This window comes from Schistocerca serialis, chromosome 6 (assembly GCF_023864345.2).
Source record: "Schistocerca serialis cubense isolate TAMUIC-IGC-003099 chromosome 6, iqSchSeri2.2, whole genome shotgun sequence".
Lineage (NCBI taxonomy): Eukaryota > Metazoa > Arthropoda > Insecta > Orthoptera > Acrididae > Schistocerca > Schistocerca serialis.
The window spans coordinates 647,508,233-647,652,411 of NC_064643.1; the positions used below are offsets into that span (position 1 = coordinate 647,508,233).

General features: G+C 40.8%; 1 protein-coding gene across 1 annotated transcript; it reads left to right on the top strand.

Moving 5' to 3' along the window:
- Positions 1 to 11,827: 11,827 nt before the first annotated feature.
- LOC126485012 (transcription factor GAGA-like) lies at positions 11,828 to 105,007 on the top strand. The gene is made up of 6 exons (XM_050108617.1): positions 11,828 to 12,448; positions 39,241 to 39,423; positions 72,415 to 72,547; positions 72,710 to 72,910; positions 76,845 to 77,170; positions 104,083 to 105,007. Exons 1-6 carry the CDS (start codon positions 12,263 to 12,265, stop codon positions 104,548 to 104,550), a joined length of 1,497 nt encoding a protein of 498 aa, XP_049964574.1. The 5' UTR covers positions 11,828 to 12,262; the 3' UTR covers positions 104,551 to 105,007.
- The last annotated feature ends 39,172 nt before the right edge of the window (positions 105,008 to 144,179 follow it).

Sequence of the window (144,179 nt, forward strand, 5' to 3'; positions counted from 1 at the left end):
GAACCTTTGCATATTGCGTAACATACATGCAAATGTGTTTGTATTGGCATGGCTTCACAATAATACATTAAACTGCTGAGAAAAACTGTTGTGGTTAGATCATATATGTCATTTCTGTTGTCTGTTTCAATACGGTTTTCGGAGATTTATTGCATATGCACAAGCAAATACTGAACCTGGGTTACATGTTAGACAAGCACCAAAGCTGCCACTAAAAGTTTTCTTCCTACATATGTTTGTGAAGCCTTACTTATGCCAGTTGATATAAAAAACACAAGACATAGAAACAATACAAAACATCAACCTAAATGAAAATAACTTAATTTCTTAAGGTGTGTCATAAATTTAGCAAAATTTAATAACACATATTAAAAATTTGTTTATGCTACTTTTGAGAAATATTAGTCAAAGTACTTTATTACTAGATGTTTTGTTGATATCTAACAGGCTTTCTGTATTCTAACTTTTTCTTATTCAGATTTTTATTTTTTATCTACCTAACATTACTGCCATATAAATAAAAACATTTGTTGTGAATGTTTTATAGTTTTATTTTGTAACTAATTAACGATTTTGTTGGATAATATCAGATTAAATCCTATAAGGATATAATTTCAGATAATCAACAGCAGAAGACGATTTCTTACACACAGTGAGGTCTTGAAAATTAATTTACCCTTATGTCTTTTAGTACTGTTGTAAAATCAATTTTCAGAAATATGCTGCTTTCTTGTTGAAATGAATTGAATACAATTTGTATCAGTGAAGTAAAAAAGGAGATGGCTAAGAAACTCCCCAAAAAAATTAGTAAGAGAATCAAGAGCTCAAATAATTTTTTTGCCAAAAAAGGCAAAATTCAATTAAAAATGACATATTTACTTACTTCAACATCGTGGTTGCAAATAAAATCGCATATTAAGAATGGATCAATTCATGTTGAACGTCTTTGATACAAAATTAACAAAGCTGTTGATAAAATCTTAAAGAAACGTTTTGTGTCCGCTGCCTGTTATACATGCACATGAAGTATAAGACATCTCGAGCCCATAGGGTTTTTGTGTTCTTCCAAGGGTGAAACTGACAGTCTGATGATGATCACTGGCTAGTCAAAACGTATATTAACATTATAAAATGCTTTTCAGATAGTGTTGCAAAAAATGTAGATATTAGTGTCACTGGCATGGAGAAATAGATGAAAACTGAACAAAACCCCAAGAACTGGTGAAATCTATGTTATTTTCTTTACAGAATTGCAACTGAGTTAGTCTCTGTTTTAACCATTACACATGATAGATCCTTCTAACGAAAGTCTGTGCCTGTTAGTATTACTGTAAATCCTCAGTGGCTCACCTATTACTGGTGTTTCATATTCTGAAAATTATTTATAGCTGATGGTCTCACAGTTCAATAACAGATGCAACACCATTGATTTAAGTTTCATAATCTTGCACATTTATTCTGAATAAATCTCATTTGTTTTTTAAACACTTTCTCTTTTAATCAACAGTTCATTAACAATACCATCATTAACAGTATTTTTTGGTCAGTCCATTTTTTCTCCAGATGATAATATTTATTAGGCAAATTGGTGACCTTACATAATGAGTACTTGACTGTGACAGAATAACTCATCATTAGTTTTCTCATAAGGTCACCATACATGTCACTCCTCATCATGCTTCCACACAACACTAATATACTGTCCAATGAAGTCCACACGAGAAGATATATACAAATATTTATTAGCCAAATTGGTGATCTTACTTGACTGTGGCAGAATAACTCATCAATAGTTTTCTCATAAGGTCAACATACATGCCTCTCCTCATCATATTTCCACACAACACTAATATACTATCCAATTAAGTCCACACGAAAAGATATGTACAACAATTTCACATAGATATCTATGAACTGGTGGCTTATTTTAAAAGAGAAGAATGGTAGCAGATGGGATAGTGTCATCTTGCTGTGTTTCATCTAGGTTGAGGGTTTCTTCATAGGGAGAATGCAGCATGCAGGTATGAATCACCATTGACAGTTGTAGCAGTAAATTTAAATGGGCCCCAGGGATACTATAGAGACCTTGGCTGTTGGAGCTATTTGTGTATATTAATGACCTGGTAGAGAATATTTATAATAACTTAAGATTTCTTTCAGATGATGTAGTTACCCGTGATGAAACTGCATAAAATTCAGTCAGAAACTGATAAGATTTCAACGTATCACAAATATTGGCAGCTAACTCTACCAGTTTGGAATGTAAAATTGTGCACTTCACAGTGAGAAAACATAGTATACTATGACTACAATATCAATGAGTCACAATTGGAATCAGTGAACTCATAGCAAGAACCTGAGTTACCTATCTGCAGGGATATAGACTCAGTTGTCAGTAAAGAAGATGAAAGACTTCGATTAATTGGTGTGATACTAAAAAATGCCATCAGCAGTCCTATACAACGAAGACTGTTCGCAAACCGTCTATATGAACCAGGTTATGAGTATTTCTCACGTGTGTAAGAACCCTACTAAATATAGCTGTCAGCTGACAGAAAGACGCTAAGTATACTCACAGATTTGTTAGCTAGTTAGGTAATTGTTTTTTTAGATTAAAGTTATGGTCTGGAACTCCTAAAATAACTTAGTTCAGCCATATTTGCACTTAGAATCATTGCAGATCCTGGGGAGAGACAAATCAGTAAGTTGACATATTTTGCATATTTTCAGTCGATAATGTCAGCGCAGTAAAATTTGAAAACAGACTGAAAAAGTTTCTCCTTGACAAGTTCTCCTATCATAGTATGAAGGCTTTCACGACCGGATGAAATATCTTCTGGTAAACCTTGCGGGATGTAAGGTCGTGGTCCATGAAACTCTTCAGCTCCTAACGTTTCGTCCAGTGCTTCGCTGGACATCTTCAGAGGGGTGTTTCTCCTCCGGTGAGTCTTGCCGACTGACGGGTCGGACGTCTGAGAGCGTCTTATGTATCGTAGAAAGTGGGCGTGACCAGAGTTACACGTGATATGCAGAGATAACCTTTGTCAGAGATAAAACTTAACTATCGATCGTAACCTTGTCACGGATAAAACTGTCTAGCAATTCTGTAGTGCTACTGTCCAAATATCACTAAGTTTCATGGTCTCTTCTTTCCGATTAAAATTATCCCTATGTTTATATATTTCAATTGCTTCTCTACAAAGCCGTGGGTAATAGTTCGTCGTCGTAGATAAAATTTTTGTTTCGGAAAACTTCACTTGATGGTTTCCTGGCTGAAAAGCGTGTTCTGCTACAGCCGATTTATCTGTTTTTCCTAATCGGCAAAGACTTCTGTGTTCTTTTAACCGTGTATTTACGCTTCTTTTTGTTGTTCCAACATAAACTTTACCACATGTACACGGAATTTTATATACGCCACTGGCTGATAGAGGAGCGCGTTTATCTTTTACAGACCGAAGAACATGACAAATTTTCTTCGTCGGTCTAAAAACAGGTCTAATATCATGTTTACTTAAAATCTTTCCAATCTGATCCGTTACTTTCTTTATAAAAGGGAGAGAGACTGTATTCTTCCATCGTTTTTCGGACTTGTCCTTAAGCTTTTTGTTGTTTGGGTGCAGAATTCTGCTTACTTCTTTCTTTGAGTAGCCATTTTTCTCAAAAGCGTGCTTCAGATGTTTTAATTCGTCGTCTAGATACTCCGGCGTGCAAATCCGTCTGGCTCTGTCAACGAGACTTGTAATCACACCTCTTTTTTGTTTTGGATGGTGGTTAGAGTTTTTATGTAAGTATCTGTCTGTGTGCGTTATTTTTCTAAAAATCTGTTGTTTCAAGCTTCCATCCGTCTGTCTCATAACTAAAACATCCAAAAACGGTATTTTGTTATCATTTTCTCTCTCCATGGTAAACTGGATTCTTGGATTTATATTATTAAGGTAATCAAAAAATTCGCCTAAGGCTTCTCTACCATGTGGCCAGACCACAAATGTATCGTCTACATACCGATACCAGCGAGATGGTTTCTTATCTGCTTTTTCCAAGGTTGACTGTTCGAATTTTTCCATGTAGAAATTAGCTACTGCAGGACCCAATGGGTTACCCATTGCTACGCCATTAAGTTGTTCGTAAAACTCATTATTCCACTGGAAATGACTGGAAGTAAGACAGTGTCTGAAAAGAGCAGTCAGATCTTCTGGAAAAATATCCGTTATAAAATCCATAACTTCATTAACTGGAATCATAGTAAATAAAGATACTACATCGAAACTTACTAAAATATCTTCAGGAGTCAGAATTAAACCTTCAATTTTCTCTATAAAATGACGTGAGTCCTTTATATATGAATCCGTTTTTCCTAAATATGGTTGTAAGCGAGTTGTTAGATATTTTGCTATTTCGTACGTAGGAGAATTGATAGCACTAATAATCGGTCTCAGAGGAAGGTCCTTCTTATGTACCTTGGGTAGGCCATAGAGTCTAGGACATATAGCTTCACTCTATAACACCTCCGAAAGTTCCTGTTGAGGATATTATTGCAAATGTAGAAGCAGGTATACGTACTCTCCCCAAAGAAACTGCAAATGCAATCCGGATCGAAACCACCAGAGTATTATGCCGCAGTAAACCTCTGGAAAGTAATTTAACCAATGGCGAAAGAAAGGCTCTGAGAGATTTAAATGCAGATGAAGACATAGTGATTGTTCCTGCTGATAAAGGGAATGCTACAGCCGTTTTAAATACAGAGGATTATCAAAGCAAAATTTTGAATCTTTTAACGGCAGGGCAATACAAAAAACTTAAGAAAGATCCTACAGCCAGCGTACTACGGAAAACAAATAATTTGATAAAATCGGCCACTTCTATTCAAAAAGAAGAAAAGAGAGCTTTATTGAAGACTGAAGCTATGTGTCCTAGACTCTATGGCCTACCCAAGGTACATAAGAAGGACCTTCCTCTGAGACCGATTATTAGTGCTATCAATTCTCCTACGTACGAAATAGCAAAATATCTAACAACTCGCTTACAACCATATTTAGGAAAAACGGATTCATATATAAAGGACTCACGTCATTTTATAGAGAAAATTGAAGGTTTAATTCTGACTCCTGAAGATATTTTAGTAAGTTTCGATGTAGTATCTTTATTTACTATGATTCCAGTTAATGAAGTTATGGATTTTATAACGGATATTTTTCCAGAAGATCTGACTGCTCTTTTCAGACACTGTCTTACTTCCAGTCATTTCCAGTGGAATAATGAGTTTTACGAACAACTTAATGGCGTAGCAATGGGTAACCCATTGGGTCCTGCAGTAGCTAATTTCTACATGGAAAAATTCGAACAGTCAGCCTTGGAAAAAGCAGATAAGAAACCATCTCGCTGGTATCGGTATGTAGACGATACATTTGTGGTCTGGCCACATGGTAGAGAAGCCTTAGGTGAATTTTTTGATTACCTTAATAATATAAATCCAAGAATCCAGTTTACCATGGAGAGAGAAAATGATAACAAAATACCGTTTTTGGATGTTTTAGTTATGAGACAGACGGATGGAAGCTTGAAAAAACAGATTTTTAGAAAAATAACGCACACAGACAGATACTTACATAAAAACTCTAACCACCATCCAAAACAAAAAAGAGGTGTGATTACAAGTCTCGTTGACAGAGCCAGACGGATTTGCACGCCGGAGTATCTAGACGACGAATTAAAACATCTGAAGCACGCTTTTGAGAAAAATGGCTACTCAAAGAAAGAAGTAAGCAGAATTCTGCACCCAAACAACAAAAAGCTTAAGGACAAGTCCGAAAAACGATGGAAGAATACAGTCTCTCTCCCTTTTATAAAGAAAGTAACGGATCAGATTGGAAAGATTTTAAGTAAACATGATATTAGACCTGTTTTTAGACCGACGAAGAAAATTTGTCATGTTCTTCGGTCTGTAAAAAGATAAACGCGCTCCTCTATCAGCCAGTGGCGTATATAAAATTCCGTGTACATGTGGTAAAGTTTATGTTGGAACAACAAAAAGAAGCGTAAATACACGGTTAAAAGAACACAGAAGTCTTTGCCGATTAGAAAAAACAGATAAATCGGCTGTAGCAGAACACGCTTTTCAGCCAGGAAACCATCAAGTGAAGTTTTCCGAAACAAAAATTTTATCTACGACGACGAACTATTACCCACGGCTTTGTAGAGAAGCAATTGAAATATATAAACATAGGGATAATTTTAATCGGAAAGAAGAGACCATGAAACTTAGTGATATTTGGACAGTAGCACTACAGAATTGCTAGACAGTTTTATCCGTGACAAGGTTACGATCGATAGTTAAGTTTTATCTCTGACAAAGGTTATCTCTGCATATCACGTGTAACTCTGGTCACGCCCACTTTCTACGATACGTAAGACGCTCTCAGACGTCCGACCCGTCAGTCGGCAAGACTCACCGGAGGAGAAACACCCCTCTGAAGATGTCCAGCGAAGCACTGGACGAAACGTTAGGAGCTGAAGAGTTTCATGGACCACGACCTTACATCCCGCAAGGTTTACCAGAAGATAAGTTCTCCTATCCCATAAAAGATTTTATGTTATTGTGATGTGTAAAAGGTAGTCAGTTGGAATTACTAACTCATGGCTGTATGATTTTTTTTATTAAAAAACAAAACACTTGTAAATGATGAGCATGTAGGCATATTTACACACTACTTTATAATGTGAATATAAAATAACTCTTTTGACATCATTATGATTTATCATGCAAATGATCCATGGAACGCGAAATTAACTGACTAACAAACTAATTCAACAGAATGAATATGGAATATGTGGCTTACAACCAAGAAACATAAAATATTTATATAGCAAGATGTTCACTATTTACAATTTTAATAACTAATCAGCTCTACTCAAGAGTGTGGCATGGAACAAGTTGTCAAGGAGAAACATCTTTAATCTACATTTGAAAACATCTATGAGTAGATCGTCAAAGAGTTTTATAGCTGTATAGTTTACCCCTTTCCACAACGAAATTAAATTCATTAAAGAGTAATGCAGACCATTTTTGCTTCTAATGTTGTACTTGTGAATATTTCTTTTACTCTCAAATTAGATGGATTGCTGATGATGAACTTCATAAATGGATGTACTGTGAGGCTACAGTTAAAATTCCAATATGGTTAAAGAGATACCTGCAAGGTGTACATGGTTGTAATTGCTTTCTTCTGTGCAATGAATACTTGCTGCCTAAGTGAGGAGTTATCCCAGAATATGATCCCATGATACCAATGAATGAAAGTGCCCACAAAATATTAACTTACTGGCTTCTATATTCCCAAAGTTTGCAATTAAACTTATGTCACCATTTTAACAGATCTACTGTATCATTTTTCTAGTTTTAGCTTTCTTCCACATGCACATTTTAGAACTTATAATTTTTTACCCTGTTCATTATTTGTTGTTGGTATACTAGGGCAGTGGGAGATGGGTACTTTTGACACTGCAAAACTTGATAAATTGTTGTAAAAAACATGTTAGGTTTGACCACTGTATTTATTAATTTTTTACTGCCTTATGCATTTCGGCTGTACACCATTCACAAAGGCTCTATAATAGAAATACATGAAATGGTATTACTGAAAATACACTGGTACAATAAAATTACGTAAAACATACTTCACACAAAAGGAAGTGCTAAGCACTCAGTGAAAAACATTGATAAAATACATGAAATACACTCAATAAAAAACAAAGAGAGGTAAAAACAAAACTGAATTTGTCATACATGGATACAAAGTATCTGGCTTACATATTTGATGACATCTGATTGCAAGCTGACTCATTTTACACATCAAAGTATTAGGTGAAGAAGACTGTCAGATGGCAGTACTATACAGCATTAATGAAAATTTGATGTTTTGAAATAAAGAATTACTGACAGAACTGATTGGTCAATATAGTCTTACATTACAAATAACACTTTATTAGCTAACAAATATCAATCTGGCATAAGGAGATTGGCAAAAATTTTCGCCACACGAAGGCCTCAGAATATAAAAATCTAACTAAAAGAAGTGGACTTCTAGCTGTTTAAAGAAATAATAGATTACAAAATAAATGCATACGAATAATTTAGTATCCATTAATCCATACATAAGAACGTTAGAGTCGGTATAGTGGTGTTCCAGCCATAAGATCAAACAAAATTTTACAAAGTTACAAATAAAGCTAGAGAAAGCATATTTGGTGTGTAACTATTTTACAGAGATAAGAATCAGTGTATAAAGTAAAACACAAAACGTAATATATTGAAAGAAGTAACGGTACCAGATGAGTTGTAGTTAACATACAGCTCAAGATAAATAATAAAAATTAGAACCTGTCAAGTCTTGTGAACATAAACAGTGTGCAACATTATATTCTCTGAGGTATGTAAAAGCAGGATACAATAGATGAAAATAGTGAGATGTGGTGTGACGTGTAAGTCTGGAAGGTGGCATAATGAAGTGCGTTAATATAATGTTTTCATTTTTCGAAAATGTTGTCCTTGTTGTTGTTACGGCCTTCAGTCCTGAGGCTGGTTTGATGCAGCTCTCCATGCTACTCTATCCTGTGCAAGCTTCTTCATCTCCCAGTACCTACGGCAACCTACATCCTTCTGAATCTGATTAGTGTATTCATCTCTTGGTCTCCCTCTACGATTTTTTCCCTCCATGCTGCCCTCGAGTGCTAAATTGGTGATCCCTTGATGCCTCAGAACATGTCCTACCAACCGATCCCTTCTTCTGGTCAAGTTGTGCCACAAACTTCTCTTCTCCCCAATCCTATTCAATACTTCCTCATTAGTTATGTGATCTACCCATCTAATCTTCAGCATTCTTTTGTCCAAACTATTTATCGTCCATGTTTCACTTCCACACTCCATACAAATACTTTCAGAAATGGCTTCCTGACACTTAAATCTATACTCGATGTTAACAAATTTCTCTTCTTCAGATACGCTTTCCTTGCCATTGCCAGTCTACATTTTATATCCTCTCTACTTCGACCATCATAAGTTATTTTGCTCCCCAAATAGCAAAACTCCTTTACTGCTTTAAGTGTCTCATTTCCTAATCTAATTCCCTCAGCATCACCTGACTTAATTCGACTACATTCCATGATCCTCGTTTTGCTTTTGTTGATGTTCATCTTATATCCTTGTTTCAACACACTGTCCATTCCGTTCATCTGCTCTTCCAAGTCCTTTCCTGTCTCTGACAGAATTACAACGTCATCGACGAACCTCAAAGTTTTTATTTCTTCTCCATGGATTTTAATACCTACTCCGAATTTTTCTTTTGTTTCCTTTACTGCTTGCTCAATATACAGATTGAATAACATCGGGGAGAGGCTACAACCCTGTCTTACTCCCTTCCCAACCACTGCTTCCCTTTCTTGTCCCTCGTCTCTTATAACTGCCATCTGGTTTCTGTACAAACTGTAAATAGCCTTTCGCTCCCTGTATTCTACCCCTGCCACCTTTAGAATTTGAAAGAGAGTGTTCCAGTCAACATTGTCAAAAGCTTTCTCTAAGTCTACAAATGCTAGAAACGTAGGTTTGCCTTTCCTTAATCTTTCTTCTAAGATAAGTCGTAAGGTCAGTATTGCCTCACGTGCTCCAGTATTTCTACGCAATCCAAACTGATCTTCCCCGATGTCGGCTTCTACTAGTTTTTCCATTCGTCTGTAAAGAATTCGTGTTAGTATTTTGCAGCTGTGACTTATTAAACTGATTGTTCGGTAATTTTCACATCTGTCAACACCTGCTTTCTTTGGGATTGGAATTATTATATTCTTCTTGAAGTCTGAGTGTATTTCGCCTCTTTCATACATCTTGCTCACCAGATGGTAGAGTTTAGTCAGGAGTGGCTCTCCCAAGGCCGTCAGTAGTTCCAATGGAATGTTATCTACTCCGGGGGCCTTGTTTCAACTCAGGTCTTTCAGTGCTCTGCCAAACTCTTCACGCAGTATCGTATCTCCCATTTCATCTTCATCTACATCCTCTTCCACTTCCATAACATGTTGTCCTTATCACGTTATAAATAATCAAGTTATTGTCTTACAGCAAACCAACGCTGACAATATAATTGTTGTACCTCATATTATCTATCATGTTCAAATGAAAAATTTGCTCGCCGTCTTTAGGTATTGCTGGCTCTATCAGCAGTGGAATAATATTAAGTAAGGCCACTAGATTTTAATGGTATGCTCACAGTGTATTATAGCTTACAACCTTTGAATAGTTGTGTTAGTTCGTGTTCTTGTCTTGTTCACGAGCGCACTGTTACTGAGGCCTACACAATCATTTCTGAATGGTTCTCTACACCACAATCGACAAACTAAAACTATTTCCATGCTTTAACTGGCTTTTTGCACTTTACAGGTGATTTATTATCATCAGTCGCGAGTAACGTATGGTTTTACAAGAGAACAAGCAAAAGCGAACTGCCAGAATGATATCACTTCACACAACACTTAACATTGCATCTCGTGGTCACCACCACCACAAACTAATCTGAGGCAACATTGATAATTCACACTGGCCGTTATTTCACGGCACTTCAAAATACTTCACAACGCGTTTCAAATAGCGGAATCAACGGACCGTCACGGTATGGCAAGGTTCGTTGGGAGAAAGTTCTGAAGGTGTTTTGTGTTCTTGTATCTTCTTAAAATTTATTTAATTATTATGCTTTGTTTTCGTGACAAATTACAAATGTTTAAGGCGACTTGGATATATTTTGTCCATTGCGTGTTCCCACAAGCGAAGTCAAATTTCTGAAAGCGAAAAGTTATTTAGGTTTTACTATAACAGAACAGTCCGCAATAGAGCCATCTTCAAGCCCTGTAGCATGAATGACAAAAATCTCCCAGTCGTACATGTATCTAAGGGAACCAGTATTTGCTCGTGGTTTTCGTAGAAGACTTCTCGAGCAATGTGTGCCCTTCAGAAACGTAACAACAATTCTCAGACTAAACACTCAGAACCAAGAATTCTTTTGTCTCAAATAAAAAGCTATAAAAATAACGGCTGTTGGAATATTACTTTCGAAATTTCATCGAACACTCGAAATCTCACATTCCTTAATTTCAATACGGAGTTACGTTTACTTTGTGATATGGGGGCATTTTTGATTAGAAAGCAGCAGCACCGCATTCCATAACCGTGGTTTTGGGCAGACATGCTGCCCCATGCGCAATCTTCATTCTCCGATGGATGTCTACCGATATCTGTCATTCGGTAACTAAGAACAGAACAACAGCACATTTGTCCTGTTTGATAATAATGTCGCCTAGTTAACGTTTCCGCATTTACCGCACGCATGTCGGAAGACACAAAGGCCACACTAATACCATGTCTATGCTTATACACGCGCATCGAAGTCACGCTACGTTGCATGTCCGCTGCAGCAGTGCACTCAAACGGCAACTTTTTTGATCGTCCCTTATAATTCTGTATTTCAGCAGGGAACATTTGAAATTCCCTCTCCACTATGGCAACTGTGATTGGCAGGCTTATCTTTTTGCATGATTGTCGTTGATGGAAAAAAATAGCTCTGTATAAATTTTGGGGACCTAAGACTTAATTTTTAGAATTATACATGTATGTTATAAATAATCGCACACAGCAGTTTCGGTTTGTTGAAAATAACAAAGACATGGAAAATTGTTGTCCTAATTATTGTTGTATGTTGGCAGCAATGTTAGTTTACTAAATCAAGTTGTTATACTTTCATAATTTTTGTGTACGAATTGGAGTAATCGATTAAGCGCGTAACCAGTGCAATTTACTTCGTGCTGTACGCTAAGTAGTTCACAGCTAATTAACAAACGTTATCATATGGATATTATGTCGCAGTAATTAACGTTCTGTATTACATGTGTATGCAGGACTGGCGATATAAGTTGCGGTTCAGCTGTCAGATGACAGTAATATTTGTACTGTCGTAGAATATATTGATGAACTAAGTCAAACAGCCAAATTGATATGCATCAGTGCCCTTGTCTGAAACTGCAATAGCCCGAGGCGTTGAATAGTTCTGATTATGCTGCTTATTCAGTATTTTATTTCGTAGGTGTTGTGTGTCATTTTTGTTAAGAGGCAAAAATAAGTATCTATTTTGCGTGTGTGCGACAAGATAGAATAATTTTTGTGGAATAGTAAAGACAGTAGCCATACATTGTTCACCAACGCAACATTTCAAACGTGCAGTGACAAAATATGGGGAGCAGTCAGCTGTACAGTTTGTCTTGGGGAGAGTTTGGTACGTCGCTTGTATCTGCCGTTCAGCTTCTGAGATGCCATGGAGATCTTGTTGATGTGACGCTGGCAGCTGGTGGCCGCAGTTTTCCCGCACATAAAATAGTCCTCAGCGCAGCAAGCCCATTTCTTCTGGACCTTCTGAAGGTTGTAATGCTTCTCCATTGTAGTGATATTAACAAAAAACAAAAAATGTTTATTTTTGGATGATAGCAGAAGTTCACACCCTTTATGCACATTCATCTTATCGATGTGGAAATTTAATTACTGGAAATTATTAGTAATTTGACAAAATTGACTGCATGGTAATCTCATATATTGCCCTAGTAAGCGATTATGTTTTATATACAGGCCTACTTCTGTATTCTAGCAATTTGGATTGAATTCCTAGACATTAAAGCAATTGGAATCAGCACAGTCATTTCCCCAGTTAAAAATAGTATTGCTCTGTGCTGAAATGTAATTACGTTTTTTTACTACAGTTCTGTTGCTCTAAAAAACTGACATGATGACAATTTCCTTTTCGGAGTAAATGAAAGATCTTTTCTCTTGCTGAACTTTTATATTTAAACAAAAGTGTTACTCAGTCATTCTTTTTTATCATACTTCCTCATTTTTTGTGATGTGAAACTACACATACAAAATAAAACCTCTGCTGAAATAGTGATATGTAGCCACATATTAGCTGAAAAATGCATAATACTTGCAAATCAGTTGATAGATTGCACATCATAGTTGTTACTAACCTACCATGCAAATAATTAATATTTCCTGTTAATTTACCCATGCTTTGTCCAACATTTAAAAAAATTACCAACCTCAAGTGTGGTAGGCACTGAAAACGGCATTCTGAAGCAAACCCCAGTAACATATTAGTCTAAAGAGCTTTTGAAAGTCAACCTGTTGAAAGAATATTCTGTTACTAAGGGAAATATCATCTTTGATTAAATGTGGAACAGTTGATATGAAAACTCTGTAACCAAGAGAACGATGGCTAAAGTTTACAATGGGCCACCCATGCGCAGACCTTGGCAATGCCTATGCATGTATGATCAACAGGTGAATGTGTTATTACTTTCGACAATAAAAACAGATCACTTATATTCACTCCCCCACCTCCCTAGTCCCATGATTTAATGTAACAAATCGTATGAAACATTGATTCACAGTTCACCTATTCCACCATCTTAGATTTGCCAGACGGCCCTTTGTAAAGTGTTACTGTATATGAGTAGTGTTCTAGTGGTCATAAGTAAAGAGTAGGTAGGTGGATGGGGACTGCTTACATGCCATTATGGAGAAATGGTTTCTTTTGCCATTTTTTTTGGAATTCCAGGTTCACACGTTGTCATGAAACTATTTGAGGCCCACCAGAGTGCACTCTTTAAGAGCATTGCTACTATACTTCAGTCAAGAGGAACATTTGATTTTAGTTGTCATCCTTAATGAGTGATGTAATGTTTAATGGCTGCTGTGATATTTTTGTTGTGTATTTTCACAGTGGTTAGTTGACAAAGCTGACCTGAAAGCAAAAGAACTTGGTTGTGGTGACAGACTGATCTGTAGCATAGCCTGAGGTCTAGGTTAAGCTGGAAAGTGACAGTTTGGTTGAGATCTACATAGATACTCCGCAAACCACTGTATGGTGTGTGGCGGAGGGTACCCTGTACCACTGTTAGTATTTCCTGTTCTGTTCCATTTGCGAATAGAGCAAGGGAAAAACAACTGTCTGTATGTCTCTGTATGAGCCCTAATTTCTTGTATCTTATCTTTGTGGTCCTTAAGCAGAACGTATGTTGGCTGCAGTAGAATCATTCTGCAGTCACCTTCAAATAAGAGTTAACTCTAAACTTTCTCAGTAGTTTTACTCGAAAAGAAAGCTGCCTTCCCTTCTGGAATTCCCATTTGAGTTCCCAGAGCATCTCCATAGCACTAACATGTTGTTCAAACATACCAGTAACAAATATAGCAACCTACCTCTGAATTGTTCCGATGTCTTCTTCAGTCTGACGCGGTATGGGTCCCAAACACTCAAGAAGTACTCAAAAGTAGGCATTAACTTACATTTTTGCACATTTAGGGCTAACAGCCATTCATCACAGCAACTGGAAATTTTGTCTAAGTCGTCTTGTATCTTCCTACAGTCACTCAACTTCGACACCTTACCGTACACCGCAGAATCATCGGCAAACAAACACAGATTGCTGCCCACCCTGTTCGCCAAATTATTTATATGTATGGAGAACAACTGCAGTCCTATCGCACTTCTCTGGGGCACGCCTGGTGCAAAATCCTGGTCGTGGTGACACATGCTAATCTGTAGCTTAGCTGATTAAAAAAAAATCACCATCAAAACACGCACACACACACACACACACACACACACACACAAAAAACCAATAATTTAAAGGTGCGTGAAATGTAGACCTGGACAATTCGTTTTAAATTGTTGTGGGTGGAGGGGGAGAATTTTAGAGAGTAACTTATCATTTAAGTTCTCAATCTTATGTCCAAAACATAATTTGACATGCTACTTTAACGTGTATTAAAATTTTCTCTGTACACCTTTGTGGTACATTGCCCCTACACCTTCTCTTTGTATAAGACTGTGGCTATAGTTGTCATATTTTTCCAAATTTCATAGGACCGAGATGGTGCAGTAGTAAAATGCTGGACTTGCATGCAGCAGAAACTAGGTTCAAATCTGTCTTGCCATCCAGATTTAGGCTTTATGTGATTTCCCCTCACTTGATTAAGGTGAGTTCTAGGACAGTTCCTTTGAAAAAGCCATAGCCGACTTCCCTATCCTTGTCCTATCTGAGCTTGTGCTCCCTCTTTAATGACCTTGTCAATGAGATTAATTTCCGTTTGTCTTTGTCATCTTTGTTGTGTATGGGAGCTGGTCTTCTTGCATTTCTGTTTCACAATGTGTTGACTGCTGCACACTTACTGATTGATGTTTCACTGCAAGGTCAGGCACGCGGCATCAGGCATACAGTTTGGCCACCTCAGTACTTTAAGATGTTGCAGAATGGACACATTTCTGTAGTGTAAACGCTGGTTCCTATCTCAGTTCTTAAACTTCGTAATGTAGATAACCTGCTTTCAGAAATTGCATTGACTGTCCCACTTGCCACTTATTGTTAAAGCTGTATATTCACTGTTTCTGTAGTCTAGCAAGTGCCTTGATCCATTTTATTTTCATCAAATGCAACTAGTGATAAAACACACTTCTCACACGCTCACACCAGCTGGATGGCATGCTGATCTGTGAAAAGGACCAAGTGTGGCAAACAGGAGAAATATTGTTGAGACTGTGGAAGACCGAAGATAGTGTACCTCAACCTAGTCCAGAATATGAAGAGAACACCAGTTTACCTGAACAATAGAGTTGATTTAGGATATTGGGTGGCTGTGACAGTTTCCTCTAGGTTTCCTGAAAACAGTTTGGTGTATGTGCCTACTCATGGCTGTGATGTAGGTTTATTTGCGTATCTTCGCCTGAAGGGCGAATAGTAAAGGGTAAAGGGAAATACAGAAGCGTCCGATTCCACGCGTCTGCTTTGACCCATGACATCACAAATATGGCGGAAACGACCATGCACTATGACCAATACGGCCCTCATGACGTCATTATGTAAACATGACCACAAACATGAAAATACATTGAAAAACCAACACACACTTGTTCCACAAAAAACCTAATGAAACTAACGGGACAAGCATGGGAAATCTGGGGTTTTTGGGTTGGGACAAAGTAAATATAAACAAATTTAGTCACACACCACCATACCAAACCACACAAAACGACAAAAAAAAACCGACAACACAAAACTCCCTAAATTCCACTAAACACAATATCCTCTGGAATTGGACACTTCCCTTGACCTATATAGCTCAGCAGCAGTTCCTGATCCCACAAATTGGAATCGAACACTTCCCTTGACCTATTTAGGTCAACAGAAACTACTGATACCAAATCATAAAACCCAAAACTAAAACCACTTCCACAATCATCACTGCCTCAAAAAACACAACAAACCAGCAAAATTGGAATCGAACACTTCCCTTGATCTGTTATCCTTACGGTATCTCCACATATAGCCGTCCCTGGTCCGAGACGCTGGAACTTTAGTAAGCCTCATTTCTTCACGACATACTGAACACTTCACGACTTCATCCAAAAATCTGAATAGTTGAAGATATTTTATTAGAGACATCGCAGTGTCCCCCATCATTGCTGACAACCGAAAACTGTTGACCTTGTCAGTCATATCCATACCTACCAAAGACATAAAAAAAGCAGTTTACCAAAATTCACACATGACGAACAGAAAAAAACTACAATAACGTCGACATAACAAAACCAAAATCGTTAACTCACTGAAAAATATTCTGCTGAAAGCACAGTCACTACCGATACCACACACATGCAATGCTACCATGTAAGTGAACCCCATACGACACGTAACACGCTACCCATAAACACACCACCAGAGAGAACCACCGACCGCAACAATACGCCACCTATAAACATGCCTCACACGCAAACTAAACCAAAAACATCACCTAACACACAACACATAAACACACCACCAGAGAGTACCACCGATCACATCAAAATGACACCTACAAACATGCCACTCTCACAAGCTACGTCATGGGTCAAAGCCGTGGATCGGAAGCTTCGGTCGACCGGGTAAAGATATTGTTGGTCATTTGTATAAGAAGTGAGGTGTTGGTTTTATAGTTGCCAGGACATTGAGGGAAGTAGTGGTTTGTGGCAGTAAAGGCATGGGCATGGTGGATGTTAGTGTATAGGGATGGGGTGTTGATGGGGAGAAACTGGGAGTGTGGTGATAATGGGGTAGGGGTGGTGAAGAATCGATTTAATCAGGTGGTTCAAGTCTTTATACAGGGTGAGCCTGGAGGAAAGCTACATGCTCTAAGAGGTGATAGTGATTGTGAACAGAAAACTTCATATGAACATATGCCCTATTCCAAATGGTTTCCGAGATAGAACACATTTAATATCACTTTTGTACATTTTTCTTGAATAACTCGAAAACTGCGGTCTCCAGTGAAAAATGTTGCAATGCAAAATTAAACTATATTAAATTTCCTACAAAAAAGGTCCTATTCATTTTTTTCTCTAGAACTAATGGTTTGTGTGAAGAGAGCACAAGAATTTTGAAATTCTCGCTCGACGCTCATGTGCTGTAGCTTATGTAGTTTTTATAGGCCAATTCGAGGTAACAAGTTGGACAAACAGTTTGATATGGGACACTTGTGGTCTATCAAGTCAGGAAACTTCCTCAAATTGGCCTAAAAATATGAATAAGACCTTTTTTGTAGCAAATTTAATATAGTTTAATTTTGTATTGCAGCACGTTTTCACAGGAGGGTGCAGTTTTCGAGTTATTAAAAAAAAACTTACAAAAGTGATATTAAATGTGTTCTATCTCAGAAACCATTCGGAATAAGACATACGTCCATATGAAGTTTTTTGTTCAGAATCACTAATACTACCACCCCTCAAAGCATGTTCTTTTCCTCCTGACTCACATTGTATAATCCTGACACACTGTTGTTACAGTGACCAATACAATACTGGTACTGAAAAAGTACATGTTTTAGTCTATAGTAGTAATTTATTTATTCTGCCTACTGGCAAAGGAAGGAGGCAAAGTAATAATTCACAACTTTAGACTAAAACAGGTACTTGTTCAAGTATTTGATTAGAAGTGTGACTGGACAGTCAGTTGGAGGGTGTTCATATACTGTGGTAGGAATTCTTTTGATGGGATGAAGTGAGTCGAATTTCTTTTAGTTAACACAGCTGAAATTCGGTCAGTGTTAGGAGCCATTGTCATTACCACTTCACAGACACACATTTCAATTTTTTTACAATCCAGGTTATCACATATACAGCCCTCAGTATCTTCTCTGGTTCTTGATTTTGGGCATTTAATGTTATTTTATTGCTCTGTACTGTTGATGCTTTATTTACACTGATCAGCCAGAACATTACGACCGCCGACCTACTATCGATATAAACCCAGCTAGGCAGTAGCAGCATCAGCACCTGGTAAGGAACGACTGCTAGTGCATGTAGTATCAGTGAGTGTGCTGTCCATATGTAGAATGGGGAAGGTACACAATCTGAGTTTGACCGAGGACAGATTGTGATGGCCTGGAGGATCAGCATGAGCATTTTGGAAACTGTGTGACTTGTCGGGTGTTCAAGTGGTCAGTACCTTCAACATGTAGCGAAACTGAGGTGAAACCACATCCAGATGTCGTGGGGTTTGGTGCCCACCCCTCATTACAGATGTCAGATGTTGTAGGCTGGGCAGAGTGGTAAAACAGGACGGGTGATGAACTGTGGCGGAACCAACATCAGACTTTAATGTTGGGCAGAGTAAAAGTGTGTCTGAACACACAGTACACCGAACACTCCTGATGACGGGCCTCCGCTGCTGGGGACCCATGCACGTGCCAACGTTAACACTGTGACATCGGCAACTGCGACTGAAATACAAATGACCATTGGCACTGGACGTTATGCAGTGGCAGTGCGTTGCATGGTCTAATTAATCTCAAGACCTTCTTCATCGTGCCAATGTAAGGGCGTGAATCCGTCGTCTTCCAGGGGAACAGCTCCTTGACACCTGTGCTGTGGTAATGGAGACAAGCTGACGGTGGCTTCATTATTCTCTAGGGAACATTCATGTGGGCATCCATGGGTCCAGTGGCACTCGTGCAAGGCTCCTTGATGGTCAAGGAGTATAGTACTCTGGTTGCAGACCACATACGCCTCTCCATGATGATCCTGTTTCAGTGTCATTTTTCAACCAGATAATGCACCATGTCACAAAGCCAAGAGTGTGATGGAGTGGTTTGAGGATCACAGTGGTGAGTTGCAGTTGATTTGCTGGCCCCCCCAACTAGCAAGACTTGAACCCTATCAAACAAATCTGGGGTGTGATTGAACATGGCGTCAGAGTTCATTGCCCCCTCACTGGAATTTATGGGAATTAGGTGACTTGTGTGTGCAGATGTGGTGCCAACTCCCTCCAGCGACCTACCAAGGCCTCATTGCTTTCATGCCACAATGCATCGCCACTGTTATCTGTGCCAAAGGTGGCCATAACAGCTATTAGGTAGGTGGTCATAATATTCTGTCTGATCAGTGTATATCACTGCAAGCCATGTCACTTTTGTTATTCCTCCTTGGTGTTGCAACTTCCACAAATGTATAGGCAAGTGGCATTTATTGTGCAAAGTTGCCATGAAATGGCCGAGCTGAGAGAATTGGGGGAAATCTAGCCGTGTAAACTGCCGTGGAGGGTAGAAGGCAGTGCCCGTGAGGACTGTACTCAGCGACACAGGGTATAATACGTGCATACTGAGGGGCTATGGTGTTAGTGATTGATTTGTCATATTCGTCATCGATCAGTTGGTGCTCAAGCTTATCTGTGCTCCCTCCCCCCTCTCTTTCCACACAGTACCTGTACTGAATTTGGACATGAACAGTGAGTGCAACATTCATTCTAGGGTATGACCATGCTCCAACAACAAGCAAATAATCTTGTTGAACAGAGTCACTTTGTGGGCCTGCGGGAAACTGGATGGATGCATCGACGGAAAGCTGCACGTTAGACACAATGGATCTGTGGTGTGTCATTGCTTTCAGTAGTGCTCTCTGGAACATTCCTTTACCTGTAGACCAGGTTCTTGATGGCTGTATAGGACAGACACATGTCAAGATCAGCACAGTGTCCGAGCCACAATGGCTGACTAATCATCGTCCAGGAAAGAAATTTGGGCACATATTGCAGTGGCTGTCACCAGATTATCATTAGGAACTGTCTACTTGCAGAAGGACTAAGATCGCGAATGCCTTTACTGGAAAAGAGTCAACTGAAGATTGGAATGGTGCTGTGTTGTCTTCAGTGATGATCATGGGAGCTGTCTGTGTGTGAGTGATGGACATACATGCATATGGTGTATACCTGGTGAGCGGCCTATTCTGGAGAGCGTATGCTCATGACACACAGGTCCCACCTCAGGCTTCATTGTGTGTGGGCGGAGAGGAGGGGGGCAGGGCGTCAGTTACAACTTGTGATCACATCTGGTGTTATTGCAAGGTAAAGTAACAATCATCCACTACATTGCACAGGTTGTTATTCCCATGCTAAATTACTGCATTCATTTGACAGGAAGTGAAGTGCTTTTTCAGCAGGACACTGTATGTTCACATACAGCTGCTGCTATGTAACATGATCTTTTTGGTGTACAACTACTGCCATGGCCAGCAAGAAAAACAGATCTATTTCCACTTGAAAATGTATGGCACTTGATGAAGCAGGAACTTCCTTGTTCTCCAGAGCCTGTCAGAAGTGTTGCCGAATTGCAACAAAAGGAGCAAGATGCTTGAGACAGTCTGTTGCAGGATGCCATTTAGCACCATAAGATTTTCTGCACACAAGAATACATGCCTGCGTTGCTGTTAGAGAAGGAAGTGCACTATACATTGAAGCGCCTGTTTGGACATCCTTTAATGTGATGTGTGTTTCATTTGGTCTGAATTTGTTGAGATCCCTGTCGGATCACTTGACTTTGACCCTGTGGATGCTGCACTCTTTTTTTTTTTTTTTTTTTTTTTTTTTTTTTTTTTTTTTTTTTTTTTCAGTGGTGTATTACATTTAACTATGTAAAATGAAGTAAAGGAAATAGAAGAGAGGTCATCTCATTGGAGTAGTGACAAGATGCTGGTAAAGCTGGTGAAGGCAGCTTGGAAGCCTCCTCGTGGTAAATTTGTGTTGTAATGATAAACCCTTTTTGTATCAGTATGCTTTTTGTGTCCATTCACTCACTAGCTGCTGTGAACACTTGTTTTACTCTGAAGAGTCGCTGTGGGTGATATAGATGCTCCTCCTCGCTCAGGGTCTGGGTGTTTGTGTTGTCCTCATCATTTCATCATCAGCAGCAGCAGCATCATCATCGTTTGTAACCGTGACTAATTTGGATTGTGTAAAAATTGGGACTTTGGGCGCTGGTGAACCCACGCAGTTGAGCGCCCCACAAACCTATCATCATCATCGTCATCACAGATGCTCCTCACTCTAATTGTTAATTCTCATTTATTCATTGTGTTCCATAAATCCCATAAAGGAAAATCTGCAGGGACATGGAACGAGCCAAGGTATGCAATAACAAAGGACGGGCACATCATATAAACTTAATCATTGTCATGATGCTACTTAATACTATATATGCTGATGCCGCTAAGCGTAACTTTCAAGATTAGCAGTGAAACTGCTGCTGTGAATAAAGCAGTTGCTTCCTCAGTTATATTAAACAGCTGCTGTAAATCTTCTGTTGGTAGCTAAATATTTTCTTGGTTACATTTAAGTTCTTCAAAGAAAGTAGTTTCCTACTTCTGTAACATAGAACAGTTTGGGGTATATTACTATCCGTTGTGCAGCTTTAAAATGAACACTCCAACTTGCTATGTAGCTAACAGGAATTTCCATTCCTTGATTCTAGATAATCAAATAATGTGTAGAAGGAATTGCTAATGAAGTATGTTTTTCTTTTTCTTTTGAATTGGTAAGGTCTAATTCTTTGCTTTGTGCTAATGAGAGCTTATTGAATACTTTTACATGAGAAGAAATTCCTCTCTGAAACTACAATAGGCCGCAGTGGATGATTTTTGTTTTATGGATATTATGCCGTACTCAGATGCCTATTTCTGAATCTTATGTGTTGTTTCCTAATGCTGGCAACATCAAAGGCTACAAAGACTCAGCTAGCACTTTTAAACTTAAACGAGATCATCAAACTGAACTGTTTACTTTTATCCACTCAGTGGTACGGTCGTGGTGTCATCAGATCACTGCGTAGGATTGCCTTAGGAACTGAGGCTTTAGGCACAGTAATATGCCTTGTAACACAGTGTAATGTCCGTAAAACGAAGTTCCCCAAGGGTGCAAATGCTAGCTGTTAAAGGCTGCTTTTTATGATCATTTTTTGTTTTGTTTTGTATTGTGGTTGTATAGATCGCAGTTCAGCAGAAACAGATTTTATCATCAGCATCACAAAGCATTAGGGAGTAAATAAACTGTGAAGCATGCATAAGAATGCCAAGATCCTTAAGAAAGCTTCTGCAAGGTTGCAGTAGTCTACTTTAAATAACTGCTCATTCATGCTGAATAAATACCTTATTTACTTTTGGTGCCTTGCACCAAAAGATAATTCCAGAAGACAATAGGGAGTGAAAATATACAGAATAATCCTCACACTTAGGTTTATGTCATCACAGTTCCTGAGAGCAAAACTTATTGAACTGAGTGTCTTGATTAACATATCTATTTGTATCCATTTTAACTTTTTATCCATTTGGATAAAACTTTGTAATGTGTTGCTGTGGAAAGAGGGGTAAGTTGGATAACTAGTGAAGAAATACTGAATTTAATGAGGGAGAAAAGAAATGTATGGTGCAACTTGATTAAAAGAATTAGTAGGTTGGTCGGACATCCAGAGATGCCAGGGAGGAGTTAATTTGCAAATGTAGCGAAGTGTGGGAGGTAAAAATTGTAGAGTAGACGAAGGCTGGACTATGTTGTTGTTGTTGTTGTTCTGGTCTTCAGTCCTGAGACTGGTTTGATGCAGCTCTCCATGCTACTCTATCCTGTGCAAGCTTCTTCATCTCCCAGTACCTACTGCAACCTACATCCTTCTGAATCTGCTTAGTGTATTGATCTCTTGGTCTCCCTCTACGATTTTTACCCTCCACGCTGCCCTCCAATGCTAAATTTGTGATCTCTTGGTGCCTCAAAACATGTCCTACCAACCGATCCCTTCTTCTAGTCAAGTTGTGCCACAAACTTCTCTTCTCCCCAATCCTATTCAATACCTTCTCATTAGTTACGTGATCTACCCACCTGGACTATAGTAATCATGGTAATGTGAATGGTTGATGCAGTAGCAGAGGTCCAACCTGGATCTTTCTCATTACTCCTCATAGTCCCCATTATTCTCATAGTTTGAAATCTGTTTCTCTTCTGAAATTTACGTTATAGTAGAATTGCAAAACATATTCTAATTACAGACATACGACGACAAGGGGAGAATTTTTTCAGTCTTATTTTGGTACTTGTTGTACATTAAACAAATCAAAAATAAACTTAATCTTTGGTGCAGTTTCTTTTTTGAAATAGTCATGTTTTGTGTTTTGAGGTTAAACTGGAATACCATGCTGACATAAAATCTTTGTGTGACAGGTAACTTATCATCAATGTAAATTCATCCAATATTGGAGAAGGTTTATACAGTCAACATTCAACAAATGGAGCACCTATTTTGCATAAAACTGTATCATTCTTAATTCTTAAGCTAGTGTGTACCATACTATTTCTTTTGATTCACCTGTGGCATCAGTTGTTAGCCACAACTTTAGTTTCCATTTGTCTTACTATCACATGATGCAAGTTCTCAATGTGTTCATCTTTGGTTACAGTTTGTGACTTTCTTCAAGAATGGGATGACATTTTGAAAAAAGTCAGCTATTTCTTAACAAATAAAGGTGTGACATAAAGTCACATAAGAGTCCCAAGTAGTGTGTCATCTCAAATTACAGTACTCTCACAACTGGTAACGCTCTTGTCCGTGTCCTAACTGTGCACTCAGATTCCTGAAGATGGAAATAATTCCAAACTGCATTGTGCATACTTTGTAATCAATAAAGTAATTCTTCTCCTGCTGCTGTATGACTTTTTGTGTGAACTAGGAAGCATAACTACAGATCTATGCATATTTATTTCATAACTGTTGAAAACAAATAACAAATTCCCTTTAAACCTTCTCCAACTTTGGATGAATTTCCTTTGATAATAGATCACCTGGTATAAAGATTTTATGTCAGCACCAGTAAAATACACAATGGAACTTGAAAAAGAGGGCCAATTATCTTTCCTAGATGTTTTAGCTAAGAGAAAAATGGACAGTTCCCTGGACAACAGTGTATATAGAAAATCTACACACACTGACCTCTATCTTCACACCTCAAGCCATCACCATCCATCACAAAGAAATTCAGTGCCAGAATATCTACATCTATGTAGATACTTTGCAAGCCACCATACAGTGCATGGTGGAGGTTACCGTGTGCCACTAGTAGTCATTTCCCTTCCTGTTCTACTCGAAAATAGAGCGAGGGAAAAATGACTGTCTGTGTGCCTCTATACGAACCCTAATTTCTCATATCTTATCTTTGTGGTCCTTACATGTGATGTATGTTGGCAGCAGTAGAATTGTTTGGCAGTCAGCTTCAAATGCCGGTTGTCTAACTTTTCTCGATAGTGTTCCTCAAAAAGAACATCACCTTCACTCCAAGGATTCCTATTTGAGTTCCTGAAGCACCTCCATAACACTTACGTGTTGTTCGAACCTACTGGTAACAAATCTAGCCGTCCGCCTCTGAATTGCTTTGATGTCTTCTTTCAATCCTACCTGGTATGGATCCCAATCACTTAAATGGTACTCAAGAATAGGTTGCACAATGTCCTATATGTGATCTCCTTTTCAAATGAACCAATCTTTCCAAAAATTCTCCCAATAAACCGAAGTCTACCATTCACCCTTCCCTACCACCGTTTTCACATGCTTGTTCCACCTCGTATCGCTTTGCAGTGTTATGCCCAGATATTTAAATGACTTGATTGTGTCAAGCAGGACACTAGTAATACTGAATCCGAACATTACAGGTTTGTTCTTCCTACTCATCCGCATTAACTTACATTTTTCCACATTTAGGACTAGATGCCATTCACCATACAAACTGGAAATTTTGTCCAAGTCACCTTGTATCTTCCTATACTCACTCAACTTCGACACCTTACCATGTACCATAACATCATCAGCAAACAACCGCAGATTGCTGCCCAACCTGTCCAGAAAATCATTTATGTATATAGAGAACACTTCACTGGGGCACTCCTGATGATACCCCTGTCTCTGATGAACAGTCACTGTCGAGGACAACATACTGGTTTCTATTATTTAAGATGTCTTCGAGCTACTCACATATCTGTGAACTTATTCCATGTGCTTGAACCTTCATTAACAGTCTGCAATGGGACACAATGTCAAATGCTTTCCGGAAATGTAGAAATATTGAATCTGCCTGTTGCCCTTCATCAATAGTTCTCAGTATATCGTGTGAGAAAAGAGCCTGTTGAGATTCGCACGAGTGATGCTGTCTAAAACCAAGAAAGTTTATTATATTCGAATGAGAATATGTTCAAGGATTCTGCAGCAAACAGAAGTTAGGGATATAAACGTAGGCTTCTGCGGCCATTGTAACAGTCAATAAAATTTTTCTGCATTTGTGACCGCATTGTCAGTATGGAAAAAAAAAAAAAAAAAAAAAAAAAAAAAAAAAAAAAAAAAAAAAAAAAACTATGTTTCGGTCACTGTTGCAAGTGATAATGTTCAGGGTGTTTTGTTTACAGTAAACAAAACACCCTGAAGGAGGTCACCTGCAGCAGTGGCCGAAACATTGGTTGTTTTACATATTGGCAATGCGTTCGCAAACCCAGAAAAAATTTTATCGATGGAAATTAGGGATATTGGTCTGTAATTTTGCAGTTACGTTCTTTTGCCTTTCTTATATGATTTTGTCACTTCCGCTTTTTCTGCAGTCACTTGGGACATTGTGGTGGGCGAGAGATTCACAGTAAATGCAAGCTAGGTCAGGGGCCAATGCCGTAAGGTTCTCTTTGTAAAATCAAACTGGAATACCATCTGGACCTGGTGATTTATTTGTTTTCAAATCATTCAGTTGTTTCTCTATGCCAGGTATGCTTATTTCTGTGTCGTCCGTACGGGAGTCTGTCTGATGGTCAAATGATGGTATGTTTCTACGGTTCTCCAGTGTGAACAATTTCTTGAATGTGAAATTTAAAACTTTGGCTTTTGTTTTGCTATCTTCAACTGGCACATCGGACTGGTCAACAAGTGACTAAATGGAAGCCTTAGACCCGCTTAGTGATTTACATATGACCAGAATTTTCTCGTCGTCTCTGCTACCTTTTGCTAAGGTGTGACAGTGGTAGTTGTTGTATGCTTCACGCATAGATCTTTTCACAGACATGTGAATCTCTGCTAACCTTCGCTTGGTGTCATTTGTGCATCCCCTTTTGAATGTAGAGTGCAACAGCCTCTGCTTTCTCAGCATCTGCTGAATTTCATTATTGAACCATGGTGGGTCTTTTCCATCTTTCATCCACTTACTAAGCACATAACTCTCCAGACCACTATTTACAATCTGATTATACTGTGCCCATAATTCCTCTACATCCATCTTACTGGAACCAGGTGATGCCAATTCACTGTCTAAGTGAGATGTTAATAACTGCTTATCTGCTCTACGTAGCACAAACACTCTCCTAGCCTTATTGATTGATGTATTAACTTTTGTAACCATAATTGCTATAATGAATCATAATCGCTAGTCCCCATTTCTTTACTGACATTGTTGGTAAGAACTCTGGAACATAGAGCTCAAGCACTTTCAGACAAGGAGAGCCTCTCCAGAAAATTTGCACCTAAGAGTAGTATTCTGAAGGAATGGATTCTCAGATCAGCAAACTGAATGGATGGTGTTCAAAATTAAGAAAATATGAGAAAGAGGCAGAGATTGAAACTGAGGAAGATAAGCCAAACATAGATTCTCACCTTATGCCGGAAAGATTGGTAGTCCTATGAAAACATAGCATCCATTGTATTTTGCTCCCTTAAGCTAGCATAAAAAGTATTCTTTGCAATGTTCTCCAAAAGCCAGGTGTGTGTCACACTCCATGCGAATGCAGCTTGTCTTTTGTGGCTCAAGGAGAGATGCTAAGTACAACAGTGACAAACTTGACTAAAACTACCAAGCAGATCAGCTGTATGCAAGCACAGCCTTGAATGTGATCTTGAAATGAAATAAGATGAGACCAGTAATGGGGCGCAAACATCAAATTTGTTGTGCACCATAAGTAAGGACTCTGTCGAAATAAATATGTAAGAAACCTAGTAAACAGGGATGGCAGTTTGACTTTAAATAATGTTTGGAGTCCAGCACTTAATTTATGAAAATCTCATCAGGCATCACATCACCTCAGTTAAAAAACACTGAGAGAATACATTTAACAAAATTTCATTACGAGTTCTGAAAAACAAAAAAACATCAAAGGATGTGGTGGGTGTCAAGAATCAAACTTTGATATAAATAGTGTAGTGGGACCATCGTCTGGTTGGATTCTAGGCAGCAAGTGCACATAACTACAAAAGTTGCAGGACCAGAAGAAAACAGCTGGTTCGGTCATGAAAATATGATGTATAAAATGGAAACAACAACTCGGCAGAATACGCAGAAATATACTATTAATCATTTGCGGTGAGAAAAAGTGAGGCATCCGTAATGTTCATTAATATAAACAATTATTTATGATTGTCCCTTCCTTACTGGTTTGTACATTCACCCATTCCTTAGATTTCTCAACTACATTTAATGGTTTCAAAATTTTTCCACCAGTCTTAAAGTACGACGAAATGTGACCTTCGATGGGCACGAGAAAGACATCACCGTGTCACTCCACTCAAATGTCATAAGACTGAATGATGCTTTGACACTGAATATATTTAAAAAAATATGTGAGGTGTAGCATTATCATTACAGATCCTGTAGAGATCCTTGGAGGAAATATAAAAACTAATCAAGCTAAACAGAAAAAATGTGTTAATCCCTGTTTGAAAGAAATAGGTGCTGACTGGTGTGACTTACAGACCATAGTTGAAAAACACTGATGCAAATTTGTTCAGAGGAACAGAAGATATGACTCGAAGATAACCTCATGGAAAATCAGAAGGAAACAAAGGAGAAGTTTGTAATATGAAAAATAAGGGAAATGTAACTTTTCAAATTTAGGAAGATGACATCAGCAAAGGGCTTTGAAGATCAGTTGAATGGAATTGATAGTGTCATGAAGAGGGACTATAAGATGAATATCAACAAAAGTAAAACATCCTAATGGAGTGTTGCTGAATCAAAGTGGAGGGGGTATAGTGCAGATCGGCAATAGGAATAAAACATTTTCAGCAAGAGAGAAATTTTGTAACATAAAATACAAGTTGAAATGTTGGGGAAATCTTTTCTGAAGATAACTGTGTGGAGTGTAGTGTTGTATGGAAGTGAAATAATGTTAACAGTTTAGACAAAATGAGAATAGAAGCTTTTGAAATGTGGTGCTGCAGAAGAATGTTGGATTAGACGGGTGGTTTGTATAAGTAACGAGGCATTACTGGATCAAATTGAGGAAGAAAGAAATTTATGGGACAACTTGACCAAATAAGGGATGGGTTGGTAGTGCACAACTTTAGGCATCAAAGATATGCCAGTTTGATATTGGATGGAAGTATGGAGGGGTTAAAATTATTGATGAAGACCTAGGCTTGACTACAGTAACCATATGCAAATGGATGTAGGATGCAATAGTTATTTAGAGATGAAGCAGCTTGCACATGATATACTGGCATGTAGAACTACATCAAACCAGTCTTAAGAGTGAAGATCATGACAACAACAATGTTTTACAAGAACAGTGTCAGCTTTCCCACTTAATTTCCATGAGAATGTGTCTTACAGTTTCGTTTGGGCTGTACCAACTTGATATGATACTAGTAGCATGTCTCTAAATTCATTAGTTACCTGCTGTTATCTCTTTGTGATAGGGACACTAAATGCTGGAGAAAAGCTTTAGACTTGGCCACACTAGAATGTGGTGTAAGATTTGCTTTGCAGATCTCTCCTTAGTGTTACCCACTGACTGTATGAGGTTCTATGCCTCAGATTTCTGGGCTTCATTGTTCTGAGTTGTCACTGACATGCGTGATATCTGAGCTAGATTTTTGGATGTTCCAAATGAATTGGGATCTGCTGGGGTACTCCATTTACGAATAACCTTTGACTGGTGGAAGAAATTTTCCCCATACCTACACAAAGTAAATCACAGTGAATGCTTTGCTGGAGTTTTAGTGGCAGCCCTTGTCCTTACCAGTGTTCAAAGGTGAGATGTCACAGTAACTGTGTTCATTTGTTTGCAAATTAGGTTACAAGTCTTTCTGCTAGGTGCCAGTACTACACTGAAGTGTCATAGAAACTGGTATAGGCACACACATCCAAATACAGAGATATGTGAATGGGCAGAATGCGGTGCTGCAGTCAGCAGTGCCTACATAAGACAATAAGTGTCTGGTTAGATAGGTTACTGCTGCTAGATGGCATGTTATCAAGATTTAAGGCATCTCCAAGGTAGCGATGAAGTGGGGATTTTCCATACGACCATATCAGGAATCTGGTACAACATCAAATCTCCGACATTGCTGCAGCCAGAAAAAGATCCTGCAAGAATGGGACCAATGAACACTGAAGAGAATTGCTCAATGTGACAGAAGTGTAATCCTTCTGCATATTGCTGCAGATTTCTATGCTAGGCCATCAACAAGAATCAGCGTGCGAACCATTCAACAAAACATCATCGATATGGGCTTTCGGAGCTCAATGCCCACTCGTGTACCCTTGATGACTGCACGACACAAAGCTTTACACATGCCTAGGCCTGTCAACCCCACCATTGGTCTTTTGACAAATGTAAACATGGTGCCTCGTCGGACGAGTTTCATTTCAACTTGTATCGAGCGGATGGACGTGTAAGGGTATGGAGACACCAGGGGACTGTTCAAGCTGGTGGAGGCTGTGTAATGGTGTGGGGCATCTGCAGTCGGAGTAATATGGGACCCCTAATATGTAGATACGATTCTGACAGGTGACACATACGTAAGCATCCTGTCTGTTCACCTGCATCTGTTCATGTCCATTTTGCGTTCTGACAGACTTGGGCAATTTCTGCAGGACAGTGAGACATCCCACATGTCCAGAATTGCTACAGAGTGGCTCAAGGAACACTCTTCTGAGTCTAAACGCTTCCACTAGCCACCAAACTCCCCAGACATGAACATTATTGAGTATATATGGTTGCTTTGCAATGTGCTGTTTAAAAGACATCTCCACCCCCTCACACTCTTATGCATTTATGGACAATCTCGCAGGATTCATGGTGTCAATTCCCACCAGCACTATTTCAGACATTAGTCGACCCCATGCCATGTTGTGTTGTGGCACTTCTGTGTGTTCACAGGAGCCCTACACAATATTTGGCAGGTGTAGCAGTTTCTTTGGCTCTTCAGTGTAAATTACCATTTTATGGGATTATCTTCTGGCCAATGCACCTAAAGCAAATAAAGTATTTATCCAACAAAAGCAAGTTGTAAGAATGTTGTGTCAAATAAGTAACCACATTTCTTGAAGAGGTGTAAGTGTGTTGTAATTCTTACACTGACTCTCAATACAGTTATGTCCGCCCCTGCTAGCTGAATGGTCAGCGCGACAGAGTGTAAATCCTAAGGGCCCGGGTCTGATTCCTGGCTGGGTAGGAGATTTTCTCCGCTCGGGGACTGGGTGTTGTGTTGTCCTAATCATCATCAAATCATCCCCATCGATGTGCAAGTCGCCGAAGTGGCGTCAAATCGAAAGACTTGCACCTGGTGAACGGTCTACCCGATGGGAGGCCCTAGTCACAAGACATTTACATTTTTAATGCAGTTATACCTAATGTGTTTTTGTTGCTGATAATAAAAATCAATTTCAGATATATTGTGAGTTGTATAATATCAATAAAGTCTCAAAAATAATTTTCATGAAACCTTTTGCCAATTTCTCCCTGCTTCATAGTGCATTCACGTGCTCTAGTGCAGTTACTTAACCAGTTCCCAGCTAAAATAAATGAGAAATTGGGAACACAACAAATCAGTATGAAAATTAAAAACATATCAAGGAAAAATGCCTGAGGAAACTTAATACCCTCTGATTTCTCAGCAGCACTTCCTGGGTCACAGAATGCACAGTTCTTCTGTGATTCTACAAAGCTCTTATTTTATTTTGCCTGGATTATGGGTGTGTTGCTTACAGGTAAGCAGCATAATCAATACTGAACTGGTTAGACCCTGTCCATCATAGTGGTGTGCAGTTGGCAGCTAGAGCTTTCCATACAAGCCCTGTAGAAGGCTTACTGGTGAAAGCTGATCTCTCTCTACGAAGGGTCAGCTACCAGCAACTATTGGCAAACTGTGCCGTCACAATCTGTCAGATACCTACCCATCCGTGTTACTTGACTTTAATTCACAACTATCAGTTCAGACTGTTTCCAAAAATGGCTTAAGCAGCTGAGATACAATTTGAACCTCCATGCAAGGACCCCACACTGCCCCCTCTTCTCTGTGTTCATAGGGTTCCCACCCAGCATCCCTCAAGGTATGTACCCTGTCCTATGATTCAGATGGATGTCTCTTGTGGCCCTATGAAAAATGCTGATTCTACTATTCTCAGACACCTGTACAATTCGGTTCTCCGTACCCAAATTTGACATGTATGAGTGACAGTCAGTTGTGCTTTTGCACATGTAAGTGGCCATGAGAGGTATTCTCAGTCGAATGCTTGCAGTGTATACACTACAGAGGTGGTCACGGTATTAGTGGCTCTGCAGAACATTAGAACTCTTGGCACAAAAGTCTTCCTGGTTTGTAGCAACGCCATGAACTGCTTTCAAGGTGTATCTCAGAGCTACATCAAGATGTTTGAGTCACTTAACATCAAAGACTTTCCAGTTAATCTCCACAGCTCCAGTACCACAGTAACATTCATCTGAACACCAAACTATGTGGGTATTCTGGGAAATGAACTCGCTGGCAAATAAGCTAAAAGACAACCACAGGGGACAAAGTCAAATTCAGAGTAACAGTCACAGACTACTTATTGCAGCTGTGACACTGCATTTTGAAAACTTGGGATATGGAATGTCAGGCTATCACAACCTTATCAATGCAAGCAAGTCATGCCACCAAGGCACGGCATACTTTTTTTCAGGCCTCTTGGAAAGATGCAATCGTACTGTGCTGACTGTGTCAGTCACACCAGATTTACCCACAAGTCCCTTATGGGTAAAAAGGACTCCCCTCAGTGGAGCTGTGGTAGTCCTCTCACAATCGCCTATATTCTCACTGAGTGTCACTGTTAGCTGATCCTGGGCATTTATGAATGATAGGTACAGTTCTTAGCTCCTGGGTTTTATGTCACTTTTAATTATTCTGGTAAAGATACTGTCATGCACACTTTCAACCTCAATGACATGGTGACAGACCCTGGAACTGAAAATTCTCCTTTTCTTGTTTCATATCTTTTTGGTTCATTTTTCTGTGAATCAGGAGAGCGTTAACCAAGTAGCGTAGTCCTTTTAAGCCCTTAATCATCATCAACTGTAGATGATCATAGTTGACCTGGGGGGCAGAGCTCATTGCTGTACCTGGGACAGGGTCGTTTATGAACACACTGTGGCCATTCCCATTGCTGCATAGAGATACCAGCCACTCTCTTAGTCACCGATTTCAGGAAAACTATGCGAATTGACCATCGATTGAGGTGAGGCCACCATACTAGTTGATTCAGGGGCTTCTTTTTCTTTAATGTTGAGTGATTATCGTCGCCAAATAAAGAATATAAGTTGTGTGATGTGAAAGCGATTGTGCTGAAGGTCGCAAATGGCAGATAGGTCCAGCGTATAGGAACATATATTACAAGAATAACTATCAGTGACAGTCCTTAAAGTTTGTTGTTTTAACAGAATGTAGCCATGATGCTGTTTGTGGATGAGACTTCTTGCAGGTATCACAAACAGTCATAAACTGTGGAAGCTTAGAGCTTAAGCTATTATCACAAGCACAAGCAACAAATATTGCTGTTGTTGGTTGTTTGCTGTTGAAGATGTTTTTAACCCGCTGCCATCAACAAGTTGAGTTCCAGTCATCAGTTGAGATGCTCAGTTAAACTGTGAGCTTTTGTCAACTGAAGCTACTCTGGCTCACAAAAGAAACTGACATGTCAGCACCAATCATAAGCATTGTAGTTTGTCAAGGATGACTTTGGATCACTAATTGTCGTGAACAGCCACTACTCATCTGTAAAGGTGTGCGTGGAATGTCAGTGAGTGATATTTGTTTTGTGTCAATTGTTGGATGCTTTCAGATCTGGGTTGGAGAAAAGACAGACAAAGCAGCCCATTGTAAAACACTGTATCAACATTGGTGATCATCCACCATTTAGCGAGTTCTCACATAGAATGTCGCCGGCTGAATGATGGAGGAAATGGAGAAGATGCTGCAAGATGACATCACTGAATCTTCAGAGAGTCGTTGGTCGGTCCTGTCCTTACGGGCCTTCTGAAGAAGAAGAATGGCACATGGCTTTTCTGTGTCGACTACCATCAAGTGGACCAAATTGTAAAGAAAGGTGTCTGCCCAGTGCCACACAGAGAGAACTGCGTAGACTGCTTGAAAGGACCAACTTATTTCTCAGCCATGGAAAGGCTACTGGCAAATCGAAGTTGATGAGGAAGAGACACCTTCAAAACTACTAATGGCCTCTTTGGTTTTAAAGTTATGCCATTTGGCGTGCACAATGCTCCGACCACCTTTGAACAACCTCGTTCGACACCTTAAATAGATGATGTGTTTTCACTGTCTAGATGACATTGTCATTTCTTTGAAGGTGTTTGAAGAACATCTAGGCCACCTGACAACAGTGTTGAACTGATTTTGGACAGGAGGACTCTGTATGAATATGAAAAAGCATCTTTTTGTTACCAAAAAAGTAAAGAACTTAGGGCATCTAGTGATTGGTGATGGAGTCCATCCTGATCCACAGAAAATAAGAGCGGTCACAGATTTTCTAGTTCCTTATCACATTCATGATGTGAGAAGTTTTCTCAGGATGTGCTCATACTACTGGCAATTCATAAAGGAATTCTGTACTGAGGCATGTCTCTTGCAAGAAATACTGCAGAGGATGTCAAATTTTCCTGTAAGTCATTGCAATATGGATCCTTTCTTGTTCTTAAGACAACACTGAAATCTTCTCCAGTCCTAGCATTGTATGACAAGAAATATAGGACAGAACTTCCGCCCACACTAGCAGTTATGGGGTAGATGCAGTTCTAGTGCAGAGTCAGAAAGGTGCTAAAAAGGTAATAACTAATTCTTTCAGAGTACTCTCCGAATCTGAGATGAACTGAACTACAACCGAGAAAGAATGTCTTGCAATTATTTGGGCCATCAACATGTTATGACTATATTTATTTGGCAAAGTATTCATTGTTGTGATGGACCACCATTCTCTCTGCTAGCTGACTAGCCTGAAGGATCCATTGAGACAACTGTTGAATGGACACTGAGGCTTCAGGAGCAAAACATCACAGTGATAAACAAAAGTGGATGGAAACTCAGCACACTGACTGCCTTTCAGGGAATCATTTAGTGGAACCTAGCATCATGGATGAAATCTGGGTCTTCACCACATTAAATTACATTGCTACTGAACAGAGGGAAGATAAAACACTGCTGAAAACCATAGAAGCCTTGAAGGAGGAGAAACAGGAAAATTTCAACTAGTAAATGGAGCATCATATAGGAGTAACTGTGTTCCAGTGGGATGGTAATGGTTGTTCATCATCCCAACTCATATGTGGCCAGTTATCCTGAAGTATTTCCATGATGCCCCAACATTTGGTCACCTGGGATTTTTGAAGAATCTAGACAGAATCAGACATTGGTATCACTGTACAGATCTCTACCTATCTGGTAAGACACTATGTGAACCACAGTAAGGAATGTCAGTGATGGAAACATATATTAGAATTACCTCGGGGCACGTGGAACCAATTCCACCTGCAGTGGTGCCATTCCACAGAACTGGAATCGGCGTCTTTGGGAGTTTCCCAAAGTTGGCAAACAGGAATCAACGGATAATAGTCTGCATTGACTACCCTGTCGCCAAAGCTGTGCTAACTGTCGAAGCTCCAGTAATTACAAAGTTCCTTGTAAAAGGTACCATTTTGAAGCATGGAGCACCCCTTATGATGGCCTCTGATCGTGCAGAAGTTTTTCAGTTGAGACAAGTAGCAGAGGTACTTTCAAGTAGCAACATCATCCACAGGTTGACAGCTGCCTACCATTGACACATGAATGGCGTCATAGAACACTTCAGTAAGCTGTTAGTAGGTATCCTATAGACATACATTGATGTCAAACACAGAGATCAGGATACAGTATTGCCTGTTGTGACATTGGCATACAAAACAGCGAACCAAGGCACTAAAGGCTCCCTGGTCATGAGGCCAAAATGACTATGGAACACTGTTCCTCTTTCAGCGACAATATTTAAGATGACAAAGCGAAAAGCCTCATCACCTGGACTGAAGAAGCAACATAGCTGGCTCACTTATGCATCCTGGACACTCAGGAGGAAGACTGAGAGCATTATAACACCAGACACTGGCCATTTAGATACAGCCCAGGAGAAGGTATGGATTTTCATGTCTGTGCGGAAAGTGAGAGTTTCAGGGAAAAAAAAAACTGCACAAGTATGAGTAGGATTCACACTCCAGGTTTCTGTACAATCTTAATTATGTAATATGCAGAGTGTCCCATTTATCTTGACCACCTTAAATAAATGTTGTCCAGATACAAATTAAAAAACGTTTCAAGCAAATGTTCTTTAGCCATCAGGGGGGACATCAATCAGCATGACTGCCTTCATTGTAGCTTTGTTTTGTACAAAGATATGAACAGTGGTATGACTTTTTAAAATGGCACACTGTACTTTTTATTCAGTAATTCATTTCCTTTCCTAAAGACATATTCAAAAATGTATCACAGTGTACTATTCACTGAAACACAACGTTATTAACACAACATTGACTTTGAGCCCGGGATCACAAACTCATCCAGTTGCTGGAGTTGTCAGAAAACAAATGAAAACCAAGTAAAAACGTAACACAAAATTGACTTTGACTTTCCTTTACCATTTCCCAGAGGTAGAACATTCAAAGGTGGTCAAAGTGGTGACTATGGACACCGATATACTGGTGCACTCGTTGAATGAAAGAATTATTTACTGCTTCCAGTGTTGCCTGCTGAAGAGAATTACAAGCAAGCACGTTATGTTCCTGCATGTCCTCTGGAGTTGTTGGAATATCATGATAGACAACGTCTTTAATGCATCCCCAAAGAAAAAAGTCAAGAGGATTTAAATCAGGAGACCTAGGAGGCCAAGTAACTGTCCCTCCTCCATCAATCCATCAGGCACGATACTTCAGTTCAGAGCATGACGTGCACGCAAGGCATTAAGTGCTGGACATCTATTGTGTTGATACCACATTAAAGCATTCTGCTTCTTAGCGGCACTTCATCCAGAAGAGGAGGAAGAATTTGTCTGAGGAAGTTGGCATACGCTGTGCCTTTTAGACTACCATTGATGAAATAAGGGCCAATAATTATAGTACCAAGCATCCCACACCAGGCGTTAACTCTCCATTGATGCTGATGTTCCACCTGTCTAAGCAATCATGAGTTGTCGCTGGACCAATAATGCATGTTCCTTGTATTTACCTGTCCTTTGTTTGAGAAGGAACATTCATCGGTAAATAGAACATTGGAGAAGAAGTTCGGGTTGTATCATTCCCATGCAATTCTTGATGTAGGTGTACATGGTAAGGATGGAACCGGGGACATGTAAGAATACTATGTACACTGGTTTTAAGAATGCTAATCTTGTGTTCAAGGTGTCGTGTGCTTACATGTGGATTCATAGCAACAGAAGCGAGAACATTAACTTTGGCAGCTTCGTCTGTGCGAGTGCTATGACGTGTGTTGTCGTGGGTTGAAACTTCCCGTTTCTTGAAGTGTCACAACAAGATGACAAAACAACTGTCGGGAAGGTGGGTTCTTGTCAGGATATCGCTCTCTATACAGTTCCTCTGCCTGCGTAGCATTTCGCCTGTCTTCAACAACAACAATAAAAGAAACAGGTAGGACAGCCTTTACTGTATGCCTACTCTACGCAACAGTATTTAAAAGGACTAAACTACTGTACTAAATGTACCCGTACATAAGAAAACAGCATTGCAATTATTGTTCTGCTACCTTATATTCCTCATAGATGAGTAGCATTTCTACCTTCTCTTTGTCGGTGTACATTCTACTCGCACAACTATTCAAATGACGATGGTTGACAGAATGACGGGTGTGCATTCTACTTATGTTTACATTTGTCTTCTGTCAACGTCAGCATGTGGATGTGTTCAATTACCCCGAGTACCCGCACTAAGCGCTGGGAGCGTCAATGTCATTGTTGTGTTATGTAATTAATAACATTGTGTTTCAGTGAATGGTACACTGTGATACAGTTTTGAGTAGTTCTTTAGGAGAGGAAATGAATTACCGAACAAAAAATGCAGGGTGCCATTTAAAAAAGTCATACCGCTGTTCATATCTTTGTAAAAAACAAAGCTACAACAAAGGCAATCATACTGATTGATGTCCCCCTGATGGCTAAAGATCATCTGCTTGAAACATTTTGTAATTTGCATCTAGTCAAACAGTTATTTAGGGTGGTCAAGATAAATGAGACATCCTGTATATAATGATGATGATGATGATGATGATAATGATGATGATAATTTTGTGTGTCTCAGTGGCTTAGTGCAAGTCTTTCTATTGGACACCAGTAACTGCATATTGTGTGTCCCTAACCTAGTGCAGGGAAAGTGGATCTACAGTTTAACATTGAATCCAAACTACATGTTGTTTCTGGAAACTCCTCATATTGTTGAGAGAAGAAAGCTAGGTTAAAATGAAGATTGAAAAATCTGTGGTCTGACTGAGACTCTATCCCACAACCTTCTGGTTTTTCAGGTACACGATTTATGCTAGACCACCAGGACCAACAAGTATATCAGTAGCTTATCTATAGGTTTTGATGAGTCTATTTGTGAGTATCAAAATATTTGACATACATTGCCTTATCTTTTGATTGCATTGACTTAGAATCTTAAATTTTTTACACTGCCAAGAGACCATAGAGCTTAGTATTTGACATAAGTTTCAACATGATATTTCACCCATTTCTGAGAAGAAAGGGCCTTTAACAGACAGCTGACAAATGGCAAAAAATATATTTGGTGTGGTAGAATTACTGATTAATAATTTTTATTTTTTTTCCTTTACTTATACTGTGAGAAGTTTTTTTCATATGATATTTCATGATTCTAAGTCAACGGGAAGTACACTATAGGTTTTGATGAGTGAGTTTGTGAGTATCAGAATATTTGACATATATGACTGTATCTTTTCATTGCATTGACTTAGAAGCTTAAATTTTTCACATCGCCAAAGGGCCACAGACCTTAGGATGTGACATAAATATTTAACATGGTCTAGCCTGTATCAAATGCATTCTCTCTCTCTCTCTCTCTCTCTCTCTCTCTCTCTCTCTCTCACACACACACACACACACACACACACACACACACACACACACACACACACACAGAAGTGTTGCTTCCAGAATGTCAAGAAGGAAAGATTTATGTGTTATGTTGCAAACAAAAATGGATGTAAAAAGAGACAGGGAAAAAGTTTTAAAGGGAGAATAGATTCCTTGTAAGTGATGGATTGAACACATCTCTCTATGCTTGAATTACACTTTGTTCCCTACAACCACATTTAATTTTTGTTCCCCCTGAGTCTCTTAACTTTCTTCACAGCAAACTGTAAGTTACTCCTTGTTCTGTCTCATACTCATACTATACAGTATATTTATGTTTCTTCCAATAAAAGCTCTCGATCTGAAACTCATGAACTTATTATTACTTTTTGACTCTGTATAAACTGTAAATATAATATTCTTATCTTTTGTATCTGACAAGATCATTTTTCTAAAATAGAGCACACCTTGTCAGCATCCTGTGGTCATGCTTGCTGGAGTGACAGCGCACGATCTGGAAGCTCTGCTAGAATTTGTGTATCGGGGAGAGGTTAGTGTGGATCCGAACCAGTTGCCGTCTTTGCTTCAGGCAGCTCATTGTCTGAATATTCAGGGCCTGGCGCCAGGGACCTTAAATGCAGAGGTGAGTGTGCATACAAACATTTTATAAATAAATAAAAATATTTATGAAGTTCCAACATAATGTAGGAGCGAGGCCAAGCTACTTGGATTACTAAGTTCATTTTTTTCCCATTTCTGTCACAGTTGCATTCAAAAATTTTTATTTTTAGTCACTAATTTCAGACTATAGAGTCCATACTCAAACCATAGCCTACAAACAATACATAGTTGTTAGTATAATTTTTTTTAAATTATTTTAAAAATTTCATATTCTGGAAAATTAAACAACTCTCATTAATGTAATTAACATTACATACTTTTCATATAATAATTCCAATCCCAAAGAAAGCAGACGTTGACAGATGTGAAAATTACCGAACTATCAGTTTAATAAGTCACGGCTGCAAAATACTAACACGAATTCTTTACAGACGAATGGAAAAAAACTGGTAGAAGCCGACCTCGCGGGAGATCAGTTTGGATTCCGTAGAAATATGGGGACACGTGAGGCAATACTGACCCTACGACTTATTTTAGAAGCTAGATTAAGAAAAGGCAAACCTACGTTTCTAGCATTTGTAGACTTAGAGAAAGCTTTTGACAATGTTGACTGGAATACACTCTTTCAAATTCTGAGGGTGGCAGGAGTAAAATAAGGGAGCGAAAGGCTAGTTACAATTTATACAGAAACCAGATGGCAGTTATAAGAGTCGAGGGGTATGAAAGGGAAGCAGTGGTTGGTAAGGGAGTGAGACAGGGGTGTAGCCTCTCCCCGATGTTATTAAATCTGTATATTGAGCAAGCAGTAAAGGAAACAAAAGAAAAATTCGGAGTAGGTATTAAAATCCATGGAGAAGAAATGAAAACTTTAAGGTTCGCCGATGACATTGTAATTCTGCCAGAGACAGCAAAGGACCTGGAAGAGCAGTTGAAAGGAATGGACAGTGTCGTGAAAGGAGGATATAAGATGAACATCAACAAAAGCAAAATGAGGATAATGGAATGTAGTCGAATTAAGTCAGGTGATGCTGAGGGAATTAGATTAGGAAATGAGACACTTAAAGTAGTAAAGGAGTTTTGCTATTTGGGGAGCAAAATAACTGATGATGGTCGAAGTAGAGAGGATATAAAATGTAGACTGGCAATAGCAAGGAAATCGTTTCTGAAGAAGAAAATTTGTTGACATCGGGTATAGATTTAAGTGTCAGGAAGTCGTTTCTGAAAGTATATGTATGGAGTGTAGCCATGTATGGAAGTGAAACATGGACGATACCTAGTTTGGACTAGAAGAGAATAGAAGCTTTCGAAATGTGGTGCTACAGAAGAATGCTGAAGATTAGATGGGTAGATCACATAACTAATGAGGAGGTACTGAATAGGATTGGGGAGAAGAGGAGTTTGTGGCACAACTTGACTAGAAGAAGGGATCGGTTGGTAGGACATGTTCTGAGGCATCAAGGAATCACAAATTTAGTATTGGAGGGCAGCGTGGAGGGTAAAAATCGTAGAGGGAGACCAAGAGATGAATACACTAAGCAGATTCAGAAGGATGTAGGTTGCAGTAGGTACTGGGAGATGATGAAGCTTGCACAGGATAGAGTAGCGTGGAGAGCTGCATCAAACCAGTCTCAGGACTGAAGACCACAATAACAACAACAACAACAACAACTACTACTACTACTTTTCTTGTAAACATTAACATACATTTCCACAAGTGCACTTATACGCCATAACCATAACTGGTATTCTTATATGTATATAAAAAAGTATTGCTTCTGCATGATCCAGTAATGCCACAAAGACCAGAAATGGTAGCTCTCTCCAACTGCCTGTGTTATATTGTAGACCCATGTTATGATCATGTCGAACTGAACTTGAGAAATCGCTAGCGGCAGTACGACATTGTTACGTGCTATAAAGCTTTACATGCTTCATACTTCTACAGTGGTAATCATCTGGTGAATCAAATACAAGTTCAGATTTCATGGTGTTACACTCCATTCAGTAGTTACTGTACCAATAAAACTGTCCAAAGTCAGGAAGCAGTAACATTACAATGCCATTATAAGGTGTGATCCAACATTCAGAGTAGCTATAAGCTGTGGTCAAACCCTAATTTGAAAAATATAAAATAGCAAATGCAATTCTGCACATGATCAATCATGGATAACTGATGCATTGCAATACACCTTGCTAATGATACATTACTCTTGTGGGAAGGATAACTGATTTGTTTTTTCCTATTTAAAAATTACTGTATTCAAAACTTAGAGTGCTATAAAAATTATGATATAAAAATGCACAGTGTACTTCCTGTATACCAGGGTAATAGTTCACCGTAAGTAAATCACGTGCATTCATAAAAATGTAGATTAGGTTAAATTTCTTTTTTGAAAAGGGGAAAATAACTATTATATTTAAACTCTGACCGCTCATTTATTATTTTATCAGTTTCCTTAACTTTATTTTTATAAATTACTAAATCCTCAAGAATATCATGCTTCAGTTCTTTGTGAGCTATATGTAGTATTTTCATAGAACTTTCGATGCTGTCGACAACATGATTCGTGTTGCGTAGGTGCTGATGAGAAGCAGTTAATTTTTAGAACATTGCTCGCAGATAACAGCTGTCTGGCGAAAAGTGCTTTATAAATGAACACAAACAGTCTCAACTGCAAAATAGCTTTTATTTTGTGGTAACTAGTTTCAGTTTTTTTCGGTCAAGATTGTTTGTGCTTGTTTTTAAAAGCAGTTCTGTTGTCAGGGCCAATGCTCTCTAAACATTGTCACAGAAGTTATTCCCTGTTTGGCCACTGTAGAACTGAACCAATCACGTGAACAACATTTCAGTTTGTATATATCTGATGCATCATATTTTTTAAAATTATTTATTTTATTCTTTTTACTAATATTATGTTTAAACCTGTATCCCAAATGTGTGAAAAGCTACTTGAAATTGTTAGGAAGGGCAGGTGGTAATTTATTGATAAGCAGACTGTGGTACTGCCGAGTAAAAAATTTTTCTGTTTTGTTGATGGTATGTTTGAGTTTTTGAAGAATCTGTGTAAATATTTTACATCTCTAACCATTAGCTCCTGCCAGCTGTTTTACTTTACTAAATTCTCGCTATACCTCTGCTTTTTCAAGTGGTAATTTACAGCAGTGTGCTACCACTGCACGGAAGAATGATTTTTCTGTGCTGGGAAGGATGACTGAAATCTGCCCTTATTGCCACATCTGACTGCTTTGTTTACAGAAGATGGAAAAAACTACTTTATCTCATTTGTAGTGACCATTTAATCCAAGAAATTTATCATTTTATCTGCTTCCTTCACTAGTGTATGCTTTATATTGCATTGTTGTTGATTCAATACAGATTGAGGGTTGCTAAATCTCTTTCTCCTCCCATGATTCTCATAAACATATTATCAACACTATGTTCATAAACAATGGTTTCTGTGTCAACACAGGGGTACTTATGAACACACATGTTTATAAGTTATTTGTTGAAATTCTCTGCAAGTAGCTCTGATAGGCGACTGCCCATTGCAAATCCTTCTTTTGCTGCTAAACTTTACCATGAGATTGAAAGTAGTTAAAATTTAAACAAAGTTTTAAAAATTTTGTAAAAACAAAACATGTCACCCTTTCCCATTATGTTGTTGTGTATCGGATTATCCAAAATAATTTTTCAAGTATCGACATTCGGCACAGTCATGTATAATTTCATTATGTTCAAAGATATAATGTTATCAGTGACTGAAATTTCTTTAATTTCATTCACAAGAACTACACTGCTTGACACATCATAGTTAACAGGAAATATATATGCAGAATTTAGTTTTTTTTTTAACGAGAGGCTGTTCAGATATGCCATAGGAGCATTCCTCCCATTTACAATTATGTGCATGCTTTTGTTTTCTTTGTGAATTTTAATTGATGCATTAAAAGGTCTCAACTTGAGGTTCATGTCTTTAAGTCTAGATTTTTTGTAAGAGTATTTTCAGTTTTCTTTTTCAGAGTGGTCTGAAAAAAAAATTGTTGGATCCATATCAATTCATTTATGTCATTTTTCACTAAAAAAACTGCAAAACGTTCTTCCTGTTTTCCCTTCCCTGTGTTACAACCAAACTATTTCCTTTATCTGCTTTCATCATCAAATTTTCATTTTCCTGTAACTTTCTGTTAACGCTGGCAATAAATCTTAAGTCTCTGTTTTCATTACTGACATCCCCTCTTCCATTGTTTCATTAAAAAGTGATGTTTCTGTCTTAGCAGCAACCCTGGCTTCTTGTATGCTATTCAGTTTTATTGTGTACAATCAGTTTTGACTTCAGCCAGTATGTCCGCTACATTGTTACTAGATACTGGAACTGCAGGAATATATTTTAAACCTTTGTTCAGTAATGCTGTTTCCTCATCTGAAAATTCTGTGTTAGTTGGATTTACAACCTTATCAGCAAAGCTGTGAGTTTGTACCATTCATATCAGTACATTTTTCAACATAATTTTTCGTACATAAAAGTTTAACTTCACAGTCACATTTCCTGTGTGACTTCTTATTTAAAGTAACAACATCAGCCACCTTTTTGCTAAAATCCAAAACCATAAAAAGATCATAATAGTAAGCAGTCTCAACGGCAGCTGATATATACAATGAGTAAGCATGTCTGTGAGTCCATATGTCTCCATTATCTCATATTTTGTCCAATGTACCTCAGCTTTGCGATTTACGTTTACTGCATTTCATGATCTGTTATGTATATTAACTCTTACATACACTGGTGTGACATTGTACTGTGAACACTAACGATTAAATTAATTCTGGCACAAGTTCTTGTAAAATACAGTTTGTTCATTGTGTAGGCATGAGTGTCCTGCAAAGCTGACAAGTCACGTATTTGTGAAGTTCCAACATAATGTAGGAGTGAGGACCAACAATTTGGATTACTAAATTTAAATTTTCCCAGTTTCTATCACAGTCGCATTCAAAAATTTTTGTTTGTGATGACTAGTTTCAGACTACAGTGTCCATTCTCAAACTATACCCTACAAACAACACATAGTTGTTTATAAATGTTGTAGGAAAGTTTTTGTAGAGTGTAAATGCTTTTGGATTAAAGGAGAGTGAGCGCGCGCACACACACACACACACACACACACACACACACACACACACACAAATGTGCGCACATGTGCCTCTGCCCCTGCATGGTGCGTGCTGAACTAACAGTGCCATTGTTTTGTTCCTCAGCAGATGGACTGGATGTTGTGGCAATAGTGTCGGTTGGGTTGGTGGAGGAATAGGCAGATTTGAGACAGGGAAAAGTAATGGGGGTGGGTGGCTAGTGGATCGTAGGGAGGCAGTCATTTTGCTGGTTAGGAATATGGGAGTGTTGGGTGACAGGTATATGGGTTTAGGCATAAAGCACACAATTTTATGGACCAATGTGGAGTGGCACATGCTGTCACAGACTTATCCTGCCCCATTAGAGGATGGGCTTTGCTACAAACACTGCACAGGTTTTTGTGTTGGTATGACTACCAACCAGCTGTCCACCAGGATGAGCAGCCACTGTCAAACTGTTGTCAAGAACAAAGTTGACGACAACATGGAGCTGAGCACATCGAGCTCAGTTTCAATGGATGCTTCACAACCTGTGCCATCTAGATCCTTCCCTCCACCACCAACTTCTCTGAACTATGCAGATGGGCGTTATTCTTATGACACATTCACTGCTACCCTAATTGTTCAGGTCTCAATCTTAGGTGTCCCATGTCCCTGCACCCTCCGCTCACAATTCCCCCCTCCATCCTGTCACTCACTCACAGTTCACATCCCCACATTACTTTCAGTGTGCACTGCTCCCCACCGATCCGTACAATCGTGCATTATGTGCATAGCCCGTATACCTGACACCCCTCCATCCTGTACTCCTAGCTGGCAAGTCGACTGCCTTCTTCTAAGCCACTAGCTGCCCACCCCTAGTCCCTATCACTGCCTCCCGCCTGCCTCTCCCTTTACCCATCCCAACCAACACTTCCCCCATCACATCCAGTCCACATGCCAAGAAAGAAAGCATTCGAACTCTTAATCCAGCCAGCACTGTGTGTGTTTTTCTTTTAATTTAGCTTGTCTAACAATAACTCCGAAATCTAGCAAGTTTTATCTCGTGCCTATCGACAATTCAATGCTTCAGCTTTTCGGTGAGTGGCTTCCTTTAATCCAAGAGGATTTGCATAATTTTTTTTTTTTTTTTTTTTTTTTTTTTTTTTTTTTTTTTTTTTTTTTTTTTTTTTTTTTTTTTTTTTTTTTTACATTCCAGAAATTAAATAATTCTCATTAATGTAATTAAATTTCCATACCTTCATTGTAAATATTTATGTTAATGTATCTGTTATTGTTATTATTATGATTACAGGATCAATCAATACAAAGATTAATTAATAACAACATATTGTTGTATTTCCTTTTATCCTCCACCAAGTCTCTCTATCCAGTGCGTCTCCCTTGTCGATGCTGCGATGTTCCATTACTCCATTTATGTGGTCTGTCCAAGAACGTAGTGGTCTTCCGTGGTTATGCCTACCAGGTGGTTTCCATTCATAAACCTTCTTTGGCCACCGATGATCTGGCATTCTCATCATATGCCCATACCATTTTAATCATTTTCTTTCAATTTTATCTATCACTGTATCATTTGCCTTACTTCGTCATTAGTTTTCCTTTCAATTCTTGTTATTCTGGCACTCCTACTCAAATAATCTATTTCCACAACTATTAGTCTTCTTTTGAGATCCGCATTTAAGATCCCTAATCTATAGCATAGCACTGATTCAAACATTATCTTACCTACTCTTTTCTTATTGCTGTTGGAAGTATTCTTATCCCACCAAAAAGAATTCATACACCCTAACACTTTTCTGCTTTGCTGTATTCTGTATTTTGCTTCTGTATGGCCCAATACGTTTTTATCAATATGAGTCCCGAGATATTTAAATTTCTCTACGTATCTTATAACTGCTTTGTCCTTCATGTTTACTTCAAATTTAGCATCACTATTCACCACCAGATACTCTGTTTTTGTTAGACTCATTTGTAGTCCCCATCTGTTGTATACCTGATATAATCATCTTATCATGAACTCAAGGTCATAATCATCTTGTGCTATAATAGCTTGATCATCAGCAAAACTTAATGAAAATATCTGTACAGTGTTGACAGTGATTCCAATTCCTCTGCAGCTGTTCGTCCAATTTCGGAGAGCCACTTCTACATATAAGTTGAACAAGATGGGTGACATACTGCAACCTTGTCGCAAACCTTTAGTGACATTAATAGGTTCTCATAACTTCGAACCTTGTTTAATCTGTACCACATTATCTCTGTACATTGCAATAATAATTTGTACTAGGTGATCATCCATACCTATATCTTTCATAGCTTCCCACAGCTAAGATCTAGAGACTATCATAAGCTTTTGCTAAATCTACAAAGACAATGTGTAGCTCCTTCCCTACTGCTATAAATTTCTCCGTTAGTTGTTGTAAAATAAATAGGCCATCTGTACATGATCTGTTCTGCCTAAACCCACTCCGGTCTTCCCCAATACGGTGGTCAACATTTTGTCTAATTTCTTCAAACATTATCTTGCCAAATAAGCGGCTCATTGTACAGTTGACAGTAATGCCTCTGTAGCAGTTTGTGTCTTTTCTGTTCCCTTTCTTGAAAACAGAAACCATATATGACTTTTTACATTCTGAGGGAATTTCAGTCCTTTCACAACAGTTGTTTGTCAGACAGGTTATTTGTTTCTTCAGATATCTTCCTCCAGCCTTCAATAATTCAACGGGAATGTTTCCTGGACCAGGTGATCGGCCGTTCTTCATTTTAATTAATGCACAATTCACTTCCTCTATTGTAATGTTTATATTATGATCAGTTACTTCCATCTTCTCTTCATTCCTTTGCATGTAATATGGCCTATCTTCAGTTAAAAGGTCTGCAAAGTGCTTTTTCCATTCCTTTAAGGGAATTAGGTTGTCTACTGCTTTGTTTACTTGTGTTTTCTTCATACTGGTAATTGTCCTCCATACTTCTGTTGTTTCTGATCCACCTATTAGACTCTCAATTTCAATACATTTCTGTTCCCACATCTTGTTCTTTTCTAATTTAATTCTGTTTCTTAATTTGTAATTTGTTGTCTGGCAGTTTTGCCTGTCCTGTAGTGATTTAAGTGATAACCATTTTTTGTAGAGATTTTTCTTTTCACTAATCAACATCTTCAGGTCATCAGACATCCATGGAGGATCCTATTTACCTAGACACTCACTCTCAGTCCATAGTACCTCTAGAGAAGGTTTTGTAAGTGCTCTTTTAATATTGTCATCTTCTGGAATCGCTTTGAGTTCATTTTCTAATCTACGTTGAAATAAATCCTTGATGCTGAACTGCTTCAGGGCAGAGAGCTTATACCTTGTCTGCTCTAATTTCTCATGATTGCTGTATCTACAGTGTGGATTCCTCTCCCCCCTCCCCTCGCTTCCCCACGGTAGCCCCCTTCCACCCTGCTAGTTTACCAGCACGTGTAGCCAGTCCGTGTGTTGGGGCTGTTATGTACCCATATGGCTGAGCCCCCTGACAACACAGGGATCATACTACTGATACATGAGCTGTTCCCTCCCCGTGTATGCCAAGGAGTGGTTGCTTGTCTTCTTGGAGCATCAGAACTCGCGGCAACGGCTGCCGTGCCAGACAGCCCTTGCTGTGGCTGGGTGGCACCGATGGGGAGAGCCCCTAGTCAGAGTGGGTGGTATCAGGGCGGATGCTTGGCGCATGAAGTGTATCAAGCTGCAAAAATCTGTCCGTTCTCACATGGCCATCTCTTCGAATAGTGAAGGATCCTTAAATGCTTCCTCGTAGTACCTGGCAGCCTTCCCTTCCCTGGCTGCCCCATGGGAGGAGGGGCAGGCTCACCATCTTGGGCTGAAACCCTTTCCCTGTTACCTCGTCTGTATTAGGATGGATGGGGACACTTTCTCCACCACAAAGCCATTGTTTTTCTTGGAAAATATCGAGGACAAGTTTGGTGAAGTGGAGTCTGTTAGTAAGATGCGGTCAGGCTCCCTGTTGATCAAAGCTTCTTCTGCCATCCAATGCGCAGCTCTTCGTGCCTGTGATCGCCTTGGCAATGTCCCAGTGTCTATCACCCCTCACCAACTTCTGAATGCAGTCCAGGGTGTCATTTTTCATAGGGACCTCATTGTGATGAGGAACTCTGGGCTGATCTGGAGCAGCGTGGGGTTCATTTTGTTCGATGTGTGCAGAAGGGTCGCAATGAGAACCGCACTGATACTGGCGACTTCATTCTGGCTTTTGAGGGGGATACCCTCTCAGAGAAGGTCAAGGTTATCTGCTACAGATGTGACGTGAAGCCGTACATCTCTCCACCTATGCATTGCTTTCGGTGCTTACGTTTTGGGCATATGTCTTCCCGCTGTACGATGGACCCTTTGTGTGATGACTGTGGCCACCCAGTCCATGAGGGAAGCCCTTGTGTTCTGCCGCCTGTGTGTACCAACTGTGCTGACCACCACTCCCCTCGCTTGCCGGATTGCCCGGCCTACAAGAGAGAAAGAAGATACAAGAGTAAAAGTCCCTGGATCGCTTGTCTTACTCTGAGGCTCGTCAGAAGTATGAGAGACTCCATCCAGTGTCACTATCTTCAACTTTTGCCTCTCTTACTTCCTTTCCTCCTCCTGCTCCTCCTCCTCCTCCTGCCTCATCCTTATCCCAGCCCCGACCCACTCTCCCCTCCACCTCACTTTTCTTGACATCCGGAAGGCGTTCGATACAGTTCCGCACTGTCGCCTGATAAACAAAGTAAGAGCCTACGGAATATCAGACCAGCTGTGTGGCTGGATTGAAGAGTTTTTAGCAAACAGAACACAGCATGTTGTTATCAATGGAGAGACGTCTACAGACGTTAAAGTTACCTCTGGCGTGCCACAGGGGAGTGTTATGGGACCATTGCTTTTCACAATATTTATAAATGACCTAGTAGATAGTGTTGGAAGTTCCATGCGGTTTTTTGCGGATGATGCTGTGGTATACAAAGAAGTTGCAGCATTAGAAAATTGTAGCGAAATGCAGGAAGATCTGCAGCGGATAGGCACTTGGTGCAGGGAGTGGCAACTGACCCTTAACATAGACAAATGTAATGTATTGCGAATACATAGAAAGAAGGATCCTTTATTGTTTGATTATATGGTAGCGGAACAAACACTGGTAGCAGCTACTTCTGTAAAATATCTGGGAGTATGCGTGGGGAACGATTTGAAGTGGAATGATCATATAAAATTAATTGTTGGTAAGGCGGGTGCCAGGTTGAGATTCATTGGGAGAGTCCTTAGAAAATGTAGTCCATCAACAAAGGAGGTGGCTTACAAAGCACTCATTCGACCTATACTTGAGTATTGCTCATCAGTGTGGGATCTGTACCAGATCGGGTTGACGGAGGAGATAGAGAAGGTCCAAAGAAGAGCGGCGCGTTTTGTCACAGGGTTATTTGGTAACCGTGGTAGCGTTACGGAGATGTTTAACAAACTCAAGTGGCAGACTCTGCAAGAGAGGCGCTCTGCATCGCGGTGTAGCTTGCTCGCCAGGTTTCGAGAGGGTGCGTTTCTGGATGAGGTATCGAATATATTGCTTCCCCCTACTTATACCTCCTGAGGAGATCACGATTGTAAAATTAGAGAGATTAGAGTGCGCACGGAGGCTTTCAGACAGTCGTTCTTCCCGCGAACCATACGTGACTGGAACAGGAAAGGGAGGTAATGACAGTGGCACATAAAGTGCCCTCCGCCACACACCATTGGTTGGCTTGCGGAGTATAAATGTAGATGTAGATGTAGATCTCCTGTGAGGGAATCACTCCCCCTCCCCGGCCGAAGAAGTGTCCCCCTTCTTTGGCATCTGCCGGTGATCGGGCTCCCTCCCAGGAACCCTCTCTCCCCTGCGTCTCTCAGGCCAGAAGACTCACCACCACTTGGCCACGAGGTGTACCATCTGTGCGCCACAAGGTCACCCGCTCTTTTTCAGTCCCTGATCTTCCAGACATCTGTACTCTCCCCTGTGTCCTGCCCTCCTCCACCTCAGAAAGAGAAGAAGAAGAAACATAAATCCCACAAAAAGGTGCCTCCGGAGGTGCCAACTCCCCTCTTGCAACCTGAGCCTGACATCTTATTTATGGATGGCACCCTATCCTTGTCGGTGACAACTACTGACAAAGTGACCTGACCTCCTCCTCGGCTCCTTCATGCTTACTTTGGACCCATGAGACATGATCATCCAGTGGAACTGCAACGGATACTATCGTCACCTACTGGAAATGCAACATCTTGTCTCCTCTTATTCTGCGTTCTGTCTTGTTCTCCAAGAAACTCATTTCTGTGATGACCACTCTCCAACTTTCACTGGTTATCAGGCGTTCTGTCAGAATCATGGTGGCCCTGGTATAGCATCTGGTGGGGTCTGTACTTTGGTTCGCTCCGATGTCCTTAGTGACTGGATCCCCCTACGTACCACCTTGGAAGTGAAAGCGGTTAGAGTGCAAACGACTCCAGCAATCTCCCTTTGCAATGCCTACCTCCTTCCAGGTCGGCCACTTGCTTATGTTGCACTATCTACCTTAATCCAGCAACTCCTGCACCCGTTTCTCGTCCTTGGGGATTTCAATGCCCACCATCCACTGTGGGGAATTGTCACTTCAACAGGTTGGGGTATCCGAATCGACCAACGTATCACGTACTTGGATTCGTGTCTCCTCAATGATGGTTCCCCTACCCACTTCAGTGCCGCTCATGGCACCTTCTCTGCTATCAATCTCACGATCTCCTCCCCTGTCCTTGTGGCTTCCCCACATTAGTCTTCCCATGGTGACCTTTGTGACCACTTTCAGTGACCCTATCGTTCCCTCGAATTCCATTGATGTAGTCGTGCAAGGCATCTGTGCTCTTTTCTTCATGCTGCTGGCACAGCTGTCCCCCTATCCACAGGGCCCCCTCTTCATTGGCCGGTACCATGGTGGACCAAGGACGTCACAGTTGCTGTCCAGGACTGCCGACGGGCACTGCAGCAATTTAAGCGACACTCCTCTTCAATTTTAAGCGTCTCCGAGCTAAGGCTGGTTACCTTATTAAGCAGAGTAAAAAGGAATGCTGGGAGCACTATGTTTCCTCCCTGGGGGCGTATGCCTCTTTGTCGCAGGTTTGGTCAAAGCTCCGTAGCTTTCTGAGATGCCAGCAACTGTCCAGGGTCTGAACCTCCAAGTAGCTCTGTGCACTGATCCATTGGTCCTCGTGGAACACTTTGCAACACACTTTGTGATGGCATTGTTGTCTGCTTCCTACCCTCCTACCTTTCTCCAATAGAAAAACAGAGTTGAACAGATCCCCCCCCCCCCCCCTCCTCCCCCCCTCCATTTCATCCCGCACCACGCACCTTTTTGCTGAAAGGGAATTGGTGCAGGCTCTTAGCTCTTCATGAGGCACAGTCACAGGGCCAGATTCCATTCACAGTCAGATGATTCAACACTTGGACGTTCCCCAGAGGCAACAGCTCCTCAGGGTCTTCAATCACATCTGGTTCACTGGTGCATTTCCGTCACAATGGCGCGACAGTATAGTTATACCCGTCCTTAAGCCCAGGAAAAAACCAACGTCTCTAGACAGCTATCTCCCCATTAGCCTAATGATTGTACTTTGTAAACTGCTCGAAAGGATGTTCAACTCCAGATTATGTTGGGTACTCGAATCTTGGGGCTTTTTGTCACCGTATCAGAGTGGCTTCTGGGCAGGGCGATCTCCAACTGACCATGTACTCCGATTGGAATCAGCTTTTACTCACTGCTGGCACCTTGTCGCAGTTTTCTTTGACCTACATAAGGTGTATGTTATGGCTTGGCACCATCGAATTTTAGTTACACTCCATGACTGGGGCTTCCGTGGTACCCTTCTGATTTTTATCTGTGTGTTTTTATCTTACTGGCTCTTCTGGGTTCAAGTTGGCATTTCACTCAGCACCCCTCAGATTCGGGAGAATGGTATCCCACAGGGTTCTATGCTAAGTGTCACACTCTTCCTCATTGCCATAAATGGGCTTGTGACCTCTGTTGGGCCTCTGGTTACCCTAGCATTGTACGTTGATGATTTTTGCATCTGGTGCAGCTCCCCCTTGGTGGCGTCTGCTGAGCTTTTCGGTAAAAGTAATACACCCAAAACCCAACATGATAGTCATCTCGTTGTGGGAGGGGGGGGGGGGGGGGCGGCGGCTCGTCAAGCACCTGCAACATGATAGCCCCATGATCATGCGGGGATCTCACTATTGATGTATTTGCTGCAAACTACCCACATATGACATGCCTGTCATGGCTGGGGCATGAGTTCTCCAAGCAAAGGCTTTCCAGCCATGTAAACATTGCTATGGCTGGGTGGTGCCCATGGAGAGAGCTCCCATTCGAAGTGGGGGATTCCTTTTTTGCCACAAAGCCATTACTCTTTGTTGAACACTTTGAGGACAGGTTCGGAGAGTAGCAGCGATTTAAAAAATGCAAAGTGGTTCATTTCTGATTAAAATGGCTTCTCCTGCTCAGACGTGGATGCTGCTTGCCAGTGACAAGCTGGGTGATATTACTGCAACTATCAGCCCCATAATGCTCGATGTGGTACAGGATATCATCTCCCACCACAACTACCTTTTACAGACAGATGATGATTTATGTGCCAATTTGGAGTGACAGGGTGTGTATTTTGTCTGTTGAGTCCATAGGGTACCTTAGGATGGTAGGGTTGATACTGGGGCGTTCATCTTGGTCTATGAAGAAGACTTATTGCCTGAAAAGGTCAAGGTGATGGTGTATTGATTCGATGTGAAATGCTCTGTTCCCCCTTCTCATCTGGTGCTTGAGATTCAGTCACATGTCTTCGAATTATAATGCCAGTACTGTCTTTAGGGATTGTGGACATCAGTTGCACACAAACGCACCTTCTGCACTTCCCGCTGCTTCCCGCTGTCTGTGTCAACTGCAGAGAGCACCATTCACACTGCTCACCAGACTGCACCGTCTTCCAAAGAGAAAAGAAAATCCAAGAATACAAGACTCATGGCCAATCCACTTATAAAGGGCCAAGAAAAAGTATGATCATCCTTTATATATGATAGCATCATTTGCTTTGGCTACTGTGATGTCATATTGTCTAGTGACAATACCTTTGCCTTCCATGCCTTCTACATCGGGCCCTTGGGGCTGCTCAACCACACCCGCTCCCCTGATGGTTGGGAGCTGTCCTATTATTTCCCTCACACCCGCATTGGGAATGTTGACCTCCCCACCCACCAAGGATGTTGATCTCCGCCCCAGCAGGAGAGGAATAACCCTCCTCCAGATCTCACACCATGAAAGGGACCATCAGAACACTCCCTTCCCAGGATTCTGCTGATCTGCAACCAGATACTAGCCAGAGGCTGAAGGAGCCACAGGTTATTGGTCGTAGGGCTTCACATTCTTCCTCTGTCCCTGACACTAGGGCAGACAAGCCCTCATGGGCATCGAAGTCATCCCAGGAGAACAACAACAAAAAGAAGACCTCCAAGACGAAGGGGGCTCTGGTGGTCCCCATGCCACCAGCCCTTGCATGTTCTGACATTATACCCGAGGTCTGGTGGCCCTGTGGTGCTGGATCCCTCCACACAACCTTATTCAGAACTGATGCATATTGATTCTGTATCCTCATAACCAGTAGCAGCATGCAATCCTAGGGCATGACCTGCCTCCTTGGACCCTTCATGACCCCACAGGATACAGATAGCATGATTCTTCAGTGGAACTGTTCCAGTTTTGTCCACCTGGCCGAGCTGTGAAGTATCTTGTGCATTTCCCCTGCTTTCTTTATTGCCCTCCAGGAAACATGGTTCCCAGCAATGCAAGCCCCTACACTCCTCAGATACTAGGGCTATTTTAGGAATTGAGCTGACTATGACAGAGTGTCAGGCTGAGTTTCCACTTACATTCTGGACTCTGTTTACACCGAATACGTGCCACTTAATAGAACTTGGAAGGCTTTGGCTGTTTGTGTGAGGACATGTCTGGCTTTACCATCTGTAATATGTATCTCCCCCCCCCCCCCCCTCCCCCCGAGATGGTGAAGGGTATCAGAACGTGCTGTCTGCTTGATTTCTCAGCTCCCCCACTCTTCCTCATTTTGGGTGACTTCAATGCCCACAACACATTGTAGGATGGAACTATGACCATTGGCCATGGCGAAGCTATTGAAAATTTGCCCACAGAGCTCAGTCATTGTCTCTTGAGTATCAGTGCCTCCCGCCCTTTGGCTGTGGCATATGTATTGTATTTGGCAATTGATATTTCCATTAGCAGCACTGCTGTTCCCCTCCATCAGTTGGAGAGCCGTTGATGACCTGTGTGACAATGATCGTTTTCCAATTATACTGTCCCTCTCTCAGCATCACTCGCCTGAGTGCCCACCCAGATGGGCTCTTAACAAAGCTGACTGGGATGCCTTTGCCTCTGCCATCACCCTTAGAACATTACCACATGGAGGTATCAATGCAGCTGTCCAGAGCAGAACCACAGCCATTCAGTCAGTAGCAGAGTTAGCGATTCCCTATTCCTTGGAGTCCCTTCATTGGAAGGCAGTACTGTGGTGAACTTCAGAAATTGCTGTGGCCATTAGAAGTCACAAACGGGCTCAACAGTGCCATAATGTGACACCCATTGATGGAGCACCTCGTTGCCTCCAAAAGGCTCCGTGTTGGGGTCCGCCACCTAATAAAAACGACAGAAACAAGAATTCTGGGAATGTTTTGTTACGGCCATTGGACTGTGTACCCCTCCTTTGCAGGTTTGGGTAAAGGTTCCATACCTATATGTGCAGCGGTCCCCCACAGGTGTTCCCATTGTCTCCATGAATGGTGTTGTGTACTCCGATCCATGTGCTGTTGCCAGACATTTTGCTCTGCATTATGCTTGAGTCTATGTGTCTGAGAGTGATCACCCTGCATTTCATGATCTCATACAGCAGGTGGAGTGAATTCACTACCTTTCACTACATGTCACTTGAGGCCATAGAGAATGATTTAAAATTTCTATTGAAGGTTTCTAGGGATTGTAGAGGGGACTTACTAGATGATGATTTGATAAGGAACCCATGTCCAGAAATATACCATTTGGATATAAAATAAGTTTGAAGATTGCTTCACAGTATGCAGACAAGCTGAGAAGATGGTGGTGTCGTCAGTCCCTGTAGTAATTATGGCATCACATAACGCCTTCATCTGCCTCCAACAATGGTTGCGAGAAATTGATACGTTTGAAACTTGGAGGGTTAGCTTTGGTGCTCCATGGACGCTATGCACTCTTAACTTTGTCGTTTAGAAAAGATTCCAAAGACAAATAATCTAAACATTGCCCATGCCATGTGCTCCTACAGCGCTTAGGTCAGAACTCATTGTCTCCTACCGAGCGAGGTGGCGCAGTGGTTAGACACTGGATTCGCATTCGGGAGGACGACGGTTCAATCCCGTGTCCGGCCATCCTGATTTAGGTTTTCCGTGATTTCCCTAAATCGCTCCAGGCAAATGCCGGGATGGTTTTTTTTTCAAAGGGCACGGCCGACTTCCTTCCCCGTCCTTCCCTAATCCGATGAGACCGATGACCTCGCTGTCTGGTCTCCTTCCCCAAACAACCAACCAACCAACGAACCAACTATTGATTGTGTTAAGATGGCGGCTACAGTAAAAGTTAAGCAAGTGTCCTTCCAGAAAAACTTAAATTTTGCCGTAAAAAAGAAATCGTGTGAAAATTGTAAAGACGAAATCAAGAAACTGAATGAACGCATAACGAGCATACAGTTCATAATCGGCAGTTTGAAAACGGACATTTCGAAAATACAACAAGAAAATAGTGAACTGAACACGCTAAAACTTGTGCGAGATAGTTCGTCCGTTACGGAAAAGTGGTCAAATGTAAAGTGCAAAAACAGCAAGTCCAAAGTGCAAATTCGGAAAACCTGCGAAAGTTACGCAAGCTTTGTGCACGAAAACACATTTCAAGTACTTTCGATCGCCGATAGTGAAAATGCAACTTACAGTTCGCATGAACGTTGGAAAAAGCAAAATGGCACTTTGGGGAATAAGGTAAGAGAAGAAAATTTACTGACGCAGACAACTGTGAAGGAGGTCAATATAAATGTGCCGACCAAAAATTGTGTCGAAGTGTGTGGTAAAACAATACAAAACGATTCGCAAATTGTGAACTCCAATAACAGGAAACTGTTTGTGTTTTCAGACAGCCATGGTCGTGGACTTCCTAGTAAACTAAAAGAAACAACTGAAACATTTTCGTGTGGTATAGTGAAACCGGGAGCCCCACTTAGCGAAATTAAAAAAATGACTGAATCCGCAGAGGCAAAAAATCTGCATGATAAAGACTTCGTTGTACTTATGGGAGGCGCAAACGATGTCTACAAAAATGAAACATTGAGTGCAACGCGCGATCTTAAACAGTGTCTGAGGAACCTCACTCACACTAACGTAATACTTGTCAATATTCCGCATCGCTATGATCTTGTAAGATGGTCATGTGTTAACAGGGAAATAGAAAGTGCCAACAGTCAGTTTGCAAAAATCTGCAAACATTTTAAAAACGTGAAATGCGTTGATATAAGCAGTATTGGACGTAGATTCCACACGCAACACGGACTTCACCTGAATGACTTGGGGAAAGAATATCTGACAAGCCTGATAACCAGGGTAATAAAAAACCACCAAAACAAATTCAAAACCAAAACGATAATTGCATTGCCATCGCCTGACTCCATTACGAAAACACTTCAAAAAAATTCATTAGAAACTTCATCAGCAGCAGCAAAACATGTAAAAAAAAACCAAATTTTAACAGAAAGAACAGTGGACATCGATTTCAACAACAAAAGAACTACTGTTCCTCATCAGCCAAGTATTATTTTAGACGAAAATAACAAAAACGAGAAGACTCCAAGTTCACAAGGAAACACAGCAGTAGTGGTAGAACCAACATTTGAAGTGTCAGAAACAGCACCACCATCAACAACAACAAATAGAAGGCTGTTGGACAGAAGAAATGCTGAGCCTCCTTCTCATCTCAACGATTTTTTATGTGTGGGCCCGAAGAAAAAGAAGGGACAACAGTAGGTAGTGTCAGGTGTCTCCTCTCTCCTGTCTCAAGGCAGACTCCAATGGATTCTCAGTCAGGTAACAGCACTAATAGAATGAAAAAGCAAGAGGAAGGCATCTCTTTCTTTCATCAAAATATAAGGGGCCTCTTAAACAAAATAGATCAACTCCTTATTAACATTAGTGAAAAGGACAGTATAAATAATGCCCAGATTTTGTGCTTAACTGAGCACCATGTTACTGATAAATGTGCCTTGCCATCTATAGCAAGTTATACTTTAGTAACATACTACTGTAGGGAAAGTAAAGATAAAGGTGGAGTAGCAATTTATGTTAAGGATAGTGTAGCATACAAAGCTATAGATATTAAGAAATATTGTGTGGAACAACAATTTGAGGCATGTGCCACAGAAATAACAACTGAATTCTATCCAATAATAGTGTTGGCTGTCTACAGGGCTCCTTCAGGTGACATAAAAACTTTTCTGCATTCAATGGAACTCCTTCTGTCATGGTTACTTTCAAAAGCGAAGGATATTGTAGTATTAGGTGATTTTAATATAAACTTTTTGACAGAAAATAAGAATAAAATAGACTTTGAGATTGTGATGACCTTACTCAATCTGACTTCAGTAATAAATTTCCCAACAAGAATTACATCCGAGTGCCAAACTATGATAGACAACGTTTTTTTAGATGTAAATAGACATCAGAATTATATTGTCAGGCAGGTTATAAGTGGGCTTTCAGATCATGATGGACAAATTCTCACTATTTATGACGTTAATCTGTTCAAAAAAGAATTTCCTCGATGGAAAGTCATAAGAGTAATTAATGAAAAGGCGAAAGGAACTTTCAACCACAGGTTGCAGCAAATGGATTGGTCTTTAGTATATAACCATGATGATGTTGATACTAAATTTAACTGTTTTATAAATGAATTCTGTGCTCTTTTTGAAGAAATATTTCCCAAGAAATGGGTCAGAAACAGTGCTTCCAATTCTGTAAGCAAGCCTTGGATTACAAAAGGTATAAAACAGTCATCTAAAACCAAAAGGGAAACTTATGCTGCAATAAGATTCTGTAAAGATGTAGAAAAATGGGAACACTATAGAATATACTGTAAAATTTTGAAGAAACTAATACAGAAATCAAAAGCCCTTTATTATGAGAAGAAAATAGATAATTCTAATAATAAAATAAAAGCAATTTGGAGCATTGTAAAAAAAGAAACAGGAAGAGATGCAACAAGTAAAGAAGATATAAATAATATCAGATATGAAGGTATCCTAGTAGATAACCCCAAAAGGGTGGCTGAGATTTTTAATAAACACTTCCTATCAGTATCTCAACAGATTGGTTGCAAGCCCGATGTTGATGAAGCTGTAACTCTTTGTCAAGCTGTATATTCTAACACAATTTCAGAAATGCACCTTAATCCTGTTACTGTAGAAGAAATTCAAAAAATCATCATGTCTCTAAAAAGTACGAATTCTGCAGGGGTTGATAATATATCTAGTAATTTATTGAAATATTCTTGTGTGTGGATAAGGGACGTTCTCTGTCATATTTTCAATGCTTCCCTTCAGAAAGGTGTTGTTCCCAGTAGACTTAAGTATGCCATTGTGAAGCCCCTGTACAAAAAGGAGGATAAAGCTGAACTAACTAACTATCGACCTATCTCTTTGCTGACAGCTTTCTCCAAAATTCTAGAAAAGCTAATACATGTAAGAATTACTGATCATCTCATGAAGAATGGAGTTCTCAGCAAAAGCCAGTTTGGCTTTCAAAAGGGCCGTTCAACAGAAGACGCAGTCTACGCACTTGCAAATGAAGTTCTAGAAACCCTTAATGAAAAAATGCTAGCACTTGGTGTCTTCTGCGATTTATCCAAAGCGTTTGACTGTGTTGATCACCAGATTCTCTGGCAAAAAGCAAAATTAGTAGGAATAAGTGGTGTTGCAGGCAATTGGCTACAGTCGTACCTCCAAGACAGAAAACAAAAAGTTGTGTTGAATAGCTCGGGTGGAGTATGTGACACTTCCTCAGATTCTGAATGGAGTTCCATTATATGTGGAGTGCCCCAGGGCTCAATTCTTGGGCCACTATTATTCCTGATTTTTATAAATGATCTACCATCATGTACAAGCCTGCTGTGTAAATTTACATTATTTGCTGATGATACCACAATTTTTATGAGCAGTAGAACAGACAACAATCTTGAGGAACTCAGTAATCACATACTCTCAGATATGGTTAATTGGTTCAAGGTGAATGGTCTCTCATTAAATTCCAGTAAGACCAGCTTTATTCAATTCTGTACAAAAACAGAAAAAGAGAGAGAGATAAGTGTGACATGTGGTAATCAACCAATAGTCAGAATGGAAACAACAAAATTTCTTGGAGTGCACATTGACAAGAAAATGAACTGGTCTTCACATATTATTGATCTCTGTAAGAGGCTTAGCTCTGCTACCTATGCTTTACGGGTTGTCACTACATGTGTTGAACCTAACACTGCAAAAGTGGCCTATTATGGCTATTTTCATTGTCTCATTGAGTATGGAATTATTTTTTGGGGCAACCAGCCATTAGCAAGGAAAGTGTTCATTGCACAGAAGCGAGCTTTAAGAATTATATGTAGATTGCGCCCAAGAGACTCTTGTAGAAATAGTTTTCGTAATCTTAAAATATGCACAACTACATGCCAATATATTTTTTCTCTCATGTGTTTTGTTTGTAAAAATATAGATATATTTCAACCAAATAGTAATTATCATGAGCATAACACACGGAGGAAGAATGACATACACAGTGAACTCAGAAATTTGAGCTTGGCACAAAAGGGTGTCCATTACACTGGAGCAAAACTTTTCAATGCTCTTCCTCCCGAAATAAAGACAAAGATTCATAACAATAGCGAGTTTAAGAAAGCACTAAAAATATTTCTGCTAGAAAAAGCTTTTTACAGTCTAGATGAATTTTTAACTAAATAAATTGTAATATTTTAATATTATGTAATACAAGTTGACATAATGCCACTACGAATTTTATTTAACCTGAGATCTGTATCTGTGTGTGCTCCGTATCTGTTTTCTGTAGTGTTTTAATAATTCTAAGAAAATATGTATTTTCTTTTTCTATATTGCTGCCCAAAGAATTTACTGTACAAGTTTTTATATAATTATGTACTCAAATTTCTGTATATGCTATAAGATTATCAGACTGTATTTGTAAAAAGCTGACTCGTTCCATGTCCTTGTGTATTCAACACAGTTGACCTATGGAACACGAAATAAATCAAATCAAATCAAATCATTGTCTCCGTTGTGTGCAGACTGTGAAGCAGGAGATTTGAAAGTGATCCTCAAACTGATTTTACATCAAAATTGTACATGTATGGACATGGGTTCCTTATCAAAACTTAATCTACTAAGTTCCCTATACAGACCCTAGAATCCTGTAATAGGAATTTTGAATCAAGTGTATAATGTGCTCCATTTAGTGAGTGGTAATTCCTCTGAGCCTAGCCCTTTGTACTGATACTGCTCCAAGGCCAGACAGCACCCACAGCGAAACCCTGAAACACACATCAGTATATCAGTGGATTGCCTATGTCATGCCATTGTCATTTTGAACCGTATATGGAAAGAGGGTGAGTTCCCATCTCAATGACAAGAAAGCACATTATTCTGGTAATGAAACTGGGTAAACACCCCTTTGAGATTGACAGCTGCCAGTTAATCTCACTATTGTTCTCTGTGAGTTGCTTGAACATATGGCGAACTGGCAGTTGTGTTGGTACCTGGAGTCTGGCTCCATTGTAGAGCAGTTTTTGGCAGGGCCGTTCTGCTGCTGACAGTTTGGTCTGCTTGGAGTCTGCTACCTGGTCCGCTTTTGCCCAGAGTCAACACGTTTTCTCCATCTTCTTCAACTTGCAAAAGACTTATGACATGACGCGGTATCATAACATCCACATTGCCCTATATGAATGGGATCTCTGGGGCCCACTCCCGATTTTTGTCTGGAACTTCCTGTAACACTGTACTTTCCAGGCTCAAGCTGATGCTTCCCACACTACAATCCCCTCCCCCTCATATTCAAGAGAATGGGGTCCTGCATCCTGCAGGACCCTGTATTGTGTGTGTCCATCTTTCTAGTGGCTGTCTATGATCTAGCTGCAGATGTGGGATATATGGTGTCGCCCTCCTGCATGCTCATGATTTTGCGTATATTATTGCTCCTCCACTGTGAGTATTGCTGAACACCTACTGCACTCCTGAGCTCTCACCCACGGCTTAACTGTTTTCAGCTGTCAAGATATTCGTCATGCACTTCTGTCACATTTGTACCATCCGTCCACAACAAGAACTCTGCCTTGACACCCAGTTGCTCAATTTTGTGGAGTCTTGTCACTCTTTGGGACTGGTCTTTGATGACCAATTGGCATTGTTTCCCCATCTTTGCAAACTTAAGCAAACATGCTGGTCACATCTTAATACTATTTGCTGCCTCAGTAACACCAGCTAGGGTGCGGACTGCTCTACCCTTTTGCAGCTTTACATAGCTATGATCCTGTCCCATTCTAACATGGTGTTCTGCAGAAATATACAAGTACTTCCTAATCAGTCACAAATCATTATGGTGATACTATCCCTCCCACCTGCCTCGAGATGACTGGGTGTTTGTTGTCCTCATCATTTCATCATCATTCATGAAAGTGGGGAGATTGGGCTGAGCAAAGGTTGGGAATTTGTATGGGTGCTGACAACCGTGCAGTTGAGTGCCCCACAAACCAATCATCATCATCATCATCATCAACTATCCCTCCCACATTTTCCTTCACTCATAGGCTGATATACATCATTCCTTTATTGCTCCACCTAATCCTTTCCTCACACACTTTACTTTCTAAGAAGTACAATATACAGTCCAAAATAAAGTTTTTCCATTTATGTTCTTGAGGTAATATCTCCTTTAGGTAGAACCTACTCTGAGCTATGGCGTTTACTCATTACTAACAACTACTGTGCTCCTTTGCTCTAGAAATCGTGTACCTATGCCTTACCCTCAGGTGCTTGTGTGGGTGTTAGTACATCACATAACCCGCCTAGTGGGCACTAAATCTTCTCTTCCCCTCATTAAATGTGGTATGCTAACATCTGGCTCATACATCTGTCTGCAATAACTCACTCTCGAATGCACAGTATAATTTTAATCTTTATGTGTTGTATATCTGTCATCTTTACCGTGTGTACTGAATACTGTGAGAAGTTTATCGTCTCTTCATTGATTCTTATTGATCCATTGTGTTAACAACAGTTTTGGTATTCGTTTTGTGCTTTTTAGAATATGTCATGTACCCAAGACTCATCCTTCAAGAGAAAAAATGCTTATTGTAGGCTGACTCACTGTCCCAAGACTTCACATGTCAAGCTTTACCTAAAGAACCTCTGGGCACTCTCTTATTTCTATGTGTACTGTCCTTGTTCACTTGCCTGCGAGAGAGGGAATTAGATGCTTGCCTAATGATGCAGCACTACTGTTGTATTAAATCCAGCTCAGAGTCAGATATTACACTCATTTTGGATACAGTTCCATCTGTCTCAGCTGCTAGTTGTGTGTTAGCCGAACTGAACTGCTTTTTCTCTTGTGATGTCAGTGATGCTGCCATGAGCTGCAAGGCACCAAAGACAATAGCAAATCTCCTAGGTGGAATGCCAGTGGCACAGAATAATTTCTAAGTTGCAAAGTTCCCAAAGGGAAGTCGACTGGCCATTCGTCGTCTCATCTTGCAGATGCACTGTGTTCAGCCCCACTCGTGTCACACTCACAAGAACACGGAAAATTTGCTGCAGTGTATAAGGCTTGATACCAATTTCTTAACTGCTGTTAAAAAAAACTTACTATAAGTCCTGATCAGCTTTTGTTGTCTGGAAGGACAAAGGGGGTAGTATGTCACTTCTGTGAAATCATCTGTTACATTTCAGTACCTGGTTTTCCACTTGTGCTGGTGAAGATTTTATTCTTCTTCCCTTAGCTAAGAAGTTCTACAGCCATAAATGGAAAATTACATCCTTTAAACAAACCGTGCAGGTTGAGGACCCATGTTATGACAAGTTAATAATAGTCTTTTTAGACACTGACTTGTGTGTATTTGCACTCATACAATACCTGACTGTGCTGGCACTAACAGTGCTGTAGCACTGACTGTTCAGTGACTGTCAGATCTTTTGCAGTCCTTAGTTTTGTAATAATGCCTTGCAACTGGTGGAATGTTTGTACTTTCTTCTGATTTTCCTTTTCGTAGTTTGCTGTCTCATTTATCACTGGGGATATGAATGAGGGAAAAACTTGTTGCTACTATGGTATGGAAAGTTGTGGCAGAATATAAATGATGTAAGAGTAAAGGTAACAACTCAGTGAATAAACCTCACTAGCTTTTTGATAAATCCCTTTACTCTCTCTCTCTCTCTCTCTCTCTCTCTCTCTTTCTCTTTTTGTGGTCACAATGTAGCTGTACAGGTGTAAAAATTGTCATTCTTCGAATGGAAGAGGAAAGAAATGGTATGAAATTCATGTTAACTTTAATTTTTTATACTACATTATTAACGGACACATCTTATGAGCTTAGATTGTAAATCCTTTTTTGTAGGTTGCTCATCAGTTCCAGACAGTATATTTCAAACTTACATTTCCTCATATTTAGGTATTCCATTACCAAGGTGGAGACACAGCATCGTATTTGAAGTATTCAGTGATTAATTCTTCTACACAAAATGTGTCTGTCCATGCATTCCTTCCTCGCAAAAATAAATTTTCTCAAATGCCACACCTAATCTGTTATCCGCTTGCTGAGTAATGGATTTTTTGTATTTATACCTTATTTTTTTAATAAGATTATGCATGCTGTAGCCACCAGAAAGATCGCGGGAGGCGGACATTGGCACGGTGCGTCACGGACGGTAGTTGCTGCAAGTAGAGTCCCGTCCACCAGAGGGCACGTGAGAATTCGGACCGTGACCTCTGCCGGGGTAACAACAACAACAACAACAACAACAACAACTCCGGCAGCACGGCCGGGCCCAGTCAGTTCACATCGGGCAGGTCTAGCAGACAGTTCCCGGTCTACACTAGGTGAAGTGCGACGGAAACGTGAATCGTGTTACTACACAATTTGGCGACGAGTTTCGCGTGTTGCGTCGTTGTTCCAGTTTCGCAGCTTCTCCACGGCATGGAGGATTTGGTGCGGGTTTTTGTTGCGCAGCAGACGGAGCTCATGGCCACCATGAAACAAGTGCTTCCGGCGCAGTTCCCTCCTCCCTTTCCCCTGTATGACGAGACGGCGGAGGATTGGGACGCATATGAACATCGCCTTCGGCAGCATTTCCAGGCGTTTCATGTTGCCGATGCGGAGGTATGTCGTGCTCTCTTCTTGTCTTGGATATCTCCCTCGCTGTATCACGTTTTGCGGCAGCTAGCACCATTGCAGGAACCCTCGTCCTTGTCTTTTGACGCATTGTGTTCCTTGCTGTCTTCATATTATCGCCGCCGCACACATGTTGTGGCGGCTAGGGTCGAGTTCTATCAATGCAAGAAACAGCCCCATCAGTCTTACTGGGCGTGGGCAGCTACCCTGCACGGTCTTAGTCGCAAGTGTCATTTTGTCACGGAACAGTCGCAAGAGTCGTATGCCCACGTTATGGTACGCGACGTCATTGTTCATTCGGCCCCTGATAGGGAGGTCCGGCAACGGGCCCTGCAGTTAGAAGACCCTTCCCTCGAGGAAGTCCTGGCCATTGCTCAATCGTATGAAGTCTCTCACGCAGCAGGTCAACAGCTGGAAGCGTGGTGCGACGTCGCGGAGGTTCAGGGCGGCGCGGCCGCGTCCACTGTGTCCGGGGTCGACGAAGTGCGAGCGGTACAGTCCGGCCGTTACGGCCGCTCCCGCACAGCGCGTAAACAAAATTCCGGCCGCCGGCCCCTGTTGCCGTCCTGTGCGTCGTGCTATATACATCATGATCAGTCAGAGTGCCCCCAGCGTTGGGCCGTTTGTCGCAAATGTAATAAAAAAGGTCACATTGCTAAAGTTTGCCGCTCAGCCTCAAAAGAATCGAAGGAAGCAGGTACAGCGGACATTGACGTTGACATTCAGGAAGTTTCATCGGGCCAGGCTCCTGACGCATCGGCACGCAAACTCTTTATCGAGGTGTCGGTTCGGTCGCGCCGGTTACAACTGCAAGTAGATACGGGCGCGGCAGTTTCGTTGTTGAATGCACAAACTTATTCCGACCTTGGATCGCCCCCGTTGGCGCCAGTTTACCGGCGTCTACGCAGTTATGGTAAACAGTTAATTCCCCTGTTGGGTCAATTCACTACCGACGTGACTTACAAATCAGTCACTCGGCCTATTACTTTTATTGTTGTCAGTGATGCGAGCTCCGCTAACCTTTTTGGCCTGGATGCCTTTGAAGCTTACGGTTTTTCTATCGCTGACACCATACAGTTGGTCTCCGAAGACGTTCCCTATCAATCATTGGGATCTTTGATCTCAGACTTTCCAGATATTTTTGAGGAGGGCCTGGGGCGTGTTTCAGATTTTGAAGCTCACTTAACGTTGAAGGTGTCGCCTCGCCCGCGTTTTCTATGCACGAGGCAGATCCCCTTGGCTCTCTGCCCTCAGGTAAAGGAAGAGCTAGACCGGCTGACAGCCCTAGGGTTCGTTCTTCCCATTTCTTCCAGTGAGTGGGCTTTGCCCCTCGTTATTGTAAGGAAGCCCTCGGGAAAAGTACGTCTTTGTGGCGATTTCAAGGCCACCATTAATTCACAATTGGTGGTGGACACCTATCCTTTGCCTCGTGCTGATGAATTGTTCTCCGCTGTGGCGGGAGGCCAATATTTTTCGAAAATCGATCTGTCGGAGGCTTATCATCAGATACCACTTCATGAGGACTCCAAACGGCTGGCGGTCATCAACACTCCGTTTGGCCTTTACCAATACCAGCGGTTGGCCTTTGGAATATCCAGTGCCTCGCCGATATTCCAGCGTTATCTTGAGCATGTCACGTCGACAATCCCTCATTGTATTAATTACCTGGATGACATAATTGTCACAGGCCGCAGCACGAAGGAACACTTGCACAACCTTCGCACCCTCTTTCTCAAATTCCGGTCTGTGGGCTTGCGTTGCAACCTGCATAAGTCAACCTTCTTCCAACCGTCCATTGAGTATGTGGGCTACACCATATCTCGGCACGGCATCCAGCCACTAGGAAGTTTGGTCCAAGGTATCGTCAACCTTCCTCGGCCCGCTTTGCTGAAAGAGCCAACAAGCATCTCCCAGGGCAGCGTTCTCTTAATGGCCGCCAGCAACCCAAGCATGGGAACGTGTTCACATCGATTTTGCGGGCCCGTTTCTCAATGGCTTTTGGCTCATTGTCATTGATGCTTATTCCCGATTCCCATATGTGGTTCGCTGCTCCTCAACCACTTCAGAAGTTGCAATCCAGGCACTAGCAAAAATCTTTTCTGTGGAAGGTCTGCCAATCACCCTGGTCTCGGACAATGGACCGCAGTTTATTTCGCAGACCTTCCAGGATTTTTGTAGGCGCTTCGGTATTCGGCACGTTTGCTCTCCCCCCCTTCCATCCACAATCGAATGGGGAAGCCGAGCGCATGGTGCGCACGTTTAAGATGCAGATGAAAAAGTATGTGCACGAATTTCCTGCGGAGGAAGCATTGACGTTTTTCTTGACGGCATACCGGACCACACCAATGGGAGAATGCAGCCCCGCAGAGCTCCTCCATGGGCGTCAACCTCGGACTCTGCTGCACCTCCTCCGGCCTGGTCCTCGCCAGTCTTCACAAAACGGAGTGCCTGGCTTTCCACTGGGTACGTCAGTCTGGGCCCATGGGTTTGTTCGCAATCCACGTTGGATACCGGCGGTGGTCCTGCGCCGACATGGCCGCTGGCTCTATACCTTGCAGGCGGGGGACCGGGTGGTACGTCGTCACCAAAATCAGCTACGTCCACGTACGGGCACCCACCCTCCGACCTCTCGGACACCGGCTTCCCCATTGCCGGCACCTGTGTTGGTTTCACAGGGGACGTTACCTCCTCTCCCCGCTGTGACTCTGCCGCACTGCGATGGTTCTCAGCCTTGGCAGCCTCCAGTAGCTCCAGCACCGGCATCACCATCGTTCGAGATGCCACAGCGAGAGCCGGCCCCCCTAGCAGGCCCGGTTTCTCAGGAGGCTGGTTCACCTGGGGTCGTCCCTTCCCCTTCGTCCCCGCCACTGGGTCTTGACCCTCCCGAGGTGGAACAGGATCCGGCGTTCGACAGCTTGTCGCCCGTTCTGTCCCGGGCTCCGGTTGTGGGGCGACGGGGGCCTCTTCGTGTGGGTCACTTCCAGCCGTATTCGAAGGTTCCGGCTCGAGGGTTGGCAGATCCCCTCGACTCTGGTCATCCAATGGATGTGGAGGTCATCGCTCCGGCCCGACGCTCCACCTTCCGACGCAGTGGATCACAGTGGCTGCACCCCCCGAAGGAGGAGTGCTGTAGCCACCAGAAAGATCGCGGGAGGCGCACATTGGCACGGCGCGTTACGGACGGTAGTTGCTGCAAGTAGAGTCCCGTCCACCAGAGGGCACGCGAGAATTCGGACGCGACCTCTGCCGGCATAACAACAACAACAACAACAACAACAACAACAACTCCGGCAGCACGGCTGGGCCCAGTCAGTTCACATCGGGCAGGTCTAGCAGACAGTTCCCGGTCTACACTAGGTGAAGTGCGACGGAAACGTGGATCGTGTTATTACAATGCAACCTATGTGCCCTATGAAAGCCTGTATTTGCCTATTGTAAAATCTCAAGTTTTTGATCATGATGCCAAAAATAAAGTATGTTTTGTGTTGTATGCCTTTCAAAGAACAAATAAGATTACATACATATCTCAAACAAACAGCGAGCTGGTCTCACAGCAATCATTGATAGTTCATCTACCATAAATACCAGTATTTTGCACACTCAAATTAAAAGTCAAATGGCTGACAGAATGAGTCACTGGCTGGTCATGGCACTGTCATGTTACAGTTGTGTGTGAATTGATCTTAAGTGTAGTAGATATTTGTTAAAACCAAGAAATATAATATACAATCCTATAGTTGGCAACATAACGACTTTTGCTGCATGCTTGCTGCTCTCCGCCCCGCCCCCTCCTACTTCTCCATCTCCTCAGTTAGCCCTAGTGCATGGCTGAAATGCTGCCTCCACTCTCCCTCCTGCTCTTCAAAAATCTGCATGTGAGCTCAGCTATCAAAGTTTTACCTATGAATGTGAAATGATTTTAGTATTAAGTTGCTAAATGATATAAACATGTTAACTTCAGCAATCAAAGTTTAGTCTGCAAATCTAAGATGACTCTGTATTTTGGAATGACCAATTTGAAGAATGCGCCTCATAGAGGGGTAAATATTGTTAACTTGCATAAACCAAAGGCCCCAACTCTGAGGAACTAAAGCAGACTCAGAAACAGGGGCGTCTTCCAGTGTGCACTGCTCTCTGCACATACTTCAGGAACATTTTAATGTCTGCAAAACATAATTTTTCTGACTAAATAACATGTTCTCAATTATACAGCCTTCATTCTAACTTGTTTGATTGGGCCAGACTGTCATAGTCATTGGAAGATTGATTGGTAATGAAAATAGTTCAATATTCAAATACAAACATTTTTAGCCACTTACCAAGTATCTTTGCAGCATTTGGCACAATATGAGGTACAATTAACTATTATGCCTGCCTTGTAGCTCTTAAGGCACTCTGGGATGCTCTCTGTGCATTTCTGAGAATCACATATCGATTGCGCAGCGCAGCGCAGCACAGAGCTATATGCCGTAGTCTGGTTGCGGGGATTGCTTATGTTCGGTTGCCCACGCAGCACCAGTAGCTTTACTTGCCACTGGGAGCGATTGTTCGCTGAAGCCAGATGTGTGTGGTAGTGATCAGGCTGTTATGTGGTTGTGCTAGGCTATAAGTAGCACTTGATACCAGCGCATGCTGCCAGTCTGGATCGGGCAACTGCATTGAACAACTCACGAGATGCATTGTTATAGGAGGAGTGATTCCTAAAGAAAAAACGGATTTCATTTGTTTATTACAGACAAACTGTAAAGGTTAGAAACACATTGCACATATCACTGGATGGAGGTAACAATATTACAAAAGGGATAGTTGCTACTCACCATAAAGCGGAGATGCTGAGTCACAGATAGGCACAACAAAAGGACTGTCAGAATGTGAACTTTCGGCCAACAATGTCTTCATCAGTGTGTGTGTGTGTGTGTGTGTGTGTGTGTGTGTGTGTGTGTGTTTTGTCTATTTCTGACAAAGGCCTTGTTGACCAAAATCTTATTTTTTGACAGTGTTTTTGTTGTGCCTATGTGCGACCCTGCCTATGAGCTGTGTGGTGAGTAGCAACTATCCTTTTCATTAAATCATTCCATTCCATTCTGGTTTTCCATTGTTGAATTTTTTCACTGGCTGGAGGAAGTTTCAAAATTTTGACACAGCTGTGCTGTTGCTTGTTTGTGGCAACATGATGACTACAGCACAAGAGAAATCATTTTGTGTTTTGGAATTTGCGCAAAGTCAGTCCAATCTTCAAGTGCAATATGCATTCCACCATCGATTCAGCAAGAAGCCATCTCAGCACAAGTAGATTTATGACTGGCATACAGAATTCTTGGAAGTTGGTTGTATATGCAAAGAAAAGACCACTGGTTGGCCACACGTCTGATGAAAATGTGGAGCATGTCTGAGATGAGATGCGTTCACACAGAGTCCTTGGAAGTCCACAAGATGGGTAGACCAGGGACTTCAACTTCCTTGAACAAACCTGTGGTGTATTCTGAAATGATGACTGCATATGAAGCCTGACAAGTTGCAGTTACTAAAGCAACTGCAACCACAGCAGAAGGTACAAATTTTGTATTGCAGTTCTTCCGGATGTGCCAGAGGACACTTTTTCTGAACTCTTTTCTTTTCAGACAAATCAGTGTTTCATCTATCGGGTAAAGTAAACCACCATAATGTAAGAATTTGGGGTTCACAAAATCTTGGTGTCATCATCAAACGTGAAAGAGACTCGACGAAACAGAATGTGTTTTGGGCCATTTCTGTTCACACAGTTTATGGATCTTTCTTTTTTGTGAAGAAAACTGACAGACTTGTTACAGCTAGGCATATTGCAAAATTGGTTGTTTCCTCAAATTCACAAAGATTCCAATGATTTTGTTTTTATGCATGACAGCGCCTCGCCTCACTTTCACCTTGGTGTGTAGCATTATCTTAACACCACCACCCCACTACACTGGATTGGAAGAGATGGACAACCAACTCATGGTGATTGATTTTGGCCTCCCACGTCACCAGACCTATGCACTGTGTGATTTTTTTTCTGTTGGGGTACATAAAAGACGAGTCTTTGTCCCACTTCCGGCAGCTTCTCTTCAAGACCTGAGAAATCAAATTGTTGAAACTGTCAATTCAATAAACAGGGACCTGTTGATTCGTGTGTAAAATGAAATGGGTTACCGTTTTGGTGTTTCTGTAGCAACGTCCAATGCTCATGTTGAGTGTGTTGGTTAGTGTCTGTGCAAACATAAAACTTTGAACCTTCCTCCATCCAATGACATGTGCAATTGTTTCTGTCTTCCATAGTTTGCCTGTAATAAACAACTGAAATCTGTTCTTTCTTTTTGAATAACCCTGTACACGACATCTGAATGACTGTACCTCCAGTGGGTACTACGCAGTATGCAAAACAGAATTGATCTTTAATTTGAGTCATAAAGAGAAAAAAAGGGCTTAACATACTAAATGCTAAGCATACTAGCTAAAGGCTAATATATACTAGTGCTGAGAGTAAAATGGATTACTGTCATGTCAGCCACTGGGGATGGTATCTTAGTAATGTTAAATCAGTATTCCACATTCTGTAGTAAGTGTCTCTTTGACCACTGTAATTAGGCTGCTTTGTATTCAAGTGTCTCTTGTGTACAGACATGTGATGTGATTCCCTCCACTAACTGTTGTGTTGGAAACAGGTCAGGTAGAACCAGTGTTATTGCCCAGCATCAATTCTTACTTCGTGAAAAGTTTTCAGCCATGAACAGAGACAATCTCTGGTGGTTTCAAATAATCATCATCTTCATCTTCTTCCTCTTCTTTTTCTTCTTCTTCATCCTTTTCTTCTTCTTCTTGCAGCTGCAACTCTGATAGCAATTCCTTCCTTACCAGAATGTTAGCATCTCAGCTACTGCCAGTATCTCTGCAGGACAATACACATTAGTACTCCGTGTCTTCTACTTGATACATGTGAAAGCGGATGGCCTCTTTTACCACTTTTTCACAAAGGCCTCTATGGACACCGAAAACCCTACATTTCTTGTGGAGTGGTTTTCTTAACTACCCAATTTGATGCCACTTACATCCCAGGTGACTAACATTTTGCCTGGTGAGCTTATTTCTTACATGTTATTGTGGGCAGAAAGGACACCAATCACATTGCAGAGGAATCATGAATAATGAGTCAACCTACAGGATGCTGCAGCTCAGCAGTCACCCAGTCTGTTTTTTCTGTTAGAGGCTGAGATGGTTTTAGGAAACCCTTAAATAAACTGTAACACTTGAACTTACTACAACTACTTGGATTATTACCTTCTGTACTACTGATGTCAGCTTTACATAGCACATTCATAAATGTTGTACTGTTACAGACTATGTACAGCTTGCATAAACTTGATGATATGCATCCTTCTCCTGCATCTCATGAAGCTCTGTCGAGAGATGTCATTAACTCCTTTTTACCGATAAGGAGGAAGAGAAAAACAAAACGAAGAGAATCTACAGGTTTGGCATGCACTTTCCTTGTCTAAAATTTGTTTTACATATTAACTAATAAATTTTTATACTTTGAGTCTCAATACATTTCTTGCATGCCAGCAAATTTCTTAGCTTAACTATCAAGATCCCAATTCATGCGGTGATTTTGTGGTGTTTTTGTGTTTCAAGGAAATGCCTCAAGCACAGGGTCTAGTGGCTCGAAGTGGGCCCGTCATGATAGTCTCTCTGCAGATTCAGAAAATCAGCCAGCTAATCACCATCAGAATTCATCGCATTCATCTCACATACCAGAGTCCGATGTCCTCTCTAATCCGGATACACGTAAGAATGACGACGGTGAAAGCAGTAATCAATCAGCGGATGAAACAGGTAATTTTCTCAACTTTCAGATTTTTGTAATTTCTTGAGGATTATATTCAACTCATTTGCGTGACATTGTCATTGAAAGCACCTAATCCCTGGTGAGTGGTGTTCGAAATGAAATTTAGCAACTGAAGAATATTTGTAGTTTCTGTTATAAGAGGTGAAGACTGAAATTTTCTAAGTAGGTGTGACGGTTGCTTGCTTTATTTCTTCGTTGATAGTCCTCGATGTCAATGTACAGCATTGTTGTACTGGCTGAAAAATTCGGGGTGGGGGGTTGAAGTTAAACACTGACTACAGTAAATGATGTAGCTGACAGTTGCACAATTGCATTTCACATTTCTTTACTTTTCACAACCCCCAATATTACACAATTATATTGCCAATTCACTATTGGTAAGTGTTGATAAGCCTCATTAATAGGTTTCAGGCAATATCAGCATACTGCTACAATAGTTGCTGTTGAATATCTATGAGCAGTAAAAACCAAACCACACAGTACACAGTTCTTGCAGAATAATATGGTATGTGCAACACTATTTTTCAAATAAATTAAACAGACATTCTCATTAATTGTTCTAACATACAGCCTATTTGTGTACACTTAGTCCATTGTTAAGTTGGTGCATTGTTGCTAATCTAACCAATACATAATACCTGTCTGAAAATTGGCCATGGACTGACTGTCTTGGTACAAAAAATTGGTCCTTTGTATATCATCACAATAATAGGCCCTGAAACTATACATGGTTCAATGTTTAAGTTACAGAAATTACAATTGAAACATAACTCATTCAATTAACTGAGTACCTCAAAAAATTCCTTCTTTTTAATTGTTCCTCCTATGACAAAGGTGGCCGAATTATTTGTTTAAATAATGAAATTAACAGATATAGTTACACAAACGATACTTTTTGACAAACCTGGTAATTTTTTTGGAATTAATTAAGGGCTGGCTTTGCTGATATGTTTTCGAATAGAGTCAAATAAATTCTTTAAGAATCCTAGTAGTTCTTCCAAATGTTTATAATTAGTACAGAATTTATATTTGTTTATGAGTCAACAATAGAATCTAAGTCACAAAACAACTACTGATTTCACTATATAACAGAAGTATTAACAAGGGATGATCAAAATAAATTAGGAAATTAATTACATACACAAAACTAAGCACTAAATTAGACCTTGTGCTACAGGTATATCCCTTAAGAGCGAGGGCGAACCTTTCTCTTTTATGGAAATGCATATTATACTCATGCATTTTAATGGTAATCAGGCAAAAATGAAAATAAAATGAATTTATTGAGGCAGGTGGCAAAAGAGAGGAAGTAAAGAGATCCCAGCTTGCTTCGTCACACAGATTCTTATGACAAATATGTGTCTTTCTTGACAGTTAAAGGCCTCAAAGGGAGAGCCGTCCACACAACAAATTGCCATACAGCAACCATTGTCCATCAATCATTTTATATTGTTACGACAACACTGAAGCTGTCAATAAAGACAAAATATGAAACTAACTAAATAACTGCCATAACTAGGGGTCTTTTCCCTCCTGCTCCCACTCTCCCCCTCCCCATACAAACAAACAGAAACTGCATGCGTGCGATACATGTAATTATTTATGTAGATCCAATAATAAATATAAATTAAATTTAGCTTTATTAACACTAAGAAAGGAAAAAGAATCAGGGTGTGATGAAATTATTCCTGAATTGCTTATGTTTGCATAACAAAACTGAAAGATAGGTTTTTAAACTTTTCAAACTGTTGCTTAACCCTCATTACTATTTTTGTATTCTGCAAGGTTCAGTCAGTCACTGTGTATTACATGCACTGCAAGGTTCAGTCAGTCACTGTCTATTACATGCACTGAACTACAACGAAGCAGTACGTGGGTTCATCTCCACAATCAACAGAATGAGAGTCCCACAAAACAGTGTATAGGTTTGAGTCCAAAACCACTAAATGCCAGTGGATTAGCTGGAGCACAAAAAAGTGACTTTCAGAGTTCATACGTGCTCTGAGATAGGGGAAAGTGGCTTCACAGGAGAAGTTGTGACCAATCATTCCTTCAACACGACAAAGTTTATCGCCAGCAGAGTATGAGCTGCCCAAAGAGAAATCCACAAAGTTCAAGTACACAGTGAGGTTGTCAACACTGGACTAGTACAACACATTCGGGACAGCTTCATACAGCACAGTGATGATTCTGGCACAGCTTTTGATGGAGTTACAGGCCACTTGAATACAGGTATATGCAGGTATAGACAGACAGGGTGCATAACAAGAATGCAAGAAAACAATACACCATAGTCAGTGTGTAAATATAAGCCAAAACAAGGAGAAGAGAGATCTGTTGGTCAAAGAAAATATGGACAGAGAAAATTCTTGAAGGTGTAACAAATCAGAGATGTTGATGAATTATTACGTATCTTTCAAAACTATCGGTTCCTTCCTGAGGGAGGAAAGAGGAGTATGTGGGAAAAGGTTGGAAAGGAGACACAAGTTGCTTAGGCCATACATTGTGATGAGTCTGAATCCAAAGCCCCTTCCACTTGAATGACTTTCTGACTTTCTTGTCTCAGTCGACAACTTGTGGCAAGTGAGTCTACTGCTGTGCCCCTGTCATTTTATTTCTGTACTCAGTATTATCTGTCACAGGTGTTTGTTTTCATTTACAGATCAGTGCCAAAAGTGTGTGTGTGTGTGTGTGTGTGTGTGTGTGTGTGTGTGTGTGTGTGTGTGTGTGTCACGGGAGCTTTATGTTGTACAATATCACCTGTAGGGTGAAAGTGAGATTATGGGGCACTGCCCTTTTTTTAAAAAAAGAAAAAATCAAAACATAGTAATAGAACGTTAGGAACAAGCAGTGATAACAGATAACAGAGTTTATTAATGGCCAGAAGTAAAGTTTGTAGTGGATGTTCTTGACAAAGATAGTTCGATAAAATTTCACACTGCTGGGAACCAAAAGGGTAGAAAAAGTGTCATCCCAATATTTTAGAAGTCTACATGCAATTTCTTGAAAAAATATATACTCACAAATGCACCATAAATTATTTAGAAAGCAATAACTAATATGTTTTTAGTTTATACTTTATTTATTTTTGTTCTAAGTGTGAAATAACATTAAAAATTATTTTCCTAATTAAATAAACCTGACTTTTTCACTGTTGAGTCAATTTTCATTAAGAGAATTCAGTCTGTTGTTTACATTCTTATACATTCTTATTTATGTATAATGTAGGGTTTTTGTTTGTCTAGGTATTGTTAACCAAAAATACCAGTTTGCTTTCAGATATATCGTCTAGCTTGTCACAGAACACTATTATGAAAGATACCAGCCCCTTGTACAACTTTTGAAATGTGTCATGGAAACAAAACGAATACAAAATAAAATTTGAGCAGACACAAAAGCACAAAATACATTATTATAACGAATAGACGCTTGGAAATAATAGGTTAACTTCCGATGCTAGCAATTGACATGAAAGTCCTCTGTTCCTATGTGTGCAGTCTGCAGCATACTCAAGTTTTTAGAACTCTAATCTTGGTTGACTGTTAATTTATATATAAGCTGTGATGCACATCCACAATGAGTAGTCGGATTTTGACCAGAATGTTACTTGTTTAAAACAAGCTTTCATATGGTGATTTGAGGGACGTGCCCCTCTTTTCTAACCTTTACCAACATACCCCTCTTTCTTCTTTGAGCCAGGAATTTACAGTTCTGAAAGCTAATTATTTTTTCTGATATGTATTTTAGTGTATCTATTGGCTGTACTTGAAATTTCATTCCCTGAAAATAATTATTTCCACATTGAGTACACATCTCTTCCAAAAGACCTGAGTGACTTCACTTCACCTTTACTCCTGACGCTGTTTGTATTTCACTCGAGACAGTGTAGTATTGTATTGACGATAACACATAATTTCCGAGGAGTGTCGCCTGCGTCGGGAAGTGGCGGCACGAAGATCCGAGGGGCTTCAGACCAGCCGGGCGCGTGCCCACTGTGTGGAGCACTGCTGCGCCAGGCACGCAACCTGCGACGGCACCTGCTGACGAGCTGCAAGTACCGCATGTCGGTTGGTCCCGGAGGGGGTCCAGGTGTCGGTGTTGGGGTAGGAGCAGCCTACTCCCAGCAGCCATCTGCCCTCGAGCCTGAAGTGCAGCTGCAGCAGCCCGCTACGTTTGCATCACTCCTGCCCGTAGCACTGCCCCAGCCTGGCCGTCCTTCCAGCCCACTGCGACCACTGTCTCTGCAGGTACATTTGGAATGGTGTACAGTTCTTTGACTTTTGGAAGGCATTATCTGCATCATCAAGCTGTCTTACATTGAATAAAAAATGTGTTTTCCAAATATCAGAATACCACCATAACTTTACACATTGTTGCTAATGGAAAGAAATTGTCAGCTGTGAAAGCAACTTTCAGGATACCCCAGTGGAATGTTGGAAGGCCTTTACTCAATCGAACTGATAATACTGGAAGCTCCATCGGGCTGTTTGTTGATGATGTTGAACATGGTGGTTGCAATTAAACTGACAGTGTTCAAAGTGCTGCAGTACATCACAGGACACTGAAACATCATAGGTATGTTTGTTAATTGGTGTGCTCATGGAGTATGCTGCAAAAAATAAGAGCTCTACTTTTTGCTGCCAGGTGAAAACATGGTGCTGTAAGCAGTCATAATGTGAAATGTTTCCTGTTCTGACATTGGTATGCTGTTTGTCATGTGACAACATATATTGATTTATTTTGTGAAGTGACTGTTGATGTAAAGATTAAGAAGGTTGAAGTTTTCTGTACGAAACACAGTGGCTATTGACAAGGAAGACCGTGCAATTCTGGTAAAGTGGCAGCATTGTGGGGATATCACCAACAGAAGTAGCTGTGAAAATGATCCCATGTCATTAAATGGGCGAAAGAACATGATCAAGAAATTTGAAAAAACAGACAAATTAGGTAGTGCAGCAGGGAGAAGGAGATGACCCATTCCCATGGCAGTTGTTGATGAAGTTGCTGTAGCTGCAGCCGACTGTGCAGTGCGTGCCTCAAATTGTGCAGCCAGTGCTCGAGTAGTGTCTTGGAAATTCTCTCTCCCCTGGCCAACAATTCAAGTGATTTTGTAGCGCATTTTACACTGCTATTCCTACACGATTCAGAATGTGCACCATATGAAGCCCCCAGATAGGATACAATGCCGTGACTTTGCCTTTCATTTTTTGGGATCCATGGAAATGGATGGCAACTGGCTGGGGAATATTCTTTGGATGGACAAGGCACATTTTACTCCGCACAGTGCCATGAATGCACAGAACTGACACGTATGCGGTATTACTTCACCACACGTTGTGCAGGAACATCCACTGCACTCAGCTTATGTGACTGTGTGGTGTGGTTTTGCAAGCTCCTTCATATCTGTCTGTTTTTCATCGAGGACATGGCACCCTGTGGGCCTGTTAGGGGTAGAGTGACATCTACACATTATGAGGACGCCCTTGTGCAACATGTGATTCAAGCTTTGCAAAAACACAATTGTGTCCACACCACTATTTTCATGAAAGATGGGGCGATACGTTATGTCACTTGCCAAGTGACACGTATGCTTCAAGAAACCTTTTTGTAATGACTGCATTGTCTCTAGGCAATGTAAACATTGTGGACTTCCAGATCCCCTGACCTAATGTGGCTTCTGGTTGTGGGCATATCTGAAAGATCGTATATGTCAGGGATGCATCTGGACCCTTCCTGACCTGTAGTATAGTATACAACGACATATCAGTTTGCTTACACCGGATATGTTGCAAGCAACTGTTGACCGTGCCATATGGATGCAACATGTTACTGAGTTAGGAGACCATATTCAAAAAAGGTTGTAACTTGTGATCACATCCTAATAAACATGCTGGGACCACCATTATCATATGTTTGATCATTTTTCACCTTCTCCTGCACCCACACTGCATCCTGACCTCTTACAGTGCCATATTTCCACCTTCCCCCCCCCCCCCCCCCCCCTCCCCAGCTTACTCAGCAAGAGTACAGATTAATGAACATATCTACAATGTTTCAGCATCCTCCAATCCTTCAACACACATGTATAGCACACACTGCACCTCTTGGAGCACTGTAAGTTTAATTATAACCATCTGGTACACAGGAAAATTGCAATGTTAGAAATAAGAAATGCAGGAGACCTGCAGAGAATTGACAACTGGTGCAAGGGTTGGCAGTTGATTTCCCTTGTAAGTAAATGTACTGTGTGTTGTGTGTCAACAGGCAGAAATTAATTCATTCACTCACTCATTGTATTGCATAGTTACTATCAAGAACTAGAAATTTCAAGAAGGAGAAATTTCAGTGGTGTGAGAAATTTCAGTGGTCTGGGAATCGGGGTATATTTTAACAAAAGACAAGGAAATCGATGGAAGTTAATCTGTGCACTTCATCAACAGAGAAATGCCTCTATACTGCTAGAAATTTAGAAGGAACGGCTCTAATCTGCTGCTTCCTCAGTTAAACTAAATAGCTGCTGTTTAACTCTTATTGGTAGTTTAATATTAATTTCCTTAAATTAGTATTTTTGATAGGAAGTGTGTACCTACATCTGTACTTACTGAGGTATGTTTGCAGTGCACTATTACTTGTTGTGCAGTTCTACAATGGAAACTTCAGCTTGACGTGTAGGTAACAGAAATTTTCAATCCTTCAGTTTAAATAATATGAGAGAAGGAAAGTGGCTCCTCACCATATAGCGGAGATGCTGAGTCGCGATAGTCACAATAAAAGATTCACACAATCGTCGCTTTCGGCCATTAAGGCCTTTGTCAGCAGTAGACACACACACACACACACACACACACACACACACACACACACACACACACACGCGCGCGCAAGCACAACTTGCCCACACGTCTGCAATCTCAGAGAGCTGAAACTACACCGCGAGCAGCAGCACCAGTGCATGATGGGAGTGGCGACTGGGTGGGTGTAAGGAGGAGGCTGGGGTGGGGAGGGGCCGGGATAGTATGGTGGGAGTGGCAGACAGTGAAGTGTTGCACTTTAGATGGAGGGCAGGAGAGAAGGTGCGGAAGGGGGAGAGGGTAAGTAGCGGAAAGGAGAGAAATAAAAATAAAAATAAATTAAAAGACTGGGTGTGGCAGTGAAATGACGGCTGTGTAGTGCTGCAATGGGAACAGAGAGGGGGCTGGGGATGGGTGAGGACAGTGACTAATGAAGGTTGAGGCCAGGAGGGTTGCGGGAACGTATCATGTGTTGCGGGGAAAGTTCCCACCTGTGCAATTCAGAAAAGCTGGTGTTGGTGGGAAGGATCCATATGACACAGGCTGTGAAGCAGTCATTGAGGTGAGGGGTATCATGTTTGGCAGAGTGTTCAGCTACAGGGTGGTCCACTTGTTTTTTGGCCACAGTTTGTCGGTGGCCGTTCATGTGGACAGACAGCTTGTTGGTTGTCATGCCTACATAGAATGCAGCACAGTGGTTGCAGCTTAGCTTGTAAATCACATGACTGGTTTCACTGGTACTGAGTTACGAGGGGAATGCTCCTCTGTGGCCGGACTGTGGGACTTTGGGTCTTTGGGAGGTGGTGGGAGACTGGAAAGATAAGGCATGGGAGATTTGTTTTTGTACAAGGATGGGAGGATAATTACGGTCAGTGAAGGCTTCAGTGAGACCCTTTTGGAGAGGGACTGCTCGTTACTGCAGATGCGACAACCACGGGTGGCTAGGCTCTACTTTGACCTTTGTGACTTCTCGCCAAATTTAGTGAGTTTTTCACCTTCCACTATCATTTCCCCCCTGTGCATCCATCTCGTACTTTTCACACATATTTGGGTGTATTTTTGCGTAATTTTTTCGGATGTAATTCTACTTTATTATGTACTTTTTCGGATTTTTGCACCACCATGGATCCTTGCTGCTTCAATCTGCATCAATACAGAAAAGTTTCCTTATCCCTAGCCAGATCCCAGTCCCACATACTGTTCCTGCATTGTTATTTGGCTCATGAAATCCCCCCTAATGGCCTTACCATCAAATTACCCATCTCTGGTTGCCACCCCTCCTTTCACAATGACCTCCACCTGTTCAGATTCTGCCAATCCTTAACCCTCACCAACATAGTTCTGCAAAACCCTATCAACCAAGCCCAATCGTCGTTGCAGTACCTTCTCTCCATCCGCAAAATTCTCCTGCTATGTAATCCCAAATTCCTGTAACCCATGACACACATTGAAACTCTTGCCCTGCAGGAACTTGGGCAACATACACAATGCCACCTCAAAAAGCTCTCCATCCTGCTCACTTCCTACTCCCACCTCGGAGTACCACTGTCCACCACTTCTACAACCACCTCCAAACCTCCCCCACGACCCCTCATAGCTGACAAACCCTGTCTCACAGCCCTACTACACTTACTCCACCCTCCAAAACTCCCTCCCACCACCACACAGAACTCAAAACCTAAACAGACCCGCAACGCAGTCATGAACCTTTCCTCCAGAAGCCTTAGTCCAACAGAAATATCAGTCCTATCCAAAGGCATCACCTTTTACCCCACTCCCAAATTCAACCATGCAGGACTAGTTAAAGACATTCTCTTCTTCTCCTGATCCCCACAGTGGAAACACTTTTTCGCCACCAACCCGACCAATCAGACTCAACCAAAGACCAATAATGAACTTTGCCTAACTCAGTTCACTCCTCCATCCAACCATGATCCATCCCCACTGCTTCCAAACCACCCCCTGTTAACTTTACAGAATTTCTTAGCCTCGAATCTTGCCCCACCATCATTCCCAAAATCCCTCAACATGCATACTAACCTTACATCTGCAGAAAGAACCGCAGTCCACCATCTAAAAACTGATCCCAATCTTATAATCCTAGCTGCAGACAAAGGCTCCACCACTGTAGTTTTGAACCACAAGGATTACATGGCAGAAGGACTCCGTCAACTGTCAAATACTTCCACCTACAAACCATGCCACAGTGATCCCATTCCAGCAATCCAGCAGGATCTCCAGTCACTACTCAATTTCTTAGGCCCATCCCAGAACCTCTCCCCAGAGTCCATCTCTCTACTTTCCCCTACCACTCCCTGCACTCCCACCTTCTACATGCTTCCTAAAGTCCATAAACCCAACCACCCTGGACGCCCCATTGTGGCCGGTTACTGTGCCCCCACTGAGAGAATCTCTGCTCTTGTAGACCAACACCTTCAACCTTTTACCCGGAACCTATCCTCCTTTATAAAAGATACCAACCATTTCCTTGACTGACTCTCCACAGTTCCTTTCCCTTTACCACACGGTGCCCTGTTCGTCACTATTGATGCCACATCCCTGTAGACTAACATTACTAATGCCCATGGCCTTACTGCTATCGAACACTACCTTTCCAGACGCCCTATGGATTCCAAGCCAACAACCTCCTTCCTAGTCTCCATGACCAACTATATCCTCACCCACAGTTACTTCTCCTTTGAAGGCATTACCTACAAACAAATCCACAGTACGGCTATGGGCACCTGCATGGCACCATCCTATAACCTATTCATGGGCCATCTAGAGGAATCCTTCCTAAAAATGCAAAATCCTAAACCCCTCACCTGGTTCAGATTCATTTATGACATCTTTGCTATCTGGATTGAAGGTGAGGACACCTTATTCACATTCCTCCAGAACCTCAACAACTTCTCCCCCATTTGCTTCACCTGGCCCTACTCAACCCAACAAGCCACCTTCCTAGATGTTGACCTCCACCTCAGAGATGGCTACATCAGTACCTCCATCCATATCAAACCTACTAACCACCAGCAATACCTGCACTTCGACAGCTGCCACCTGTGGTAGTCGCATATGTAGTGATCAGCAGTCCCTCTCTAAATATACCGAGGGGTCTCAGTGAAGCCTTCACTGACCGTAATTATCCTCCCATCCTTGAACAAAAAAAAAAAATCTCCCGTGCCTTATCTTTCCAGGCTCCCACCACCTCCCAAAGTCCCACATTCCGGCCACAGAGGAGCATTTCCCTCGTATCTCAGTACCATCTGGGACTGGAGCAACTGAATTACATTCTCTGCCAGGGTTTCGATTACCTCTCGTCCTGCCCTCAAATGTGAAATGTCCTACCCACTATCCTTCCCACCCCTCCTACCATGGTATTCCGCCGTCCACTGAACCTACAAAATATACTCATCCATCCTTACACAACCCCTGCTCCCAATCCCTTACCTCATGGCTCATACCCCTGTAATAGACCTAGCTGTAAGACCTGTCCCATACATCCTCCTACCACCACCTACTCCAGTCCGGTCACTAACATCACCTATCTCATCAAAGGCAGGGCTACCTGTAAAACAATCATGTGATTTACAAGCTAAGCTGCAACCACTGTGCTGCATTCTATGTAGGCATGACAACCAACAAGCTGTCTGTCCGCATGAACGGCCACCAACAAACTGTGGCCAAAAAACAATTGGACCACCCTGTAGCTGAACATCCTGCCAAACATGATACCCCTTACCTCAATGACCGCTTCACAGCCTATGCCATATGGATCCTTCCCACGAACACCAGCTTTTCTGAATTGCGCAGGTGGGAACTTTCCCTGCAATATGTGCTACGTTCCCATAACCCTCCTGGCCTCAACCTTCGTTAGTCACTGTCCTCACCCATCCAGCCCCCTCCCTGTTCCCATTCCAGCACTACACAGCCTTCATTTCACTGCCACACCCAGTCTTTTAATTTATTTTTATTTCTCTCCTTTCCACTACTTATCCCCTCCCCCCTCCTCACCACCTCTCCTGCCCTCTGCCTAAACTGCAACACTTCACTGTCCGCCACTCCCACCATACTATCCCTCCCCCTCCCTGTCCCAGCCTCCTCCTTACCCCCACCCAGTCGCCACTCCCATCATGCACTGGTGCTGATGCTCGCAGTGTAGTTTCAGCTCTCTGAGACTGCAGACGTGTGTGCAAGTTGCGCTTGCGTGTGTGTGTGTGTGTGTGTGTGTGTGTGTGTGTGTGTGTGTGTGTGTGTGTGTGTGTGTACTGCTGACAAAGGCATTAATGGCCGAAAGCTGTGATTGTGTGAATCTTTTTATTGTGCCTATCGCGACTTGGCATATCTACTATACTGCAACTTTCCTTTCCTCGTATTGTTACATTCCATCCTGGATTTTCCATTGTTTGACTTCAGTTTAAATAATCAGATAACCTGTTGGAGTGGCTGATGATTTGTGTTTTTAATTTTCTTTTGAACTTATTGGGATTGACAGTTTCTTGCTTCGTCAGGTACTAGCTTGGTGAATGCCTTTGCACCAGAGTACAGAAATCCATTCCTCTCTGAACCCTAGAAGAGAAGGCAAAGTATTTTAAAGTGGTTGGAAATAATAGTTTAGCTGAAATTCATTTTTATTATCAGAGATAGAAATGAGTAAGTTGTATATGTGCAGAGAAGTGAGTTAGAAAATTGCCAGATCCTTACTGAAAAATATGCAGTTATCTACGGTCTCAAGACATGAACAACAGTATGGCCATTATGAACCAAACGTCTTTTGTCTTCCACATTCAAAAGAACAATTGAGAGTATAGACACAAATGTAGAAACAATCCAGGTACTGATACAAGCTGCTGTTGACAATAAGTAAGAAGACAGTACCCGAGCGAGTGCCTGCTTCACAGCACTTATTGCTGGCCGAAGTGGCCGTGCGGTTCTAGGCGCCGCAGTCTGGAACCGCGAGACCGCTACGGTCGCAGGTTCGAATCCTGCCTCAGGCATGGATGTGTGTGATGTCCTTAGGTTAGTTAGGTTTAACTAGTTCTAAGTTTTAGGGGACTAATGACCTCAGAAGTTGAGTCCCATAGTGCTCAGAGCCACAGCACTTATTAAGAAGAGGGCTCTGGTAGATGGCGCAGCAGATGCCGTGCAGTGTGCACAAGTCAAGTGGCCCACTGCAGACTCCCTATGACGGCCATCCTGTGCAAATACCGTTGGCGAAATATTCGAAGTGTAGTGCGCCGTGTAGTGTTGCAGTGCATACCTGATTATGTTCAGAGTTATAGCACCCCTTCCCTCCATGGGGAAAGGGCACTTCTCTGATGCAAGCTTCAGGGTGACTATTAATATATCTGTGACCTGTGCGGTAGACACCACAGGCGATGGTGGTGGTGGCAGTAAGAGATTCCAAGCTGGAACTGGTGAGTAGGGCCAGAAGTGGCACAGTTATGGCATGTGTGGCGGGCATTCCCCCACGAAGAACCTTAACTCTTTCAGACCCTCTGGCTACAATTGTGTACAGTAATTTGTACTGTTTCTTAGCTGCAACAAAAGTATTTTTTCCCAATGGAAACCTGAGATACACATTTGTGAATGTTCAGCCTTTTCATCAGGCACAAGTGCTGCCAACTATTGGGCCCCACTATTAAAATATCAGCAAGCCAATGCAGCAGTGCGCAATAGCTTGTGACTACCGGAATACACGGATGTGGTTGATTCATTATATTCCACTGTGTAACTGAATATGCAATTCTTATTTTGCTTGGTAATTACGGAATGTTCATTATACTACTTATTACAACAGAGAATATTTTGTGATTAGTTATTTTAGTCCATAAAATGAAGTCAAGTGTACAAAATATGTTTTGAAAATGAGGACAAATTTTTGTATAAAGCTGGCATCTAAAATCATTAACAAAATCACTTAAGATTATTCTCACATAAAGAAAAATTTTCCATCCTCCAGAAAAAATTCAGGTCTGAATGGGTTAAGTGGGGCCCAGGGACAAGGGCACTGGTCTTATCTCTGTTTCTGGTTCCTCAACATGGTGGAAATGTGCCAATGGTGAAGGCACTAGCAGCTTGGTCAGAGGTGCCAGGGACGGCAGTGTGGAAGGACCCGAAGGCATCAACCGAGCCAGAGGCGGAATCACCAGTGGCAGTGAAGCATTGCAGCAATGCCTGGTAGCAGGTGCCAGGTGGCTGGACCCCAGAGGAGAGACAGGAGGGAGCAACATCCACAGGGAGGGCAGCTCTGCCCCTGCAGCAGGGACATTCTGTGAGGCTGGAAAAGGTGCTGAGGGAGGGGGCATGGGTGGGGGATCTGCAGCCCTCACTGTGGGATGAGCATACAGTCGGTCGTGGTGGTGCACCACCAGCTCATCATTCGTGTGCACTATATGGAAGTGGCAGCCTCAGCACCTGTGGACTGTGGCCAGAATCCACTTAATTCGGCAGCCAGTCCCCCTGGCCCAAACTGCTGAGCCAGGAGCAAACCATGACGAGGAATGTACCGATGGTCGTTTGTGGGGTGCATGAGGAGATGCAGAATATTGCACGACTGGCGACCATGGAGCTTTGTGGCTGGCCTCAGATGCCCTACTGGCATAAAACTGTAGGAACTCGAGAAGTGTGTCCCTGTGCAAACGAGATGTTCTGCCTTGCCATTGGATTGGAGGAGGGTAGCGGGATCAGTAAAGTGGCAAATGCCTGGATCGGTCCAAAAATTGTGGAAGGTCTGAGACTGTGGACCGTTATTAGAGCAGTTGATAATGTCGGTTCCAGGGTGCATCACCAAGTGTGTAAGACAATCCGTCAGTAGGAAAAATTTTGGAGAGGACCTGAATTGTAGCCACAGCTGATGTCAAAGGGCAACGGATAACCTATGGAAATTTCAGAGAAAGTATCAATAGCAACAACCAGAAACCAGAAAGAATGTAGGAACGGTCCTGTGAAATCAACAAGGATGTGTTGCCACGGATCCTGCAATGTGGGTCATAGAGAGAGCAACACGTGTGGTGCCGCCTGTTGGGTAGCACACTGAGAGCAAGCAGTGACAAGATGTACAATGTCACCAATGATCCTTGGTCAAAACAAGTGCCAACAGCCCAATAACTTGGTACGTGAGACCCCAATGCCCCTGATGTAGGAGATGAAGTGCATCCTGCTGTAGGGCGGCCGGGATCACCACCCTACCTGACAGGCCCATCTGTCGCTAAGAGAACAATGCTGTCAAATACTGAAAGGGAGTGATGAATAGGAAACCCTTCCACTCTATGTTGTACCTCAACATCTGAGTGAATACAAAGGAGTTCATTCTGATCAAATGTAGGATCTGGCCAGCTGGGGATGGAGCATTGGCATTGGTATGCTGTGCAGTGGGCCAGAAATGAATTTCATAGTTGTAGCAAGACAGAAACAAGAATCAACACTGCTGGAGGCAATCTGTTGCTTAGTCAGGCAATGAAGAAGAAGAAGGATTAAACGGTGAAAACAAGGCCTTGTGATCAGTAATGAGGTGGAACGTAGATCCGTACAAGAATGCTGGAGGCGATCTGTTGCTTAGTCAGGCAATGAAGAAGAAGGATTAAACAGTGAAAACAAGGCCTTGTGATCGTAATGAGGTGGAACATAGACCCGTGCAAGAATGCATAAAACTTTTCGAGGAAACACTTCCTTTTCAACTTGGGAGTAGTGCTGCTGAGCGGATTTGAGCATTTTTGATGCGTAAGCTATGGGACATTCAGAACCATCCTCATATTGGTGCGTAAGAATGGCTGAGGCTGTACTGAGAGGCGTCTGTAGCCAAAACCAGGTGGTGGCCAAGGTAGAAAGTAGCCAAACAAGGAGTCAGATGTAATTTAGATTTCAAAATCATGAACCTGTGCTTGCAGGCTGTTGTCCACTGAAAAGGAACATTCTTGTGGAGCAACTTGGGGAGAGTATGGACCAGTGGGGCTGCTCGTGGAATTTGTAATAGTATGCAATTTTACGTAAAAGTGCTTGGAGTTGTTTGACATTTGTAGGCTGAGGCAGAGTTCTGACCATGGTGACATGATGGAATAAAGGCTTAACAGTATTCTGAGAAACCTCGAACCCCAAATGCACCTTGGATGGCTGAAAAAATTGTGGCTTGAAAAAGTTGCATTTCAGTCCTGCAGTATATAAGACAGTGAACAAGATGCGTAAGTTACATCAGGGCAGATATGCCCCCGGAAATCCGGGAAAAACATAGAAATTTTTTCATCCGGGAGAAATTGGGAATTTTTTATAATTCCAGGAATTTTCATTGTTTTATTTATCATTTACTTTAGCACACTACTGCAGCAAGAAAACATGAGAAAGGGACTAACATGAAAATAAAACTGTAGTTGCCGAGAAAATGTGCCATTTATAACACAACAAATCACATACACAACCATCTGCCAACAGCAAAATTTGTCGAAGACTATGCAATACCTTATAACAACAAATTGCTTTTGATGCATCTTTCTTGTGGGCCTCACTTCGATGAGTGTGACATCACAATTGTTTACTGGTCGCAGGAAAATATTGCGAAGGGTAGTTTGAAAAACGTTACTTTCAAAGTAAATTTCATTTTACACAAGATGAATTATGTATGAGAACGCGTGATGGATTTATTAAATCACAGAGCGTTACACTCTCGTTCAAAACTTGACACTGAGGACGAGCCATTTAGAAAAATTTTGGGCCCAGAAGACCATCCATTTCTGCCATTATTTAAAATTTTACTTACTTATTTATGTTTGATATATCTTGGGTAACTCTTGCTAAAAAAGGATTTGAGCTACAGAATTAGTTTTTCATATTTATTTTAGTTCTTTCATAGTTTACAAATTATGCCATAACAATGGCAAAAAATATAATTATCCATTTAAAAAAAAGTGCGAAGTGATTTCTTGAGGAATTTCACACATAATTGGCTTTTTTATGGAAAAGTCAAAGTGCGTAGCGGAACATGTATTCAGCCAGGTAACCTATAAAATGATTGGTGTGCATCAGTGAAATATAGAAACGTGCTTGCTAGAAGTATTCAGCTGCTGCAATTTAAACTGTGCTCTAGGACCCTGCCTAACCATACCCTTCAGAAAACATGGCAAAAATGACAACCAGTATTATATGTGAAAGTTTCTTGTAGCTATACTTTACATATATTAATTTAAGCCATTAACTTTTCCTATTTGTGTGTTCACACTTCTTAACAATGATGTTGCTTTTAGCTTACTACATCACATGTCCTATGCTCTGAATATTGCTCTGAATATCTGTTGTCATTGGCTGGTGAGATTATGTTACATTACCTGTGATTGGCTGACAGAAGCACATCACGTGACCCAAACTCAATTTCAATGCTTCAGAAGCTACCATGCTGTATTTGGCAAAATTAATTTTTATACTTTCTTAATATGAAAATGTCCGCCCCCAGTAGCTAAGTGGTTAGAGTGACAGAATGTCAATCCTAAGGGCCCGTGTTCGATTCCCGGCTGGGGAGATTTTCTCCACTCAGGGACTGGGTGTTGTGTTGTCCTAATCATCATCATCATCATCATAATTTCATCCCCATCGACGCAAAAGTCGCCACAGTGGCATCAAATCGAAAGACTTGCACCCAATGAACGGTCTACCCAAAGGGAGGCCCTAGTCACAATATGAAAATTTGCATCGTACATATTGTGCCGCTATCAAAGATCTTTCCAAAGTGCATTGTTTTTTGCTGGATTTTCCTAAAGTTCCAGGAAGTTCCACAATGGTGTATAAAACATTTCCCATTCAAAGGGTAGGGGAGTTTTTTTAGCTCCAAGGGAAAATATATTATCACTTAACATGAAAATAAATGTACTTTCACTCAGGAAAAAGTGTATTTTTAATTGTGAAATCTGGGAATCTCTCTCTCTCTCTCTCTCTCTCTCTCTCTCTCTCTCTCTCTCTCTCTCTCTCTCTCTTCTTTTTCCTCTCCTTGTCCACGTGTATGCCCTATGCATAAATGCTCTTTCATAGATTCACCCCCGTCATGACAGTGTCATCGAGATAGCTGATACCTCCCAGAACAGACATCGTCAGTTGTAAAAATCACTGGGAGCTGAAGGGTGTGTTAATTAGAAGTAGCCATTTAGAATCCTCATCCACTGGAACCTGTAAGTAGGCTTCAGATAAATCAATTTTCGTGAAAAGCTGCCCCCCCCCCCCCCTCTTTTAGCTCCAAGGGAAAATATATTATCACTTAACATGAAAATAAATGTACTTTCACTCAGGAAAAAGTGTATTTTTAATTGTGAAATCTGGGAATCTCTCTCTCTCTCTCTCTCTCTCTCTCTCTCTCTCTCTCTCTCTCTCTCTTTCTTTTTCCTCTCCTTGTCCACGTGTATGCCCTATGCATAAATGCTCTTTCATAGATTCACCCCCGTCATGACAATGTCATCGAGATAGCTGATACCTCCCAGAACAGACATCGTCAGTTGTAAAAATCACTGGGAGCTAGCCACTCAGAAAGTGTGGTACTGATATTGGTACAACTTGAAGGGTGTGTTAATTAGAAGTAGCCATTTAGAATCCTCATCCACTGGAACCTGTAAGTAGGCTTCAGATAAATCAATTTTCGTGAAAAGCTGCCCCCCCCCCCCCCCCCTCTTTGCGAGTTTAGTCAGTAACTCGTTCGGGTAGGTGTCAATGATAGATGGAGCATGGAGCATTAACTGAAACTTTAAAGAAACTTGATGTAAGAGGATGTATGACCCCCAGACGATGTCAGCCTGTCCAATTCTGCTTTAACTGGTAAAAGAGATGAGAACTCAGAACACAGAGAATCTAACTGCTGGTAAGGGACCTGGTCGGAAATGAGGTGCATGTTTCTGAAATGGAAAAACCAAAAGCATTGAAAGCATGCAGACCAATCAGTGTTGCGGAGTCAGCATCATCAACTACCAAAAATGTCAAGGAATGAACAACGGCTGTATACATAGTGGAAGACATAAATTGCCCCAAAATTGGAATTTGCTCCTTGTTGTAACCCATCAAACATTGAGTAACCAGAGACAATACTGGAGATCTCAAATCCACATAGGTTTGTGAGTTCAGAAAGTCATGTTGAACCCATGTCCACTTGCAGTCTGAGAATTTTGTCCATCACTCGCTCATTGATAAATTGTTTGTTATGGTGTGGAAGCACTGGAGACACACACAATTAACATCCGTGTTCATGCCCGCATGAGCATCTGAGTGTTGTTGTTAGAACAACACACAGATGCTATATATCCTTTTTAACTACAGTTGTTGCAAGTCATTCCGCGCTTAGGCACACAGCCCTGTCATGTTGCATGAAACAGTATGGGCAAGATGGGAGTGCAGAGTAGTGCCACTGCTGTGGTTGTTGTTTTGTTTTTGTTTGGCACATTACTGTCCTGTGCAGCATGGAGGCTGCAATTGTATGGGTGCCATGTCGTCATCCCCCCGAGAATTGATGGATGCCTGCTGACCGTAAACAGGAGGCACTGTGCTAATGCCACACCAAGCTTCAATCTGATCACTTGCAGCACAAGATACTCCAAAAGATTAACGAATATTTAACACTTCAGCTAAAGGTGAATTGTCGGACTGTTATGCACATTGACGCACCTTCTTGTCATGCACATTGACGCACCCTCTTGTCAGGAACCAACCAAGCTATGGCATCATGGACCATAGGACCAGCATAGGAATCATGATGAGCAGCATTAACAAACTGACATTTGTGACTGAGGCAGTTCAACTGCCCAAGCCCAGTAGAACTATTGGAGCTGTTTATGAGAATGATAGAATGCTACACGCAGTGCAATGACATGTGTGCATCTACAATTATAATTTGACAACAATCCACACATTTCATTGAGTGAAAGCAACACAGGTTTCTGGAGCAGGGCTAATTGAAGCAACAGCTGGTAGAACTGAGGAGAAATCCAAGAAAGGAACAAAGCCTTATGCCTGTTTTCATCAGTGACACCAAAGGATGTATTGCCGATGCCGCTACTCATAAATCTCCCAGTCTTCGGCCACATTGTCAGGAGCGGGCAGGGCGGTGTGTGAGCCTGCCACAGATGCCATTGGTGGAATATTCATAGTGTCATGCACCATTGGCCTGGTGTTGTGGTACATATCCAAGTGTTACATACAGGGTTATTAGCATATACTTGACACAATATTCTACAGCTCCCTTCTAGTAGAGAAACATTGTATTTACTACAGATGCACTGTCCCAAAAGGTAATCCCATAAGACAACAAGGACTGACAATGTTAAAAGTAAGTTAATACTCTTGTTCATAGAGCAACATTACGTCAGAAACTTTTATACTTTGATTAAAATAACATTGTGATCAGTGTTTCATCAAGACTAGTGATGGGGGTTGGCCGGCAACCAATTGTAGCTCTTTCTTGAGTGCCGTGTACTTGCTGTGTTGCCTATTTTGTAGACACATGGGGGCTCTTATTTAGCATGACAGGCAGTACACCAGTAACATTGTCCTTCCACTACAGTCTGTCAATCATGAAGTTATTTTATCCAAGTTATAAGAGCAAAACATGGTGAATTGATCTTGAGTACTGTTGACTCCATTTGAATTTGTTATCCAGCTGAACCCCCAACGAATTTTACACAGTTTTTCACTTAGTATTTGACAATTACTTTAGACTAACAGGTCTGTCTTCTATGTATGATTTGGTACAATATGAGTCTTTGCAAGATAGGATTTTTACTGTTAGCTGTGAACCAGAACAAGTTGCAATCTTGTTCAACTGTCACATGAGCCATGTCTGGATAAAGCTGAGTTTGGACCCAAGAAAATGCGGTTGTGTTATAGCACACATGCTAGACCATCTACGGATGTTTGAATAAATCCAACGCCAATCCTAGTGGAACCCTACACTTTTCCCATTTTGTGGTTAGTTTGACGCTTCATGTGCTGCAATATGTCATTGTAACTCTGTGATTTCTGTTGTGGAGGTAAGATTTCATCCATGCAAGAGGGTACCACTAATCCAATAAAACCTTAGTTTGCCAAATAGAATTGTGTGTTCCATATAATCAAACTTTAGAAAATATAGCAACAAGATAATTTTCCTTGCATTTGTTCTTCTTCTAGAATTTAATTTGTGAAGTCTTGCATTACTTTCTCTTTGGAGAATCCCACATGAAAACCAAAATGAGAGGATGTTACCATTTTCTGCTCAGAAAAATGAGTCAGTGTTGTATTGTAGCTGACTTTCTGAAATACTGTTGAAAAAGTTGGAAGAAGAAAAATTGTCTGCAATTGGAGATGGTTCATTTATCTCCATTTCCATAGGTGGCTTATACTGCAACATGTTTGTGTGTCATGATTACAAGTAATCCTAACAAGTCTCCATAAGATTTTATGCATCTATACTCTTCAAGTCACTGTGTGGTGTGTTGGCAAAGGTTCCTTATGCTACCACTATCATTTCCCCCATCAGTGTGCCATTTGTGAATGGCACAACAAGAACAATGGCAAGAACAACTGTTGAGAGGCCTCTGTATGAACTGTCATTTATTTTATTTTCTCCTCAGGGTTGTTGTTGTTGTTGTTGTTGTGGTCTTCAGTCCTGAGACTGGTTTGATGCAGCTCTCCATGCTACTCTATCCTGTGCAAGCTTCATCATCTCCCAGTACTTACTGCAACCTACATCCTTCTGAATTTGCTTAGTGTATTCATCTCTTGGTCTCCCTCTACGGTTTTTACCCTCCACGCTGCCCTCCATTTCTAAATTAGTGATCCCTTGATGCCTTCTAACCTACCTGCCCAATTAAGGGATCTGACATTCCATGCTCCGATCCATAATTTTGTGAAATGTATGTGGGAAGACCAGCAAAGCTCTTCATGATGGACACCACCTGTCTTGTAGTATGTCCTATTGGAGTTAGTTTAACATCTCCTTCACACTCATGCCTTTGCTAAACAATCCGTTAATGAAACATGCAATTCTCTTTTTTCTAGTGATCCAATCTGGTAATGGATCCAGACTGACGAGCAATACACAAGAACCGATCAGGCAAGGATTCTGCTTGAAAGGCCATCATAGTTTGCAGAATTACTGCTTTTTAGCAGTCAGATGAATTCCACAGCTTCACCAGGATCTTTTAAAAAAGTCTGGTGGTGGTACATGTAGTGTCCACACAAATGAGTGTAATGCAACTGTATTTGGTTGTTTATTAGGGGGTACAATTTTTGCTGTAATTGTGAAGTAATAAAACCTAATTTTACAAATAATGAGCCAGTGGTAACTGTTTTTCTAAAATCTTTCTAATCACAAGTCATCTGCTCATTTGCAGTCACTTCTTAACTGTCGTGATCAGAAATGGTAGTGCATTAGTTATGGTGAGGTATATGTCCTAATGAAAGGTAGTATTTCAAACATAACTACTCAATTATTGTGAACTGTTCAAGTTCAGAACCCTTATTTAAGAATTGACAGTAAAAGAAGACTGCTGCATTTAAGCCATTTAGAAATTCTCACCAAATGTTGTCAGTAGTGCAAGGCAGACAAAGTGTACATAATGTTAGGGGACCAAGGGAACATAAATTCTTCACAGTTGATAAAATGGATAATACTGAAAGCAAGTCTTAGATCAATAATACTGAAAGCAAGTCTTAGATCAATAATACTGAAAGCAAGTCTTAGATCAATAATACTGAAAGCAAGTCTTAGATCAAAGGTTAGGAGACAAGTTTCAGAAACAATAAGGAATAAATTGGGATAAAGAGCAATGTAAGGTAGAAAAATTCCAAGAGATTGAAAATAAATTATTTTATAGGGTTGAAAAATACAATAAAACAATTCAATGAGAGGATGAGGTAAGCAGAGAAGGTGTAAGACCTGACACAGGCACAAAGGTGCCAGAGAATGTAACATGACAAGGCTGGAGAGAGAGCCTTAGCCTCCTGTTAACAGTTATTTTTTAAAGCTGGGGAAATCAGGAAAGGTTCCACTGCTGTGGTAAGGCGCAGAACCATAAATAATAAGAGACAGTCCATACCAGGTACTGTGGAAAGACCAGAGTTTTAAAGGAGCATAACCATTATTTTAAGCTGCTGAAGAACACCAGGGATGGTTTCCTTTCAGTAAACACATCCAACACAAAATAACTGTAGAAAACTGTTAATTGTGCGGCGTGTATATGGACAGGGGGTTGGCAGACAGTAATGGGTTCCATCAAGGTCGGCATTACGAGGGCCTACAAACAAAGGAAGGATCAACAGGAATGAGGACTGGCCTTAAGTGGTAAGCACCAACAGGTGAATATTGAGAGGACTGCTAACAACTGTGTGTGAAGCTGTATTCTTTGGAAATACCAAGACTCTGAACAGAATGAATACTCTAATAACTTAGAATGAGACAAGGAATATTGCTGTAAGCTTAAGGGTTATATGTGAGTCCAAGAAATGCAGTCCTATGTACATTAGCATGAACTATAATTACAATCTTAACTGGACTCTACACTATAAACATTCACACACTGTAAATGACAAACAAGGCTGTCTTACAAGGCAGACATAATGATAGATAATGGCATTGCCTAGTAGCCATTATCATGAGTAGCATGTAAATTATACCATTATTAAATGTGTTATTATGATAAGTGTTTACATTGTGTCATACAAGAAAGTACTCCACACATGCACTTATAAATGAAGTTGTATGTAGTTGATAGTGTAACAAATTAGTTTAACAAATTGACTTGTTACAGTACATCTTTGAAAGTGTAATGAATGTGTATCTTTGTCTCTACAAATCATACACCTGTGTTTAAAGGAATAGTAATTAGTGTCAGTAGGTACGGTCTCAAATAATGTTTCATGCAACATATGTAAATTAATTGGAGCATTGTTAGTGTAGGATTGGTGCACCAATTCTATACATATTTACTTTTCAGTTCACCTTCATTCCATTTCAATTGCACATGATGTTTCAAAGTGTTGTAAGAAGTACGTTGTGTGACGGGGAGCTACTTGAGATACCGTTAACTAAAGTTGGGGTGACAATGGTGGACATGGTGGTGCAGATGTGCTCTTGGGAGCTGCTGGAAGACGAAAGGCAAAGAGTGATGTTATGCCTGTTGGAGAGAGATGGCTGATTTTGGGTTTTTAATGTGAGAATGGATGTTCGGTTATGACCATTGGAGACTTATGTTATTCGTTATCCGGAGTGCAGCCAAGTGAGGGATTATGAGTAGATACCTGTGATTGTGACTTTGGCTGTCAGAGCATGAGGCTATTTTTTGTTGTACTATATGGACTTTGGTATATGCATCAGAGCTTTGGGTTAAAAGAACTGCTGTATAAAAGCATTTAGTAATTTGAGCAAAGTGGAGACTACCATGACTTGTGTACTGCTAGTTAGGTTGGAAACGGGACATTCTTACCAGATGAACTAAATCTTGCTGAATAAACCAATTACATAAAATATAAGTCTGTATTTTAGCATACCGTATTACTTTGATTTCCCTGGTCTTACGTGTTTAATGATCTTTTACTTGCATTACATGGCTGCCATCAACAATTTGACCACAGGACCACCAAATTAGTGGATTGACTAGTCGCTGCTGTATCAGGGCGTAAAGCAGGCAATGTACAGCATAAAGTCAAGTGGATAATTTGGAAATTTAAACTAATCATTATTGCAGGCAGGTTCCTTAGTCTTTGTGGAACATTACTCAAACCATTATGACTCAGTTCAGAGTGACAGGTTAATATAATGTCTTGTTGTTGTTACATGTCGTCTGCAGAGTGCCATAGCAAGTAAACAGATGCACGTAATCTCATAGTCAGCCAATGCAGTGTTTTGCAGTGAAAGCCTATGGTAGACAAATCGAGGCCCAATGTTTTCTCTGTAAATACAGGATGTATCAGAAAAGTCGTAACTATTATGTTATTTGAGATACATGCGTGAACATTGTACTGTTGGGAAGGTCTACATGGTTCCTGCTAGGACGTAGCAGTGGTGTGCCCACTTCAGTTCTAGTAAAAATGGTGTCGGGACAACAGAAAGCGTTTTATGTTTTATGTCTTGCGCAGTGCGGGTCAGTAATACTTTCGTACTATGTATGGTGTGGGTCCTCCTACAGCACAGAGCATTAGATGATGACATGAACAATTCTGAGAAACAGGTTGTTTTTGTAAAGGCAAATCGCTGGGCAGTCGCTGAGTGTCTAATGCAGATGTCGAATGCATCCGCCACAGCTTCACAAGCAGTCCACAGAAATCCATTCGCCATGCAGCTTGACAGCTCAACATGCCTCCAATGTCCATCTGGCATGTGTTGCGTTGACGTTTACACATGAAACCATACAAAATTCAGCTACTGCAAGCTCTTCGTGAAGGTAACAAACAACATTGTGTGGAGTTCATTGTGGTTTTTGTTCTTGGCAAGGTGGAGTATGACAGTTTCCTTCCATGCTCAGAGTTTAGTAACAAGGCAACATTCCATTTAAATGGGAAGGTGATCTGTCATAATCTGAGAATATGGGGGTATGGAACAACCACATGAAATTGTACAACATGAAAGGAACTTTTCAAAATTTAATGTGTTTTGTACAGTTTCATGGGAAAAGGTGTAGAGTCCATTTTTCTTTGCTGAGAACACTGCTACAGGAAGCACATTTCTCAATATGCTTGAGAACTTTCTTTTCCCACAGTTGGAGACTGCTTCGAATGACTTCATTTACCAACAGAATGGGGCACCACTACACTGGCACCTGGAAGTGCTGGAATTTTTAAATCAGAGGATTACTGAATGATGGATCAGTTGCACTGGACCAAATGATTCACCTTACATTACTGGCCTCAAAGGTCACTGGACCTAACTGTATGTGATTATGTCTTGTGGGGGTTTATAAAACTCTGTTTATGTGGCCCATTACCAACAACAATGAATGAATTGAGACATCGCTTAACAGCAGCTGTGGAAGCTGTAACTCAAGACATCCTCGCTACATTGTGGGAACAATTTGAATACTGCATTGACATATGCCGTGCATCTCAAGGGGGCTATATTGAACACCTATGAAAAGATATGAAAAAAATACAACTTTTTGAGATTCCCGTTCATCAAAAAACAAAATTCATTGCAAATGTTTATTAGTTTCTGAAATATAGACATGCCAAATGGGATGATTCTTTTTGATATACCTTGTATACCTCCAATATCGGTCCAAATAGTGTTTTGTTGACAGCTAGAATGCATTCCTTATGTTGTTTTTGACTTTCACCGTACCCTGACATTCACACGTGACACAAATCGTCACTCCAGACAACCTTTTTTCTGTGCTTTGAGCATTCTTGCATACTGTCTTTTGTGACGTATGGTGATCAGATGTAAACATGGGGTAATAGCTTCTGTACCCTCTTGATGAAGTGCTAGCTCTGGATGGTATGGACACTCCATGATTGCTTTTGAGCATGAAGTTTTTGAGTGTGACCTGTCTGTTCACTGTTGGAGTTTGTTTTACTTCTGAGAAGTCTGTCATCATACATTTATGCTAGTGATAATTTTCCCCAAATCAAGGTACTCGTGGTCCATGCCCTGACATGGTACCACGTAAAAAGACCAATCCCTGAAACATGACATTGCAGCTTTCACATGTGGATCTACTTCTGACGGGGTAGAACATGCCTACGATGGAAATAGGATGCACTGGGTGAGTGTATGAGACAGGTCTTGCTCCAGTTGCCCTGTGCGTAGGACAGAACTACTTTCAGCAGTCATAATTTATTTTGATATTAATAGTGTTTTCAATAGGAATCATATTTTGTGCCCCTCTTCACTGCTTTTGTGTGTGTGTGTGTGTGTGTGTGTGTGTGTGTGTTTTTTTTCCCCTTGCTACACATCAGTGTTACCTCCAGAATATTTTATCTTCCCAAAACCTCATGTTAATGAAACCACACCACAAAAACAATAGTTATATAAAAATTAAATATTATACTTCAGATATAATAAATAAATGTTTTTTCCTCTAAAATACTGGAACTGTGTACATTGGAAAAAAGTACCTTAAATAATTGTAAATAGAAATCCTTATGTGAAGACAGACATCTTTCAGTTAATAAATATTTTAATTTATGCAAAAAAGCTTCCAAAATAGAAGTTTTATTGCTCAGATTGCATTTGATATATGTCCTGATTACTAATTTTGTTATACTGCCTTCTTCATAACATCAAATACATGAATTATGAAGCCCCTTCGTATGATACAGTGCCATCTGGCCATTGAAAACATGGAGGTAAGCTCACAGAAAAGACATTCCCATGCAAAAAATAGAGCTGTAACTGTATCAGTATGGCACGGAGGTGTCAAATATGTTGATAGAGCACTCACTGCTGTCAGAATTGTGTGTGTTGATAACCAGCTCCATACCTAGCCATGTTGATGGTCAAATCTGGATGGGCAGTCATCCAGATGAATGGTGCTCAAAACGTGCACCTTGCCATGGGCAAATGGCAGGGGGGACAGTTTTATGTTGTGGGGGACATTCAGATGGATTCCATTGGACTTTTCAAATCTCTGAATCTAGATGTTCATATAATTTGTAGATAGAATGGTTAATGAGGTATGTTTTTAATTTTCTTTTGAATTAGTAGGAATTCTCAGTTTTTTATTTAATGTTAAACAGGTGCTTGTTGAATATCTTACTACCAGAGTATACAACTCCTTTCTGAATCCTGGACAAAGAGGCAAAGTTTACGTGAAAATTACATTTTGTCTTGTATTGTAACACTGCCTATCACAGTTCAGTTCAGACTGATTTTTATTATCAACACAAAACCATTAAGGAGTAAGCATATTGGGAAATTCGTGTAAGAATTCGAAACTCCTTAAACAGGCTTGTGCAATATGTAAAGTTATTTGCATTGCACAGTATTCTTACTGCTCATTTCTGCTGAATAAACACTTCATTTACATTAGGTGCGCTGCTCCAGAAGATAGCTACATAAGCCAAAGGAGTGAAAATATGCAAGTAAGCCAACACTCTTTTCTTTAGGACAAAACTGTGTATGATCCTTCTAAGGGCATAACAAGCTGAACTGAGTTTCTTGATTAGTTTATCCACATGTTGACTCCATTTTAACTTGTTATGCAACTGGATCCCAAGGAATTTTACACACCAAGCTTCATTTAGTGTCATGCTGTATGTCTTCACTGATAATGATGGCTCCTTCCAGCAGGATAACTGTGTCACAAGGCCAGAATCAAGCCACATTACGTTGAGGGGTGTCATAGTGAACTCATGTTGATGTAATGGCCATAAGATTTGTCTGATCTGTACCCGACGGAACATGGGTGGGATACTATCGGGTGCCAGCTCAGCACCTGCAAACCATCAGCTCGTAATTTACAGGAATTGCATTACCTGCGCGTAGACATCTGGTGCAACTTTCTATCGAGCCATGCAACACAGAATCACGGCCGTATTGCTTTCCAAAGGTGGACCAACATGCTGTTAATCAGGTGGTCAAAATATGTGTGTGTGTGTGTGTGTGTGTGTGTGTGTGTGTGTGTGTGTGTGTGTGTGTGTGTGCGCGTGTGTGTGTGTGTGTGTGAGGGAGAGAGAGAGAGAGAGAGAGAGAGAGAGAGAGAGAGAGAGTGCGTGCGTGTGTGTGTGCATACTCTATCCATACTCCAATTAATCCATTGTAGCTGTATCGTGAGCAGTGTTACATACCGGATGATTTTCATTTTGAACAAACAAACAATCCAAATTCATACATCTCTAATTTTAAATTTGTTATTTCTTAATCTGGGCAGTTGTGGACTATACTCTGTATGAATATTTACGAATATATTACATTATCTGTCATTCTGTTCAAACAAGGAGTTTTGAGTTGTCTAATTACAGACTTTTCTGACTTTGTTATGTGACCAGTTGTCAAAAATGTGTATTTTATTAGATGGATGTGGTTCCACAATGGGAAATCCACTTCTCTTAAAAATATTTTAAAGAGTTGATCCATATGTGTATCAATAAGATATAGGAAGTTCTGACAGAATGTAAATAATTTAGGAGTAACACCTCACCAAGTAGTAGAGGCGGTGAGTCATCAACAGGCCCATAAACTAGATTCTAGACAACTTAGTTTTTTGAGCTCTCTCTCTCTCTCTCTCTCTCTCTCTCTCTCTCTCTCTCTCTCACACACACACACACACACACACACACACACACACACACACACACACACACACACTTGCTTTGTGCTGGGTGAATACACAGTATTTGTAGTTTTTCCAGTTCGCTTCAGTATTCATGTTCTGAGCTTGCTCCTTGTTTTCTTCTCTGGATTTTTGAGTCAGTGATATTTTTTCAGAGATCACTGCCCCAAATCTTATAGCCAATCACTTAGGTGTTTCTTTATTGTATGGGGCCAATCACCTGCCTTCTGTATTGATTTCTTTTCACACTGTCTCATTAGTTTTCTCCTTCCTACCCAGGATTTTTCGTTACTCCCATGCATACCCTCACCTTTGCTGTTTCTGAGTGGTTCCTTTCCTGCTTGAATAATTGAGGTGAAAGGAATGGAAAGGAAACCGGATGGGAAAGAGATAGCAAGGAAACAATAACCTCCAGCTGCACAGGGCATTGCAACAATGCAACAGCGAGAGTTCAGAATTTGTATGGCTTTGCGAAAATACAACGGTGAGAGTTGAAAATTTGTGCCAGACCAGTAGTCTCAAATGCTCTTCTTCTCCAGAATGGTTGCCTTAACCACCTCGGCCATCTTGACACACTTACTGTCGGACTCAAATTCCTAACTTCCCACTTGGTGCACTGCAATGAGACCCGTTCATTAACCCCCTACTCACAAATTTCTGATTCCCATAGGAGTTCACACAATACATTATAGATACGATTGGTGTCTGTTCTGTTGGACATGTAATGTGAACATTAACTTTAATATTTTAATTGTATCTGAGAGAGCCTATTTTTATGTATGTGGTCAACGGCAGAATAAAGAATCATGTGCTTTCCAAGAGTTCACAAATAAAACACTACTAAGAAATGACTTGACAGATTTCTTCCAAGTTTTTGTACCTAGATGACTGTTAATCATTTACACTTATTTTTGAAGGCTTGTTTGCTCATTGTGATTCTTCTTTTAAAATCTGTTAGGCTTCTGTAGCCGTCCTGTACTGTACTGCCCAGAAGTATTATTTCCTCATCCTCTTCAGTTGTGTGGTCTGGTGTTGCTTCTCAAAAGATTTCTTAGTTTTTCTGTCAACATGTATTTTCTTTTGTTTATTTTTGTCTTTAGTGTGTGGTTGGCTATAGCATCCACGAAAATCTGTGACATGTAATTCATATGCTTTTCTGAGTCTTCTAAAATTATAGTAGCATCATTTCAATCTAAAACCACAGTATCTTTGTACTGTTATATTTATGCTTTTTCTGTTAATTTCGATTCTCTATGTTGCAACTTCCATATGCAAATTAAGTAGGTATAGAGCAAGAAAGCAGTTTTTTCTGAAGCTGCCTCTTATCTTAGCCTCTTTCTTAACGCTTTTAATATCTATTTTTGTGTAATGGTTTTTTTTGTATAAATTGACAATTTGTCTCCTGTCCTATAAATCTTTCTCTTTTTGTGATGGGGGAGATCTGTCTCCGTCTTTACTTATACAAGTTATACAAATACAATTTGTATACACTGTATTCCTGTATTGATTACAAATCACTATGCAGTGGTGATCTGAGATGCAGCTTATTGCATTAAATCAGCTTTTAGTTTTTGCAGATTGTTTTCTTCCACACAACACTGTTAATATGCTGCAGTTTTCTTACACTTCACTGCTGAACTTCACGTGTAGATATAACAGTATTAATTGTGTATGGGAAAATAAGCTTATAAATCTAACATAATGTGTATCAAAAATGCAACACTGAGAATCAAAATTAAAAATTTCACTACAGGTGTATTTAGTATCCATTCTCATACGAAATGTGGAGATTTCCTAAAGCAAAATCTGTTCATCCTAGTAATAGAGAAAGTGATCCATTGGACATCTAAATAAAGGCACACAATTATGTTGATGAAATAGTTCTTTTAGGAGATAATCAAAAATAAATTATAGCTCTCTCAAAGCAGATAATTAGTTACCGCAGAAGAACTGGTTTGCAATTAAACCTCAACCCAACAAAACATTATGTGCTTATATGTATTCTCAAAGATATTGTTAAAGTCCAAGTGGATACATTTGAAGAAGTAAATGTATTGAAATATCCAGGACCTTTTTTTGATAGAATGATTAATGTGAACAATGAAATTAAAATTAGAATTCAAAACCACATGCATTTATAAGTCATTTATACAACCAGGTCTAACATATCCATGCATGTGAAACCTGCACAGTAACAAAATAGTTGATGAAACTGTCAGGATACTGGAGAGGAAGATATTGCATAAAATGCTTAAAATTTTTGGAACATTGAAGGACCTTTTCAGTGGAGAGCAGGGGAACAAAGTAGTAAAGGGCATTGTCGGACACATTTTCATTTCTGTTTTGGCAGATATTTTGAGTTTCATTTTTGCTGTTTCATGTGATGCCCAATTTTTGTCGGAAAAGTATTGGTTTGTTTCTCATTACAAACAAAATGCATTTTAAAGTTGTATTTTGTAAGCCCACTTGATATAGTAGTCACTGATCAGTAGGCCTAGAGCAAAGAGCTTAAATAACCTGTTATTGTTGATAATGATAGAAGCTGAAGCAATGAATTACAATTTCTGCCACAGGTGGGATGTGAACCTGGGTCTCCTGCTTACGAGGCAGATGTGCTAGCCATTACACCAATGTAGCAGTGTAGCTGATACAGCTGCACGGACTATCCTAGTCCATTGTCCCCATAACACAAACTTTAGTTCACATCTTCAGCCCATTTTCCCCTTTTTAAATTGTCAGTATTGCCGAGGCTCTCCGGTATTGGAATAGCACCCCAGCTTTGTACATGATGGGAAAATCCTACCTGTACCCCCTGTTGCGGGGGTGCTATTCCAGAACTGGAGAGCCTTGGCAATACTGATGATTTAAGAATGGGAAAATGGGCTGAAGGCTGAATTGGAGTTTGTATTAGGGAAGGCACCGGACGAGAGTAGTCCTCGGAGCTGTGTTAGCTGTACTGCTACATTGGTGTAATGGTAAGCACATCTGCCTAGTAAGCAGGAGTCCTGGATTCAAGTCCCAGCCCTGGCACAAATTTTAATTCATTTCTTCAGCTTCTGTCATTATTGAATTGAGATGCATATGTCTCAAGGAAAGTGTAATTCCATCAGATCAATTGCTTATATTGCTTTTGCCTGTAATATAAAATGTTAATGACTCTAGGGGCAACACCACCATCCCCATCACCAACAGCAGCAGCAGCCGCCGCCGCCGCAACAGCAGCAGCAGCAGCAAGAACAGCAGCAGCAACAGTCATCCCATCAGCATCACCACCAGCAGCAACAGTCAACCTCACAGTCACAGGCTCAGGAAGACACTCCGATGCGAACAGTGCTCCTCCACGTGCAGCATTCACACCAGTCCTCACAGCAGCTGCTGCCGCTGCCACCCGAGGAACGCTCCGTCCAGCTGCCGCTACCGGTGCCACTGCTCGCCCCTCTGCACCATCATCATTCTCCACAGCAGCGACGACAGGAGACGGCCTGTGAGCAGATAGTGTGCAAAGTGTCCCCCGTGCCCTCGCCGTCGCCTGGTCCCTCCGCACCTTGCGCTGATTTGGTGTCTCCTTCAGCAGTGGAGTGCCGCAGGGTAGCGGGCACGCCACCCATAGCACAGCAGAGTCAGCAGTGAGAATCGTACTCCCTTACTTTTTGAGGCTGCGGGAACTCTGCATTTCTCAGGCTCCTTCTCTTTCTGAGATCACAAATTACTTCCTTTTTGTGTGTCATTTCCTGTGACTCATTTTGGATGGTTCAGCTACATCATGTGCACACTAGGAAGTCTCTCAGTGAGGTTGCTGGTGGGCGTAACTGAATTTATAAAAATTCAATGGTATTGCTAAAGCTAACTAGCAGAAAATACTTTTCAGTGGGTGTACACTTAAAAGCAGAAGCAATATATGGAGCTAATGATCACCGAAATACTGCATGTAATTGAGTTTGAAGTAATGCTATTTATTATATTTCTGTGTATTTTCGTACTTCTGTGTGTGTCCATCAGTAGTACTACCTCTTGAAGTTAAAGCCATTCTGTCTCCTTGTCATGTTAATTATTGACATGTCAAACACAAAATTCTTGGTTTGACTGCTAGCTGAAATTGGTATCAACTGAAAAGCACTCAAAAGTGTTTAGAAAATTTCATTTTTTTTATTGATTCAAATGCTCCCATTATCCACCTTGCAGAGAATCTTCTTAGAGTACATAAGTAATAATGTTCGTGTGTGCACAATTTGGAAATCAGATGATCAGTGATTGGAAATACAGCAGTTAATGTTGTTGTTTGCATCAGAACTGGAAAAGATGATCTTTCTTCAGTGCACGTGTTACAGTGCTGATGTGCAGTACTGTTACAGAAGCGTCATGTCGTTTGTAATTGTGGCAGTAAGAAAAAATGCAGGCTTGAGACACTCCACATTACTCCAGTTGCGTGAATAAGTCTTCCATATTTATCACAATAATTTTTTTCTCTCATTTGGCATACTAGTTTTTTTAAGATCTAGAGCTTACTGTCTTATTTTCTTTTGGAGGCCACAGATAGCATTAGTTGTAAACTCAAAATGCAGTAAAATGGAAAAATAATACTCACTCACCTATTGTGGAAACTGTCACAATTTGGATGCACCTGGCAGAAATATGAAAAGCCAAAGATGTTGAATCTTGACCTTTCAAAACATCAGTTTCTTTATTTTAAGTGAAGGAACTTAAGTGAAAGAAATTGATGTGGGAAAGTTGCTTAAATTAGTAGACAGGATGCAGGGTGAAAAGAACTAGACAAGTGTGTGCGCGCACTCTCTCTCACACATGCACGCACACGCATGCGCACACACACACACACACACACACACACACACACACAGAAAGAAAGAGAGAGAGAGAGAGAGAGAGAGAGAGAGAGAGAGAGAGGGATAGGGATAGGGATAGGGATTGGGGGGGGAGGGGGGATCGGCTCTGCTGGTTGCACCTTTTTTCTTTTGTTTCACTTCCTAAGTCAACCTGATCAGGGGAAATACTGTAATTTAAAAAAAAAAAAAAAAAAGAAGCAAATTTTTAGTTGATGTTTGTAGAAAAAAATTATAAAAAGCCATACAAAAGAATACTTTCTCAACAGGAGTATCAGTAGGTGATGGAGCTTTTGTTGTATGAGTAAAGCTTAATTATTTTTACAGATTTTCAGCCTGCTGGTAAGTTAAAGGGTCAGCAACTTATGATACTATTTCAGTATGACAAACAGCCAAGTTGCAGAAATAGCTCTTTTTATTACTTGATGAATAGTTTCAGGTTTGTATTCATAACCCATGCTCAAATCATCCATCCAATCACAATAAATATTGCTCCACATAGCAAAAAATCATGACAATCGTACCCAAAGGAGTAGCCCTGTCACACTACATTTTTGGAGAAATGTAATTAACATGATTTTAACCACTATGTGAGGCACATATATTTTTATTACAGACACAGAATATATCAATGTCTTCAACAGAACCAATAAACAAATAAATGTCTGTATAAAATTGTCTATCATTGAAGATTATAATGTTTGGCTCTGGCAACTGGCCTAGTGCCTTTTCATTTGATTCAGTGATGACTCCCTCAACCATCTGGTCTTCTGAGCGCTGTTGGCAAGCGGGGTGCACTCAGCCCCTGTGAGGCAAACTGAGGAGCTACTTGATTGAGAAGTAGTGGCTCCAGTCTCGTAAACTGACATACAGTCGGGAGAGTGGTGTGCTGACCACATACCCCTCCATATCCGCATCCAGTGACGCCCGTGGGCTGAGGATGACATGGTGGCCGGTCTGTACTGTTGGGCCTTCCAAGGCCTGTTTGGATGGAGTTTTAGTTTATGACTCTCTCAGTTTGTCTGAAAACCTTTATGTGTGTCATTGCTGCTGAAAATTTGTGTGGCTTAAGAATGGTGTTAGTTTTATCTTATGTTTCTGCATCTGTTAATTCACGTTCAAGATCTGCAAAATCTTGCTAGATTCGTCGCACCCATTGTCCTCCAATCTTTTTCCCCAGATTTCTCACCAGTGGTTGCTGTATGGTCCTGTTTCATGTTGGAATAGAGTGCTGCAATTGTAACTGAGTTTTGGGAGTTACGATTTTATGATATTACATCTTACTATATACTGATAAACATTTCTTATTATTGATTAATAAAAGCCACTTCAGCTGTTTTATTACGCATTTATTATGTTATAACCAATTTTGTTCGTTGAACATCTTCAGGTTACTGCAGTTAAACAAAACAAGAAATTAGACTAAAGCTACAGCATCTTAATAAAATAGACAATTCAAACTTATACTAAGTCCTCACCAAGTTCTGCTAAATTCATGAAATAAGTGGTCTGGTTGTCATAGGTAATATTAAAGACTAAATCCAAAAACAGTGATCATAAACATTCTTCCAGTCATCTGGCAGGAGTGTGGCGAGGAGACACAGCATGCTGTGTACAGTAAACTGGCCAGGCAGGGCCACTCCATGACTGAGGTAGACATTTAAACATAGTATTTGGCCTCCATCGAGTACGATAGTCGGCTGTGTGATCCAAATTATTACAAGCAATGTTGTAACCACTTTTATTCAGTAGTCATGATCACTTTGTGTGATCACAATTATGGATTCTCCTAATGATGATGCAGCTTTGTGCAACCGTTAGTGTATGTTCTCTTCCATTGTAGCTAACTTAACACAGCTTTCTTGTAATGTTATTAAGAGCGTATGTTATCCACTAGTTTGGTTGCCTTAGCTATTTTACATTTTCATAGACATTGCATCCTTTATAACTACATTATTAATAACTTACGTTAGTTCTGTGAGATCATAATTATCATTCATGATGTATTTTACATTGTTGAATCACTGATTGGAAAAAGGAAGAAAGTCCAATCACCTCTGTGTAGAGGAAACTAAAAAAAAAACTTGTTAACACTTACAATATTGTTCCTAGAGTTTTGTGATCCATTACAAACTTGTAGAACTAGGTTATCTGTACACAGTGATGAGTCATTCCAGCCCATTCGATAAATATTTTTGAAGCTATCCTGTTTGGAAGTTGGTGGATATTCGTCCCTTTTCCAATAACTGATCCTCTCGTGGGGAGTTCGCAAAGAATGTCACAATGACATAGATTTACACAGCTATTTATTTTTATTTATGTTACTAACAATTTGAAAATATGGATATTTATTGAGTAAAATATCTGAAGAACAACAGTGCACTGTGATACATATAATTTTTTTTAATTAACAATGTTCTTTAACACTTTTTAATCTTCTTCATCAGATTGTACTATGTTGTCTTCTCCATCAGACTGGAAATCATTATTTCCTGTGGGCCACTAAAGAATGCTGTTAAAAAAACTCTTGATACTCTAATGGAATGTACTTAATTGATTTATTAAGATCTTGCAGCTTCTTCATATTTATAGGAATCTTATTGTTGTATGCTATTGTTCTGAGATAATCAAGTATTTGTTTTCCTTTAAAAAGCCTGTATGTATTGTGAAGCAGTCCATCTGTCCATTCCGAAAAAATGACATACCATGGATTCTGATGTTTATAGGTCAAATGCTGAAATTTAGCAAGCAAAAATCTTTCCTTTTCTTGACAATTTATGGCAATTGAAGTTTTTTTAAAGTGGTGTGGCCACCGTTCCTTAAAGTCAATAGTGTCTTTATGTTGAATAATCTTGACTTGAAACGAATCCAGTGTTTTTCTTAAATTCACTATCATTTCAATGTACTGTTTGACAGAGTAGATTCTACCTTCTTGTCGTATGCCTCTCTTGATTATGGCAAAATCCCCATCAAATGGGAGGAGGGAGTGGCCTCTTAACAGCAAAATAATGCTTAGTTATTTGAAATTTCACAGTCATTGCGAGATACATCAGGTACTGTACAACTGTGTTGTTTTTATTTTGCCCACCACAAGAATCACGGACACATGTTCTTTCACTGAGTCAGGTAGTCCACTTACGTAGTCACTGAGAAATGTGCACATTTCATTGGGACCTCGATTGCCTTGTCCTTTATGGTAGCAGTAGAACTGTGCTGTATTATCTTTGAGGTTATGGATTCCAAATAGAAAAAGCCACAGTTTTCGTACGTAGAACATTTCCTGTACAGGAACACAAGGAAGGGGAACATTTTGCATATGATCAAACACCAGACCGATTACATCATTCCTTTTGGCACACAGTTTTATCACCTCTTGTTGTTTTTGATAGAACTTAGAAGCTTGTCACTTGTGAACCATCAATTCTGCGACAGCCACTCGTTTTGAAACTTCATTCGTTAACGAAGATTTAGTTTTGGCTAGAAGCTCTTCACAGGCAGAACGTACATCTACTTGTGGGTGACCAAATCTATAGTGAAAATTTTCATTGAAGTATTTGTGGTAATGTTCATACTTCGTTGTCAATTCGGGGTTTTTATCACAAAACAAGTGATGCATCTTTTTCAAATTTAAGTTGGAATACAAATATACAATACTTTTGCCACTGTAGTGGGTTGGGAAAGATTGAATATGAGCATCAATCTTGTCAATGACATCAAATCCAACTGTATATCCCCTGTTAATATACTTTCCTCTACAGTCATCTGGAGACTGGCCATTAACAAGGAGCAATTTTAAGTGTACAACAACCTTATCACTCACAACATGCAGACTGCAAAATGCTTTGCGACATACCTGTGTCCTTTCAGTCTGTTTCATAACAAAGAATCTGTATGTACCTTTCTTCACAAATGTCAGATTCTCTTTTCTGCTCCTTCTCCTTTGTACAGGTGAATACTCTTATCAGTCCCATTAAATGCAGATCTTTCTGCCTTTTAGTTTAACCATCATACAATCTCCTAATTATTTCCATTTGATCCTCATCTTTGGAATGTTCAAAACACATTTTGGAACAACTGCAATAAAACAGAATGTTGGAGCAAGATACAATATACTTCACTTAAGTATTTATCACTAAATAGAAGACAAATATCACATGAAAACCTTTATATAAACTTGCTGCATGGTGGACCAGACCATTTTGCTGGCACAACTAATCCTTTTGAGGTTATGTATTCCTGTTCTAGTGATCTACACTATGTGATCAAAAGTATCAGGACACCTGGCTGAAAGTTACTTACAAGTTTGTGGTGCCCTCCATCGGTAATTCTGGAATTCAGTATGGCGTCGGCCCACCCTTAGCCTTGATGACAGCTTACACTCTTGCAGGTAGGTTTCTTGGGGAATGGGAGCCCATTCGTCACGGAGTGCTGCACTGAGGAGAGGTATCGATGGTGGTCGGTGAAGCCTGGCATGAATTCGGCAATCCAAAACATCCCAAAGGTGTTCTGTGGGATTCAGGTCAGGGCTTTGTGCAGGCCAGTCCATTGCAGGGATTTTATTGTCGTGTAACCACTCTGGCACAGGCCGTGCATTATGAACAGGTGCTCCATCGTGTTGAATGATGCAGTCGCCATCCCTGAATTGCTCTTCGACAATGGGAAGCAAGAAGGTGCTTAAAACATCAATGTAGGCCTGTGCTGTGATAATGCCACACAAAACAACAAGGGATGCAAGCCACCTCCATGAATTTTACTGTTGGTGCTACACACGCTGGCAGACAATGTTCACCGGGCATTCGCCATACCTACACCCTGCCACCGGATCGCCTCATTCTGTACCGTGATTCATCACTCCACATGTTTTTCCACTGTTCAGTCGTCCAATGTTTATGCTCCTTACACCAAGCGAAGCGTCGTTTGGCATTTACCGGCATGATGTGTGCCTTATGAGGAGCTGCTCGACCATGAAGTCCAAGTTTTCTCACCTCCCGCCTAACTGTCATAGTACTTGCAGTGGATTCTGATGCAGTTTGGAATTCCTTTGTGATGGTCTGGATAGATGTCTGCCTATTACACATTACGACCCTCTTTAACTGTCGGCAGTCTCTGTCAGTCAACAGACAAGGTCGGCCTCTACGCTTTTGTACTGTACATGTCCCTTCACATTTCCACTTCACTATCACATCAGAAACAGTGGACCTAGGGATGTTTAGGAGTGCGGATATCTCGTGTACAGCCATATGACACAAGTGACACCCAATCACCTGACCACATTCAAAGTCCGTGAGTTCCGTGGAGTGCCCCATTCTGCTTTCTCAGAGTGAGGTCGCCGATATGGAGTACCTGGCAGTAGGTGGCAGCAAAATGCACCTAATATGAAAAATGTCTGTTTTGAGGTGTGTCTGGATACTTTTGATCACATAGTGTAGCTTTCTTGCTTCTTTCTTTGACATAGTATCTACATTTCTTATACCTTTTCTTCTTCCATGCGCTTTTTCAATTTCAGAGTCATTTTCTCTCATTTTGCTAAGAGTCTACAAATAGCAACTTATGTAAATACACTGACAATAATGTGGGACGATAAAACTGAAACAATATGTTTAAATGCCACTTAATAGCATTGTTGTAACATTCTTTGTCTGACATCTGGTGATGCTGCTTACACTAGTGAGTGGTAAACAGAAGAATGTCTGGACCCTCTTCTCGATTCCAGTAATTACAAACCTTAAAAGGCTGTACTGTCCGTATTATTACTGGATTTTTCTTCCCATTTCCACCCATTGATGAGTGGACAGCTCCAAAATTAAATGTATATCTCAGCTTATTTTCGAAAAAAAATGGACTTTCTTCCTTTTTCCAATCAGTGATTCAATTAGTTTGCAACTGTGTCTATAATCATTCACATACTGTCGTAGCTGCCAAATGACGATATAGTTTGGTGTAAGCACTGTTCCCTGTTCCCTTGTTATCGTGCACAATTGTGTTGCTAACTTGCACAGTTGGGTTGCTAACTTTAGTTTGGTTCTACTTTACAATATTTGGATTCATTGTGCACAAGTTCAGTTCTGCTTTTCAGTATTTGGATTCATTGTGCAATCTTTAACATCAGTCCTGTGCTGAAGGTTTTGCCGTTTCTTATGGCAATTGTAATCACACAGTTGACTGTTACACTTGCTGGAACCCAAATGCTATGTTTATGTGTTTACCTCAGTCACGAAGCGGCCTCGTCTGGCAATTTTACTGTTCGCAGCATGTTGTGTCTGCTCTCCTTACTTCTGCCAGGCAGTTGGCAGAATGTTTATGATCAGTGTTTTTGGATGTGGTCATTGACATCACATATGACAACCAGACCACTTATGTCATGCTTTTAGCACAACTCAAACTGCTGTAGCTTTAGCTTAATTTCCTGTTTTGTTTATCTGCAGGTGACCTGAAGATTTTCAATGAACGAAACCGGTTGTAACACAATAAATGTGTAATAATAGAGCTGAGATGTTTTCCTTTTCAATTAATCATTAACATTATCAGATGTGGTGCTCAACAAGGTTATTTCTTATTATATGTTGACCAGGTTAAAAATTAGTTACTTTTTACTTTGATAGTTCTGTTTTTCCTTTCGTTTTCTCACTTAGTTTGAGCACAATGATTTCTACCAGGTATTTAAATTGCAGCACTGTGTTAGTTTTACGATCATTTCTGGATACTGCATTTATCCTCAGGGCCATAGCCATAACCTTAGTTTTTCTAGAATGACACATGTAATCCTATTTTTGTAGACTGCTGATCTGGGCATGAATTTCTTGCATATTGAGAGCTAAGAGAATTAAATCATGTGCAAACCCCAGGCAGTTTGATCTTATTCTCCAAGTTTTATTCAAGTGCTTCATCATTTCGCCAAATGTTCATGATGTAATCAAAAGCCACATTGAAGAAATTGTGGATAACCCATCATCTTGTCTGATGCTAGTCTTCATTGCGAAAGCTTCGACTCTTCTTCTCTTCACTAGGGAAAGTGTACTCACCAAAATTAGTCTTTTTTTTAAAATTTGGATTGAGTACAGTGTGGCCTGAGGATTTTTTTAGTATTGGTCTATGGATAATGTATTTTGTTGTAATCTGTGAATGAGAAAGAGAGCTGTTTATTTCTGTAATTTTTATATGCTATTATTATTATGTGCATTGAAGGCGGAGAGGGGGTAGAAAGGAAAAGAAAGGGAAGGTATTATTGTTATCAGCTGCATTGGGATTTTGTGCGGCATCAGCGCCGATGAGTGAAAATGCATGCCGAACCGAGATTTGAACCTGGGATCTCCTACTTACTAGGCAGTTGCATTAACCACTGTGTCACCTGGACAAGTGTTTATCACAACTGTGCAAACTGTTGTGACGTGCCTCTCGACAGACACCCACATTCCCACCTAGTGCCATCTATGTGTAGTCTGTCTGTGTTCTCCATGCTCACTGCTTATGCATTCACACTGAATGTGGTGGATCCTATGCCCATTGAGGCAAATCAGTTACATGAAAGTGTGGTGTCAGTTCTTTTGGGCATGTCTGAAAGGCTAGACACCACATATTCATATACTATTATTAATTACACTGGGCAACAAAAAAAGATTTTTTTTTAAAAAGTCTAGGGTTTTCCCGCTGAATTAGACTAATTTTGATGCCCTGAGTCCGAAAATGACCTTGGTTTTGTTCTATCAGGTCAGGATTTTTTGCTACAGAAATTTTTAAAAATCGATTTTTCGTAAAAAAACAAATTTCTTTGTATCATCTGCTGAGAAACCCCGGAAAATTTTTTCCGTTTTCCTCAAGAAATAAAAGTCAACGTATGCAAATTCATTAAGTTTTTATTTACTCCATCAAATTAAATAAGCATATTTATCATAATATTAGTATAACAATGAGCGTTACGTGACACAAAAGTTCAGAGTTCACGGCATGAATCGGCGTTTCTTCGATTCCCGTTTGTGAGCAGCTGCTGGGTTGTCTCTCTTCAGCATCCAGCAGTAGTCCACCATCATGACTGCGTCCCACCTCCCCCGGTACCTATCCTCCATTTGGCGCATGTCCTGATGGAACCTTTCTCCCTGCTCGTCGCTCATCGCCCCAAGGTTTTCAGGAAACTTCTCCATGTGTGAGTACAGGAAGTGCATCTTTATACTCATCAAACACCCGAGCTTTTGAAAGGCCTCTATCATGCTGCTGATGAGCCTGGCGTGGTTTGCTGCCTTCGTGTTCCCCAGGAAGTTGTTCACCACCTGCACAAACGATTTCCACGCGGCTCACTCTAACGTGTTCATGGAGTTTTCGAACTCTGTGTCCTTTATGAGCTGCCGTATCTGTGGCCCATCGAAAATGCCGGCCTTCAGCTTCTCAATGGTCAGTCGCGGAAAGGCTCGGCACAGGTAGTGGAAGCACCTCCCATCCTTGTCCAGAGCACGCGTGAACTGTTTCATTAACCCAAGCTTCATGTGTAGCGGTGGGATCAATATCTTCTCCCGGTCAACAAGAGGTTCGTTTATGATGTTTCTCGCACCAGGTACTAACTGCTCTCGTGGCGGCCACACTTTCCTTACATAGTGCTGGGCTCTGTCTCGACTGTCCCACATACATATAAAGCATGGGTATTTCGTGAACCCGGACTGCTGACCAAGTAGAAAGTTCACCATCTTGAAGTCGACGCAGATGGTCCATTGGTGCTGCTCATATTGGATTTTGTCGAGCACGTACTTCACTGCTTCATATTTCTCTACGAGAGTTGTGGAGTGAGCAAGAGGGATTGAGGCGAACTCGTTCCCGTTGTGGAGGAGCACACACTTCAAAGAGCGCTTGCAGCTGTCAATAAAGAGTCGCCAATCTCTCGTATCGTATGTAGGAGCCCCGAGTTTAACAAGAAGACCGGCGACATCTCGGCAGTACACTAGGTCTTCCTCCTGGCAGAAGTAGCCCATGTAGTCCTCATGCCTTCTACGAAAGAAAGTGATACGCGCGTCCTCGCCAAGTAGATTTTTCTCTTTGAGTCTGGAGGCCAACAGCTCGGATGAAGTCTTCGACAAGCTGAGATCCCGAACAAGATCATTAAGCTCACATTGTGAAAAGAGCTGCCGACCATCTTGTGCTTCACACTCCTCGTCTGCTATATATCCTCCCTCGTCTGCAGTGGTGGCCTCGTCGTCGATGTTAGGAAGCTCTGTGAACGCTGGTACAGGAATTTCTTCGCAGTGAGCAACTGGACGGCGTGCAGATGGAAGGTCGGGGTACTGTAGGCTGTGCCGATTCTTCCGGTTGATGCCAGTAGTATTGATGGCGCAGAAGTAACAATCTGATGCATGGTCCAAGGGCTCCCTCCAAACCATCGGAATCCCAAACTTCAGTGAAGTTTTCGTGCCCTTCGTCCACCGCCGGAGGTATTCCACGCACTTCTTGCAGGCCGTGTGCGGTGCCCAGGGCTTATCTTGGTCACCCAGCTTGACTTGAAAGTAAGCCTGGTAGGCGTTCTTCACAAATCCCGTGATGTTCTTCCTGTCCACTGAAAGCGTGTATTCTCCGCAGAGGTAGCAGAAAACGTCTGGATTATTCATGCATGAACGTCGCGCAGAAGCCATATCAATCTGAAATAGTAATAGAAATATGCAGTTGACTGTCAGACAATAAAAATTAGAATAAATTTTATACTATAGTAAGAAAAAAAGGCATCTATTGGAATGATTAACTGTTACAATCTTAAAGGCTTCTTTTGTTTTCATATGTCCTGAATAATCCCCTTAAAACCCCTAATATTAGCATATTGAAGCCTATAAAAAGGCTTACATTTCAGGGAAAAATGGTCATGTAGGCCTATGGCTGTATCTCAAAAAGTTGACCTGATAGAGCAAAATCAATGTGATATTCGGACTCAGAACACCAAAATTAGTCTAAATCAGCTGAGAAACCCATGACGTTTTTTTGGTTGTTGCCCAGTGTTATAGGCTGAGAATTTGATCGGGGCTCCTCCTGTGTGGGCAAGAAGCCACCGAGTAATGGTTCCAGACTATGTTTGATTTTGATTCTGTTGTAAAACGTGGGAGATAATTTCCTGTGTGCAGTCTTGGAAGGGCTACACTTTACAATTATTATAGATTGCTTTTGTTTCCTTTTTAAAATTAGGCGTTGGTCGAGGTTTATAAGCTCAGAGTTTCCTTCAGATTTCTGCACAGATGAGGTCTTCACCTCCTGCCTTGTAATTCTTTAGTGAGATTGCTACTTTGTTGATAGTTGGAGGGGTTCAAGGAGCTATCTGATTAGCGGTGGTTCCAATTGGTGTTTCACCATTGACATGGAACGTTTCCAGTGTGTCATCACAATGTTACAGTTTATCGAATTCATCTGCAAGACACTCTGCATTTTGTTGGTTACTATTTGCTAAATCTTTATAGGGGGTGTTCAAAAAGTCTCTCCGCAGTGCCGTATGATTGTTAGCCACATGTGCCGTATGCCACAGTGAATATACCGAAATGAGACTTGGTGAAATACAAGTTATTAATTTATTGAATATTCATTTTTACTGACCAATTTTCACATTAAATGTTGAAGGTGTCCCCCAGGTTTCTCTTAAAATAAAAACATTTTCTGTTTCCATTTGCTGCCCCTCATGAACATCTATTGGCATTAAGTTTATTTCTATAATTTCACTCTGTTCAAATTCTTCTAGTTCTTCAAGTTTTGCCTCGAAAGTTAAGTCCTGGATTTCCTTCTGCAGAATGGCAAGACTCTTCTGAATTTTATGCAAGTTCTAGTTTAGTCAATGAGAGTACAGATCAACCTAACTGTGTTGGTAAAATTACCCTTGGAATGGCCAAGTCTTTCACAGAGATGAAGCGGCGTGCTCCCGAGTTTTGTTAGCTTTCCCCTTCGACCCGCCAGCACTTGGCATGACGTAATGTCAAAGGCAACTTGTCCTTATTTGGTTTTGTTTACGTATTAACTTCATTCTTTTCTTTCAGAAGTTGGGTGGAGGGATAGAGTGCCTCTCTCTATATGGTCACGCACTGTGTCCTGAGCTCTCCATTGGCTCCTCATGACGTAGTGCTGTCCCCACCAAGGGCCCTCTTTCTTTCACTCTCCGCTCCCAGACTTCTCTCTCTAACCAGAAGTGTCCTCTGCCGATACATTTAATTGACTGCTTATCAAGGGTCCCCTACACAGGGCATCTTTTGTCTGTTTATAGCTTGCGCTGTTTGCTTTCTTATCACTTGCATCTGTCCAGCAGTTTGGACTTCCGCCTCGGCTGTACATCTGCGTCCTGTTTCTTCGTGACCTCTCTGCCACACTCTGCGTCCAGCTTTACATTTTAACTCGCCTACTGTTTACGTACTATTTCTGTCATGCTACCTGAGATAGACTTTATTTAGGCTTGGCTTTTGCCGGTTGTTACAACACCTTGTATGTTCAGGAGTATATTTCTAGAGAAAGATGCGAGTTCTGGTATTGAGACAAATCTGCTTCAGTTCTATCATTCACTTCTCCTATTTTTTGTGTGCTAGACATCCTCATGTAGGTATTGATTGCTTCTTTAAGAAGAAATTGCAGCAACAGATGCACCATTGGCATATACCGTACAGCAAATCCTTTTATTCAGTATCGAGATTCATTGAATTTTGAGTTCAGTAAGGTGCAACAGCAGTCACTGTGGCATATAGGGCCATAGAGAGAAGGCGGTCTTGGTGAATAAATCATCCAACTAGGAAAGATTTCATCAGGTGTCCATTAACTGAAATTTTGGAGAATGCCCCTCTTAGAGACCACGAAGAATGGTTGCAAGGGGTCTCCATACCCCAGATGGCTGAGCACCTCTATCAAGAACTCATTACTGATAAGAGTCTGATGGGAGATTCCAAATGTGGTTTCAATGTGCTCCAACATTTTTCGACCATCCTGCAAAATTGTATCATGAATTGCAGTCACTGTTTCACTAGTACCAACTGTGACAGGCCTTCCGCTCCTTGGCACATCTTCCACACTCGTTCTTCCGCATTCTAAGCTGGACACCCAGTTTTTCAGTGTTGTATAAGACGGAGCACTGCCCATAAGTGTATTCCACATGTCCTCCACAATTTCCTTGGTTGTCATTCCCTTCAAACGAAGATACTTAGTCACAGCACGATTCTTGATTTTCTCGATATTCGCCATTTTGCTTACACTACGGTATACAATGCACCCTAGCAGCAAAACTAATGAAGCTGGAGCTGCGAAATTTGACTTGGATTTCCACAAAGGGTCACCATAAAATTGGTTGGTGTCATTTGTGTGAGACATTCCAATAACTGTCTCAGGCTAGAAACTTTTTGACTGCCCCTCGTGTATTCCTAGAGTAATCATTTAAAGCCGGTTGTTAGTGGACACTCTCTCATGTATTAAAGAAACCTGTGAACATTCGTGGTGCCCTTCTCTGTATACATTCAATATCCCCATTTACCGAGCAAGGTGGCACAGTGGCTAGCACACTGGACTCACATTCGGGAGGACGATGGTTCAATCCCGCGTCCGGCCATCCTGATTTACGTTTTCTGTGATTTTCCTAAATTGCTCCAGGCAAATGCTAGGATGGTTCCTTTGAAAGGGCATGGCCAACTTCCTTCCCCGTCCTTCCCTAATACGATGAGACCGATGACCTCGCTGTTTGGTCTCCTTCCTCCAACAACCCAACCCTATCTCCATTTATTAGTGTTTGCTATGGATCCTAAACACTTGAGCAATGATCTAGAATTGGTTACACAAGTGATTTGTAAGCAAACTCCTCTATAGACTGATTGTGCTTCCCCAATATTCTCCTAATAAACTGAAGTCTACCACAACAGAGTCTATGGGATCATTCCATTTCATATCCCTTCAAAGGGATATTTCTATGAGTTGGCCGATTTCAGCTGTGACTCATTGATATTGTAGCCATAGGATACTGCATTTTTTCATTTTGTGAAGTGCAAAATTTTACATTCCTGAACACCTTAAGTCAAGTTGCCAATCTCTGCACCACTTTAAAATCTTATCAACATCTGACTGAATAATTATGCAGCTTCTTTCAGACAGCATTTCATTATAGATAACTGGATCACCTGTATAAAAGTCTGAGGTTACTATTGATACTGTCTGCAAGGTCATTAATATACAGCACAAACAGCAAGGGTCCCAATACACTTCCCTAGGGCACACCCAAATTTATTACTACATCTGACAATGACTCTCCATCCAAGATAACATGGTGTTTCCTCCCCACCAAAAACTAATCAATCCAGTACAAATTTCACTTGATACCCCATATTATCGAACTTTTAACAATAATTGTAGGTGTGGTACTGAGTCAAATGCTTTTCGGAAATCAATAAGTAATATGTCTACCTGACTGCCTTGATCCAAAGCTTTCAGTATGTCATGTGAGAAAATTGTGTGTTGGGTTTCATGTGATCGATGTTTTCGGAATATATGCTGGTTGGCTGTGAGGAAATCATTGTGTTAAAGATACGTTGTTATGTTTGAGCTTAGAATACATTCTAAAATTCTACAACAAATTGATTGTAGTTTTGTGGATCACCTTTACTACCCTGCTTGTAGACGGGAGTGACCTGGGCCTTTTTCCAAGAATTGGGCATTGTTTTTCGTATGAGGGCTCTATTATAAATTATAGTTAGAAGAGGGGATAACTCAACCGCAAATTCAGTATACAGTCTAACAAGGATTCCATCGGGGCCTGGAACTTTGTTAAATTGTAATGATTTCAGCTGTTTCTCAACACCACTGATTCTAATACTTACTTAATTCATATTTTCAGTTGTACGAGGATTAAATAGGGACAATTCTAGGGTTTTCTTTGTAAAGGAACATTTGAAAACAGAGTTAAGCATTTCGGATTTTGCTTTACTACCCTCAATTTCAGTTTGAGTCTTTTACTAGGGACTGGACACTAACTTTGGTGCCACTAACAGCCTCTACATATGACCAGAATTTCTTTGCATTCTGTGAAAGATCACTTGTCAGTATTCTGCTACAGTAGCCATTGAAGGCATCACGGATTGCCCTCTTGACAGCCAAACACATTTGATTCAGCATCTCTGCATGTATAGCCCTGCACTTTGTTTCACACCTGTTATGCAGTAATCTCTGTTTCTTTGAAGTTTCTTTACCATGACTGTGTACCACAGAGATTCCCTCCCATTCAACTATTCTTTTAAACTTGAGCCAGAGATCCTCTACATGCTCCTGCCCTGTGCTGAAAGTTTCAAGTCCCTCGCTGAAATATGACACTACTGATTTTTTATCTAGTTTACTGAATGTATATGTATTTTTCTGCTTGGTTTACTTGTCCTTTCTACTTTGGTAATCATTATTGCCACAACAAATCATAGTCACTGATACCAGTTTCGATGTGGACATCTTCAAAGAGGTCAGGTCTATTTGTTGCCATTAGGTACAATATATTTCCATCGTGAGTGGGGCTCCTAACTATCTGTTCTAGATAGTATTCAGAGAAGGCATTTAGTAATGTTTCACAGGATGTCTTATCACACCCACCACAAACAAAACTGTAATTTTCCCAGTTAATTGTTGGATGATTAAAGTCTCCACTGATGATTATGGTATGATTGGGGAACTTTTGTGGCAGCAAACTAAGGTTTTCTCTAAAGTTTTTGGTTATATCAGGAGATGAGTCTGATGGGCGATAGAAGGATGCAATTATCATTTTATGCCCACCCCTGATACTGACCCTTGCCCAAACAATGTCACATGCAGCTTCAATTTCTATCTCGGTGAATTTGAGTTTCTTGTCTATTGTAACAAATACACCACCTCTATTTCCAATTTGCCCATCCTGTCGATATACTCTTAAATTTTACCCAAAAGTCTCATTGCTATCAGTTTCAGGTTTCCACTAGCTTTCTGTACCTACTATTATGTGAGCTTCACTGCTTTTCATGAGCGCTTCAAATTCTGGCACTTTGTTGCGAATGCCTCAGCAGTTTACCATTAGGATTTTAATACTCTCACCTGTGAGATCTTACTCTGATACTTCTGGGTTTCCTACAGCTATTGTTATCTGGATTGGTTGGAGAGTCACCTAACCTAAAAAAACCTTTGTGTGCACCCCACACAGAGTCAGCTGCCTGAGTAGCAGCCTCTGATGTGTGGTGTACACCTGTCCTGTTTAGGGGGACCGTACAGTTCTCAGCCTTTGGTGCAAGTGCAGGAAGTTGCAGCCTAGCTTGTCACAGAACTTTCGAAGTCTGTGGGTCAGTCGTTCCACTCAGAACCAAAGGGCCATGATCGGTTTGGGGAACAATGCTCCTAATTGTGAGCTTCATTGAAACTCCATGCACAAGGCTGGTCTTCTCAAGCTTCTCTGCCAGTCCCTGGAGTGACCCAAGAATGACCTTAAAGCATAGGTGACAGACAGCATTTGTTCCAACAAGCACCACAATCTGCAGTTGATTGCACCCTGTTCCCTCTGTGGCTGCTGGGATAGCCTCTTCAGCATGTTGAATGAGGCCACCAGTCGCACATGCTGAATACACCTGGTGTCCTTACCTGTCCTTGCTGCCATTTCACTAAGGGATACCATTATTTGCCGTATGTTTGAACTGCCGATGATTAATAGACCCATACCCTTTTGCATGTGCTTCCTTGTGACATCAAACAAAACAGGTTTCCCCAACAGAGGTGACGTGAAAGACGGCACCTCAAAATAGTTGGTTAGGGAAATCAGTATAACACCATGAGTCCTCCCTGGCCCCCATCCACCCAGTACAAGACACCCAGATCTACCATTGAAATGCCACTTGCAGTCAAATGGATGAGTAATGACAGATCACGCACTTTCTGCAGAGGAGACGGGATTCACGGGAGTCGATATTACTCGAGGTACCTCTTTTACAGGTATCAAAGGTACAAGACTCCGATTCGCGCCAGCTGCCAGTTGTTTTACTGTAGTCAGAGCGATTCCAGCTGCTTATGAATGTCAACCAACTCATTCTGTGTTCGAGAACAGCATCCACAGTGGGACTGCATTTTAGCTGGTGCAATGTATTACAAGGCAGTTAACAAATCACTAGATTAAACCTGTCGATTACCTTTTAATTTGTTGAGCCAAAAAGTTGCCAATTCACTATAAGAATTGAAGCAGATTGCGATGCCACTACCCGAATTTACTGTATTTATTTAGTCTTTATTTATCTACAAATTCCATAGATCCTGTTATGCGTATGACGCTAGGATGTAGAACATCTTGAGTAATATATGTTCACAGACCATGGTCTCAATTAGTTTACAAGAGCAGAATTAGACATAAATTACATAAGACTTGCAAAAATAATAATGAACTAAAATAAAGTCGTAGGAATAATACATTATGCAAAGTTTATCACATTGCAAAAGCCTATTTGTCACAGTAAGTATATGGTTACAAATAGGAACAAAAAGAACATAAACAAACAACAGTAAATATAAATACATACAAAGACTACTATTCTCTGTTGGAGTATTCATCAAGTGAGTAAAACGTTTTCTCGATTAAATATGTCTTTAGATTGTTTTTGAATGATGCACTGTTACTACGTAGACTTTTCATATAGCTCGGTAATAAGTTAAATATTTTGGCACTGGAGTAATGCACTCCTGTCTGTACCCAAGTTAAACTTTTTAGTTCAAAGTGGAGGTCAGCCTTCTTCCTTGTATTGTGATAATGGAAGCTTTCATTGGTTTCATAGTGGGCAGGATTGTCAACCAAGAAACTCATTAGGGAAAAAATATACTGGCAGGTTGTGGAAAGTATTCCAAGTTTTTTAAAGAGCGTTCGGCAGGAGGTTCTCAGGGGTACTCTGCACATTATACGGACTACTTTTTTCTGCATGAGGAAGATTTTTTTAGATGAGGGTGAATTGCCCCAGAAGATGATGTCGTAACACATAATGGAGTGGAAGTATGCAAAGTATGTGGACTTCGTGACATTTATGTCTCCAAATTGTGAGATTGTCCTAATGGCAAAAATTGCTGAGGACAGCCTTTTTACATTCTCGAGGACATGGTGGTCCCAGTTGAGCCTACTGTCTATGTGGAAGCCTAAGAATTTGGTGCAGTGTACCCTTTCTATCTGATTATTGTTATTTAAAACAGTAATCTCCTGGGGGAGTTTGTGGTCAAGGCTGAAATGGATATAATTTGTTTTGCTCAGGTTTACTGTGAGCGAGTTCACTTGGAACCAGGTTAATAGTGTTGTAAGTAATTTGTTGGCATCAACCTCTATATCAGTGAGATGTTTGTTAGTAATCAAAATGCTGGTGTTGTCAGCAAACATGGTGAACTTACATGTATTGCATGAAAAAGGTAGATCATTTACGTATATCAGAAACAGCAACGGACCAAGGATGGATCCCTGGGGTACTCCATGGAGTACAGTGCTCCAGTCTGACTCTACTACCTCTACCTCTTTACTGCTCCCATTGAGAATTACCTTCTGCTTCCTGTTTTGGAGGTAGGATTTTAGCCAGCTTCCCAGTGCCCCAGTGATCCCATAGTGGCGTGCTTTGTTGAGGAGTATTTTGTGGTCCACACAGTCGAAGGCTTTGGACAGATCACAAAATATTCCAACTGCCTTCATTTTATTATTTAGGGATTCCAGTATATCATTTGTGAAAGAAAATGTGGCCTCAGTTGTGGACATACTTTTCCGGAAACCAAACTGTCTATCACTTATGATGCCAAAGTTTTTTAGGTGCCTTACAATTCTGGAGTGCAGTAGTTTCTCAAGGACATTAGCGAAAGTGGACAGGAGGGAGATTGGACGATAGTTTGAGACTTGCGTTGTGTCTCACTTTTTGTGGAGAGGCTTCACTATAGCAAGTTTCATGCCCTCTGGGAAAACACCCTGGTACTTAGAGGCATTAAATATGTGGGCTAATACTTTGCTTAATTGGTCAGAGCAGGTTTTTAGCAGCTTACTGGAGATATTATCTACACCAGATGATCCCCCATATCTGGTTATGGGGGATGTCCTTATCTCGCTCACTGGAACGGGAAAACTGTGCTTCAGTAGATCCATGGCACTTTCTAAGGATCCATTGCAACCTATTTGCTCTGCAGCACTTATGAAGTAGTCATTGAATGCATTCGCAATAGTCTCTTGGTTGCTCACAGTATTGTCATCAATGTTTAGTACAATGTCTACTGGTTTACTGGCACTGTTCGTACCAGTCTCGCTCCTTATTATGTCCCGGATTGCATTAATTTTATTACTGGATTGGTTGTTTTTGGATCTAAAATATATGCTTTTTGAAAGTTTGATGTTGTTGTTGTGGTCTTCAGTCCTGAGACTGGTTTGATGCAGCTCTCCATTCTACTCTATCCTGTGCAAGCTTCTTCACCTCCCAGTACCTACTGCAACCTACATCCTTCTGAATCTGCTTAGTGTATTCATCTCTTGGTATCCCTCTACGATTTTTACCCTCCACACTGCCCTCCAATGCTAAATTGGTGATCCCTTGATGCCTCAGGACATGTCCTACCAACCGATCCCTTCTTCTAGTTAAGTTGTGCCACAAACTTCTCTTCTCCCCAATCCTATTCAATACCTCCTCATTAGTTATATGATATACCCATCTAATCTTCAGCATTCTTCTGTAGCACCACATTTCGAAACCTTCTATTCTCTTCTTGTCCAAACTAGTTATCGTCCATGTTTCACTTCCATACATGGCTATGCTCCATACAATTACTTTCAGAAACGACTTCCTGACACTTAAATCAATACTAGATGTTAACAAATTTCTCTTCTTCAGAAACGCTTTCCTTGCCATTGCCAGTCTACATTTTATATCCTCTCTACTTTGACCATCATCAGTTATTTTGCTCCCCAAATAGCAAAGTTCCTTTACTACTTTAAGTGTCTCATTTCCTAATCTAATTCCCTCAGCATCCCCAGACATAATGCGACTACATTCCATTATCCTCGTTTTGCTTTTGTTGATGTTCATCTTATATGCTCCTTTCATGACACTGTCCATTCCGTTCAACTGCTCTTCCAAGTCCTTTGCTGTCTCCGACAGAATTACAATGTCATCGGCGAATCTCAAAGTTTTGATTTTTTCTCCATGGATTTTAATACCTACTCCAAATTTTTCCTTTGTTTCCTTCACTGCTTGCTCAATATACAGATTGAATAACGTCAGGGAGAGGCTACAACCTTGTCTCACTCCCTTTCCAACCACTGATTCCCTTTCATGTCCCTCGACTCTTATAACTGCCATCTGGTTTCTGTACAAATTGTAAATAGCCTTTCGCTCCCTGTATTTTACCCCTGCCACCTTCAGAATTTGAAAGAGAGTATTCCAGTCAACATTGTCAAAAGCTTTCTCTAAGTCTTCAAATGCTAGAAACGTAGGTTTGCCTTTCCTTAATCTAGCTTCTAAGATAAGTCGTAGGGTCAGTATTGCCTCACGTGTTCCAATATTTCTACGGAATCCAAACTGATCTTCCCCGAGGTCAGCTTCTACCAGTTTTTCCATTCGTCTGTAGAGAATACGCGTTAGTATTTTGCATCCGTGACTTATTAAACTGATTGTTCGGTAATTTTCACATCTGTCAGCACCTGCTTTCTTTGGGATCGGAATTATTATATTCTTCTTGAAGTCTGAGGGTATTTCGCCTCTCTTATACATCTTGCTCACCAGATGGTAGAGTTTTGTCAGGACTGGCTCTCCCAAGGCCGTCAGTAGTTCTAATGGAATGTTGTCTACTCCCGGGGCCTTGTTTCGACTCAGGTCTTTCAGTGCTCTGTCAAACTCTTCACGCAGTATCGTATCTCCCATTTCATCTTCATTTACATCCTCTTCCATTTCCATAATATTGTCCTCAAGTACATTGCCCTTGTATAGGCCCTCTATATACTGCCTCCACCTTCCTGCTTTCCCTTCTTTGCTTAGAACAGGGTTTCCATCTGAGCTCTTGATATTCATACAAGTGGTTCTCTTTTCTCCAAAGGTGTCTTTAATTTTCCTGTAGGCAGTATCTATCTTACCCCTAGTGAGATAATCCTCTACATCCTTGCATTTGTCCTCTAGCCATCCCTGCTTAGCCATTTTGCACTTCCTGTCGATCTTGTTTTTGAGACGTTTGTATTCCTTTTTGCCTGCTTCATTTACTGCATTTTTATATTTTCTCCTTTCATCAATTAAATTCAGTATTTCTTCTGTTACCCAAGGATTTCTACTAGCCCTTGTCTTTTTACCTACTACGTCCTCTGCTGCCCTCACTACTTCATCTCTCATAGCTACCCATTCTTCTTCTACTGTATTTCTTTCCCCCATTCCTGTCAATTGTTCCCTTATGCTCTCCCTGAAACTCTGTACAACCTCTGGTTCTTTCAGTTTATCCAGGTCCCATCTCCTTAAATTCCCACCTTTTTGCAGTTTCTTCAGTTTTAATCTACAGTTCATAACCAATATATTGTGATCAGAGTCCACATCTGCCCCTGGAAATTTCTTACAATTTAGAACCTGGTTCCTAAATCTCTGTCTTACCATTATGTAATCTATCTGAGACCTGTCAGTATCTCCAGGCTTCTTCCATGTATACAACCTTCTTTTATGATTCTTGAACCAAGTGTTAGCTATGATTAAGTTGTGCTCTGTGCAAAATTCTATCAGGCGGCTTCCTCTTTCATTTCTTAGCCCCAATCCATATTCACGTACTACATTTCCTTCTCTCCCTTTTCCTACTACCAAATTCCAGTCACCCATGACTATTAAAATTTCATCTCCCTTCACTCTCTGAATAATTTCTTTTATTTCATCATACATTTCTTCAATTACTTCGTCATCTGCAGAGCTAGTTGGCATATAAACTTGTACTACTGTAGTAGGTGTGGGCTTCGTATCTATCTTGGCCACAATAATGCGTTCACTATGCTGTTTGTAGTAGCTTACCAGCACTCCTATTTTTTAAATTCATTATTAAACCGACTCCTGCATTAGCCCTATTTGATTTTGTATTTATAACCCTGTATTCACCTGACCAGAAGTCACGTTCCTCCTGCCACCGAACTTACTCAAAGTTTTACAATACTTTTTATAATGATTTATTTGACTGGGGTTTCCTGATTCTTTTGCTGTTATGTACAAAATTCTTTTTTGCTTGCAAGATGTCCTAATCCCATTTGTTATCCATAGTTTTTTTTGTGTTTTCTTTTGGTACATTCCTATAAACTTTTTTTGGGAAGGAGGTTTCAAATATTGATGCAATTTCTTTACTAAACAGGTTATACTTGGAATTTACATCTGTTTCAGAATATATGTGACTCCAATTTACATTATGGAGGCATTTGAATGTTTTGATTGTTAGTACATTATTATTAGACCATGCGGCATCGGACTTCCGGAAAGCGGCTCTCGCGTGTAATAAGTTTGAATAGACACCCGATGGTGATCCAACTACTACACGGAATTTTTGGAATAAATAATGATAATGGTGCTTAACAAACTTATTTTTACGTCTATATTTGATTATTAGTAGCACTGATAATCTCTTTGAAGTGACTGAACAGGGAGCACTTAATTCTGTATATTTGATATTGCCTAGCAGGAGGACATTATTCATTTAAAACAATACCATAGCCTGAAATCGTTTCTCAATACATAAACACACATGATAAACACTTGAACTTGTTCTATGTTAATGTAAACTGTACAAATTGTAATTACTAAATTTAATGTTATTGAGCTTTGCGTGCCCTCACGTTCATGATTTCTGGAGAGAATTTTCTGGTTATCGTTACATGGTCAATTTGATATTCCCCAATGTGATTGTTTGGAGATTTCCGTGCAGTCATTTTCCTCGGTGGTTTCTTAAAGTGAGCGGACATTATGTGGAGGTTGGCTACCCCACATATGTTGGTTAAGTGATGTCCATTTGTGTTAGTCTTTTTGTGTGCTGAATAATTCCCAATTATATGACTGTGTTCACGTTCTCTGCCAATTTGCATATTGAAATCTCCCAACAGAACTTTGACATGATGTTGAGGTATCTTGGTGAGTACACGCTCGAGTTGTGACCAGAACTTCTCCTCTTTGTTTTTATCAGAATCGTTATTGACTGGAGCATGAGCATTTATCAGTGTACCGGCCTCATTGGCACATTTAACTGTGACTAGAGAGAGGCATTCAGAGGGTGATGAGAAGTCTACCATAGAGTCCTGGATACTGTTATGCACGAGGAATGCCATTCCCAACAAATTTATGTAACTATTTTTCAGTTTGATTGCAGGCTTTCCCTTGTAGACTCGATAGCTACCAGAATCAAAGTGTTCACAATCACGAAAATGTGTTTCTTGTACTGCAAGTATACGAATCTCAAATCTATCTCAAGTATCTGTCAGTATCTTGAGTTTTTCTGTTTTAGTCAGTGTCTGTATGTTCAGTGTACCAATGAATTGATTTCGCTTTGGTTTGAGGAGTTTTGGGAAGCTGTGACTCTTCCCTGCATGATGTCCTGGTCCCCCAGAATCCAAATGACCAGCATTGCTTTCGCCTTCATTTTCCTTATCTTATTTTATCAGTAACGTATGTTTGAAAGCTATGTATGTAATTATATATCTTTCTTTTCTGTGAAGAACACCGTTGGCTTCCTGCCATTGACTATAATTTTTATTTTTCAATATATGATTGCAATTTCAACACTTAGGATGTTATCACATGCTTAAAACAGTGTCATAGCATAATTTAAAAAGTCTGGCTATTATACACACAAAGATATTTGAGGTCATTATCAAGGAAGCCTGAGTGCTATAATAATTTGACCTTTAAATAAAATTCCTATCGTACAGATTTCTCCGCGTGTTATCACTTTCAGGCCAGATCCACTTATAAAGCTAATAATGTTGATCTAGTTTTCTTATATTTTTTGGAATAGAGACTGGTCTTCTGAAAGTGTAGCTTTGACATATCGTTTGATTGTGTTGAAAATAGATTAATACACAATGAGGCTGAATATTTGGTAATTCATATTTTGAATTTATGTTTTTGCAGCTGAGAATTACAATTTCTCTCTTAAAATCCATTATCTGTTTTCCCTGTTCCTATGTGCTACACATAGTAGTATGAAGCCAAACCACTCTTTTTAATTCCTCCCACTCTTCTTTCAAGATGGAGTCATACCACCCAGATACAATGATCCCTGTCAGAAAAGTTATATGTAGCTATTTATGCAGTGTATCCTGGACTTTGATGTGGTGAATGTTGAACCACCTGGTTGAAATTTGGGTTTTATGATCTATCTCCTGGCCTCACTCTCTTTGCCTTTCAGCAACTACCAGCTTTCTAAGAAGAATCTGGTGCAGATGTCAGTCGTGTTCTCCCTCCCCCTCCCCCCTCCCCCTCTCCCTCTCCCCCTCCCCCCCTTCTCCCTTCCCCCTCCCTCCCCCTTCCCCCATCACCCTCCCCCTAGCCCTCTCCTGTATAATTCCACATATCTCAAGTAAATCTTATCAAAGGTACTGCAGTCCACCCTCTACACTGACTTTTTCTTCCATTTAAAACTGGGGGACTGGGGCAGTGATAGCCTCACAGACAACTGAAGTAGTAGGTACATTATTTGTGTCTTCCCAAAGTACATCATTGTAAAATGAACTACACTGAAGAAGATTCCAAGATTGGAACTAAACCACAATTAAAAAATATTTTATCATGACTTACGATGCTGCATATCTTAAGGTGCTACTACTTTACAGTGTGGTGTATTTACTGTTTAAGTGATTCCTGTGTATTTCTCTGTAATTATCGGGTTGGTGCATAAGTTCACAACATTTTTCCATTTGTTTAATGAATGCATCAGATACACATAATAGACACTTTGGTCATCAATAATATTTTGTCCTTCACTATTTCCAAGAGTATGTCCACACTGAAGGATACTTTCAGGTTCTGCGACTTTAAAAAAAATGTGATTTTGAGGCAAAGAACTCATTGAGCCATGGTTTGAGCGCATTTTCATCTGGAAAGGAAATTCCTTGAAGGCTGTTCAATAGAGAGTGGTAAAGGTGGAAATCTGAGGGCATGAAATCAGGTGAATATGGCGGGTCTGGAATGGCTTCCCAACCCGTCTCCTGTATACTGATTTTTTATCAGTGTAGCAGAATACTGGTGGGCATTATCATGGAGTAGGATTACCTCTCATAGTCTTCCTGGTCATTGTTATTGAATTGTATCTGCAAGATGTCTTAATTGTTGACAATAAATGTCAGCAGTAATGGTTACACCTCGGGGAAGTAATTCATAGTACACCACACCATCGTTATTCCATCAAATGCTTAGCAATACCTTTTTTGGATGCATGCAGGTCTTTGTGCAGGAAGTTGCTGTTTCCTTATTTTAGCATAAAGACATCATTTCTGGTCACCAGTAATGATGCAGAATAGGAATGGTGTTGTTCATGAACCAATTGATGATGAGCACCCAGAGATGCATATATGGTCACCTGCTAATTTTTGTGATTTTGGCTTAGAGCATGTGGTACCCATACATCCAATTTGTGAACCTTCCCCATTGCATGCAGCTGTCATACGATGGTGGAATGATCACAGTTCATCACATTTGCCAGTTCTTAAGAACACTGAAGTGAATCATTTAATTTGCTTAAATGAGCTTCATCAAACCCCAAAGTTCTTCCTCAATGTGGAGAGTCATTAATGTCAAAACAATGGTTTTTGAGAAAACGATATTCTTGCTGTGCTCTTTCCGATGGCATTATATCCATACATGGTGCAAGTATTTCTGGCTGCCTCCACTGCTATCACTCCTCAACTGAACTCAAACAGAAGAATATGTTGGAAATGTTCAGATTTCTCCACTTGGCAATCCATTTTCTAGCATCCACAGATTTACTCACTATCTCCAAATGCAAAATGAGAATGTGTAAACTAAACAAACCCATAGCAAACTGTATACCAACCTGCAAAACAAAAGTGCAACTTGTGTACCAACCTAATATTATGAAAATGAGTTTTTGGGAGACATGGTTACTTACAGACCATTTTTGAAACTGATGTTTCATTGCATGGTGACTGGAAGTGTATTACTTTCTGGTTACTGCATGTTTAATTATAGAATTTCTTTATTTCTTTCTTATATGAAGTTTTTGAAGAGCAACAGCTGATCGTAGGAGACGGCAAAATTAAGACAACCAAAGGCAAAAAGAAGACTGAATATTCTGTTACTTTTATGTACTTCCCTAGGCAGTAATGTGTTGAGGCAGATATTACATCTCACATGTTGACTGCTTTTTGTATAGTATTTTTTTTTTTTTTTTTTTTTTTTTTTGCAACAGCATTTGATTATATGCTTCGAAGTGTTCTTCAGAAAGAAGATCCTTCATTATTCATACATGTTAATTTTTGGATAACCCTTGTCTTGAAAGTTCCTTGGAGAAAATGTAAAGATGATTTTGAAACCAACCAATATAAAATTACATCATGCTGATAAGTCATGGCTCTGATATATTTTCTTAGCTGCTGATTGTAAATGATATTTTTATTCGTATTTTGAAAACTGTGAAGTAACATGCATGTGATAAAATATTGTGTTTGTCGGTGGAGAAAGAAATAGATCTATATTCGTTTTGTATGTATTGCATGTGGATTCCAGTGATATTTAGTTACATTCTAGTTCTGTACTAAATTAAGGTATGAGTACATTATAGAGAGTTCACTCATGATAATCTTTATCATTAAATGGAAATACTTCTGATGAGCTCTCAGACTTTGATATACTTATTGTAATTTTTGATTCATCCAACTCCAGACTTTTCAAGTCATTGTAAAGTGCATCACAGAGGGTATTTTTTTAATTGTACCAAATATTATGGTTTTCTCCCATTTGAATCAGACACAAAGTGAGGCAATAAAATGAAGGCTTTTATTTCTGTGAGCATCCAACACTTCGCCTAACCATACCATATAGCAACTACAGAGCTGGTTCTGGGCTACAGAATTTTTCTATATTTGGTACTGAGGACTGATCGATGAAATTTCACGAGATAAAAGTTTGTTCCAGAATGAATTTTCACTCTGCAGCAGAGTGATATGAATCTTCCTGGCAGGTTACAATTGTGTGCCAGACTGGGACTTGAACCATGGATCTTTGCCTTTTGTGGACAAGTACTCTACCAGCTGAGCTACCCGAACATAGTTCAAGACATGTCCTCACAGCTCTGCAATAATCTTTCTGGTTATGAGGGAACACTTCTGTAAAATTTAGAAGGTAGACGAGGTATGGTTAGAAGAAAAGCTGTGTGGACAGACCTTGAGTTGTGCTTTAGTAACTCAGTTGGTAGAGCACTTACTCTGAAAAGGCAAAGGTCCTGGGTTTGCGTCCTGGTGTGGCACACAGTTTTAATCTGCCAGAAAGTTTCAGAAGTTTTTTGCTGTGAATTCCAACACTTTCCACTACTTATTTTGTGACTTTTATGTCAAAAACCAGATGTGCGATGGTAGTTCATATTGTGTGTGTATTTGAATAAGAATCAAGTTATGTCTGTGTAGGAAAGTGGATAGTTAATAAATGCTAAATATTTTTCTTTAAACTTAAATATAATTCAGGTACTTTCACTTTATGAGTAAGTGTGTGTATATAAATTTTGTAATTATTGGGTTTCTTTTGCTCAATATTCGTGGTACGGCATGTCATGCTAAGGCTGTGTTGTAAAGTAGATGTGAGGAAGCAGATTATAAAAGCTGTAGAACTGCAGATAAACTTTAATATATGATTTGTTCACCATGCATAAAATTATTTTCAGGATGTTTATTAAACTGTTGGCGTACTGTAATTCATGCCAGTCAGGTGGAGGCTTCTTTACCACACAAAAAATGATACTGCCCTTGCAAAAACATTAGGAAGCAATGAAATTTTGTGTAAATGGAGAAAAGATGGAAGTTAAATACAAATTGTGTGGAATTTTATTTAAATCAAATGAGCACCTGCCTCTTTTGTGACAATAACATGAAATTTAAAACTGTAATTTTTGTTTTGTGCTACACATTAAATAATGAGTTTAAAGTTATTTTTAGTATGATGTAGTACTTGTATTGTTCGTTTATAAATCAAGTGATCAGTTGTTATCTTTTTATCTCTGTGTCTATTGGAAAATCTCATAATCCCATAATGCTTTTCATATCTGGATGAAGGTTTTAATATGAAATGTTACCAATCTTGTAGATTAATTTGCACTACATTATAGAAATAAAATAATGTACTTTACACATCCGCAGTATGGCGAGCATTGTCAGATATCGTTCCTCAGATTTTGTTTGTGCAGAATCAGTATTAAGTTCCTCTGAAGCTCATGTACAAGTATTTGATCTCTAATACACTGTGAAGGTTTCTGAACATAAACTAGAAAGTGTATATAAGTAAATGTAAGTGCTCTTAACTCTGACTCAGATAATTTATTCAATTAATTTATTTTTTCCATTTAGGAAAATAGATGTTAGACGCTGTACATAAATTATTTCTGTTTGTTTGATTATTGTCTACTTTGGTTCTTGGTCATGTTAAGTCAAGTGTTTTATTTTGTTAAGAATAATTAAAATACATTTTTGTAATGTGGTTGTTCTAAACTTTTTTGACATCAATACTTTCTTTTGTAGCATGTAATGATAGTACTTTAGATGTTTCTTTAGAAAGTGCTAGGAGGTGAATGAAATGAGCCTAGGCATTATGGGCCAGGAGTCCCCCATTTGGGGAAGTTCGCCACCGATGGCAAGTACTTATTGCATTTGACGCCACATAGGGCGACTTGCACATCAGAGATGGGGATGAAATCCTTATGAGAACAACACAACACCCAGTCCCTGAGCTGAGAAAATCTCCTGCCTCAGCCGGGAATTGAACCCGGGCCCCTTGTTGTGGCATTCCGCCATGCTGACCACTCATCTAATGGGGCGGACTGTTAGGAGGTATAAGGTTGGTATAGCTTACAAGGCTGTCAATACTAATAGTCATAAACTCTTCAAGGAGAAAGTAGAAAGAAAAATGTTTACTGTGTTGAAAATGCGAGTGAAGCTGTTTTTCTGTTTAACATAGTTCTTATTGTGAAAATTTGTAGCTAAAGCCCAACAATCAATAATGGTATTCTTAAGCTACAGACAGTAATTTTTGTAGGCTATTAACTGATTTGTAAGTTTTCCCACACACATTACTAGTAAATTAGGGTATCTGTTATTTTTCAATTTTGATTCCCCCCCCCCTGTTTCTACATCTACATCTACATTTATACTCCGCAAGCCACCCAACGGTGTGTGGCAGAGGGCACTTTACGTGTCACTGTCATTACCTCCCTTTCCTGTTCCAGTCGTGTATGGTTCACGGGAAGAACGACTGTCTGAAAGCCTCCGTGCGTGCTCTAATCTCTCTAATTTTACATTTGTGATCTCCTCGGGAGGTATAAGTAGGGGGAAGCAATATATTCGATACCTCATCCAGAAACGCACCCTCTCGAAACCTGGCGAGCAATCTACACCGCGATGCAGAGCGCCTCTCTTGCAGAGTCTGCCACTTGAGTTTATTAAACATCTCCGTAACGCTATCACGGTTACCAAATAACCCTGTGACGAAACGCGCCGCTCTTCTTTGGACCTTCTCTATCTCCTCCGTCAAACCGATCTGGTACGGATCCCACACTGATGAGCAATACTCAAGTATAGGTCGAACGAGTGTTTTGTAAGCCACCTCCTTTGTTGATGGACTACATTTTCTAAGCACTCTCCCAATGAATCTCAACCTGGTACCCGCCTTACCAACAATTAATTTTATATGATCATTCCACTTCAAATCGTTCCGCACGCATACTCCCAGATATTTTACAGAAGTAACTGCTACCAGTGTTTGTTCCGCTATCATATAATCATACAATAAAGGATCCTTCTTTCTATGTATTCGCAATACATTACATTTGTCTATGTTAAGGGACAGTTGCCACTCCCTGCACCAAGTGCCTATCCGCTGCAGATCTTCCTGCATTTCGCTACAATTTTCTAATGCTGCAACTTCTCTGTACACTACAGCATCATCCGCGAAAAGCCGCATAGAACTTCCATGCTTGGTCTGTTATCAGTCATAATAAATTCCACACTACATTGGAATTCAGTACAGAAAGGCCAAGGACACGTACACCAAGTCATGGAACATGAATCACAGGTTTTGTTTGAGAGACTTTGGGAGGATTATAGAGAATTTTATAATTAACTGTGCTCTTCGTTGACAACCCATCATGTCTCAGTGGCTATGGTATTTGCTAAATAATTTACATGGCAACATTATTTAGATAATATGAACACACACATTTTATTCTCTCAAATATCTGCCATTGCCATTTTGGTTCTGTGGCATGAGAAAATGAGTTGTGTGTCATCACATCTAAATAGGAAACGTGGAAAGGGTACCCCTTGGCCTCTTACAACTTGGGAGGGCGGAGACAAAAATTTCCATAAGTATCTTTAGAGTAGAGCACACAAAAATAGTGCATTAACTGAAATGCTATTACCTTAAACTTGGTTATTAATATTACAGTCTTAAGTTTAGTAATGCTGTCTGTAACACTGTTATAGCTGAAATGAAACCGTAGGTGGCAGTGTTGCCAGCAACACTTGACAAGGCTCATGTGTATCTACAAAATCGAGAACATAGCGAGCAACTGAGATTGACTGGACCCTCCCACTTGAGTTGTTGTAATGTTCCCCACAAAGTTATTTGAATTGAAGTATACACACAGTATTTGTGAAGTAAACATGTTGTCAAAATCAAACGTTCTTTCAAAAATCCATATTGAATGAGGAAGTCTCTCTTTCTACACTCTTGATATTTATTGTGATACACTGAGATAGTCTGAAGTACAGTACATACCACTTCTGTTTCTTATCTCTGTAAATAATTTATTGTAGTCTCCCATGAACTTCCATCTCTCGTGATTGGATTGAGTTTTTAAAGAATAGTGCTATGTAATGCAGTGCTTTTGCTGTAGGAGGGGCCAGAACCATACTTAGGCATACAGTCTCTGAAGGAAAATACAGATACCACAAATTACATTTTTTGTGGTGATTATTGAAATTATCATGAACATACACATTCCCAAGTAAATTTTTTCCCCCTCATCAGTTTTACATGATAGCCACTGAGACATGATGGGTTGTCAAGGAAGAGCACAGTTAATTATCAAATTCTCTATAATCCTCCCAAAGTCTCTCAAACAAAACCTGTGATTCATGTTCCATGACTTGGTGTACGTGTCCTTGGCCTTTCTGTACTGAATTCCAGTGTAGTGTGGAATTTATTATGACTGATAACAGACCAAGCATATTGAAATTTATTCCAACATTAGTTTAGTCAGGCATGCGCTTCTACAGCCCAGCTTTTCATTAAAGGAGTTTCTGAAACCTTTTCAGATATTTGAGAGAATAAAATGTGTGTGTTCATATTATCTAAATTATGTTGCCATGTAAATTATTTAACAAACACCATGCCTCTCTCATTTAAACTGAGGTTGACACTATGAAATCAAGTTGGTTATGTCGCAAGTGCATTGCAATCTGGAACTGGAAAACAACAGGAAACAGGTGTCTATGACACTTTTACTGAATGGTGTCTTGAGTCCTATGGTAAATCATTAGTTTTGGGGATAACAGCATCAAATATTGACACTTACCAGGTTTTGATTGAAAACTTCTTGGGAAAAGATCTTGTATTTACCTTGCAGGCATCACATGTATGATATCCTTTTCACACATGGGTCCCACACCTTTCATAGATCCAACTGGCTGTTCCATGTCACATCACTAACATCAGTGTCCTTGGAAGTGATCACCCTCCAGCATTATACAAGAAAACAAATACAAAGCACCCTCCTTTAGCCTGATAGTAAGTATCATACCTAAACTTACCAGAAAACACTTCATAAGGCCTAACAATATTATACATTTACAAATTTACTTCTCAAAATGACACAGAAAAAGCTGTATCCCTGTAACAACAGCCAAATATTTTTACATACCACAGAGAGAATAGAACTGTTAGCATAACATCATTACTAGTTGTGTTAAGTAAATTGTGTTGGAACTTGTTTCAAATCATTACGTTACTTCACTCAGACTGAATTACTATCTTCAATAAATTCTCAGGAAATTCCCATCAGCCACTAATCATTAACTATTGTCAGAATATTTACATTACTTTTAAGTTACTGCGATCAGCTGCTTAGCAAAATATATTTTTTAATGTGTCATCAGTACCTTAAGCCACCAATTAAAAAAGCAAATTTCAATAGTGTGTAAAGCGAAATATGCAGCAGTGTATAATATCAGCACTTTATAAAAAGATTACTCTTTCAGTCAGCTTTCCATTTTCGGTGTCATACTTCACAAACCAAATACTTACATGTTGCCTAATTCACAAAGGTATTTTTTACACAAAAACCATGTACTCCGAAAGGACAAAAGTCCGGTTATACTGCATGACACAGATGACAACAGTATCACGTACACAAAGTATAAAAGGGCAGCACACAAGCAGAGCTGCCATTTGAGCTAGTTGATTCATGTGAAAAAGTGTGATGTGATTATGTCTGCATGACATCAAGTAACAGATTTTGAATGGGGAATAGTAGTTCGAGCAAGACACCTGGGACATTCCACGTTGGTAATTGTTAGGGAATTCAGTATTGTAGGATCCACAGTGTCAAGAGTGTGCCAAGAATACCAAATTTCATTCATTACCACTCACCATGAAGTGGCCGGCGGCCTTCACTTAACAACCGAGAGCAGCAACATTTGCGTAGAGTTATCAGTGCCAGCAGACAAGCAACCCTGCATGAAATAACCACAGAAATCAATGTGGGATGTACAACAAATGTGTCTGTCAAGACAGCGTGGTGATATTTGGCGCTGACAGGAGTGCCTTTGCTAACTGTACATCACCTGCAGCGCCTCTCCTGGGCTTGTGATCATACTGATTGGACACTAGACATGGAAAACTGTGGTCTGGCCAAATGAGTTCTGATTTCAGTTGGTAAGAGCTGATGGTAAGGTTCGAGTGTGGCACAAACCCCACATAGGTCCACCCAAGTTGTCAGCAAGGCACTGTGAAAGCTTGTGGTGGCTGCATAATGGTGTGGACTGTGTTTATAGGGAATGGATTGGATCCTCTGGTCCAACTGAACCGATCATTGATTGGAAATGGTTATACTCAGCTGCTGGGAGAGCATTTGCACCCAAAACAATTATGGAATTTTTATAAATGACAATACGCCAATTCACCAGGCCACAGTTGTTCACAATTCATTTGGAGAACATTCTGGACAATCCGGATGAATGATTTGGCCACGCAGATCACCTGACATAAATCCCATCGAACATTTGGGGGACAGAATTGAGAGATCAGTTCGTGCATAAAATTGTGCACCAGCCACACATTCGCAGCTATGTGCGGTTATAGAAGCAGCATGGCTCAATATGTTTGCAGGGTTCTTCTGGTGACTTGTTGAGTCACTGCCATGTCAAGTTGCTGTACTATGGTGAGCAAAATAAGGTCCGACACGATATAAGGGGCAATCCATGACCTCTGTGTAAATTAGTACACAATTAATATTTCATATTTACCCATGCTTGTTATTTCCAACCTTTCTTTTCAGTTCCAACCTTATTGTCTAGAGGAGTGCATTATCAATTAAAAAAAATTACCTCAATGCAAATCCAGGCTTCCTGACCATTGGTACCCCATCCCTAATACATTTCTCATTACTTCTCGTTATTACTTGTTTCACTGATGCATAATTAACTCTTATCTAATCATTATACTTCATCATATCATTTCATGCCCACAAATAAACAACACAAACAGCTGCCCTGCATTTTACAAAACAATCCTGTAGAATAACATTCCAACAAATAAGTAAATGAAATTTTATTGTCATTCAGCTGTTACAGCAATAGATAACATCATGTTACAATGCATATAAATATACAGTACACACAAAAAAGATTTGTTTGTAAAAGATGAAACTGCAATAAGTATTTATTTTCAATAAAGTATAAAATTTAAGCTAAAACAGTTAGCGCCTTACGTTAACAACTCAAAAGAAATTATGGTACACTTTCCAAACAGTTACCACTATGCGTCACATTTTCACAATCACAATATTCGTTATCTGACTAAGGAGGATTAATGAATACAGAACTGTACTGTTTGTGCTTAAATAAGTCAAATGGAGCTTCTACCCATTGTAAAGGCAGTTTGATGAATATTTTCATACCCATAACATCATAGCTGTTCAGTGATTTGGATAGTCTGCAGTAAGGTATGCCAACACGCCTATTTTTTTCTAGTACCACGAGAGTGTAAATCCTGTGTAAGCTGGTATTCTGATAAGTTATTCTTTGTGGACAAGATAACCATGTAAATGTACAAGTTTATTACAGTTAATATTTGTAGGAAGTACAGTACTTGGGATAGTAGTTACGTATAATAACAGCTACCAGGTTGTACAATTCCGTACAAATATATTTTATTGTCATACAAGGTACAAAGCATGTTGTCATAAACATCGATCGGAGTGAACTAACTGCAGGCCCAGAGGTGTTAGGTGAGCTACCTCAGGGCATTAATATTGTTCCGGGCAACACTACAGATTACATCCCCAAAGAGGCCTCTTCCTGCTCCACCCCTCCCCCCCCCCCCCCCCCCCCCCCCCCAACAGTGTAGAGCACATGGGAAAAAGCTGGGTTCACCTGCAGGATGTTGGTGCAGTGGAGGCGTTAATTGCTGAAATGTCATACTTGGCGAGGTGTGCCGGTGGGCACAGTGCCTGGCCAAAGTCTGAAGTGAGAGGAGCCAGTGGAGGCTGAGGAGAGGGGTATGGTGGTGCGATGTAGGTGGTATGGAGGTCTGCACCTGATGAGGCAGCAGGATGCATGATTTCATCATCAGCGACGGAGGAGGGGGCTGCGTACCCAGCATGATGATTAGAGGCTGGCAAGGTGTCAGTAGAGGCGACATCATCCCTGGTGGTGGCAGAAGTGGTAAATAAAGGGGCAGTAATGATGAGTGCTCCATCCGTTGTGAAGCAAGATGTTAAACCTGCTATATCGATGGAGAAGGGCAGGGCCTTAGCATGTAGGATTGACCTGGAGACTATATTGAGGCCTGCTGCCTATTTGCTAAACTGACGGAGATGACTAATAGTGAATCACATAGGGTACATCAAAGTCCTCTGGCAGTAAGTTGTACGTTGAAGTGAGTGTCTGTTGGCTGCATAGACACAGATGCAGGGAAATATTGTAGGCTATGCATGATGGGTAGGTGATGGCATGTGGATATTGTACAGATGGTCATGCACTTGCTGCACTGGTTCCATATGATCACGGTCCGGTGTAGCCGCACAGTGAGTGGCAAATTCTGCAGGGAGGCTCACCATATAGGACCACAGCAAGTGAGATGTTCAAATCTTCTTTATTAGCGGTCCTAATTCCAAAAAGCACCCAGGGCATGGCGTGTGTCCACAACTGTGAGTGGTGGATTAATGCTGCCTTGAGTGTGCAGTGCCGTCTTTCCACAAGGGCGTTTGACTAGGGGTGGTAGCAGTTTTGTGAGAACGATGGCACATGCAAAGTCGGCGCAGTTCATTGAACAACATGGAGTCAAATTGCTGGCCTTGGTCTGTCATCAGTGATGTAGGACAGCCCAGCCTGGCAATTGAGTTGCAAACAAAGACCTTGGCAATTGTGTTGGCTGATGTATCCAGAAATGGTGCGACCTTAACCCTACCCATCATACAGTCAGTGATGGATAAGATGTACTTTGAAACCTGTGACTTGGGGACTAAATCAGTTTGGATGTGTTGAAAATGCCCCTTTGGGATAGGGAATTTCCCAAACAGGGGCTGAGCGTGGCGTCTTACCTTTGCCTGTTGACAAGAGATGCAGGCCCTCATCTGTGCAATGCAATAACACTTGATGTTGGGCCAGATGAAGTGTTCCATTATTAATTTCAGTGTGGAGCATATGCTTGGATGCACAAGATTGTGAAGCAAGTTGAATACAGTTTTATGATAGGATTGTGGGATGGCATCATATCCTCTCACATGGCACATCACACCAAACGGGTCTGGTGGATCCTGGCACTGTGTACAGTTGTAGTTGTAGGTCAGTGTCTCGTCCAGTGAGTAGTAGTTATAGGTCAGGATCTGTGCCTTTGCATCAGTGAGTAGATCAAAGTCCAGCTGAGTAGGTGACCACCAAGTGAGACAGGTAGTCCACAACTACATTTTCGGCACCTCAGACGTGTCTGATGTCGGTGGTAAATTGCGAGACCAGGTCAAGGTGGCAAAAGTACCTTGGTGTGGTGTCAACAAAAGTGTTTCCGATCACATTTGCAAGAGGCTTGTGGTCAGTGTAAATGGTTAGAGGGTGTCCTTAGTGTTGTCCTGGAAATAGTGGACTGCCTCATAGAAGTCGACCACTTTGTCTGAGTACTGGTTAACTTTTGAGAGAAGAAAAACAGCGCCTGTGCTATGCCAGCAATCTCTTGTTGGTGGTTGATGGTGTCTGCGGGTATCATGAGGTGTCCTTCTGGTGACTGAAGGGCCAGGGTGCCAGCCTGTGCGAGGTCGGATTTAATCTTGTTGAAGGCTGCTTGCATTTCAGCCATCCATGTCAGTTGTCATTCGCAGGTGGTGGTTCTTGCTGTGCAGAGTCTCAGTGAGAGGCAAAAGTGTGTCAGCAGTTTATGAGAGATAACACCTGTAAACATTGATGACTCCAAGGAAACATTGTAGTTCTTGATAGTCCAAGTGGGGAGGGTAGAAGCAGATTTGTATCCTTTTCTCCGACATGGGGCATATCCCTGAAGGATCAACCAGTGTCCAATGAAGGTGACACACAGTTGTTGTAATTGGCATTTACTATTATTGATTATGATGCTATGTGCCACACGGAGCATAAATAAATCTCATGCTCACTGGGGGACTATGAGAAAATTATCACATCATCTAGGTAAGCATAGCAGAAGGACATGTTACATTGGAGGCCAGGTCTGGGTTGCGTTTTTTAACCCATACGGCATAAAAAAAAACTTGAACATACTGAATGGCATGATTATTGCAGATTCTGGTATACCCTTGTCAGTCTTAGATGTCTGTAAATGGGCCCTTTCACAGTCAACAACACTGAATACAGTGACACATGCAAGTTTGTATGCGAAGTCTTGTAAGTTTGGTATAGGATAGTGTCTGGTATAGTCTTGGGGTTGAGGTACTGATAATCACCACACATTGTCAAGTATTATCCTTTTTGAGGACGAGATTGATAGGAGAAGCTCAGATAGTGTCGGATGGGTGTACAATACCAGCATGCAAGAGTTCATCCATGGCAGCTTTTGCTGCTTTGAGTTTGAAGGAAGGTAGGCGATGGGGGGCAACACCAGATCAGAGGGCCAGTGGTGGTGATGATGCATTGAACTGTCCCATCACGGACAATGCAAATGGTCTGCAGCTATATGAGATGGCACGAAGTGAGGGCCGAGAGCATAGCAATGGGTGTTATTGTAACGCCATCATCAATGGACAACATGGTCACAGAGGAACTGTCAATAACACTGGGTATGTTTGGGCGAGCACAATTTGGTAATGGCTCTTGACTGATCTGTTTGAGGCCGACGTAATGTCTTCATTGTCGGGCAGTGGGTGTAGATGTTGCAGAATGGTGAGTTTCTGTTGAGATGTATGAAGCTTGCTAGATGTCTCAGTGATGTGTGGGCAAAGAGGTGATTGGTTGCTCGCATATCTGAGTTGGAATGCTGAAGTTTGGAGTGGTCATCAGATGTCGTGCAGACCTCATCCAGAAGCATTTGACATTTCGAGATAAGACTGAGAAGCATCTCCAACTGCGAAGTAGGAGACAGCGGCGTATCATTGGCATAAAGAGAGTTGAAGATCTTGCCACTGATTAGCCATTGGCCATTGTGGTGCAGGAGCAGAGTGTGTTTCAGGTCTGGCAGTAAACAGTAGTGCCTGAGGAATTTGGCTCCCAAGGCGGGTTCCACCATTTCAGCCACTGCGAATGTCCAGGGCATAGGAGCACGGTTGGTGAGATAGTGGTGGAGGCGGCACCAGCTGCTGGCATCATGGAGTCATTACTTGTGCACAGTTGCATGGGTGAAGGTGAAAGTGTAGTGGGAGTGAGAGATGATGGAATCGTGCTGATGTTGGCTCTGGTGTTGACTAGAAGATAAGAATTGACTTGTTCATTGTAAATGAAAAAGTGAGAGCCATCCAGTTGTAGATAAGACCTGCAAATGCTATCATGAAGTGGTGATTTGCGGCAACTGGAAGAGGATGAGTGACACTGGTATCAGGCCGCAAGAGCAGTTTGGGTACGACCAAGGCTGTCTGCAACATAGCGTGTTGGTACCGAAGCGAATATGGAACCATCAAAGTGGTACATATGGGCAGGCATAGTGCCCAGCTGACTTGCATTGCTTTTACTGGCAGGCACAGGTTGGTGACTGGGCAGAGGCACACCGGTGGTAGTCTGCACTGTAGGTGTTTGTTTATGTTCATCTCCCGATAGAGCACATGGAGCAGTAGCAGGTGCCAGCACAGCAAGGTTCAGTGAGTCCTGAGGTAGATGTTGGTTGGCTGGCATTTGTGCAGTAGGAGGTGTGTAGTAGTGGACGGGAGTTCAGGTGGCACATTGGCTAGGCTCAGCTGAGCTTGTTTGTTGGCAACATAGGTGGGGATGCCATCAGCTGTAGCGCGGTCACAGTGAGAATTAATCAACGAGTGGTGCTGTGCGAGTACTAGCATCGCCTTTTGAATGCTCTCCAGCAGTTTTAATAGCTGCAAAGTCCACAGGGATGATCCAGGAGTAAGCATCTATCAATTTGCAGGCAAAGCTTGCGCCACAGCACCGAAGGCGTACTCTGACCAAGTGAGGTTTCACTTATCACTAGATGACGTTTTTGCTTTGGTGAGTGGGATAGGCATTGAAGCAGAAGAGCCTTGACAGTCTCATACTTGTTTGTTTTTGTGTGATCAGCAAGCAGAAAGTCACTAATGAGATCGGTTTTATCATCAAGGTGGTCGAGAAGTACTGCAAATTTGTCATTGTACTCAGTGATGCCTGTGGACTGCATTATGCACTCATGAAGAGAGAACCACAGTGTATCTGAGTCCACGTTCAATGGAGGGAGCTTTGGCCAAGGATGTGCAGAATGCTAAGGGACATTGTTATGTGGGGCTGGCACCATCGTGAGGTGGGCATGACCCAGCGTGGCCAGAGCAGAGGCGTCACGGAGTGGTGCGTCGTAAAGCGGTAAAGAGATACGCAGCACGGTAGACTGTGCAGCTGCAGAAGCATTGGAG

Coding starts and splice junctions, on each gene's coding strand:
- LOC126485012 (XM_050108617.1), top strand. CDS start 12,263: ATGGGGAGCAGTCAGCTGTACAGTTTGTCTTGGGGAGAGTTTGGTACG. Junction 72,548..72,709: donor AAAACGAAGAGAATCTACAG/GTTTGGCATGCA, acceptor TTGTGTTTCAAG/GAAATGCCTCAAGCACAGGG. Junction 77,171..104,082: donor TGCGACCACTGTCTCTGCAG/GTACATTTGGAA, acceptor TAATGACTCTAG/GGGCAACACCACCATCCCCA.